Here is a 125,449-nt window from a genome sequence, read left to right on the forward strand (position 1 = left end):
AAATTCGAATAATTAATGATATATTTAGAAATTATGAAAAAATTTAAAATTATAAAATAATTACACATGATTTAAAATAATTTAAACGAATTCTCTACGTTTACCAACCAAATTTGGCTATTCATGCCAAAATTTCGCTGCAAATACTCCACGGTCTAATTTAAAATAAAATATAGATTTTGGGATGATTTCAAAAAAAAACAAATTTAGAAGCTTTTTAAGAATTTTAGAAGGCTTCAAAAGAATGAAAAAAATTTCCTAGGAAAATTAAAAATGATTTTTTATTTTGGAAAATTAATTTTAAGAAAATGTCTAAAAATATTTGGAGAAATATTTAAGAAATTATCAAACATGAATGTGGAAGATTGTAAGGAAATTTTTTTATTTAGCAGGATTTAAAAAAATGTGTATGCAAAATTTTAGGAAAAATTCGAAATATTTTAAAAGATGTTTATAAGTTCTGAACAAATTTTGAAGATAATTAAAATTTTGAAATAAACAAGATGTAAATATTTCAAGATTTTTAAATAAAATTTTGAAGCATTTTAAGGATTTAAAAAAAATTAAAATAATTTATTGTAGTTTTTAATTTAAGAAGTGTTCAGTTTAAAAAAATGTAATTGTTCAACTTTTAATGTTTCTAGCTTAAAGTTGCTTAATATGATATCATTTGGAAGTAATGCATTGATTGATTCTTGGATATGGAGCATTACAAATTATAACGTGAATTTATATTTTTGACACTGAATCTAAATATTTAAACTCCATATTTTACAAAAGTTAAAAATATTTTATTTGGCAGTTTAACTATAAAATCATCTTTCTTGGTATAAAATCGATCTTGTTTAAAATTTAATTTCCTTCTTTGAAAATTCACTATTTTATTTAGAAATTCATCTTTTTGTTTGAACAGAACACTACTTGGTTGAAAGCTAAGTTTTTAGTTTAAAATTGATCTCTTCAGTTGAAAATCTTTTTTGTTTTTTCATCAAAATTAAACTATTATTTTAAAAATAAATTTTTCTTCAATTTGTTTTTCAATTTAAAATTGACCTATTTGGTTGAAAATTAATTTCTCTAATTGACAATTTAACTAATCCAGTTGAAAATTTTATTATTTCCGTTGAAAATTTGTATAATTTGTTGAAAATTAGTCTGTTATTTATTTATTTTTTTTTTTAGAATAATTAATCATGTTGGTTAAAAATTGAACTATTCTATTTAAATATTTATCATTTTAATTAAAATTTAATCTTTTTCGTTGAAAATCTTTTTTTGTGTTAAAAATTAAATTATTTTGTTGAAAATTAATTTAATTATTTGAAAATTTAACGAATGTAGTTAAAAATTTTATAATTTCAGTTGAAAATTCATATAATTTGTTGAAAATTCGTCTGTTCTTTTTTTTGTGAGGAAAATTAATCTTGATGGTTAAAAATTGAACTATTCTATTTAAATATTCATAATTTTATTAAAAAATTTATCTTCTTGGCTGAAAAGAAAACTAAATGGTTGAAAATTAAATTTTTAATTCAAAATTAATCTTTTTGGTTGAAAACCTTTTTTTTAAAAATTGAATCATTTTGTTAACAATTAGTTCCGTTAATTGAAAACTTAACTAATCCGGTTGAAAATTTAATTATTTCTGTTGAAAATTCATATAATTTTTTGAAAATTCGCCTGTTCTTTTTTTCGAGGAAAATTAATATTGTTGGTTAAATATTGAACTATTCTATTTAAATATTTATAATTTTAGTTGCAAATTCATCTTTTGAGTGGAAATTTTTTCAAATCGAACTATTTTGTTGAAAATTACTTTATTTAAATTTATTTTTTAACTAAAAATTGAGCTATTTCATATTTGGTTGAAAAATTACCTTCTTCAGTTAAAACTTCAAATATATGATTGAAAGTTCATTTTTTGTTGTATAATTATTATATTCTTGGTGACTCATTCCTCCTTTTCGATTAAAATTAATTTCTTTGTTTAGAAATTTAACTTTAGGTTAGAAATTCAACAATTTGGTTAAAAATTCATCTTTTTAAGTTTTTAAGGTTTAAGTTTTTTAGTTAAAAATTTTTTTAATACAAAATATAATTATTTCATTTTTTCCTTGAAAATTGATTTTTTTCAGAGAAAAATGCATTTATTTGATTCAAAACTCATCCTTTTTTGTGAAGAATAAAAATATTCTCTTGAAAATTACCTTTTTCTATTAACAATTTATATTTTTTCTTTTAAAATTCAACTGTTCTGTGGAAAATTGATCTTTTTGGTACGAAATTTCAACATTTCGTGATTGATCTTTATTACTACAAATCAATTTAAACAAATTTCAGAACAACACTGGAGCCATACGACACCGAGCAGATGGCCAAGGAGTTTCTGCTTCAGTTTGCAGGTCAGGCATTCACCGTCGGACAGCAGCTGGCCTTTCAATTTCAGGACAAAAAAATGCTCGGACTCGTTGTAAAATCCCTCTTGGCCGCGGATCTAGCCGCCATAAGCTCGGGAACAGAGACCAAACCCAAGAAAACGAGAATTGGTCGATGTCTGGGAGACTCGACGATTCAATTTGAAAAGGCCGAAAACTCGAGTCTGAATTTAATCGGAAAAGCGAAGGGACAGGTGGTCCGACAATCTATAATAAATCCGGACTGGGATTTCCAGAAGATGGGAATCGGAGGTTTGGATAAGGAAGTCAGTGCCATTTTCAGAAGAGCTTTTGCATCTCGTGTTTTTCCGCCGGAAGTTGTCACCCAACTCGGTTGTAAGCACGTGAAGGGAATTTTGCTTTATGGCCCGCCAGGTACGGGAAAAACGCTGATGGCTCGGCAAATTGGAAATATGTTGAATGCGAGGGAACCGAAAATCGTGAATGGTCCGCAGATTCTGGACAAGTACGTGGGAGAGAGTGAAGCTAATATCAGAAGACTGTTTGCTGATGCGGAAGAGGAAGAGAAAAAAGTAAAATAGCTTCAGTGATTAAATAAGTCGATATTTTATCGGGTCTCTACTCACCTGGAAAATCCCTGGAAATTTCGGGGAGCTTTTTTTAAAGTCAGGGAATTTTTTTCCAGAGTGTGTTTTAAGTTCTTTTTTAAATTTGATGTAAAATTAATTTACAATGTTTTATATATTTTTAAAAGTAGCTTAATAGTTCTATTTTCAACCAATTTATACAGTTTTAAATTCGTTTTTATATCAAAATAACTCCCCTAAAATATTTTTTCAACATTTTTTTTAAGTTATTAACAATCAAAGTTCTTGATCATTTTTTTTTTTTTTCAAAATTGGATTACTCGCAAACGGTTTATCCAAATTCAATAATTGAGTTATGACAATTTTTTCACGAAATATATTTAACACTAAAAAATTGTTCGGTAGTAAACATTTTTTTATTGTTTAAATAATCGTTTGTGTTAGACAATTGAAAATTTCAGCAATCAATTTCACACAATTGAAATTTTCAAACAAGAAGATTAATTGTCTACAAAAAAAGTTTTTTTCTAACAAATCGGTAGTTGGTGTTTAAATTTAAAATCTCCATTATTTTAAAAACCATCTACTAAATTTTTTTAATGAAAATTCATCTTTCGTGGCTTAAAATTCAACAACTAGGTTGAATGTTTGAACCGATTTAAAAAGAAAACTTTTTTGGTAGAAAATTAATCTTCTTGGTTAAAAATTTCACTATAATTTGTTGAAGATTAAACTATTTGATTAAAAATTTAGTTTTTGTGTTGAAGCTTCATTACTTGAGTTAAAAATTCATATTTTTGCTTGAAAATTATTGTTTTTTTAATCAAAATCTAATCTTTTCAATGAAAATTTGACTATTAAATTTTTCTATTTCATGAAAATTGATGTATTTTGTTTTAAAAATCATATTTTTTGGTAGAAAATTAATCTTTTTGTTTTGAAAATTAATTTTTTTAACTGCACATTTAACATTTACATTTTTTATTGCAAATATATTTTTTTTAGTTCAAAATTCAAATATTTGGTTGACAATTTGTCTTTTTACTTGGAAATTTGTATTTATAGTGAAAAAATTTGACTATATTATGAAAAATGATTTATTTTATTAAAAATAAATTGATCTTTCTGGCTTAAAGTTAATATTTTGGTTTGAAAATTAATCTTCTTGTTTGAAAATTCATCGTTTTCGAGTGAAAATTAATTTATTTGACTAGAAATTTAACTATTCAATATTTGGTTGAAAATGTAAATTTTTTCGTTGAAAATTCATCTACTTTTTTTATATATCTTGTTGAAAATTAATTTTCTTGGTTGACAATTCTATTTTTTAGCTTAATATTCAACTATTCCATATAAAGATTTTTCATTTTAATTGAATATTTTATTTTTGGTTGAAAACTTACATTTTTTATTTGAAAATTGAACTATTTGGTTGAAATTTAATCTTTTTTGTCAGAAACTTAATTTACTTGTTTGAAAATTCACCTATTTCAGTTAAAGATTAATAATTTCGATTTTTTTAAAATGAAAATTCAACTATTACAGGTAAAAATGCATAATTTCAGTTGAAAATTTATCTCTTTGGTTGAAAATTAATTTTTTAAACTAAAAATTTAACTATTCATTTTTCGGTTAAAAATCTATATTTTCTCATTGAAAATTCACGACATTTTTTTTTAAATATCGTCTTTTCTTGTTGAGAATTAATTTTCTTTCACATGTTTTGATTGAATACTTAACCACTCTCTTAGAAAACAATATTTCTGGAAGATTCATTTCTTTGGTTTAAAATTTATCTATGCTCAATTGAAAATTAAACCACCTTATTCTTTTTTAGTAGAAAATTCATCTTTTGGATAAAAAAATTGATTGAAAATTTGTTTCATATTGTACTTAATATGATACCCGCAATAATTTCTTGGCTTAAATTTGATCCACTTTATTAAAAAATTCATTTTTTTAATGATGATTCATTCTTTTAATTGAAAATTCATCTATTTTGTCTGAAAAGTGAACTATTTTTATCATGTTATTTGTTTAAATTAATCTTTTTAACTGGAAACTTAACCATTCAACTTTTCGTTGAAAGTCGATCTCTTTTTAGTTGATAATTGATCTATTTTGTTGAGAATTCATCTTTTTCATTACAAAATTGACTATATCTTTTTTTCCATTTTTTAGGCATATGTCGGGAATTTTGGAAAAAAAGTTTGAAATTTCATGAAAAAATCAGTACAAAATTGTTAATAAAAAAAAACTATGCAATATAAAAAAAATCCTACGTGTGTTGCTGGAGAAAGCAATTTTGAATATATTTTAAAAATTGCAGATCGAACGGTGAGGATTTGTTCGAGTTATGTTTCCGGCCAGTTCAAATTGAAAATTTGGATATTTAGACCATTTTTCCGTACTTTATCTTTTGATATATTATTTTTAAGACCCTGAAACACCTTTTAAGCAACAACAAAGATTTCTTTTTTTTGTTGTAAATTCTACAGTGAATACAGTACCCCTTAAAATAAAAATATTTTTGGTTAAAATATGAACTAATAAATTTTCCATGGAGAATTTATATTGTTTGGATGACAATTTAACTACTTGGTTAAAAGTTAAAATCTTTTGTTAAGAATATATTTTTTTCTTGGAGATTTACTATTTTAATTTAAAATTCATCTCTTTAATGGAAAATTGAACGATTTTGTGGAAAGTCCTTTTTGTTGTTGAGAATATATTTTTTTCACTGAAAATTTAAATATTCTATTTTTGATTGAAAACTTATCTTTTTTAGTTGACAATTGAACTATTTGGTTGAAATTTAATATTTTTTTTGCAGAAATTTAATTTTCAACTATTCCACTTAAACATTCATAATTTCTGTTATAAATTAATTGAAAAAAATGAAAAATCAATTATTATAGGTAAAAATTTATCATTTCAGTTGAAAATTTATCTGTTCAAATAGAAATTAATTTTGTAATCGAAACATTTAACTATTCAATTTTTGGTTAAAAATCTATATTTTCTCGTTGAAAATTTATTTACTTTTTTTTAATTTCCTCTTTTCTTGTTGAAAATTAAGTTTCTTAGTTGAAAATTCTTCTTTTTGACTCAAAATTCCACTATTTGATTTGAAGATTTATCATTTTTATTGAAAATTCATCTGTTTAATGAAAAATTTGAACTGTGTTCTTTAAAGTTTTTTTTTGTGTTGAGAATAATTTTTGTGACTAATAAATTGAACTATTTTGTTTGTTTTTTTTTGTTGAAAACTTACACTTTTTATTGGAAAATTGAATTATTTGGTTGAAATTTAATCTTTTTTGGCAGAAACTTAATTTACTTGTTTTTAAATTTAACTTTCAGCTAAAGATTAATAATTTAGGTCAAAAAATATAATTATTTTTTAATGAAAATTCAGCTATTATAGCTAAAAATTCGGCATTTTAGTTGAAAATTTATCTAATTGATTGGAAATTAATTTTCCAATCTAAAAATTTAACTATTGAATTTTTGATGTAAAATCTATATTTTCTCGTTGAAAATTGATTTCCTTTTTTTTAATTATCGTCAATTAAATATAAAAATTCATAATTTTAATTGAAAATTCATCTCTTTCATGGAAAATTGAACCATTTTGTTGAAAGTTCTTTTTTTTGTGTTGAGAATTTTTTTGTTACTGAAAATTTAACTATTCTATTTTTGGTTTGAAACTGGTCTTTTTTAATTAAAGATTCATTTATTTGGTTGAAATTTAATCTTTTTTGGCTGAAAAATAATTTACTAGTTTGAAAATTCAACTATTTCTGTTAGAAATTCATAATCTTTGTTAAAAATTAATTTAAAAATAATGAAAATTCAACTATTTGAGGTACAAATTCATCATTTTTGTTTAAAATTTATCTCTGATTAGAAGTTAATTTTGTAAACTAAAAATTTAACTATTCAATGTTTGGATCAAAATTTATATTTTCTCGTTGGAAATTCATCTAATTTTTGTAAAAATTTCGTCTTTTTTGATTAAACATTAATGTTCTTGGTTGGCAATTAATGTTTTTTTTAATTCAATTATTCTATTTGAATATACATAATTTTAATTTAAAATTCATCACTTTGGTTGGCAATTAAACAATCTTGTGAATTTTTTTTGTTGAAAATTTTAATTTTTCCATTTTGGTTAAAAATGTATCTAGTTTTGTTGTTGAAGATTGAACTTTTTGGATGAAAATTTACATTTTTGGTGAGAAAATTAATCTCCTAGGTTGAAAATTCAACTATTCTGTTTCAAGATTTATCATTCAGCTGAAAGTTCATCTTTTTTGGCAGAAACTTAATCTACTTGTTTAAAAATTCAATTATTTCAGTTAAAGATACGTATTTTCTGTTAAAAATTAATTTTTTAAAATGAAAAATCAACTATCACAGGTAAAAATTCATCATTTTATTTGAAAATTGATCTCTTTGGTTGAAAATTAATTTTGTAAAGTACAAATTTAACTATTCAATCTTTGATTAAAAACCTATATTTTCTCGTTGAAAATTCATCTAGTATTTTGTGAAAAATTTTTTATATGTTGGTTTGAAAGTTTAACAATTCTATTTTTGGATAAAACTGTATCTTTTTTTGCTGTTAAGGATTGGACTATTTGGATAAAAAATTACTTTTTTTTTAGAGAAAATTAATCTCGTTGGTTTACAGTTCAACTGTTGTAGCCAAAGATTCACTATTCATTTAAAAATTTATCTTTTTCATTTAACATTCAACGACTTGGTTGAAAATTAAACCTTTTTTTAAAGGAATTTTTTTCTGTTGAAAATTCAACTGTTACAGTTAAATATTCAACTTTTTTGGTTGAAACTTAATCTTTTTTAATTAAACTTTAACTAACTTAGTTGAATATATCATCATTTTAGTTTAAAATTCATCTCTACTTAAAAATTAATTTTTGGAACCAAAAATGTAACTATTCAATATTTGGTTTAAAATTGACATTTTCTCGTTGAAAATTCATATATTTTGTTGAAATTCCGTCCTTTTTTGTTAAAAATTAATCTTCTTTATTAAAAATTCATTATTATTATTTTTTTAATCGACTATTCCAGTGAAAAAATTGATCTTTTTTTATTTAAAAATGAACTGTTTCAATTAAAGATTCATCATTATGGTTGCAAAAAAATTCCACAATCCAATTAAAGAGGATTTGAAGCGTTTTAAATAGTCTAAATATTCGACTACATATTCCGAGTCGATTGTTTAAAAAAAAAAAAACGAAGTGCTTGAATGAAAAAATTATATCACTAAAAATCTTGAGATACCTGGAAGAAAAAATCCTGGAAATTTCAGGGCATTTTTTTCCAAAATTTGAGTGGACACCCTGTTTTATTTTTTGTAAAGGAGGAGCCTATTTTATTTAGAATTTAATTTTCAGCTAGGTCCGAACAGTGGACTACATATTATTATCTTCGATGAGATAGACGCTATTTGCAAATCAAGAGGTAGTGTTGCTGGAAATACTGGAGTTCACGATACAGTCGTGAATCAGTTACTATCGAAAATTGATGGCGTGGATCAATTAAATAACATACTCATCATTGGAATGACTAACAGACGGGATATGATTGATGAGGCTTTGCTTCGACCCGGAAGATTAGAGGCAAGTATTCGTAATTTCAGGCTTTACAACTTTTTCCCTATTTTCTGTTCCACTTTATTTTTTACAGAATTCCTCACTTTTACGCTGTTTTCAAGAACTCAACTTTCTCTCGTAGTTTCGCTAAAATTTGAACTGAATTAATGGATTCGAATGAGAGAATTTTACTAGTTTTGGTTGAAAGTTCATTATTTTTACAGGGTGGCCGCTGGAGCGAAAAACCGGGAATTTTTTGAGACCGGTAAAAACCGGGATATGACAGTGAATTTTTTTTTGACCGGGAATTTTACAAATTTGTAGATGAAAAATCTGTCCACGTTCGATTTTAACAGTTTTTAAATAATTAGTGGAATTGAAGGCTTTGATGTTAAAAAATTATGGATTAAAACCATATTTATTTAATTAATAAATAATTGTTTTTAATTTATCTGTACTTTAAGTTATAAAAAGTAAACAAAAACAATTTGACAAAACAATTTTAAACCAGTTCAAACTTTTAGATTTTAACGTTAAAAATTAAACTGTTTCAATTTGAAGTCCCAGTCATTAAACAAATGTGAACGTGTGACTTAAAGTTTATAAATCATTTTCAACTTGAAAATAACTTCACAATAATATATTCTCAATTAAAGGATTTTATTACATTTTAAATATTGTTTCAGTCTAAAATAATCAATTTTTAACCGATTAAATTTGAAATTTTTAATGAAAAAAAATTAATTATTGCACATTTAGCAATATTTGAATTTTAATTGAAGACAAGTAAATTGAAACTAAATATTTCAAAGTAAAGAATCTTTGACTGAATTGTTTGACATAGAAAGCCTGGAATCGTTAAAATTTCGAAGAGCCTTGAAACTTTGAGCATTGTAATTTTAATTGTTGTTTTTGAAAAATGCTTGATTTGTAAGTGAAATTTTTTAATTTTGATGTATAATTTACAAATGAACATTTGTAGAAAAAATTTGAGTAATTTTAAGAGATATTTAGGAGTTTTAAAAAGATAAAAAATTATCATGCACATTTCAGAAAGTTTTCTTAAAACCTTCTAGAATCTTTTTTTTTTTTTAATTTGGTTTAAATCTTTGAAATCCTTTTTAAATATCCTCTTAAAATAATTTTTCAAAATGAAAAGCTGTTTTTAATTTTCCTATGAATCTTAAGAAAATGTTTTTTTTCTTTTGAAGCCTTTAACAATTCTTGAAAAGAATCTAATTTTTTGTTTAAAATCTGCGAAAATCTACATTTTGTTTGATACATCCAAATTGTAAAGAAATTTTCTACAATTTGCAGGATTTTCTGAAAATTGTAGCAAAAATTCAATTAATTTGGACAGATATTTAGAAGTTCTGAAAACATTTCCAAAATGATTTTAAATTTAAAACTGCTTCTAGATTTCTCAAGATTTTGAAATAAAATTTTTAAGTTTTCCAAGTATGCTTAAACTATTTAAAAAGAAAATAATTGAATTTATAATTTAAGAAGTGTTCAGTTAAAAATTTTTCAATATTTGATGATTCTAGCTTAAACTTCCTTAAAATTATATAATTTTTAAAACTTTAAAGTTCATTGAATGATTTTTGAATTTAGAGCATTGAGACTGATAACGTGGATTTATATTTTTTTATATTGAGAAATCTTAGTACTTTCAATTTTATACGCGGAAATTAATGAGCATAAGTGAAAATTATGTAGCTTTCGTGTTCCATTTTTTTAATTTCATTGACCGTGAAAAATGTTTGCGTACCGGAAAAAACCGGCAAATGACCGGGAATTTATTTCTTCGATTAAAACGGCCACCCTGTTTCAGTTAAAAAGTCTAATATTATATTCTTGATTCAGAATTCATCTCGTTTGTTTGGAAATTTAATTATTTTGTTCAAAAGTCAACTTGTTTGTTCAAAAAGTTATCATTTCCCTCGAAAATCCAAGGAATTACTTTGTTAAATATTCATTTTATTAGTTGCAGATTTAATCAATTTTTTTATATTTTGTTTATTTTTTGTTTGTTTAAAAATCAATTTTTTTCGTGAAAATCCAACTTGGTCGAAAATACAGCTACTTGATTGAAAGTGACTTTACTTTTAATTTCTACTATTTAAAAAAAATGCGTGTATTTTGTTGAAAATTTGTCTTTTCTGGTAAAAAATTAAACTCTTCGGTTGAAAATTCATTTTATTAGTTGAAAATTGAACTTTTTTGTTAAAATTTCTTCTTTTTTTAAAATTTATTTTCTTGAAAATTCAATCGGTTTTAATTATAAAGTTATGTATTTAATTAAAAAAATCGTTGTTTTTTTATTGTTGGAAAAAGCTAATCATGTTGAAAATTCAACACCTTAGTGAAAAGTGGAAATAATTTGTTGAAAATTTATTTTCTTTGTTGAATATTAAACTATATTGGTTAAAAATTTAGTTTAAATGAAAGTTGAATTAAATTTTTAACTCAAAATTTAAGCATTCACTTTTTGGTCGATAATTAGTCTTTTTCAGTTGAAATTTCCACTATTGTTGAAAAATTGCATGTGCTTTGTTAAAAAATGTGACTCTTTGGGTAGAAAGCTAATCTTTTTGATTGAAAATTCATTTTATTAGTTGAAAATATAACTATTTTGTTGAAAATTCAACTGCTTGGTTGAAAGTTAAACTATTTTGTGGAAAGTTAAACTATTTGGTTGAAAATTAGTTATTTTTAGTAAAAAATGAAATTTTCAACTGAAAATTTATCTTTTCCAGGTTTAGTTAAAAAAATTCGGTTTTGATTGAAAATTCAGGTATTTTATTTTAGAAATTCGCTCCTTTTTTGTAAAAGCTAATCTTGGTTGATAATTCAACTATTTGATCGAAAATGAGTTTTTTTTAGTTAAAAATGAAATTTTTAACTGAAATTTAGCCTTTCCATTTTAAGTAAAAAATGGATTGGTTTTAATTATAAATTTATGTATTTTATTGAAAAATTCGTCGTTTTTTTGTTATTGGAAAAAGTTAATTATCTTTGAAAATTCAACTAATTAGTTGAAAGTAGAACTAATTTGTTAAATATTTATTTTTTAGTTGAATATTAAACCATATCGGTTAAAAATTTTTTTTATGAAAATTAAATTAAATTTTTAACTCAAAATTGAACCATTCACTTTTTGGTCGATAATTATTGATCTTCTTCAGTTAAAACTTCAACTATTTGTTAAAAAATGCATGTACTTTGTAGAAAATTGGTCTTTATTGGTAAAAAATTAATCTTTTAGGTTGAAAATTCATTTTATTAGTTGAAAATTGAATTTTTTTTGTTAAAATTTCTTCTTTTTTAAAGAATTATTTTGTTGAAAATTAAACTATTTTTTTAAAACTTAAACTATTTGGTTAAAAATTAGTTTTTTTATTTAAAAATGAAATTTTTAACTGAAAATTTATATTTTCCATTTTGAGTAAAAAACTAATTGATTTTAATTATAAATTTATGTATTTTATTAAAATATCGTTTTTTTTTGTTGAAAAAGGTAATCTTGGTTTTAAAGTTAACTAACTAGTTGAAAGTGGATCTAATTTGTTAAAAATTAATTTTTTTAGTTGAAGATTAAACTATTTTGGTGAAAATTAGTTCTTCTTTTAATTTCTACTATTTGTTAAAAATGCATTATTTTATTGAAAATTCAACTAATTGGTTAAAAGTTAAACTATTTTGTTGAAAATTGAACTATTTGGTTGAAAATTAGTTTCTTTTAGTTAAAAATAAAATGTTTCACTGCAAATTTATCTTTTTCATTTTTAGTTAAAAATTGATCGTTTTTAATTGTAAATTTATGTATTTTATTGATAATTTCGTTGTATTTTGTTGCAAAAAGTTAATCTTGTATGAAAATTCAACTAATTAGTTGAAAGTGGAACTAATTTATTGAAAGTTCATTTTCTTTTCGTCTTTTTCGGTAAAAAAATAATCTTGTTGATTGAAAATGGTGCTTTTTGGTTGAAAATTGAACTATTTTCGTGAAAATTCAACTTGATCGAAAATTCAAATACTTTGTAAACTATTTTGTTAAAAGTTGAAATATTTGGTTGAAAATGAGTTTTTTTTTTTAGTTAAAAATGAAATTTTAAGAGAAAATTGAGCTTTTAAAATTGGTATTTTTTGGTAGAAAATTAATCTTCTTGGTTAAAAATATAAATTTTTGAATGGAAATTGATTTTATTAGTTCAAGATTGAACTATTGGATTGAAAATGAAATTATTTTCTTAAAAATTCAACCACTTGGTTAAAAACGGAACTACTTTCTTAAACATTGATTTTATTAAAATTAATTTTTTTTTGTGAATTAATTTTTAACTGAAAATTATTCTATTCCATTTTGAGTTAAAAGTTGATCTTTTTTTGGTTGGAAATTTAACTCTTTTGTTGAAAATGCATATTTTTTGTTTGAAAATTTCTTTTGAGTACATACTTAACGGAAGATATTTTGTTTAAAATGCGTTTTTGCTGTTAAAAATTCAACTATTTGGTTCAAAATTTAGGCATTTTGTTAAAAATTTGTCTTTTTAGTAAAAAAAATTGATTTTTTTTATTAAAATTTTTCTTTTTTAGTTTTGTTTCGGTTTTAAATTCAACTATTATTTTAAAAAGTTATATCTTTTCGTCGAAAACTCGACTGTTTTGTTGAAAGTTAAATTAAACATGCATCTCTTTTGAAATAGAAGTTATATGTTTAAAATTCATCATTCTTAGTTGAAAATTGAATAGTTTTCTTAAATATTCGTCTTTCTGGTTTGAAAATTTCACTACTTGGTTAAAAATTTAACTTGTTTTGGTTGAAGTTTAATCTTTTCTTTGAAAAGTCGACCACAGGGTTGAAAATTCATCTTTTTATGTTCGAAATACGGCTGTTTGATTTGAAATTAATTTTCTTTTATTCTGAAAAATAATTTTCGATTTCAAAAGTCAACTGTTTTCTAAAACACTGGATTTTTTAGCTTGAAATTTCGAAATTCACTCTTTCATTGAAAACTAAATTATTTACGTGGAAATTAAATTTTTTCTAAACAGAAAATTCAACTCTTTTGATTAAAATGCAATATATTTCGACATGATTTTTTTATGAAAAATGTCGCTTCTTATCAAATTTAAAAAAAATGATTGAATTTTAAAAAATGACGACTAATTTTTTCCGGGAAAACATTCTCTTCAACTATACTGTTTTCAATTTTGAAATTAAATTTTTCTGTTGCTGAAATCGTGAGAACAATTTTTTTGTGTAATAATACATTTGTTAAACAAATAATTATATTTTAAGATTATTTAGTTATTTTTAAAATTGGAAACAGTACAGTTGTAGGGATTCTTTGCCCGGGAAAAATAAGCCCGAAAAAAAAAGAAATTTGGAAAATACATGGTTAAAATTAATTTTTTAACATTTTAAATGGCATCAGTTGTAATATTTCGATTCTTAAAATCATAGAAAAACTATTTTTTCAGATATCTGACTTTTGGCATAACTACCTTAAAATGATTTATTCTCCTTTTTTTAAATCATCTTCTTTCTCCTGTTTTCAGGACATTTTGGGCTGTGAAATCTCTAATTTAATTATTCAGTACCTGAAAAATGAGCTGAAGCTCTTCTAAAATAATAATAATAATATTTTTTTCAATTAAATTACATTTAAAAATGTCGTTTAGGTCCAAATGGAAATCAGTCTTCCCGATGAACACGGGCGATTCCAAATTCTGAATATCCACACCGTGCGAATGAAAGAATATAAGAAAATTTCCGAGGATGTCGATTTAAAGGAACTGGCATCGTTGACGAAGAATTTCAGTGGAGCTGAATTGGAAGGCTTAGTCAGGGCGGCACAAAGTACCGCCATGAATAGGTTGATTAAAGCCGCTAGCAAAGTTGAGGTTGATCCGGCAGCGATGGAGAAATTTATGGTCAGCAGGTCCGACTTTTTACACGCACTCGAAACCGACGTTAAACCGGTGAGTTCCTTTCCCATATGCAACTAATTCCAAAGCATTTTCATTTTTTTTTTAATTTCGATTTTGCGTTTTCATTTTTCTTATTCTGTTTTAAGTTCGATTTCAACATTTTTTTTCTAAAAAAAATGTTTGGTTGATTGACTGCGAATATAAATTATAATTATTTTAAAAATTGAACTGTACATTGAGGATAAATGAATGTGAATGCCTGAATATTATTAATTCATTTTTTTAAATTTTCTAATTCATTCATTCATTATTATTATTTATTAATTATTATATTCAAATTTATTAGATTTCAGATATTGTTTCCGTCTAAAATTTGAAAATTGTTTTATTAACAAAAATATCAATTGTTCAAATAAACTTTGAAACTTATAATGTTAATTATTCCATTTGAAAACTTTTAATTTTTATGTATAAATAAATATGGAACACTTATTCAAAATTAATGTAAAATTTGAAATTATTTCGTATTATTTAAACAAAATTTTTACGTATTGGGAATGGTGGTCCACCATTTCGCCACCTGGTGCCGAAAACTGGAACGATAAAGAGTAGGTACAATTTTAAAGCTGTATATTTTAATTGTTGCATAAAAGCTTGAATAAACTTTAATTAATGTATGCAGCAAAAAATGTTGCCCAGATTATGCAAAAAATAAGAATAATAAAGGATTGGAATTTAAATAATTGCTTGTTTTTTTGTGTAGAATTTCACGAATTTTAGTGATTTAAGATTAAAATAAAATTTAGAAAATAGGACACGTACAAAACGTTAAAAATGAAATATTTTCCGAATACATTTCTAAAAATTCGATCATTTAAAATTCAAAGGAATTAAAGCTGTTTTATTTCTAATTGAAACCGTTCCAAATTGAAAAATTGCAGACTAAATTTTTGTTTTAAATTGACAATTTTTTTAGAAAGGAGTTGAAATTGTATCATTTCTAATTCAAAACTTTTAAGATTGAAAAATCTCATTTGAAGTTGAAGAATCTCAAATCTGAATTCGCAACAACTTTCTTCGAAAGATTATCCTTTTAGGTATAAGTTTCATTATTTGGTTGAAAATTTAATAATTTTCTTAAAAATACATCCATTTTGAGTACAAATTATTTACAGTTCTTATTTTGGTCATTTGGTGTTAGAAATTGAACTGGAATCTACTTTGGGAATTTTTTTTGAATAAAACTGTAACTTTTCGGTTAAAAATTCTACTCTTTTTTTGAAAGTTTGTCTTTTTCATTTAAAAATTCACATTCTTTGGCAAAAATTTTATCTTTGTTGGATAAAGATTCATTTGTTTTTTTTGAAAATTCAACAATTTTGTTAAAAAGTCATAATTTTTTGTTAAAATTCTACTGTATAAATATAATATTTGGGTGTTGAAAAAAAACTGAAATATTTTCTGGATGAAAATTCAATTATATAAAAAAAATTGTTTTTGTTTTTATTTTATTAAAAATCCATCTGTTTTAAGACAAATTTAATCTTCCTTGGATAAGAAATCAACTGTTTGGTAGAGAATTCAACTATTTTGTTAAAAATTCATCCTTTTTGGTCGAAGAAAGAAGTTGATTTTTTTTACTAAAAAATCAATTTTTGATCTTGCAGAATTAACTGGAATCTTTTTTGGATGAAAGCTCAACTTTCGTTTTTGTAATTAAAAATCTTCTGCTTGAAGAGATATTTTATCTTTTTTTGATAAAAATGCAACTATATAATAGAGAATTCAACAATTTAGTTAAAAAGTCTTTTTTTTTGTTAAAAAGTCTTTTTGTTTTAAAATTTGATCTTTTTCAGAAGAAACTTAATTTATTAAAATTAAAATGCAACTTTTTGGTTACAAACTATTCTTCTTTTCTTGAGCATTAAACTAATTTGTTAGAAAGATTTGGTTGAATCAATTTGTTAATAAATCACTTTTTTTTCTAAAGATTTATATTTTTAGTTGAAAATTCATCTGTTCAGTTGAAAGTTTAATTTTTTGTTAAAATTTAATATTTTTTATTTAAAAATTAAACTACTTGGGTAAAAATTAAACTACACTGCTGAATGTTTATTTTTTTCTTTGAAATTTTCTTTTTATTTTATTTTCTTTGGTTGAAAATTGAACTGTTTAGTGGAATATACTGTTTTTTGCGTGTAAAATTAATTTTTTAACAAAAAATGTGACTTCCATTTTTTAAGATTGATCTTTGTTAATTGAGAATTCGCATTTTTTGGTAATAAAATAATTTTTCAGTTTGAAATTTCATTTTTTTTGGGTAAAAATGTTTCGAGAAAAATTAATTTTTTGTTGAAGTCATATTTAAAATTCTTTTTTTTTTGTATAAATTTGATTATTTTTTGATTGAAATATAAACTATGACACTTTTTCGTTGGGAATTTGTCTTTCAAGGTTCAATATTTAACTATTATGTTAATAATTCAATTATTTTGTTAAAAAACCATCTTTTATAATAGAAAAGACTTTTTTTTAAAATGAATTAATAAATTTGAAAATTTAAAATTTGTATATGAAGTACTGTTTTATTCCGGTTATAAAATATTCTATGTTAAAAGTATTACAAGAATAAAATGCTAATATTTTAATAATAATTATTTAAAATGAAAAATTATTGAATGAAAATCATAGAATTTTTAAAATGTTCTCGGTTTCGCATTTTTCCATAAGATCGTACCTATTCTTTCTAGTTCGGATTTTTGTCACCATGTGGCGTATAGCAGTCTAACAATTCCCAATAACGACAAAATCTGACAAGTCATACCGAAAGTTCGGTGCAAATAGCCCACAATTTTTGGTTGAAAATTCTATTGTTTTGTTGGAAATTTACGTTTTAATTTGTAAATTTATATTTTGGTGCTGATAAATGAATTTAAAATTTTCCTCGATGAAAGTTCAACTTAAAAAAAAATTAGTTTTTAATTAATATTGCAGCTGTTTTAGCACCAATTTCATCTATTTTGAATAAAAATGCAACTATTTGATAGAGAATTTCACTATTTTGTTAAAATGTCATTTTTTTGTTGTCAAAATTCATCTTTTTGGATTGAAAAATCAATTTTTTCGTAGAAACATATTCTTTGTTTAAGCATTCATGTTTTGATCGTGAAAAATCAACTGAAATATTTTCTAACAGAAAATTCAACTATTTTTTTTGAAAAATTATGTTTTTGATTTAAAAATTCATCTGGTTTAGTAGGAAAAGAATCTTTTGATGAATATTCAACTTTTTGGTCAAAAATTATATTATTCTTTGCTTGAATATTCAACTTTTTTTTTAAGATTTGGTTGACTCACTTTGTTAAGAAATAATTTTTTTCCTAAAGATTAACATTTTTAGTTCAAAATTCAGCTCTTTAATTTAAATTTTAACTATTGCATTGAAAATTAATTTTTTAAATTAAAAATTCAACAAATTGTGTAAAAGTTAAACTACATTGTTAAAAATTTATTTTTTAGATTGAAGGCTTATGGCCGATTGAAAATAAAACTGTTTAGTGGGAAAGCCTTTTTTTGTTTACAATTAATTTTTTTACTCAAAATCGAACTTTTTTATTTGTTACGAATGATCTTTTTCAGTTGAAAATTGTTCCTTTTTGGGAAGAAAATAATTTTCTTGGTTTGAAATTTCATTTTTGTTGGGTAAAAATGCAACAGTTTAATAGAAAATTAATTTTTTGCCCAAGTAATGTTTTTTGTTTGAAAATTCAATTTTGCTAGTGAAAAATCGCATTTTGTTAAAAAGTCTTTTTTTTTCTTAAAAATTAGTATTTTTGGATTAAAAATTCCATTCTTTCGAGGTTACATATTTCTTGTTTCAAAGTTCATATTTTATTCGTAAAAAGTCAACTGAAATCTTTTTTGTGACGAAAGATTAAACTATTTTTTGAAAATTTATGCTTTTCATTTAAAAATTCATCTGCTTTAGTAGAAATTTCATTTTTTTATAAAAGTGCAACTTTTTGGTTAGAAATTATTCTTCTTTGCTTGAGTATTCAACTATTTTGTTTGAAAAATTGGTTTGCATCACTTTGTTAAGAAATCATTTTTTTTTTTTGAAGATTTATATTTTTGTTGAAAATTCATCTCTTTGGTTGAAAGTTGAACTATTTTCTTAAAAATTAATATTTTTTAGTTGAAAATTAAACTAATTCGGTGTCAGTTAAACTGCCTTTTTAAAAGTTTATTTTTTTGATTGAAAATTTATGTCTTTGGCTGAAAATTAAACTTTTCAGTGGAAAAACCTTATTTTTGTTTAAAATTAAGTTTTTAAACTAAAAATATAACTTTTCATTTTTTGAAGATTGATCTTTTTTAGTTTAAAATTCTTCTTTTTTGGGGAAAAAAAGATTCTTATTTTGAATTTTCATTGTTTTTGGGTAAAAATGCATCAGTACCATGAAAAATTAATTTTTTTATGAAGTCATATTTTTGGATTGAAAATTCAATTTTTCTAGAGAATAATCGTCTTTTTGGATTGAAAATCCAATTTTATTCGAAAAACTTACTTCTAGTTTAAACATTCGTATTTTGATTTTGAAAAGTCAACTGAAATCTTTTTTTAACTAAAAATGCAACTATTTTTTTCAAAGACTATGTTTTTGATTAAAAAATTAATCTGGTTTAGGAGAAATTTCATTTTTTTAATGAAAATTCTACTTTATGGTAAAAAATTCTTCTTCTTTGCCTGATTATTCAACTATTTTGTTTGAAAAATAAGGTTGAATCAGTTTGATTAGAAATCATTTTTTTCTGAAGATTTACATTTTTAGTTAAAAATTCGTCTCTGGTGGAAAGTTGAACTATTTCTTTAAAAATTAATATTTTTTATTTGAAAATTGAACAAATTATGTAAAGTTAAAATGCATTGTTAATAATTTTCTTATCGGAGGCTTATGTCTTGGGTTTAAAATTAAACTGTTTAGTGAAGCAGCTTTTTTTTTGTTTAAAATTAATTTAACTCAAAATGTGACTTTTTATTTTTTCAAGATTGATCTTTTTGTAGTTGAAAATTTTCATTTTTTGGGAAAAAAAATTAGTTTTGAAAAGTTTATTTTTCTTGAGTAGAAATACATCAGTTTCTAGAGAAAAATAGTCTTTCGTTGTTAAAAATTTCTCTTTTGGATTGAACACTCCATTTTTTTGTAGAAACTTATTTTTTCTTTAAAAATTCATGTTTTGATCGTAAAAAATCAACTACAATCTTTTCTGAAAGAAAATGCAACTATTTTTTTGAAAAATTATGTTTTTGATTGAAAAATTAATTTGGTTTAGTAAAAATTTCATTTTTTGATGAAAATGCAACTTTCTGATCAAAAAATTATTTCTTCGTTTGATTATTCAACTATATTGTTTGAAAGATTTGGTTGAATCACTTTGTTAAGAAATTATTTTTTTCTTGAAGATAAAAATTTTTAGAGAAAGAATCATCTCTTTGGATGAAAGTTTAATTTTTTTTTTGAAAATTAATTGAAATTTCAACTATTTTTGTAAAAGTTAAACTGCATTGTTAAAATTTTTCATTACGGGCTTATGTCTGGTAGAAAATAAACTTGTTTAGTGGAAAAGCCTTTTTTTTGTTTAAAGTTAATATTTTCACTCAAAATGTCACTTTTTAATTCTTAAGATTGATATTTTTTTAGTTGAAAATTCTCCCCTTTTGGGAAGAAATAAATGTTCTTGCTTTGAAATTTCAGTTTTGTTGGGTAAAAACGCATCAGTGTCATAAAAAATTAATTTTTAGAAGTCATATTTTTGGTTTGAAAATTCAATTTTTCTAGAGAATAATCGTCTTTTGTTAAAAAGTCATTTTTTGTTGTTAAAAATTAGTCTTTTTAGATTAAAAATTCATTTTTTTTTCTTTTGAGAAAACTTATATCATGTTTATAAATTCATATTTTGATCGTTTGAAGAGAAATTTAATCTTTTTTTATATTTTGGTCTTGAAAAGTTCATTGAAATCTTTTTTAACAGAAAAGTCAACTATTTTTTGAAAATTTATTTTTTTAATGAAAATTCAACTTTTTGGTTAATAATTATTCTTCTTTGCTTGAGTATTCAACTATTTTGTTTAAAGATTTCTTTGAATCACTTTGTTAAGAAATCAATTTTTTAAAAGATATATATTTTTAATTAAAAATTCAACTCTTTGGTTTAAAGTTTAACTATTTTGTTGAAAATTAATCTTTTTAAATTGAAAATTAAACTCTTTAGTGTAAAAGCCTTATTTTGGATAAAAATTAATTTTTTAACTCAAAATGTAACTTTTGCAACTTCTTAAGATTGACCTTTTTTTAGTTGTAAAGTTTTCTTTTTTGGGAAAAAAATAATTTTCTTGTTTTGAAATTTCGTTTTTTTTCTTGTAAAATTTCATCAGTTTCGTGTAAAATTAGGTTTTTTGATGAAGTTATATTTTTTGTTTGAAAATTTAATTTTTCCATAGAGAATTCGTTCTTGGGCTTGAAGGTTTAACAATGCAGATAAAATTTTGTTTCTTTCTTGTATGAAAAACCATTATCTGTTGAAAATTCATCTTTTTGGTTTTAAATTTCGTTTTTTTTTTTTTTTTTTTTTTTTGGTATAAATTTAATCTTTTTTGATTGAACTATAAACGTTAAAAGTATTACAAAATTAAATTCGTAATATTTAAATATTAATGATTAATTAAAATGAAAAATTAGTTATGGAAAAATCAGGGAATTTTGAAAATTAAGATAAAACCAAGACTCTTAACGACCAAATTTGGACAACCACCACAAAATTTTCCCTTGCAACCATAAAAAAAGCCAAAATTTTCCTAGAAAAGAAAAGAATTTGGGGGGGGGGGGTAAAAAAGAGGAAAGAAAATGAAAAAAAATACGAAACGTTCAAAAACTTTTCCGGAACTTTGGTGATTACTTTTGACAAATGTTTTTTTATTATGGTTCAATAATAATAAAAATTAAAAAGTCGAAAGGAATAAAAAATAAGAAAGAAGGGAATTTGTTGGTTGCCTTTCCATTTTTGTTTCTGTTCCAAAGAAATTATTTTGTTTGCTAGGAAAATTTTTGCTTTTCTCAGGTTGCAAATTGTTGCCAGGAATTCTTTTCTTCAACTTAATTATTGGACATTAAATAGGATTTCAAATTTGATTTTAATCTCACTTAAATTTCTTAAATTGTAATTTAAGTACGGCTCCATGCGTATAAATTATTGAGTGTTTAAATAAAAAATTTATTAACCTTGAATATTAAAAATTTTTCATTCAAAAGACTTTCACTTTGAGTGCCGTAATTTTCAGTTCAGTTTTAATTACTTCAAATAAAAACCCTTTTCAGCTTTAAAAGTTCCACTTTTTTTAATTCAATGATCCTGAAAAAAATTTTAGAACCTGGAAATGACCGCGAATGTTGTTTTTTTTATTAAAAAATTTCATCCCTGAAATTATTCAAAAGCATATTGTTCAAAATGTGTTATATTTTCCAGGCTTTTGGTACAAATGCAGAAGCGATAGACTCGCTTTTGATGAGAGGAATCATCAACTGGGGAAGACCCGTGGCGGATATTATTGCAGATGGAAATTTGTATATACAAGAGGCGAGAAACTCGGAAGATTCGGGCCTCGTTAGTATTCTTTTGGAAGGTCCACCAAATAGTGGAAAAACTGCTCTTGCTGCTCAAATTGCCAAGAACTCGGATTTTCCCTTTATCAAAGTTTGCCAACCTCAGGAAATGGTTGGATTTACCGAAACTGCCAAGTGTTTGACAATACGAAAGGTAGTTTTATAAAATTTTAAACCCTGACCGGTAATTTCATTGACTGGGGAAAAAAACGGAAAACGACCGGGAATTTTATTACAAAACGGGAAAATTTTCTTCTGAACGCATTAAAATCGAAGATTTCACTATAATAATAATTTTTTTCAATTTAGAAAAGTGATTTTTTTATATCTAGAGTCGCTGAGAATTTCTTTTTTTTTTTTTTTTTTTGAAATATATTTTGAATTTAAAAGATAGGAGTTTAAAAAATTACTTCTCCAAGTCAGAATTGGTCACTATTTAAAATTTCCTTCTTCCAAATTAAAAAAAAAACAGAGTGTGAACTTACCTGGAGTACCTGAAAAACCTGGAAGTAGCAAAAAAATTTTTATACCTGGAAAAACCTGGAAATTTCATGGATTTGTTGGAGAAGTCAGGGAATTTTTCGAGAGCGTGCTTCATTTTTTTTTTTAGGTCGAAATTACTTATCTATGGACCGGGAAGCCGGGAATTTTATGAATTTTAGGAAGAAAAATTTGCCCAAGTTTGATTTCAACAGTTTTATAAATAATTAAGGTATAAAAAATTAAACAATAATTGATTTGACAAAACGATTCTAAATCCGTTCAAAATTTGAGAATTTCCAGATTGTAACTGTTTGAATCTAAAGTCTTAACACTAATTGAGATTAATATAATATTACTTATTCCGATAATTTTATTTTTAAATAACAATTTTAATGATTCATAAATAAAATATTTTAATTAAAAGTTTTAGGTCTTCTTTTATATTAATTTTTATGTTAAATTGAATAAATAAATTAATTAATATATAATTTTTATTAATTTTCTCAGTCATTAAAAATTTCAATGTTAAAAAGCTTTTCAACTTTTAACATTACAATTTGAATTGTTCTGTTTAAAAAATGTTTCATTTGTGAGTAAAATTGTTACATTTTGACGTATAAATAACAATTGAACACTTAATATTTGTAAACAAAATTTGAATTATTTCAAGAGATATTTCTTAGTTTTGAAAATATTCAAAATTAAATTAAAAACTTGAAATGTCTTCAAGTAATTGAAAAGAAGTGTGTTAACATTTTTGTTTAGAACTTCCAAATTCATTTTTAAATTAATCGAATTTTTCCTACAACTTTTGGAAAATCCTGCAAATTAAAAAAAAATCTCTTAAAATCTTTTTAAATTTTTTGTCACTATAATTTTTCAAAATGAAAAATCATTTTCAATTTTGCTAGGAATCTTAAGAAAATTTTCTTATTCTTTTTAAGCCTTTCACAATTCTTCAAAAGTTTAAAAATTTTTTGGTTGAAATCTGCAAAAATCTGCATTTTGTTTTAAATTCGGTTGTGGGCACTTGCACCAAAATTTCGGTACAAATAGTCCAATTTTGTCGCGTCTCAAACTTCTTGTACATGATTTGAAATCATTTCAAGTTCTAAATTTAATTTTGATATTTTTAAAACTTGTTATTTACAAATTTAAATTTTAAGGATTTTTTTTAATTTGCAGGATTTTCTAAAATTGATATGAAAAATTCAATTTATTGAAAAATATATTTAAACGTTTCGAAAAAAAATTATTTTAAATTTGGAAAAATATAAAACTACTTCTAAATTTCTCAATATTTTGAATACATTTTTTTATTTTTTTGAAGGATGCTTAAACTATTTCAAATGAAAATAACATAACTTCTAATTTAAAAACTATTAAGTTAACAAAAATTTTTTTTAATTTTTTAATTTTTCTAGCTTCAAATTACTTAAAACAATATTATTTTGAACACTTTTGAATTTCATTGCAAATTTCAAATTTTTCAATTGAAAGTTGTTAATACCTTCCATTCCATACGTGTAAATTTAATTTGTTGTTTATTGTTTATTCCTTTAACCACCCTGAAATTAGTTTTTTTTTTAATGAAAATTTAACTATTCTATTTTTGATTGAACATTTATATTTTGAGTTAAAAATTCAACTATATGGTTAAAAATTCATCAATCTTGTTCAAAATTCTTCCTTTTTGTTAGAAAAACTTGTTCAAAAGTTACAATTTTCGTTTGAAAGTTAAAATTTTTTTGTTAAAAATTTATTTTTTATTTAAAAATTCAGCATTTTAATTGAAAATTTAACTACTACTTAGTTGAAACTTGGCTTGAATTTACAAATCTTGGCTTGAAATTATTGCAATTTGGTAGAAATGTCGTCTTTTGACTTGAAAATTCACCTCTTTTAGTAAAAATCTGGCTTTCGAGTTTGAAAATGAGACTTTAAATGAAAATTAATCTAATTTGTAAAAAAATTACGGTTAAAAATTCATCTATTTTTTTGAAAATTCGTAATTTTTGTTAGAAAGTTAATATTCTTAGTTAAAAATTCAAAACTTGTTGAAAAGTCATAATTTTTGTTTGAAATTTAAACTCTTTTTGTTAAAAATTAATTTTGTGTTTGTGTAAAAATTCAGCATTTTAATTGGAAATTTATCTTTTCTGCTGAAAATTTAATTACTGGGTTGACAATTTGTTGTATTTTTTTTGTTGAATATTAATTTTTTAGACTGAATATCTATTTTAGTTGGAAATCCGTCTCTGGTTGAAAATTAATAGTTCAACTAAAAATTATTATTAACCATTATTAATTTTTTTTGGTTAAGAATTAGACTGTATTTTCTGAAAAATTCTTATTTTTTGGTTGAATTCAATTTTTTAATATAAATTAACATCTTTTTTGTTGTTATATCAACTATCACATTTTTCGTTGATAATTCATCTTTTTTTTAAACAAATTCAGCGGTTGGTGATTAAAAATTATATTTTTTTTAATTGAAATAGCAACTACTACATTTTTCATTGATAATTCATTTTCTTCATTGAAAATTCAACTGGTTAGTTTAAAAATGAGTTTCTTAGTTCAAAATTCTTTTTTTTTTATTTAAGATTCATCATTTTAGTTACAAATTTATCTCTTTGGTTGAAAATTTCATTTTTTGGTTAAAAATATAACGATTTTTTTTAAATGTTCGTTTTTATTTTGGATACAAATTAATCTCCTCACTTCAAATTTAACTATTCTATTGTTGATAGAGAAATTATCATTGTTTAGTTGAAAATTAATCTCATTTGTAAAAAAAGTTCGTTTTTGTAGTAATAATTTTAATTAATGTATTTTGTTGAAATTCAAATTTAATTAATGTAGTAAATTAAACTCTTTTGTATAAAATTTGTCTTTTGGCGTAAAAAATCTACCATTTCGTAGATAAATTCTTCTCCAATTCGTCTTTTTGGTTAAAAATTAACTTATTGTAGAAATTTCGTTTTTCGACTTTAAAATTCAACTCTTTTAGTAAAAATCTGGCTTTCTAGTTTGAAAATGAGACGTTTTAAATGAAATTTAATCTAATTTGTGAAACAAAGTCCGTTTTTTGTAGTAATAGTCTAGAAAATTTAACAATTTGATAGAAAATTTGTCTTTTTGATGAAAAATTAATTTATTGTGGAAAATTAGTTTGTTTTTTTACGTGAAAGTTAAATTGTTTTGTTAAAAGAACATCTTTTTTATTTGAAAATTTAATAAATTAGTTGAAACTTGAATTAATTTGTAAAAAATTAAGTTTTTTGTAATAGATTCATCATTTCAGTTTAAAAATTCGTCTTTTGGCTTAAAAATTCAACTAGTTGATTAAAAGTCAACTTATTTGTTGAAAATTGATATTTGTGTCTGGAAAATGAAACTGTTTTGTAGAACATTCGTCTTTTAGCTTGAAAACTGGTCAAAATTTAGTAAACAACTCGTCTTTTTGTTTAAATATTAACTTATTGTTTTGAAAATTCAAATTTTTGATTAAAAAATAGTTTTTCTGGTTTGAAGATTCAACTGTGTAGTTGGAATTTAAACTAGTTGAAAATTAATATTTGCGTGTTGTAAATTAAACTGTTTAGTATAAAATTCGTCTTTTGGCGTAAAAAAAATCTACAATCTGGGTAGATAAATCCTCGTTTGGTTAAAAATAAACTTATTGTCGAAAATTCGTTGTTTGGTTCGAAAATTTAAATCTTTGATCAAAAAATTTTTTTCTGGTCTGAAAATTCAATTGTGTACTTGAAACTTAAAAACTTTAATATTCGTTTTTTTGGTTAAAAATTAACTTACTGTAGAAATTTCGTTTTTCAACTTTAAAATTCAACTTTTTTAGTAAAAATCTGGGTTTCTAGTTTGAAAATTGAACTACTTAGTTGTAACTTAATCTAATTAGTAAACAATTCTTATTAGTTTATTATTTTCTTTTCAGTTTTTTTTTTCATTTCAGTTTAAAATTCGTATTTTAGCTTAAAAACGCTACTATTTGGTGCTAAATTAACTTCTTTTTGAGTTTATATTTTTGTGTGCGGAAAATTAAACTGTTTTAAGAAAATTTCGACAAGACAAGAGGCTTCAGATAGAGATTATATGAGTTATCCTAATTCAGGGTGGTCGCTGCCCGGGAAACCGGGAAATGACAGTGAATTTTTTTTACCGGGAATTTGACAAATTTGTGGAAGAAATATCTTTCGACGTTCGATTTTAACAGTTTTTAAATAATTAGTTGAATTTTTATGTTTTTCAATTATGATATTATTTAGCTTACAATGCGTGTTTCAAAATTTTCCATTTATAATTTTTATTTCTAAGCTTACATTTTTAATTTAAAGAATTTTTAAATGCTTTATTAAAGGCTTGAACAAATAAAAAATAAAAACCTTTGATGTTGAAAATTTTTGATAAAAAACATTTGTATTGAATAAATAATCATTTTTTAAATTTATTTGTACTTTAAGTGATAAAAAGTGACAAAATAACGATTTCAAATCAGTTCAAAATTTAAGACTTTTCAGATTTTAACGTTAAAACTTAAATGGTTTCAATTGAAAAATGCTTAATTTTTAAGTGAAATTTTTAAATTTTGATGTATAATTTACAAATGAGCATTTGTAGAAAAAAATTGACTAATTTTAAGAGATATTTAGGAGTTTTAAAAAGATTAAAAATTATCATGAAAATTTTAGAATCTCTTAAAATAATTTTTCAAAATGAAGTTTGAATTTTTTCGAAACTTCTACATATCTCTTAAAATTACTCAAATTTCGCCTACAAATAATAAATTTGCAATTGTTATTTATAAACCCAAATTGTAAAGAAATTTTCTTAAATTTGCAGGATTTTCTGAAATTGTAGAAAAAATTAAATTCATTTCGACAGATATTTAGAAGTTATGAAAAAATTTCCAAAATAATTTTAAGTTTAAAACCAATTTAAAATAACTTCTAGATTTCTAAAGATTTTGGAGTAAAATGTTGAAGCTTTCCAAGGATGTTTAATCTATTTAAAAATCAAATAATTGAATTTCTAATTTAAGAAGTATTCAGTTAAAAATATTTCAATTTTTGAATATTTAATGTTTCTAGCTTCAAATTCCTTAAAATTATGTAATTTGAAATTTTTTAAGTTCATTGATTTCTTTTTTAATTTAGAGGATTGAAAATGATAACGTGGATTTATATATGTGCTTTCATTTAAAGCTCAGTTTTTGTTACCTTAAAGTGGAAAATTTTGTAGTTTTAGTGTTCCATTTTTTTAGTTTCATTGCTCGTAAAAAACGTTTGCGAACCAGGACAAAATCAGGAATTTATTTCGTCGATTAAAACGGCCACCCTGTAATTACAAAATAATTATATAATTAGAATATTTTTGCATACTTCTAACGAAAAAAAAACAATGATAAAGTCCAAAATGGTTGAAAGGTTTTGTAATCTTGGTCAAATTTTACTGATTTTTGTTTGAAAAATCCAATTTTCGATGTGAACCTCCAATGTAACCTAAAATTGTTAAAAAATTGTGAATCCTCTTTAAAATCTAATTTAAAAAAATGTAATGTCTGACATCGTATCGACTAAATGAAGCCGCAGATTCTCTCAGCAGCGATTTATGTTATTTTTAAGAAACTTTTATTCGTAAAATCCATCTTTTTAGTTAAAAAAATCAACTGTTTTTTTGAAAATTAGTCTTTTTGAGTTGAAAATTTTACGATTTTGGTAAAAAATTTAACAACTTGGTTAAAAATTCATATTTTCGCGTTGAAAATTTGTCTATTGAAAATTAAACCGTTTTTAGAAAATTCGTGCTTTGACTTGAAAATTCAACAATTTGTTAGAAAATTCGTCTTTTTTTGTTAAAAATTAAAACACTGTACAAAAATTCGGTTTTTTTACTTGAAAATTCAACTCGTGCGTTCAAAATTCGTCTTGGCTTAAAAATTCAACAATTTCATAGAATATTCTTTTTTTTTCATTAAAAATTAACTTATTGTATAAAATTCTTTTTTTTTCTTGAAAATTGCAATCTTTAGTTAAAAACTTGTCTTTTTTGTTTGAAAATTCAACAATTTCATAGAATATTCTTTTTTTCCATTAAAAATTAACTTATTGTATAAAATTCTTTTTTTTTCTTGAAAATTGCAATCTTTAGTTAAAAACTTGTCTTTTTGTTTGAAAATTCAACTGGTTAGCTGAAAATTGAACTAATTTTTAAAAAATTCAGCCTGAGAATTCAACAATTTGATAGAATATTCTTTTTTTCGTAAAAAATTAACTTATGGTAGAAAATTCGTTTTTTCTTTTACTTCTAAATTGAACTCTTTAGTTAAAAACTCGTCTTTTTCGTTTAAAAATTCAACTGCACAGTTGAAACTTGAAGTAAATTGTGAAAAATTTAGCTTTTGGCTTGGAATTTCAACAATTTGGTAGAAAATTCGTCTTTTTACTTGAAATTTCAACAATTCAATAGAAAATTTGTCTTTTGACTTAAAGCTTCAACTCTTTCGTTAAAAATCGGAATTCTTTTTCAAAAATTGGACTACTTACTTGAAAATTAAACTAATTTGTAAAGAAATCCCTTTTTGTGGTAATAGTTTCATCATTTCAGCTGAATATCCTTCTTTGTCCGAAAAATTCTACTATTTGGTTCGAAATGAACTTTTTTTTTATTCAAAAAATTTTGTTGTTGTTGTTGTAGAAAATTAAAATGTTTTGTAGAAAATTCGTCTTTTGGCTTGAAAATTGAACAATTTATTTAAAAATTTGTCTTTCTCGTTAAACATTAACTTATTGAAGAAACTTAATCTTTTTTTTAAATTCAACTCTTTTGTTAAGAATATGTCTTTTTGGTTTGAAAATTTAAATACTTAGTTTAAACTTAAACTAATTTTGTAGGAAATTTATTTTTTCTGGTAATGGTTTCACTTTAGTTGAAAATTCATCCTTTGTCTAGAAAATTTAACAATTTGGTAGTAGAAAATTCGTCTTTTTGATCAAAAATTAATTTATTGTAGAAAATTAGTTTTTTTTTACATGAAAGTTGAACTCTTTTCTTAAAAGATCATCTTTTTCGTTTGAAAATTTAATAACTTAGTAGAAACTTGATCTAATTTGTGAAAAATTAATTTTTTGTAATAGATTCATCATTTCAGTTTGAAAATTCGTCTATATTTGGTAGACAACTCATCTTTTTGTTAAATATTAACTTATTGTAGAAAATTAGATTTTTGTCTTGAATATTCAAATTTTTTATTTAAAAAAATTGTTTTCCTGGTTTGAAAATTCAACTATGTAGTTGAAATTTAGACTAGTTTGTAAAAATTCATTTTTTGGCTTGAAAATTTAATAATTTGGTAGAAATTTTATCTTTGGTAGAAAAATTAACTTATTGTAGAAAAACAGTTTTTTTTACATGAAAATTCAATTCTTTGGTAAAAAATTCATCTATCTTGTTTCAAAATTTAACTTCTTATTCGAAACTTAAAATAATCTGTGAAAAATTCATCTTTTTGTTGATAAATTTTGACTGTAAAATTCAATTCTTTTGTTAAAAATTTATCTTTCTCCTCTCAGAATCCAATTAATTATTTGGAACTTGAACTAATTTGTAAAAAATTCATCTTTTTGGTAATAGATTAATGATTAAATTGAAATTTTCGTCTTTTGACTTAAAAATTCAACTATTTGGTAGAAAATTTCTATATTTTGTTAAAAATTCATATTTTGGGCTTGAAAATGAAATTGTTTTGTAAAAAGTTCGTGTTTTTGACAAAAAATTGAATATTTTGAATGAAATTTTTTTTCTTCGTTCACTAAAAAATATTCCTTGCTTCAAAATTCAACTCTTTGCAATCTATATTAATGTTTTTAAATATAATGTTTTTGTACTAAATGTACTGATTTCCGGTACAAAACACCAATAAAATCCAAAATTATCAAAAAATGGCTAATCCTACAAAAAAGTACAAATTTCCGAAAAAAAAACAATAACTTAATCGAAAATTGTTTAGATATTCTAAATCTTAAAATTATAATTATTTTTGTTTTAAAATATTCTACTTTTTTGCGATTTTTTTTTACAAATAGTAGAATATTAATTATTCTATAAAAGTAGTTCATGCGAACAGCGATAAAAAATATGAACCTTATAAAGATACTCTTATCAGTCATTGAAAAGCTGATGAAATACGTATTTTTTAACATTTTTTTCTGAATAATAACTACAGTTTAGCATAACTCAGAGAAAAATTTTAACCAAAATTATGGGGGAAAATCGTGGTTTTTCTACAAAGACAATTTCATTAGATTTCAATGACATTTTTAATCGATTAAATTTTGTTTAATTAGCAGGAAAAATGGGAAATGTCTGGAAATTAAATTCAGTGACAGGGATATTTTTACAAATTTTTAGAGAAAAAAAGTAGGTCCAACTTTGATTTCAACCGTTTTTAAAATAATTAGTTCAATTTTTATCTTTTTTGACAATAATACTATTCAGCTTTAAAATGCGTAATTCAAAAATATTGCACTTTAAAAGTCTTCCATTTCAGATTTTAATTTTTAAGCGTACATTTTAATTTAAAGGATTTTAAAATGCAGTCACAATTTTAAAATTTCCAGATTTTAAATTTAGAAGTTCTGAAATAATTTTAAAAATAATTAAAACTTTTAAAAAATTTAACAATATGTAGATTATTCGAGATTTTGAAATAAAATTTTGAAGCATTCTAAGGATTTTTAAACTATTTTCAATTAAAATAATATAATTTCTAATTTAAGAAGTGTTTAGTTTATGAAAAAATTTAGATCGTTTATTTTTTAATGTTTTTATCTTGAAATTGCTTAAAATGAATTAAAATGTTTTTTTGCTTGCAAATAAAAAATTGCCAAAACTTTAAACTTCCCTTTTCCCAATTTTCGAAAAAGGGAGTATTTTGGAGAAGAATTTAAATTTTGATTGATAAAAAAAGAATTTACGTAAACAATTTCTGTTCCAAGTCAGCATTATTTAGACTTTGCAAATTCCTAATCTTAAATCAGAGTTTGAATTTAAAAATACTTTTTTTTTTTACAAATAAAAATTTTCTAGAATTCTTAACTTCCCTTTTGCCAATTTTAGAAAGAGCGAATTCTATATTTCTAACTTACAATAGAAAATGTTGAAAAGAATAATAATTATAACTTAGAATAGGGAATTTTTAAAAAAATAAAATGATTGGGAACAGGGAATTTCTGAATTATAATTTCCTTTTTTGATGGGAATTTTTATAAAGAATTATAATTTATAATTCGTATCCGAAAAAATCCCTAGTCTAAGTGAGCTTTCATCAGATTTTGAAAATTTCTTGCTCCAAATCTTTGTTTGAATTTAAAAATTATCATGTTTTCAAATACAAATTTAACAGAATTGAAATTAATTAAAATATAAAATGTTGTAAATAAATTTTTATAGTCTTGGAAAACCCAGGGAATTTTTTGAATTTGATGGATTTTTTTCGAGAACATGCTTTTTTTTAAATTCCAATGTAAAAATGAATAACAATAATTCCTAAGTGTTAAAAGTAACTTTATATTACTGTATTGAACTATTTTCTTGAAATTGTGTATTTCTTTGTTTGAAATTAATTTTTTCAAGTAAAAATTGATCTATTCTATTTGTAGTTGAAAAAGTGTAGTTTTTTATTGAAAATTCAAGTAGCTGGTATAAAATTCACGTATTTTAATGAAAAATTTGTTCCTTTTGGTAAAAAATTCATCTTTTATCTTAAAAATTTAACATTTTCTTTGAAATTTTTTCTCTCACTTCACTGAAAATTTCTTTTTAGTTGAAAATTCAACTCATTTTGAAAAGTCGTCTTTATTGGTTGAATTCAACTGTTTTTTAATTAAAAAATAAAATTTTTTTCTTTTTTGAAATATCAAATACTACATTTTTAATTCATAGTTCATCTTTTTTGAAATAAAAATGTAATTGTTTTAAAGTAGAACTCTTGCTAAAAATTAACTTTTTTAATTAAAGATCCATAATTTTAATTGAAGATTCATCTCTTTATTTTTAAGCTATTTTATGGAAAATTCGTTTTTTCTTTGGCTGAGAATTAATTTTTGACTTAAAATTTAACTATTTTAGTTAAAAAATTAAGTATTTTGTTGATTTTGTTTTTCGTTTAAAATTAATTTTCTTTTTTCAACTGGAAATTTATCTAATTATTGCAGCCGGAAGTTCCAGTATTTTAGTTAAGAATTCTTCTTTTTGGTTGAACAATAATTTTTTCAAATAAAAATGTATCGATTTAATTTTTGACTAAAAAATTATCTTTTTTAGTCGAAAATTCTTATTTTTTCGTAAAAATGATTTTTATCGATTTAATGATCAATTATTACAGTTAAAGATTCACCATTATAGTTGGAAATTCAGCTATTCCAGTTGAAGATTCATTATTGAAGTTAAAGATTCATGCGATGAACTTCTCTTTTTTTTTATAAAGATTCAAATATTTGATTGAAAATTGATTTTTTTTATTTGTTGAAAACTCATATATTTGATTGCAAATTCATGTGTTTTGTTAAAAATAGTTTTTTTTTGTATAAAAATATTCGTATTGTTTGAAAATGCAAGTATTTAAATAAAATATTCATATTTTTATTTGAAAATTCATCACTTTAGTTGTAAATTCGATGTTTTGTGTGGAAAATTAATTTTTTTTAACTTCTTTATTCTATTTTTAGTTAGAAGCTGATCCTTTTTTAGTTCGAAATTCAACTATTTGGCTAAAAATGCATCTATCTGGTTGAAAATACTATATTTTTAATTGAAAATTTAAAAATTTGAAACGGTTTAAATATAATTTAATATAGTACGCATATCAATTTTACCTAAATATGCACTTAATTTTTAATATTGGAAAATGAAATAAAATTGTGCTTGAATTATTATTAAATTCATGGAATTTAGGAACAAATTCAAGAAATTATTAATTAGGTTTTCGAGTACGTTTTAGTATTAATAAATTAATTGATCAACCAATGGTGTTAATATATTTAAGAATATCTTCTGATATAATGTTTCAAAACTTTTCAAGTAAAAATATTGTTTTTCAACAAGATAGGTGAATTATTAGCGAAACAGTCAAATTTTCTCCCAAAAAATACTATTTTTCAGCCAAAGACATGAAATCTCAATCAAATAGTTAAAATTTCAATAAAAAAATACTCATTTTCATCCAAATAGTTGAATTTCGAACTAAAAAGGCATAAAAGTGGATAAAAATGAAAAATAGAATAAAGAAGTTAAAGAAAAATTAATTTTCCACACAAAACAACGAATTTACAACCAAAAAGATGAATTTTTAACAAAAAAGTTTCACTTTCATCCAAGAATTTTTTATTTCGACCATTAAACCAATACAAATAATTTTTACCAAAAAATACGATTTTTCGACTAAAAAAATATCATTCTTCAGTCACAAACGTATTGAATCGTTAAATTTTTATTTTAAAAAAAAATAATTTTAAGCCAAAAAGAAAATTTTTTAACTAAAATAATGGAATTTCAAACTGAAATAATTGGATACATTTTCAGTTAAAAAAAAGAAAAATTTTTTTAAAACGAAAACCAAATCAACAAAATACTTAAATTTTTCGCTTGAATTGTTTTAAACTTTCAGTAAAAAAATAATTATTCAGGTTGAAAATTGATTTAAATCCACAGAATTTGATAAGATCTCCTCAGAAATAATAATGAAAATAATAAAATCTTTTGCAGATATTCGACGATGCTTATCGTTCACAACTCAGCTGCATTTTGGTCGACAATATCGAGCGTTTGTTGGATTATGGTGCGATTGGTCCGAGGTATTCTAACATAACTTTGCAAGCTTTGCTGGTTTTGCTCAAGGCAAATCCTCCACGTGGTCGAAAGCTCTTAATTCTCTGCACGACGAGTCGCAGGTAATTTTTCAATCCATACAGTAAATAATAAGCAAAATAATTACTCTATCAAATTGGTTGTAGTTTAAGAAGTACCTATGAATCATTGAAAAGTTTGACAATTTTCTTGGTCAGAAAAAATCAGGAAAAAGTCAGGGATTTAAAAAAAAATTCTTGCTAAAGTCGGGGATTAAGGATAATAAATTTGAATTTTTTAAGTTTTAATTTGCAACTGTTTTTTTTTCGTTTATAAATCATGCTATTTTTCAAATGTTACAAGATTTAAATTCTTGCCTTTGAATATTAATGGTCAGGAAAAATGAACAATTGTTTACAAATTTTACTTTTGTTTTTGAAAATTCAACTATTATGGTAGAATATTAACTTTTTTGTTGAAAAGTAAACTATTTTTTTGAAAATTCATTTTTTTCGGTTTAAAAATTCACCTCTTTTCATCAGTTTTAAATTTATTTTCGCAAACGTTTTTTGTTTAAATTAAAAATAATTTTGTTTGAAATATTTACTATGACATTAATATAGTTGAAAATTGGTCTTTTTACAAAAATTTTCCATTTTTAGTTGAAAATTTAGCTATTTATTTGAAAATTCATGTATTTTGTTGGAAATTAGTATTTTTGGTATAAAATTAAGTTTTTTGGTTGGAAGTTGAACTACTTTGTACGAAATTTTTTTTGTCATTCATTATTTTTCGTTTAAAAATCATCTCTTTAGTTGAAAACTAAACTATTTTTTTGAAAATTCATTTTTTTCTGTTTAAAAATTTACCTCTTTTTCGTAAAATTTTAATTTTTTTGGCAACTGTTTTTTATTTAAAATAAAAATCTAGACATATCATTGTCATAATTTCAAATGAAAATTCATCGCCCTGTTTGAAAGTTCAACCACACTTTGTTAATAGATTCTGTTTCTATTGAAAATTCATTCTTAAATTGAAAATGTAACTATTCCATTTTTGGTTAAAAATTGTATTTTTTTTTTGCTTGAACGTTTTCCTGTTTGGTTGAAAATTTAACTATTTTGTTGAAAATACGTTTTTTTCTTTAATTGAAAATTTATATTTTTTAGTCGTAAATTAATATTTTCGGGTTGAAAGTTGAACTGTTTTACAGAATATTCATCTTTTTGCTTGACTGGAAAATTGAACTTTATGGTTGAAAGTTGAATTACTTTTTTTACTATTCACCTTTTTTCGTTTAAAGATTCATCACATATGGTTGAAAATTCATCTCTTTAACTAAAAACTAAATTATTTTTTTTGAAAATGTTTCTTTTTGGTAGAAAGTTAATATTTCCAGGTTGAAAATTCAACTGTTTTTGTTAGACAATTCGCCTTTTTGATTGAAATATGTATCTTATATTGCATTATTCGTTAAAAATTCATCTTTTTTGTTGAAACTTTCAATTCATAGTTAAAAGTTAAATCACTTTGTTATTAAAAAAAATAATTTTTGAAAAGATTTATCTCTGTGGTTGAAAATTTAACTATTTTGTTGAATTTCTTTGTTTTTTCTTTGTTAAAATCAATCTTTTAACTAAAAATGTAAATTTACCATTTTTAATTGAAAATTTATCTTTTTTAGATGAAAATCCGTATTTTCAAATTAAAAATTAATCAATTTTACAGAAAATTCGTCTTTTTTGTTGAAATTTTAATACATAGTTGAAAGTTTAATCACTTTGTTTAAAAAAAATAATTTTTGTAAAGATTCATCACTTTGGTTGAAAATTTAACTATTTTGGTAAAAATTTTTTTTGTTAAAATAAATCTTTTAACTAAAAATGTAAATTTACCATTTTCAATTGAAAAGTGATCTTTTTTAGATGAAAATTCAAATTTTCATATAAAAAATTTATTAATTTTACAGAAAATTCGTCTCTTGGCTTGAACGTTCAACAATTTGGATAAATTTTTTTTCTTACGGGACTGAGCAATTTTTGTTTGTTGAAAATTCGTTTTTTGTTGTTGTTAAAAAAATTCAATTCCTGGGTTGAAAGTTAAACTACTTTGTTCAAAATTCTTTTTTTTTTGTATGTGTAGGGATTCATTATTTTTAGTTGTAATTTGATCTTCTTGTTTAAAAACTGAACTATTTGTTGAAAATTAATCTTTTCGTTAGAAATTTTTTGGTCTTGAAAATTGAAATGTTTTGTAGAAAATGCGTCTTCTTGATTGAAAATTTTTCTATTACCAAAAGTTTTCTATTTTTAGTTGAAAATGTATCTTTTTTACCTGAAAATTTAGCTATTTGTTTAAAAATTCATGTTTTTGTTGGAAATAAGTATTTTTTGGTTGAAAAATTTGGTCTATCATTCATTATTTTTAGTTTAAATATCATCTCTTTGGTTGAAAACTAAACAATTTTGTTGAAAATTCGTCTTTTTTCTTGAAAATTAATATTTGCGAGTTGGAAATTCAACTTTTTTGTAAAAATGTTGTCCTTTTGGTTGAAAATTCATCTTTTTTCATTAAAGCATGAACTACTTTGTTAAAAAATCATTTTTTGGTCGCAGGTTTATCATTTTCCATTCGTCGAAAATTTACCCATTTTATTTGAAAATTGGTCTGTTTTATAGAAAATTAATCTTTTTGGTTAAAAATTTATTATTTCGTTTGAAAATTTATCGTCAGAAATTAAAAATTCAACAAATTAATTAAAAATTTGACTACTTTGTTGAAAATTAAACTTTTTGGTTAAAAAGTAATCTTTTTTTAAATTTAAAATTCAATTGTTCCCTTGAAATTTCGGCCTTTTAGATTGAAAAGTCATCTATTTTGAGTGAAATGAATAAATGAAAAAAAATTTGAATACGAAATTTATTTATTTTTTTTGTTGATAAGGGATATGTGGAAAATGTTAAAAGATTAAAATTCTGGCCTTTGAATATTAATGGTCAGAGAAAATGACAAATTGGTGCGAGAAAAGTAAGAAAATTTTGAAAATGAAATTTTGCGTTTACCCTGACTTTATATTATTTTCAGGCAAGTTTTGGAGGATATGGAGATGCTCTCAGCATTCCGGAAAGTTCTCCATGTTCCAAATTTATCCACTCCAGATAATCTTCTTTCAGTTCTCGAGGAAGTTGACATATTCTCGAAACAGGAAATGGCATCTCTCCACGCAAAATTGCAGGGAAAACGGTGAGAATATTTACCTAGATATACTGAATCCCAAATTCTCAATTTTTTTTTCTTTTTCATCTTGGTTGATGATTTACTTTTTTTATCTTAAATTTTCACTGAATTTGAAGTGTAGAAAAAAAAGAAAAATTACTTTTAATTATTATTCAAATTCGTGAACTTTCGGGACAAATTCAAGAAATGATTAAATATTTTATTAGGATTTTTTATTTCTAACGTTTCCAAATTTTAGATATTAATAGTACTATTTTGACACAATCAGATATTTAAAAAGACTGAAAAAATACATTATTTATAATAAATTCGTAAAATTGTATACATGCTCTGAGTAGATTGTTTTTATAAAATGCAAAATACTTAAACCTCGAAAAATCTAGAAATTTCAGGAATTTGTTTTAATTTCAAATTTTTTTTTTGAGAATATGCTTACATTTTTTAAATTTGCAATATAAAATTAAATAACAATGTTTATTCTTTTGTAAAAGTAGCCTTATATCACTGGATTGAATTATTCTGTTGAAAATTTGTCTTTTTGAGTTGAAAATTTAACTATTTTGTTAGAACTTTATTTATTTGGTTGAAAATTAAATTTTTTGTTGATAAGTGATATTTTCTGGTTAAGAATTCAAATCCTTTAAAGAAAATTCGTATTTTCGAGTTCAAAACTTGAAAATGAAACTATTTTGTAAAAATATAGTCTTTTTAGATTATAAATTAAAAAATTTAGTTTACATTTGTTGCTCTTTCTAGCCTGAAAAATCTTTCTTTATAGGACATTAACCTTTTTTTAAAAGTTTTGTATTTCATTTGAAAATTGACCTTTTCTAATAGAAATGTAATCTTTTTTAGTTAAAAACACATCGGTTTGGTTAAAAATTAATCTGTTCTGGTTGTGGATTTAACTATTTCTTTGAAAACTTACGTTGTTTGGTTAAAGATTTACAATTTTAGTTCAAAATTCATCTCTTTCTTGAAAATTAAACTACTTGAATGGAAATTTGTATCTTTTTGTATGAAAATTAATTTTTTTTTACTAAAAATTTAATTATTCTATTTTTTGGTCGAAAATTTATATTTTTAAATACAAATTTTAATATTTGCTTGCTAATTAGTGTATTTCATTAAAAATATAATGCTTTGCTTAAAAAAATCAAGAGCTTGATTGAAATTTCTTCTCTCTGGTGACTGAAAATTTTTTTAGTTGAAAAGTCGTATTTTTTAGTTGAATTCAACATTGTTTTTCAATATAAAATTAGGAAACCTTTTTTGTTTTATATTTTAAGTCATGCATTTGTTTTTGAGAATTCGTCTCTTTTGGTTGAAAATTCAATTACCTTGTAAAAAATTAATTTTTGTTGTTGTCAAAAACTAATTTTTTTTCAACTGTATATGTAAGTATTCTATTTTGGTTGAAAATTTATCTTCCTTCGATGGAAATGCATGTATTTTGTTAAAATTGTAATCATTTCTGTTGATGATTCATGATACTAGTTCAAAATTCATCAGTTCGGTTAAAAACTTAACCATTTTGTAAAAAAAAATTTTATATTGGCTGATAAATCATTTTCTTAACAGAAAATTTATCTATTCAATTTTTCGTTGAAAAATTATCTTTTTAGTTGAAAATTCAAATGTTTGGATGAAAATTCATTTTTTTGTTGTCAACAATTATTCTTCCCGCTTGAAAATTAGTTTTTTTCGCTAAAAATTGAACAGTTTGGAATAGTTTCTTTTTCGTTTAGAATTAATCTTTTTTTGTTAAGATCCATCAGTTTAATTAAAAATTTTTCTCTTTGATTCAAAATTTATCTATTCTTTGAAAACTTGTTTTTTGTGAGTTGAAAATCAAGTTTTTGTACTGAATATTTGATTATTTCAGTTGAAACTTTCACTATTTTATTGAAAATTCGTTTTTGAAAATCTTCTTTGATAGAAAATTAATCTTTTTGTTGAAAGTTCCTATTTAATTTGTAAATTCATCTGTTTTAGTAGAAATTTAATATTTTTTAGTTAAAAACGCATCGGTTTGGTTACAAATTAATCTGTTCTGGTTAATGATTTAATCATTATTATTTTCGTTGAAAATTCAATTCTTTGATTCAAAATTTAATTACATTTTTTGGTCGTAAATTTATATTTTTAAATGAAAATTCAATGCTTTGCTTAAAAATTCAACAGTTTGATTGAAATTTCTAATATCTCTCTCTCTTGACTAGTAATATTTTTTAGTTGAAAATTCGTTTGTTTTGGTTGAATTCAACTTTATTTTTAAATTTTAAATTAAGATCGGTTTTTGTTTGAAATATCAATTTATGCTTCTTTTGTTGAGAATTCATCTTTTTTGGTTAAAAATTTTACTATTTTGTTGAAAATTATTACTCATATTGGCGGATAAATAATTTTTTTAACTGAAAATTTTACTATTCAATTTTTGGTCGAAAATTTGTATTTTTGTCGAAATGTCAAATGTTAGTTGAGAATTCATTATTTTCGCCAAAAATTATTCTCGTTTGAAAATTATTTTTTTCCTTAAAAATTCAACAGTTTGATTTAAAAAATTTCTCTCTTGACTGAAAAATATTTCTTTGTTGAAAATTCGTTTTTTTTGGTGGAATTCAACTACTTTATTTGAAATTAAGATCTGTTTTGTTTGAAATATCAACTGTTATATTTTTCGTTAAGAATTAATATTTTTTGTTTTCTTCTCTTTGGTTGAAAATTTATCCATTCTTTGAAAACTTATTTTTTTTGTGAGTTAGATATCAAGTTTCTGTACTGAAAATTTGATTATTCCTATTGAAACTTTAACTATTTTGTTGAAAATTCGTTTTTGAAAGTATTTCTTGAAATAAAATTAACCGTTTTGTTGAAAGTTCGTATTTAATTTGAAAATTCACGTTTTGTAGTAGAAATTTAATATTTTTTAGTTAAAAAAACATCGGTTTGGTTAAAAATTAATCTGTTTTAGTTGAGTATTCAATTATTTTTTTCAATTCTCACGTTTTTTGGTTGAAGATTTTAAAAAATTCATCTTTTTCATCGAAAATTGATATACTTCGATGGAAATTCATATTTTTTGGATGAAAATTAATTTTTTTACTGAAAATTTAATTATTCTAGTTTTAGGTCGAAAAGTTATATTTTTAAATGAAAATTAAAATTTTGGCCTAAAAATTCAAAGTTTCGGTTAAAAATGCAATGCTTATTTTTGTTGATAATTCTGTTGGAAATTCATCATGCTAGTTGAAAATTCATCACTTCGGTTAAAAATTTAACCATTTTGTTTGAAAATTCTTTTTTATCTTCACTGATAAATAATTTTATTAACAGAAAATTTAACTGTTCAATTTTTGGTTGAAAATTTATCTTTATAGTTAAAAATTAAAATGTTTGGTTTAAAATTCATTATTTTTCGTTTAAAATTATTCTTTTCGGTTAAAAATGATTTTTTTCCTTAAAAATTGAAAAGTTTGGTTAAAAAATGTTGTCAATCTTGACTGCATATCAACTATTATATTTTTCGTTGAGAAATCTATCTATCTGTTTTGGTTGAGAATTCAATTTTTTTTAAATCTCACGTTTTTTGGTTGAAGATTCCAAAAAAATTGTTGAAAATTCATCTTTTTCATCTAAAATTGATCTACTTTGATGGAAATTCGTATCTTTTTGTATGAAAATTAATTTTTTTAAACTGAAAATTTAATTATTCTATTTTTAGGTCAAAATTTTATATTTTTAAATGAAAATTCCCATTTTTTCCCTAAAATTTCGTGTATTTTGTTAAAAATACATTGCTTTACTTACAAATTCAAAAGATTGATACAAATTTCGTCTCCCGATTGACTGAAAAATCTGTTTTGGTTGAAAATTTTTATTTTTTAGTTGAATTCAACTGTGTTTTTAAATTTTAAATTATGAAATCTTTTTTGTTTGAAAATTCAACTAGTTTGTAAATAATTAATTTTTTTTGTTTAAAGTTTCATCTTAATTAAAAATGTATCACTTTGGTTGAAAATTTAACTATTTTGTTAAAAATTAATTTCTGTTGGTACTAGTTGAAAATTCATCACTTCGTTTAAAAATTGAACCATTCTTTTACATTGTTTTTTATCTTGTCTGATAAATAATTTTTTAAACAGAAAATTTTACTATTTAATTTTTAGTTTAAAATTTATCTTTATAGTTAAAAATTCAAAATTTTTTGGTTAAAAATTCATTATTTTTCGTCAAAAAATATTCTCGGTTGAAAATTATTTTTTACCTTAAAAATTCAACAATTTTGTTGAATACGTATTTTTTGGTCGAATTCAACTGCGTCTTTGAATTTAAAATTAAGACCATTTTTAGTTAAAATATCAACTTATACATTTTTTTCTAATAATTCATTTTAATAAAAAATTTAATTTAAAAATTTAACTATTTTTTTTTAATTCGTTTTTTCTTTTGGATCAAAATTAATTTCTTAGACAGAAAATTTAACTATTCAATTTTTGCTTGAAAATTCATTATTCTTCGTAAAAAATTATTCTCGGTTGAGAGAAAAACTCACTGTTTTTTTGTGGTATGAAAATCAATTTTTTTGTAATAAAAATTGTATTATTCAAGGTGAAAACTATTTTGTTGAAAATTCGTTTTTGAAAATCTTTCTTGATAGAAAATTAACCTTTTTGTTAAAATTTCTTCTCTCTCTTGACTGAAAAATCTTTTTTAGTTGAAAATTCGTATTTTTTGGTGGAACACAACTGCGTTTTTTGTTGAGAATTCATTTTAATTAATTTTGGATCAAAGCAAAAATGTAACCATTTCTATTGAAGATTTATCATACTAGTTTAAAATTCATCACTTCGGTTAAAAGATTAAGAATTTTTTGGAAAATTCTTTTTTTATCTTGGCTGATAAATCATTTTTTAAAATGAAAATTGAATTATCCTATTTTTAGGTCAAAATTTTATATTTTTAAATTAAATTAAATTTTAAATTAATTTTATTATTTTTTAATTAAATTAAATTTTAAATTAAATTAAATAATTAAAAATTATTAATTTAAATTAAAGTACATTGCTTTGCTTAAAAATTCAACAGTTTCATTGAAATTTCGTATATCTCTTGACTTAAAAATCTTTTTCAGTTGAAAATTCTTATGTTTTAGTTGAATTCAACTGGTTTTTAAATTTTAAATTAGGAAATCTTTTTTTTTTATTTTTGAAAATTCAACTGATGCATTTTATTTTGAGAATTTATCTATTTTGGTTGAAAATTCAACTAATTTGTAAAAAATTAATTTTTTTGTTTAAAGGTTCATCTTATTTAAAAATGTATCACTTTGGTTAAAAATTTAACCATTTTTTTGTTTGAAAATTCTTTTTTTATCTTCGCTGATAAATAATTATTTTGAACAGAAAATTTTAATATTCAATTTTTTGTTCAAATTCAATTCTATATTTTTTCGTCAAAAATTATTCTCGGTTGAAAATGTTTCCCTTAAAAATTCAACAGTTTGGTTAAAAAAATTGTCTCTCTTAACTGAAAAAAATTTTTCTTTGTTGAAAATTGGTATTGTTTGGTTGAATTCAACTACTTTATTTGAAATTAAGATATTTTATGGTTTAAATATTAACTATTATATTTTTCGTTGAGAATTAATCTTTTTGTTTTAAGATTCATAATTTTAATTGAAAATGCTTCTCTTTGCTTGAAGATGTATCTATTCTTAGAACACTCGTTTTTTTCGGGCTGAAAATTAATTTTTTCTAACTGAAAATTTAACTATTCAATTTTTGGTTGAAAATTCATCTTCTTTAATTAAAGATTCATCATATTAGTTGAAAATGTAACTATTTGAAGTATTGGGAATGGTGGTCCACCATTTCGCCATCTGGCGTCGAAAACTGGAACTAGAAAGAGTAGGTACAATTTTAAAGATGTAAATGAATTTTTTCATAAAAGTGTTTTTTCTGTAGTTTTTTTTAAGTATAAAAAAAATTAAATACTAAAAACAAATCTTCATCAAAAACAAATAGTTTTAAATAGAATTTCCATCTTATATAGTAAATTCAGATTCAGTTCTAAAAATATAAATCGACGTTAACATTTTCAATGCTCTAAAGTCTAAATTGAGGAATCAATCAATGAATTAAAAATTTTCAAAATTAGATAATTTAAAGCAATTTTAAGCCAGAACATTAAAAATTGAACAATTAAATTCTTTTTATAAACTGAACACTTCTTAAATTAAAAATTCAGTTATTTATATTTTAAATGCTTAAAAAAATCATGAAAATGCTCTCAAATCTTATTTGAAATTCTTGAAACATATGCATGTTGTTCACATTTTCTATTATTTTAGAAATTATTTCGGAACTTTTAAAGATCCTTAAAAATGAATCCAATTTTTTTTTAATTCTGCTAAATTAAACAAATTTCCTTAAAATCTTCCACATGCATTTTTTCATAATTTTGTAAATCTTTCTAAATCTTTTTGAATAATCACTCCAAATTATCTTTTCAAAATAAAAATCATTTTCAATTTGCATAGGAAATGTTTTTTAATCTTTTGAAGCCATTCAAAATTCCTAAAAAGCTTTTAATGTTGTGTTTGAAATCCGCCAAAATTTTAACTTGAATTTGAATTTTTTCAAAACTTCTAAATAATTGTTCAACCTCCTTGATTTTTAAAAAGAATAATATGTATTCAATTATTATTTATACATCAAAGTTTAAAAATTTGACTTAAAAATTAAATTTTTTTTTAAGATAACAATTAAAATATAACGTTCAAAATTTATTTTTTAATATTGAACTACAATTACTGATTTTAAATAAACAGTCAGATATTTCTAAATATTAATTAATTCTTATTTCTCTTGATTAAAATTTTGCAAATTGAACAATTTAAAAATTGAAAATATTAGACTAAAATAATATGTGAAATTTTAAAGAACTATTTCATTTTTTAAAATCATTATTAATTTATATTCGCAGTTGATCAAATAAAAATGTTTTTTTATCTAAAATATTCGATTTCAAACGCGTCTAATTTTTAATGGCTTAAGTCTTCAAAGCTGCATTTTAAAATTCTTTAAAATAAAATGTACACTAGAAAATAAAATCTAAAATTAAAAATTTTTTAAAGTGGAAGATTTTTGTCTATAAATTTGTACAATTTCCGGTCAAAAAATAAATTCACTGACATTTCTCGGTCTGATAAGATTCTCGATTTCCCGGTCCAACGGCCACCCTGCGATTGGAATTTAAATAAGAATTCCAGCCTAACTTTCAAATCGGTTTCCTCTATAAATTAACGAAAACTTACTTTGATTTCATTTTTGCTTCAAAATAAGTGTATTTAAGTTTATAATCTTTTGAAAATCACAGTAAAAATCGTTAAAACACTTTCAAACCTTTTTAAAAAATCTTTAAAATTATACCTATTATTTCTAGTTCGTATTTTTGTCACTGGATGGTGTATCGCAGTTTAACCATTCCCAATAGAAAGATAAAATAAAAATTTCTTTGATTAATTATTCAAATACTTTGGCTTGTTGGACAAATTAAAGAAATCATTAATTATCTTATTATGATTTTTTTTATTTCAAATTTAAAAAAAAAATTGAAAAAACACTATTTATAGTAAATTCGTAAAATTGTGTACATGCTATGATTAGATTTTTTTTGTAAATGTCTGGAAAAAACCTGGAATTCTCAGGGATTTTTTTACCAGCTTTTGAGTAAACGTCCAGAAAATGATTTAGAAAATATATCTAATTTAAATTTTAGAGTCTTCATTGGAATCAAGAAACTCCTGGGTTTGATCGACATGGCTCGACAAGTGGAGCCGAGCTATCGAGTCTCGAAATTTCTCCAGGAATTGGAGGAAGAGGGTCATCTCGAGTAACAGGAATTTAGCCGTAAGAAACTAAGTTCTTATTTCTGCTGCAATTAATTCATAGTCAATATTCCTACTAGCGACGACAAGACCGTATTATACATTTTAAATAAGAAAAGTACAATGCCTTCTGAAATAAGGACGACATGAGAGTATTAAATTAGTTCTATTGAAGTGCATATCTGAAAAATTATCAGGATGGGGATCTGACCCGGAAACCAAAGAAATAACGGGAAAAAAACCCGGGAATTTAATTAAAAACCGGGAATTTATTTCTGATTGCAGTAAGATTCATTTATTTCTTTAAAAATCGAACTTTACTTAGTCAAAAGTTGAACTAAATTGAATAAAAATTAATTTTTTTTTATTTAAGGATTTTCTTCTTGACCTTAAGGGTCATTTTTCGTCGGGGAATTTATCTTTTTTTTCTTGAAAATTTAACTACTGGCGTTTAAAAACTAAAATCTTTTTTTGTAAATTAATTTTGTTGCTGGAAGATTCATTATTTTAATTGTAAACTTATCTTTTTTAAAACATTTGACTACTTTGTTGAAAATCAATTTTTCAACTAAAAATTTTAATATTCCAGTTGAAAATTTAACTTTTTTTCTGAAAATTCAATTTTTTGTTGGTTAAAAATTGAATTTTTAACGGAAATTTGAACTATTCTATTTTTAGTTGAAATGTTATTTTTTTAAAATGAAAATTCAACTAATTGGTTGAAAATGAATTTTTTTATTTAAAAATTAAACTTTTGTTAAAATTCATGTAATTTCTGGAAAATTCGTATTTTTGTAGAAAAATTCGAGTTGAGGATTCATAATTTTCCTTGGAAATTTATCAGATTGGTTGAAAGTTAATTTTTTCAACTGAAAATTTAACTATTACACTTTGAGTTGAAAAGTTAGCTTTTCTAGTTTAAAATTAAACAATTGGGATGTAAACTTATCTTTTTAAATGGAACCTTCATTTATTTTGTTAAAAAATGTACGTATTTTGTTGAAAAATCGACTGTTTTCGTAGAAAATCAACTTTTCTGGTAGAAAATGATTTTTTTCTGTGAAAGTTAATCTCACCTAAAAATTCTTCTTTTTGGTTGAAAATTTAAGCATTCCAGTTGTAAATGCATACTTTTATTTGAAAAGTCATCTTTTAGGTTATAAATAAATTTATTTGGTTGAAAAATAAAATCTTTTGATGAAAATTAATTTTTTTTAGTACAGATTCATTATTTTACTTAAACCTTCATTTCTTTTTTTGAAAAATGAGGCGTTTGATTTAAAACTTGGTTTTTTCTTTGGATATTTTTCTGAAAATTCGATTTTTTTGGTTACGAATTAAATTTCTAACTGAAATTTCAACTATTATATTTTTGGTTGAAATTCTATCATTTTTGAATGAAAATTCAACTAATTCGTTGAAAATTGACATTTTTATTGTAAATTAAACTTTCTTTTTAACTTATTTCATTTTCGGAAAATTCGTCTTTTTTTTAGAAAATTAATTTTATTTGTTGAAAATTTATCTTTTTGGTAGGTATAAAATTTAATTATTTCACTTTGGGTATTCTGATTAAATATTAATTATTTTAGTTGAAAATTCATCTTTCAGGTTCGAAATAAATTTACTTGGTTGAAAAATATACTCTTTTTTTGAAAATTAATGTTTTTTTTATTGAAGATTCATCATTTTTATTTAAAATTGATCTCTGGAATTAGATTTTTGAGAGAAAATTGAACTATTCTATTTTTTTCCCTCTTTTTTCAATTCTTATTTTTTTCTCCTAATGAGACGAAAATTAAGTTAGTTTGGAAGTATTTTTTCAATTGTTAATCTTTTCCATGCTTTTTTAGCATATCAAATTTTTTCATACAAAAATATATTTCTGTTCGATCTCAAATAAAAAATTGATCTTTTTTATAGAAATTTAAACTATTTGGCTAAAAATTGACATTTTTTTACTTAAAAATTCAACTATTTGTTTAAAAATTTACATACTTTGTGAAAAATTGATCTGCTTTATAGAAAGTTAATCGTTATACTTAAAAATTCCTCTTTTCATAAAAATGTCAAATATCCCAGTTAATTACTTCAACTGAAAATTCAACTGTTACATTTTTAGTTAAAATTTTATTTTTCCTAATTCAAAATTCAACAATTTTAATGAAAATTGATCTTTTTCAATAGAAAATTCAAGTATATTATTAAAAAATTAATTTTTTAATAGAAAATTATCTTTTTCTTTGAAAGTTGTTCTTTTTGTCTGAAAATTCTTCTTGTCGATTGAAAATTAAAGTATTCCAGTTAAATATTTTTAATTTTAGTTGATAATTCATCCTATGGATTGAAAATAAAATTACTTGGTTAAAAGTTAAACTCTTTTGTTAAAAATGATTATTTTTCTGAAGATTCATAATTTTCATTAAAAATTCTAATCTTGGGTTAATAAATGAGCTATTTGATTGAAAAATTTGTTTTTTCTTTGGCTGAAAAGTAATTTTTTCCGAAAATTTAACTATTTTGTTGTAAATTTGTTTCCTTTTTAGTTAAAAATTATTTTTTTCAAATGAAAATATAACTATTATAATAGTTAAACGTTCTATAATATTAATTAAAAACTCATTTCTTTGGTTGAACATTTATTTTTTTACTCAAAATTCAATTTTTAGTTGAAAAATGATCTTTTTAGTCGAAAATTTGTCTTTTTTGTTAAAAATTAATCTTCTTGGTTGAAAGTTCATCTTTTTGGTCTAAAGTTCAATTATTTGAGTTTTGGTTGACAATTTATCTTTCTTTCAGTAAAAATTAATTTCGGTTAAATTGACAATTCAACTATTAATTTAGAAAATTCATGATTTTGTTTTTAATTGTATTTTTTTGTTAGAAAATTAATCTTGTTTGAAAATTCATCTTTGTCGTAGAAAATTCAATTATATCAGTTAAATATTCATCATTTCAGTTGAAAATTTATCTTTTTGATTTAAAATTCAACTATTCTAACTAATTTTTCTAACTGAAAATCTAAATTTCCCATTTTTGTTGTAAATTGATATTTTTTAGTCGAAAATTTAAGTATTGCTTTCAAAACTTCACTTATTTTGACATTTTTCGGTCCGTTGTGTTAAATTTTTAAGTTTTGCGGAAAATATAAATGTTTTACTTTTAATTGGCCGGGAAAATGGAAAATCTTGACCGGGAAAACCCGGAAAATGACCGTGAATTTGGAATCGTCCGTCAAATCGCCATCCTGATTATAAAGTTGAGTTGACCCTAAATTTATTCAAGAAAATTCCTTTTCCAGTACTTAATAAAAAAAATTTAAGTTAATCTAAAAAAAAAAGTGCCACTTGTACAGTTCTCTCTGCGAAATGAACATCGACCCTGAACTTTTATTGCAATCTTGCAGAATTTGAAGAGAATACGAATGAAGAAAGGTGAAGACTTATTTATTTTTTCATTGTTTTTATTACTTAACATTTCACTTTTGTATAGACTTTTGTATCGATTTTTGTATAGATTTTTTTTACAGATTTTTTTGTTTTCAGTAATTCCTCTCTTTATTCGTACGAAAAATGACCACTGTTCGGTATCTACGGTAATAAATTTAGTTGAGCACTTTTCATGCACTTAATTAGTGCTTTCGCAGGCATTTTCGTAAATTCACTGATGACATAAAAAATTGTAATAATCTTCAGATGAGAGAGAAAAAAAAAGGACCGATAGTGAATTTCACGAGAATGTCGAGCGTCAACGAACACCTATTTTCGTTAGAAATATAGGATGGATTTAGTAGAGGTTCTAAGTGTACAAATTTAAGTTGTACGCAAAATTGAATGCTTGCAATTTAATCGTCCTTTTACATTTTTGAGGGTTTTAATTTTGAATACCGGTAATCTCAGATTCCTTTATTAGTCAAAAGGAGCGGTTCTACGATTGCAATTTAATTTATTAATCATTTATATGTAAAATTAGATTGTAAGTTAAGTTTAAGTTTTAAATCTAATTTTAACTTTTAGTTTAATTTTAATTTAGATTAAATGTTTAAACTCAAGGGGCGTCCGTAAAGTAGGGTACCAATTTCTCTTTTTCTATTTTTTAAAAATATTTTTCGTCCTGTTTTGAAGAAATTGTGCCTTTTTCCCTTTTTTATCGTTTTTTTTTTTTGCTTAGAAGCGAACTGAATTTATAGAACCCAGTAAGAAAATCCAACAAATTTTGGTTGAGAAGTTGAATATTATGAGTGAAAATTGAATTACTTTCTTGAAAATGCACCTCTTTTTGGTAGAAAGTCATCATTTTTGGTCATAAATTCGACTACTTGATTGAAAGTTGAACTATTTTGTTAAAATTTAAATTTTTTGGCGAAGATACATCTCTTTGATTCAAAATTTAACTATTCCATTTTTAGAAAATTAAATTTCTTGGTCAAAAAATTATCTCTTGGGTCGGTTGTTGAATCTTTTATTGCAAATTCTTTTTTTTAAGATTCATCATTTTAGAAAAAAATGCATCTATTGATCTACAAAATTAACTATTTGTTAAAAATTGTTTTTTTTTTTAGTTGAAATTTAATTTTTTTAACTGAAATTGTAACTATTCCATTTTCGGTTCAAAGTTCATATTTTAAATTGAAAATCGATCTTTTCTAGTTGAAAATTCAAATATTTGAAAATTCATGTGTATTATGTAAAATTTGTATTTATCGGTTGAAAAATCAACTTTAAAAAAAATTTCGTTGTAGATTTATGATTTTAGTAGAAAATTCATATTTTTGTGCTAAAGATGGAATTTTTTGTAGAAAATTTTCCTTTAAAATTCAAGAATTTAAAAAAAATATAAACTGTTTGGTTGAAAATTAACATTTTTGTTGAAAATTTATATTTTTGGTTGAAAATTCACCTTTTTGATTAAAAATAAAACTAGTTTTATCAAAATTAAACTATTTAGTTAAAAATTCATCTGTTCGTTTACAAATTTAACTTTTTTTAATCCTTTTTTTTAGTTGAGAATGAATTTTTTTAACTGAAAATGTAACTACTACATTTTTTTACATTACCTTTTTTAAAAGAAAATTCAACTAGTTGGCTGAAAATTCATGTGTATTATCTAAAATTTGAATTTTTTGGTTCAAAAATCAACATCAAGAAAAATTTGTTGTATGTTTATGATTTTAGTTGAAAATTCATATTTTTGTGCTAAAAATGGACTTTTTTTGTAGAAAAATTGTCTTGAAAATTCCAGAATTTAGAAAAAATATAAACTGTTTGGTTGAAAATTAACAGTTTTGTTTAAAATTTATGTTTTTGGTTGTAAATTCACCATTACTTTGTTCAAAGTTTAACTTCTTTTGTGAAAAATTCATGTTTTTTAGATTCACATCTTTCGTTTGACAATTTAACTTCTTTGTCTAAAATCCGTTTTTTTAAATTCATTTTTTTACTTGAAAATCTATTCTTTAAAAATTTTTATATTAATTATTTAGAAGAAAATTCATACATTTTGTTGGAAATTCGTCTTTGGTTAGAAAATTAATCTCATTTGTTGAAAAATTCATTTTTTTGGTTTCGAAATTCAAAAACTTTGTGGAAAATTCGTTGTTTTTTTTGTAGAAGATTAATGTACTTGATGAAAAACTCAACTTTTTGGTTAAAAATTTAACTCTTTGCTTAAAAATTCATTTTTGCTTTGAAATTTAACTTTTTTGTCGAAAATACGTTTTATTTTGTAGTTAAACATTTTTTTATTCGAAAGCTTAACTATTGGAGATTTATTTTTTACAAATTACAAAATTTACTATTTGGTGAAAAGTTTTTTTTTTAGAATTAATTTTTCAAACTGAAATTTGTAACTATTCCATTTTTGATTCAAAATTTATATTTTAAATTGAAAATAATTCAACTCGTTGGCTGAAAATTCGCCTTTTTAGTATAAGTTAAATTTTCTTCGTTAAAAATTCAACTTTTTTGTTTCAAAATGCAATATTTTGTTTGAAAATGAATCAGTTTTGGTTGGTTGAAAATATGTGTTATTTTTGTATTGAAAATTAATTTTTTTATTCGAAAATTGAACTATTAGAAATGTACATTTTACAAATGATAAAATTAACTATTTGGTAGAAAATTCGTGTATGTGGTGAAAAATTGGACTTTTTGGTTAAGAAAAGTTATTTTGTTTGGTAAAAATTTATCTTTTTGATTATGGATTCAACTATTTTGTTAAAAAATTAATTTTTCCTAGAATTTTACTGATTGAGAATTTATCTTTTATGGTCGAAAAGTCATTTTTCTTGGTTTAAAGTGTACTTTTTGCTATGAAAATTTAACTCTCTTCTAAAAAATTAGTCTTTTTTGTTTAAAAATTCAGCTGTTTTTGGTTGAATTTTCATCTTTTATATTTTAAAATTCAAACATTTGGTTGAAAATTCATCTCTGTAGGTTACAAATTTAACTATTTTTATAATATTTTATCTTTTAAGGTACTAAAGTCACCTTTTTGTTTGTTAAAAATTCAACTATCTTGGAAAAAATTCGTATTTTGTCTTGAAAATTGAATAATTTGATTAAAAATTCAACTATTTTGTTAAAAATGATCATTTTTTGCTTGAAAGACCAACTGTTTATTTTTTTAATGCAACTGTTTGGTTGAAACTTAATTTTGATCTTAAAAATTCGTTTTTTTTTTAAATTTGAAAGGTCATCTTTTTTGGTAGAAAATCTATTTTTATTGAAAACGCACTATATTTGGACCTAAAATCTTATAAATTTAAAGTCTTTTCTATTGAATTCAATATGGTATTTTAAATAATTTTATTTTTAAAAAATGTATTCCCCTATTTTCGTGAAAAATCCGTCTATTTCCTCGGTTTTGAAAGAATTTTGGTAACTTAATTTATGGACGGCCCCTAAATGAAAGCTGGATTAAAATATAGTTGATATCCTCAGATTCCCGTACTAATACATTATAAATACATGTACAATGTACAGTGTTGATTATTGTAAAAGACATCTGGTGTACATTTTAATTGTCAAGCTTGAAAATACGATTCATAGCTTTTGCAATGGATAGTCTCGATATAAAATAGACACGATACCTGCGTTAAAAATAAATTAATTTGCTAAAATAACGTACTTATCCAGGGTGGCGATTGTACCGGAAATCAGGAAATGACCGGGGATTTAATTTAAAAAACCGGAAATTTACTTCTGATAGCAGTAAAATTCAAGTTTTTATTATTTTCATTGTTTCGTTCAATTTAGAAAAGTGATTTCTATTTTATATATGGTCGCAGATTTGCCAGATTTTCTCAGTTTACAGGCAATTTTTGACATGGAACGTTAATTTTTTTAAATAGAATTATTCGGATGTAGAAGAAAAGAATGTAAAAAATCTCGCTTCCAATTCAGAATTCGTCACAATTTGAAAGTTCTCTCTTGTAAATCTAATTTTGTTTTTCATTATTTCTTGCGAATTTATTTATTTTTTTTTTTAGTTAAACATTGAACTATTTGGTTAAAATTTATATTATTCTGTTCACACTTATTTCTTTGGTTGAAGATTCATTATTTTAATTAAAAATTCATATCTAGTTGAAAACGTAACTAATTTATTCAAAATAAATTTAACTTTTTTTTAGAAAAAATCCAAATACTTGGTTGAAAATTTATATTTTTAATTTAAAAATTAAACTATTTCTTTGAAAATGTACGTACTTTGTGGAAAATTGTTCTTTTTTTTTTTTTGTAGAAAATTAATCTTTATGGTTAAAAATTCATCTACTCGGCTTAAAATTCAAATATTCCAGTTTAAGATTCATCATTTTAGGTCAGAATTTATAAGTTTTATTGAAAATTAATTTCGGTAACAGAATATTTAACTATTCCATTTTTTCTTGAAAATTCATCTTTTTTAGTTGAAAATTCGACAATTTGGATCAATTGTTTGTCTTTTTTAATTGAAAATTTAACTATTTCATTAAAAATCCACTTATTTTGTCAAGAATCGATTTTTTTGTAGAAATTTATCTTTTCTTTTTCAAGTTAATCTTGTTGTTTAAAAATTCTTTTTTTCTTCAAAAAATTAAGAATTTCAGTTAAATATTTATTATTTTAGTTCAAAACTCATCATTTATGTTGGAAATAAAGTTACTTGTTTGAAAATTAAACTCCTTCGTTCAAAAAATTTTTTTTTGTGAAGATTCATAACATTAATTAAAAATTAATATTATTTTGAAAATGTAACTACTTTGTTCAAAATCATTTTTTTAAACTAAAAATTTAACTATTCCAGTAGAAAATTTAACCACTTTGATGAAAATACTATTTGGTTGGGAGTTCATACTTTTTATTTAAAAATGAAACCATTTGTTTAAAAATTCACATATTTTCTTAAAAATCTTTTTTTTTTTTTTGTAGAAAATGATCTTTTTCTTTTCAATTTAATTTTCTTGTTTAAAAATGGTCTTTTTCGGTTAAAAATTCCAGTATTCCAGTTAAATATTTATCTTTTTAGTCGAAAATATATCTCTTAGGTTGCAAATAAAATTACTTGGTTGAAAATTAAAATCTTTTGTTATAAATAATTTCGTTGTTGAAGGTTCATCGTTTAAATGAAAAATTCGTTTCTTTGGTTGAAAATTATTATCTTTTTTTTTGTTAACTGAAAATTTAACTATTATTGCAATTAAATATATTCACTTAAAATTTTATCTCTTTGATTGAACATTCATTGCTTGACAATTGAAAAAAAATTAAAAATTGCAGTTTTTGTTGAAAATTCATCTCTTTTGTTAAACATTAATATTTTTATATTTTTATTTCAAATTTAATTATTCGACTATTATATTTTTTTGTTTGAAAATTCATTACTTTTTTTGAAAATGTAACTATTTTTGTTTACAGTTAGTTTTTTTGATGTAAGTAATTTTTTTAACTAAAAATTTAATTTCTTCCGATTTAAAATTTTTCTGTTTGGTTTAATATTAATTTTTTTACCTTAAAATTAATTATTTCAGTTTTTATTGAAAACTTATCTTTTTTTAGTAAAAATTAATTATTTCAGTTTTGATTGACAATTTATCCTATTTTAGTAAAAATTAATTTTTTGGGTTAAAAATTCAACTATTTCAGATGAAGTTTCATTGCTTCAGTTGAAAATTCTTATCTTTGGTTAAAAATTAATTCTTGTAACTAAAAATGTTACTATTCTATTTTCGGCTGAAAATTCTTATTTTTTTAGTTTTAAATTTAACTATTTGTTTTAAAAAAATGTCTTTTTATAAGAAATCTTAACTATTTTGTTAAAAGTGCATGTAATTTTTTGAAAATTTTTATTTTTTGGAAGAAAATTTAAATAATTATTTCAAAATTAATCTTCTTGGTTAAAAATTCATATTTTTGCTTGAAAATTCATGTGTTCCAGTTAAAAATCCATAATTTTGTTTGAAAGTTCATTAATTTTTTTGAAAATGTAACTATTTTGGTTTAAAGTTACTTATTTTTATGTAAGTAATTATTTATCTAAAAATTTACTTTCTTCCAATTAAAAATTCTCTTCACTTTGATTAAAAATTAATTTTTTTTAACTTAAAAATTAATGATTGAATTTTTGATTGACAATTTATCTTTTTTTTTTGTAAAAATTAAATATTTAAGTTTTGATTGACAATTTATCATATTTTATTAAAAATTAATTTTTGCTGTTGGAAACTCAACTATTTCAGATGAAGATTCATTGTTTTAGTTGAAAATTCTTATGTTTGGTTAAAAATTAATTCTTGTAACTAAAAATGTTACTCATCCGTTTTCAGCTGAAAATTCTTATTTTTTAATTCAAAATTCAACTATTTGTTTTGAAAATTTGTCTTTTTTAATTAGAAAATTTAACTATTTTGTTAAAAATACTTGTAATTTATTGAAAAATTATATTTTTCAGTTGAAAATTTAAATGTTTATTTCAAAATTAATCTTCTTGTTTAAAAATTCATCTTTTTGGTTGAAAATTGAACTATTTTGTTGTAAATCCGTTTTTTTTTTTGGTTGAAAATTAATGTTTTTTTACTGTAAAAAATTGAGAACGAACGCCCAATAAATGACCGGGAATTTGAAATCGTCGGCCGAATCGCCACCCTGTTATCGCTTTTTACTGTAATTATTATAATAAGATAAAAAAATTCTTGTCAAAGGAGATTGCAGGCCATTCTTCGAACTTTGCTTGTTTATAGCATTCTTCTCTTGTTAAAAAAGTAACTCTAATTTAAATACAAGACAAAAGATTACACTTTTAGAGTCTTCTGGCTCAAATGCATCCTGTTAGAATATTAAATATTATTTATATGTTAATAATAATCAGAAAATGTGATTCTTAGTTGAATTTAGAGACGATTCATTTGAATCTGAAGACTCTTCCAAGCACGCTTCCAGTTATTCAACTGGAATTAGTTTAGCGACCAAAATGTAATCTAGATTATAAATTGGCTCCATATTTTACGTCGAGCCAATTGCTTCAATTGCATTTATCCGAAATATTTATTCTAAGTTATTCTATTATCTATTTGTAGAGAAATGTGGCAGGGTGTCTACTCATCTGGAAAACCGGAAAAATCGGGAAAACCTTTAATTATCAGGGAATTGTTATATTCCTGAAAAAACGTGGAAATTTCAGGGAATTTTGTTTTTAAGTCTCAGAGAAATTTTTCGAGAGTGTTTCCTAATTTTTGTTTTGAAATGTGATATAAAATTCAATAAAAATATTTTTCATTTGTAAATGTAACTATATTACCAGATTTAAATCTTTTCTTTAAAATTCGTGTTTTTTTTTGTAAATTAATTTTTCAATTGGGTTGATTTTCGAACTCTTGCTAAAAATTACTTATTTTGGTTGAAGATTGACAATTTTAAATGAAAATTCGTATCTTTGGATGAAAATTTAACTACTTTGTTCAAACTTTTTTTTCAAATTAATTGTTTTTACTGAAAATTAAACAATTTTAGGTGCAACTTATTCTGTTGAAAAGTCGTTTTTTTTTGTTCTAAAATTAATTTGTTTAAATAAAATTTAACTTCTTTGTGGACATTCCATAATTATAGATGAAAATTCATCTATCTGGTTGGAAATTAATTTTTTAAACAAAAAACTTAACTAATCCAGTGGAATATTCTATGATTTTAGTTTAAAATTCATGTCTTTGGTTGAAAATAATTTTTTGTTACTGATAATTTAATTATTCAATTTTTGGTGGAAAATTTCTCTTTTTTTTCTTGAAAATTCATGTATCTTGGTTGGAAAAATTCATTTTTTCGGATTCAAAATGCAACTATTTTGTACAAACTTCTTCTTTTTTACTTAGATATTCAACAATTCGGTTGAAAATTTATTTATTTTTTAAAAAATTCGTCTTTTTTATTCGAAAATTAATCTGTGTGGTTTAAAATTCAATTATTCCAGTAAAATATTTTTAACTTTAGTGGAAAATTTATTTATCTTAGTAAAAATCCTTTTTTTTGTTAAAAATTGAACAACTTGTTTTTGAAAATTGAAATCTTCCGGTAAAAAATGAAATTTTTTGATGAAAATTGACATTTTCACATTCAAAATGTAACTGTTTTGTAAAAAATTCTTTTTTACTTAGATTTCAACAGTTTGGTTGAAAATGTATGTTTTTTTTAAAATTCATTTTTTAAATCGAAAATGAATTTTTTAGGTTTTAAATTCCATTATTCCAGTAAAATATTTAGAACTTTAGTGAAAAATTTGTCACTGATGTATAATTTATTTATCTTTTTGAAAATTCCTTCTTTTTTTTATTGAAAATTAAACAATTTGTTTAAAAAATCATATTTTCGGGTTAAAAATGAAATTTCTGGTGAAAAATGATATTTTCACATTCAAAATTCAACTGTTTTGTAAAAAATTCTTCTTTATTACTTAGATATTCAACAGTTTGGTTGAAAATGTATGTATTTTTTTTGAAAATTCATTTTTTTAAATCGAAAATGAATCTTTTTGGTTTAAAATTCCATTATTCTAGTAAAATATTTAGAACTTTGGTTGAAAATTTATTTATCTTGTTAAAAATTCTTTTTTTTTTAAATTGATATCTTCGTGTAAAAAATTAATTTTTTGGGTGAAAATTGATATTTTCACATTCAAAATTCAACTGTTTTGTAAAAAAATCTTTTTTACTTAGATATTCAACACTTTGGTTGAAAATGTATGTATTTTTTTGAAAATTCCTTTTTTTTTAATCGAAAATGAATCTTTTAGGTTTGAAATTCCATTATTCCAGTAAATATTTAGAACTTTAATGGAAAATTTTTCACTCATGGAAAATTGATTTATCTTGTGAATAATCGTTTTTTTGTTGTTGAAAATTAAACAATTTGTTTAAAAATTCATATCTTCTGGTTAAAAATGAAATTTTTTGGTGAAAATTGATATTTTCACATATAAAATTAAACTGTTCTGTAGAAAATTAATTAATCTTTTTAGCTTAAAATTCAATTATTCCAGTAAAATATTTAGAACCTTAGGGGAAATTTTATTTATCTTGTAAATAATCCTTGATTTATGTTGAAAATTAAACAATTTGTTTAAAAATTCATATCTTCGGGTTAAAAATGAACTTTTATGGCGAAACTTAATATGTTTAGATTAATAATTCAACTGTTTTCTAGAAAATTCGTCTCTTTCACTTAGATATTTAACAATTTTATTGAAAATGGATTTATTTTTTTGAAAATTAATTTTTTTTATTCAAAAATTAATCTTTTTGATTTAAAATTCAATTATTCCAGTAAAATATTTAGAACTGTAGTGGAAAATTTATCACTGATGGGAAATTTAATTATCTTTTTAAAATTCTTTTTTTTTGTGAAAATTTATATCTTTTTGAAAATTTATTCATTCAAGTATTTGGTAGAAAATGAAACAGTTTGTTTCAAAACCTAAATATTTGATAAAAATTTACTTTTCTAGTTTAAAATTCTACTATTTAAATTGGAAATTTATATTTTTTAAGTTGAAAATTAAACTATTTCCTTAACAATTTTAATGTTTGTTAGAAAATTAACTTTTTTTCTTTGAAAATGTATATCTTTAGGTTGAAAAATATCAACTGTTTTGTAGAAAATTCGTCTTTTTTAGCTGAAAATTTATCTTCTTTGTTTTAAATTCATATTTTTGGTTCAAAATTCAACCAATCCAGAAGAAGATTCATAAAATGAGTTGAGAATTCATCACTTTCTTAGAAAATTGAATTACCTTGTTGAATATTCATTTTTCAGAATGCAAATTAATCTTTTTTTTCACTGAAAATTTAACATTTTGGTTAAAAGTGCATGTATTTTGTTGAAAATTCGTATTTTTGTGTTCGAAAATTAATCTTATTGGTTAAAAATTCATCTTTTCCATTTAAAATTCAACTATTCAAGAATGAAAAAATCAGTTAATTAATTTTACAGATGTTTGAACATTTATGCGCAATTATTTACAAGGACTAAAAAAATATTTATAATAAACTCGAGAAACTGTATTAGATTGTTTTTTAATGCAAAATATTTGAGCAGACACCCTGAGTGTTTTGTAGCTCGGTTTGTAGAAAAATTTAGAACTAATTTATTATAGTGAATCTGAATTATTCAGTCATGTTACCAAGTCAGTCCAATTGTTATGACTGTAAATATGTTTTTGAAAATTACATCTATTATAGTTAACCACTTCAATGCTCTGGATTATTTAATTGTGGTTTTTTTTCTGTAAAAACGAAATTTGCCATTTTTGAAATGCAAACTAATTTGCGATTGTAGTTTCGAAAATAGTAAATTTTATATTTTGTTGACGGAGACGACGAAACTGTTGTTAAATATCGATAAATTCATTTCAAAGACGTTTCTACTGTTATTGCATTTCAAGCATGTTAAATATGTGTTTATTATGTTTCATATGTTTGCATGATTGCTTTTATTTTCGGAATTTATAAAAAAAATGAAGACCTGCAGGTAAAATGGACAAATTTTGAAGTTTTCGATATTACTATAATGATATATGTTTCCGAATGTATGTAACGTTATCGTCTCACGTCAGTGTTAAAAATAAATGTGTAACACTATCTGGGAAAATTCTTATCTTGCATGAGCTTCTCTATTTCTTTTTTTTTTCTTCTAAAAATTAATATTACTTTTTTTCAGCCTGGGAAAAATGTGAGAGTTATGTCTAGAGTTATATTTGCAATGAAAAATTGTTTATTGTTGATTATAAAAGTTGGATGTCTACCACACCTGGAAAATCTAGAATTATCCAGGAATTTTTATATACATGGAAAAACATGAAAATGTCGGAGATTTTTTTTTTATGTCGAGGGATTTTTTTGAGAGCGTGAGAAAGTAAAAAAATGCAATTTTGAATTAATTTTGCATTTAATTGAATAAAATTGATTTTTCATTTCTAAAAGTAGGTTTATATTACTCAGGAAAAGCAGGGAAATGACAGTGAATTTATTTTTTAAATAATTTTCATTTTTGAAAAAACCTTTTTCATTTCAGATTCTTTATTTTTAAAGTCTACATTTTAATTGAAATAATTGTAAAACATAGTTCTAAAGACTTAAACAATTGCAAATTAGAAGCGTTTAAAGTCGAAGATTTTGGATGAAAAAATGGTTTATCAACTGTGAATATAAATTAATTAATGATTTTTAAAATTGAATTGTACTTTAAAATTTAAAAAGTGAATGATAACTGATTTTACAAGACGATTCGGAATCAGTTCACAATTTTAAAATTTTAACGTTAAACGGTTTCGATTGGAAATCCTTTTAGTTAAACAAATGTAAAAGCCCGATTAAAACTTTATAAACCATTTCGAATTTTAAAATAATTTCAAAATAATATATTCATAAGCAAAGGGTTTTAATAACTTTCAAATATTATTTCAGTCTAAAATATTCCATTTTTAAACTACTCAATTTGAAATTTTTTAATTAAAAAAAAAAAGAATAATTATTTAATATTTAGAAATTATGAAAAAATTAAAAATTAATTTAAAAAGATTTTAAATAATTTAAGTGAAGTGTCCACGTTTAGCAAGAAAATTTGGCTATTCATAACAAAACTTCGGTACAAATAGTCCACGGTCTAATTTAAAACAAAATATAGATTTTGGAAGATTCCGAACCAAAATTTTAAAAGGCTTCAGTAGAATAAAAAACATTTCCTAGGATAATTAAAAATCTTTTTTTCTTTCGAAAAATTAATTTTAAGAGAATTTCTAAAAAGATGTGGAAAGATTTATCAAAAATGAATGTGGAAATTTTTAAGGAAATTTTTTTATTTGGCAGGATTGAAAAAAATGGATAGGAAAAATTCAAAATTTTTAAAAGGTTTTTAGAAGTTCTGAACAAATTTTTAAAATAATTTAAAATCTAAAAGAAAATTAAAACATGCGATTATTTCAAAATTTAGAAATAGAATTTTGAAGCATTTTAAGGATTTTAAAACTATTTAAAATTAAAATAATTTATTGTAGGTTTTAATTTTATACGTGTAAATTATTGAGCATTTTAATAAAAAAACATTTAATTAAAAGGCGTTTAAGCTTCATTTTTTAAAATTAAAAATTCAAATGTTCCATTTTGAGTGCTTCAGTTTGCAGCTCAGTTTATATTACATCAAATGGAACATTTTTTGGCTTCAGAGTTCGATTTTTTAAATTTCATGTGCCGTGAAAAATGTTTGCGAATCGGGAAAAAAACAGGAAATGAGTTTGATGCAAATACTTTTTTTTAGAAAATTTAACTAACTATTCTGATGGAATATTCCATTATTTTAATTGTAAATTTAACTCTAGTGCTAAACATAAATTTTGTTAACTAAAAAATTAAGTATTCAAGTTGTGATTGATAATTTACCGTTTTTAGCTGAAAATTCTTGTATTTTGTTAAAAATTCGTCATTTTTGGTATAAATTAATCTTCTTAATTTAAAATTCATGATTTAACTGTCCCAGTTGAAGATTCATAATTTTATTTGAAAATTCAGGAGTTTTTTTTGAAAATTAAGTGTTTATTGAAAATTTAACCATTTCATTTTTGGTTAAAAATTAATGGTTTTTAGTTTAAAATTCAACCGTTTGGTTAAAATTGTTGTATACTTCAGTTAAAAATATAAGTGTTTTGTGAAAAAAGTCGTCTTGGTATAAAATCGATCTTGTTCAAAAATTAAATTCCTGGTTTACATTTTTTTTTCGAAAAGTCAATAATTATTCAAGTTAAATATTCATCATTTTAGTGAAAAATTCATCTTTTTGGTTGAAAATCTTTTTTTTGTTTGTTAAAAATTGAACTATTCCGTAAAAATTACTTTTTAAAATTTTTGTTTCAAATGAAAACTGAACTGTTTGGTTAAATATTATATATTCATTTGAAAATCAATTTCTTTAATTTAAAATCCGTTTGTTTTTTATTCAAAATAATTTTTTTTTTCTGCAAATTTAACCATCCCATTTTAGTTGGAAATTTATCCTTGATAATTTCATAATTCTACTATTAAGTAGAAAATGGATGCATTTCATAGAAAATTCGTCTTTTTGGTTAGAAAATTGATTATGTTTGTTGAAAAAAAAATTTTTTTTGACAATTGAACTAATTGGTTGACAAATTTTTAACTGAATATTTGACGATTCTATTTTTTGCGTTTAAAAGATACTTTTTTAGTTGAAAAAAAGTTTTCTTTTTTATTGAGAATTGTTGAAAATTAAACTGTTTAGCTCAAAATTCCTCTTCTTTTTATTGGAAATTCTTTTTTTCTTTTTTTTTTTTTTTTTGACGAAAATTAGTTAATTGAACTGAAGGTTAATTTTTTAAATTAAATATTTGACGATTCTATTTTGGATTAAAAAATTCTATTTTGGGTTTTTATTGAAAATTAATTTTTTAAACTCAATATTAATTTTTTAAATTGAATGTTTAAGGGTTACATTTTGCGTTAAAAAAATGTTTTTTTTCTTGTTGAAAATCAAACTGTTTCGTAAAAAGTTCATCTTTTTGGTTAAAAGTACGTTTCTTTTTGTAGAAAATTATTTTACTGAACTGAAGATTAATTTTTCAAACTTAGTATTTGACGATTCCATTTTGGGTTCAAAAATTATCCTCAATTTAAAAATTTATCTATTTGCTTTAAAATTCGTCTTTTTTGGCTGAATTCAACTAGTTGAAAATATTTTTGTTTCCTGTTAAAAATTAATTTCCTGAACTGAATATGTGACGATTCCTTTTTGGGTTCACAAAATATCTTGTTTATTTGAAAAAGCAGCTATTTAGGTTAAAAATTCGTCTTCTTTGTGTGAAAATTAATTTTTTTAATAAAAATTAATGCTTGAAACTAAATATTTGACCATTCCCTTTTGGGATCAACAAATATTTTTGTTATTAAAACTTAAAATAATTTGCTAAAAGTTCGTTTTTTGTTGAAAATTAGTTAAATGAACTACAAAATAATTTTTTTACTAAGTATTTTACGATACAATTTATGCTTCAACAAATTTTTTTTTTAGTTGAAAATTCAACTTTTTGGTCTAATATTCGTCTTCTTTAGTTTATTCAAATAGATGAAAATTCGTTTTTGGATTAAAAATTAATTTTTAAGCTGTCTTTCTGTCTCGAAAATTCAATAATTTTGTAGAAAATTGAACTATTTTAACTGAAAAGTTCGGTTTTCTTATTAATTTATTGTCATTACTTTTATTGTAGAATGTGCATTATTTATTGACATCTCTTAAAGCTCAATTTTAAGAAAAATAATAATTCTATCTTGTTTCAAATTTTCCTGCAAGAATTATGTAGTGCGTGAATTAAGACATAAAATTTAAAAATGTTTTAAATTACTTCTTACAAAAAAATTAGAAAATAATAAAGTAGATGATTTTTTTAACGAGTCAAAATTTTGTTATTAAATTATTTACAACTATAAAAAATATGTGCGCATAATATGCATTTTTCCAAAAAGTCAAATTTTTTTAAAATTTGTTATTAATACATTCGAATAATATTTTAATTATTATAAAATCCTACCGATTTTATATAATTTAATAATAAAAATAAATCATGTTAACAAATAAAGATTGACTTTAAATCAGTTATCGAGATAAATTAAGCTAAAAATGGTAAAATCATAATTATTTTAATCATGAGTTAGGTGTATAATAACTTTTTAAAAGGTCCATAAGATTTCAAATAAGAGTAGGGTGGTTCAAAAAATTAGTAAAAGTATTTTTTAAAAACTTTTTGTGAGTTACAAGGTGGCCGCTGAACAGTGAATTTATTATTTTTTATCGGGAATTTTACAAATCTTTGGAAAAAAAATCTGTCCAAGTTTAATTTCAGCAGTTTTTTAAACTAAGTAGTTAAATTATTTGTTTCAATTATTATATTATTCAGTTCACAAGGCGCAATTCAAAAATCTTTTATTTAAAAAATTTGCAATTTTAGATTTTTATTTTTAAGCGTACATTTTTTATTTAAAGAATTTTAAATTGCAGTCTGTAGACTTGAACAAGAGAAAAGTAAAAGAATTAGAAGTCGAAACTTTTGGATAAAAACCGTTTTTATGTTATGATCTATAAATATAAATAAATTATTTTTAAATTGATCTGTACTTTAAGTATTAAAATTTCATAATTATATATTCGTAATTGAAGGCTTTCATTATATTAAAAATATTGTTTCAGTCTAAAATATTCAATTTTTGACCCATTTAATTTTCATTTTTTTAATTAAGACAAAGAATAATAAACTAAATCAATTTAAGACTGAATTTTATTGACATAGAAAGTCTTGAATCGTTTAAATTTCGAAGAGCTTTGAAAAAAAAACCTTGAATCTTCCAATTTTAATTGTGATTTTAAACAAATTTTAATTTTTAAGTGCAATTGTTAGATTTCGATACATAAATAAGAATTGAACAATTATTTGTAAACAAAAAATTGAGATATTTTAATAGACCTTTAGAAGTTTTGGAAAGATTCAAAATAATTTAAAATAAAATTTAGATTTCTGCAGATTTAAAAAAAAATTGTAGAAGCTTTTTAAGAATTGTGAAGGGCTTCAAAGGAATAAAAACATTTCCTTAAGATTCTTAGAAAAATTGAAAATAATTTTTTATTTTGAAAAATAATTTAAGAGAATATTTAATAATATTTTCAAAGATCTTCAAAATGGTAAAAAACTGGTCAAAATAGTCGGAAAATTGTAGGAAAAATGCGATTCATTCAAAAAAATATTTAAAAGTTTGAGAAAAATTTAATAATTTTAAAAAATTTATAACAAATTCCAGGTTTCTCAAGATTTTAAAATAAAATTTTGTAGCTTTTCAAGGATGTTTAAACTATTTAAGATGGAAATTATTTAACTTCTAATTTAAGAAGTATTCAGTTAAAAAAAAAACTTATTTTTTAATTTTTATAGCTTAAAATTGTCTAAATTAATATAATTTTGAAAATTTAAAAATTCATTGATTAAATCTTTAATTTAGATCATTGGAAATTATAATGTAGATTTATATATTTGGAACTGAATCTGAATCTTTGAAAACCACATAGTTTATAAAAGTTAGAAATGTTAAATTTTGCAGTTTATTATCTGTATAAAAACTCAGAAACTTCAATTTTGAAAGTTAAAAAATGTAATAGCTTCACTTTGAGTCCTTTAAATTGTAGTTTATTTTGCATTACTTCAAATATTAATTGTTTAATTAATTGTGAAAAGTCTAAAACAAAAAATAGCACTCTTAACAAATTAAAATTATTTAAAAGATTGCTAAATATCCATTTAAAAAAATGTTTACTCAACATCTATTGTGCAATTAATTCCAGAAAATAACTTTTTACGCCTTACCGAGGAAACAATTGTTTAAACAAATGAAAATTGTTAAAATAATTTCCAAATATCCTTAAAAATATTATTTCCAAAATTCGTTATGTTTCGCCATTAAGTTAAAAAAATAACTTTATACGCATTATAGAAAAAGAAAATCTTTGAACAAATAACTTTTTACGATTTCAAGGAGAACAAATTGTTTAAACAAGCAACAATTGTTTAAATAACTGCGAAATATATTAAACAAGAAGTACTACTCTTAACACTTATTGATTAAAAATAATTCATGTTGTAAAAATTCCAAAAAATACCGTCTGTAGCATGAATTTGATAGAAAATTGCTATTTTGCATTTTTTCGGGGCATTTTCCAGGCACAATAAAGGACGATTAGCTGTTAAAAATTGAAAGTTATTGGTTGGAAATTATTTCTTGAACATTCCTTACAACGTTTAATTAAATTTGTTTATTTCTATTTTCTTTTTCTAGAAAAAACGAACAAATTTGGGGGATCAATCATCAGAAATCCAAAGTCGAATTTTTATACCACCATAATATGTATACTTACTTTCTACATGTTCTTTTGGTAGAATGAAGAATTCTTCATCATAAAAATCATTACAAAAAATTTTAATAAGATTCATGATATACGGTTTAGAGTTAAGAAAATTGTTTGCTATTGATGTCATTTTTGCCTTCCAATGTTGTAAAAAGACTTTACCCTCTCTCTTTGAGATAGAAAATTACATACGAGAAAAATAAATAGTACTATCTTGTTGCCAACATGTCACATTTTTCATAATTTTTCATAATTATTGATAAAAATTAATGGATACTATATCATTATTTTATTTGGTTATAAAAAAAAAAATTTATCTAGGATAATTTATTGGGTTTTTCATTGGGAATAAATAATTTTTTTTATTGATTAAAAACTGAAATTATTCGTTGAAAATAATCATTTTTTTTAGGATTCATAATTTTAGTTGAAAATTCAACTATTTTGTTGGAAATTTAATTATTTTGTTGAAAATTAAACTAGTTTGTTGATAATTAAATTATTTTATAGAAAATTTAAATGTTTTCGTAACATTTGTCTCTTTTTTTTCTCTTTTATATTAAATGCGAACTTTGAAAATTAATTCTATGTACTTGAAAAATATAATATTATATTTTTGGTTCACGATTTATCTCTTTTGGTTAAAAACATCTACTAATTGCTTAAAGTTTTTAGTTTTTTTGTATAGTTCATAATTTTCGTGGAAAAATCAGTTTCCTAACTGAAAATTTAATTAATTCATTTGTTGCTGACAAATTATAGTTTTTATTTGAAAATTTATAACTATTCTTAAATTTTTCATTCAGAATTAATCTTTTTTCTTTTTGTTGAGAATTCAAATTTATTTAAATGGTTAAAGATTCAATAGGTAATTGAACATTTTTTTTTTTTTAATTAATTTTTTTTTAATGAAAAGTTAAATATTCAATTTTTGGTTGAAAATTGATCGAAAGATAAAAGTGTATTTTCTAATTTTATCTAAATATTGGAAAATGATTTTCTTCTTAAAATTTTGTATCTACATTGTAATTTGTACATTTTTTCACAGATTTAAAGAGATAAGAAAATCAGATAATTTGAAAAAACTTAAAATAGTAGTTTTAAAAAATTTCGAACAAAATGTAGAGTTTAAAAAAGAAGCTTTTCAAGGATTTTGAGTGATTTAAACAGAATAACATTTTATCTAAAAATTCCTGGTAAAATTTCAAATTATATTTTATTTTGTAAAGGAAATTTTAAGAGAAAACTGAAAAAATACAAACCTTTTAAATGATTTCCTACCTGTTCTACAAAGAATGTAGAAAATTTTAAAGCAAAAATTTTCGATTTTGCAATATTGCAAAATTTCGATAACAAATTCGAGTAAATTTAAGAGATTTTCAGAAGATTTTAAAAGATACAAAAATAATTTCAAACTTAAAACGATCTTAAAGATTAGAAAAAATGTAGATTTTTGAAGATTTATAAATCAAAGTTATAAAATAGTTTCAAATTTCTTCAAAACTTCTGGACATACATTTTTTTAAAGATTTTGAACTGACTGATTATTTATAAAATTTGGTAAAATCCTGTAAGAAACAAAATTCTAGATACTTTTTCTACAAAGGTTAAATTTATAAAAATCTTACTGAATATTCTTAAGAAAAATTAATTAGAAAAAAAGACAAATTATACATGTATATAACCTTCAAAAACAAATGAAAATAAAAAATAGCTATTGAAAACTCTATTTTAATTTAAAAAAATTTTTTGAATGACATTTTTCTATTTCTTAACTGTAAAATATTTGTTGGTTAAAAATTCAACTACTTATTTGAAAAATCGTCTCGGTAGAAATTTAATATTTTATGGTTAAAAATGCAATTGTTTGATTGAAAATTAATCTATTTTGCTTGATAATTAGAATGTTTTGTTAAAAATTAATCTTCTTTGGATGAAAATTCATCTGGTTTTGGTTGAAGTTTGAATTATTTGGTTAAAAGTTCAACTAATTTGTTAAAATTTTATTTTTTTGGCTAAAGATTAATCTTATATGATAAAAATTCATCTCTTTGTTAAAAAAATTAATCTGATTTGGTTAAATATTCAATTATTTTGTTGAAAATTTCCAACCAAAAATTGATTGGTTACATTTTCAGTTAAAGAAATTGATCTTTAACTAGAATAAGTGATTCTTTTTACGAAATGATTAATTTTCAACCAAGAAAATTAATTTATACCAAAAAATACGATTTTTCAATTAAAAAATATATTTTTTGAACCAAAAATTGAATAACTAAATTCTTAGGGAAAAATTAAATCTTTAATCAAAGAGATAGATTTTTCATTAAATTGTAGACTACTTAACTGGAACAATAGTCACATTTTCAGTTTCAAAAAAATTGTAAATCAAAGAAATGAATTTTTAATTAAAACAATTCAACAAAAAAAGTGAATTTTTACAAAAGAGTTTAACTTTTATTCAAATAATTTTAGTTCTCACTTAAAAATGAATTTACAATTAAAATAAATCAATTTTTTAAAACAAAATACGTGAATTTATAACGAAATATTTCAATTTTCAATTAAAAAGACAAATTTTTATCCAAATTGTTGAATTGTGAAGAAAAAAATAAATTTTCAACAAAAAATGAAGTAGTTCAATTTTCCGTTAGAAAATATTTTCAACTAAACTGATGAAATTTTAACTAAAATGATGAATTTTTATCGGGAATAGTTAAATTTAATTTTAAAAAGATAAATTTTATACTATAAAGAGCAAGTTATTACGAAAAGGCAAATTTTACACAAAGCAGAGAAATTTTCGAACAACTAGTTTAATTTATAAATAAAAAATATCAATTTTCAACCAAATAGTTGAATTTTCATAGAAAAAAGATATAGTTTCTACTAGAATAGTTGAATTTTTAGTTAAAAAAAAATATTTTCAACGAAGTAGTTACATTTTCAACTAGAGATAAATTTTCGAATTAAAATTAAGAATTTAAAAATTCCCTGTTCCAAGTGAAATTATATTTCGTTACCTTTTTTTTAATATGTTTGAAATAACATCAATTCGATTATCAAGTTTAACCCTTTGCGGCATCGTGGGAATACCGTATTCCCACCTTTTTTCATATCATTTTTTGCGATTTCAGAGTAGTTTTTACTGGATTTTACACAGGTTTTTTTTAATTTCATGCTCGCAGGATGATAGAAAATTGACATTTTTGTGCGAAGGGTCTACATTTTAAAAATAATTTGTTAATACTTATAAACAAAGATGAAAAAAGCCTTTTTTGTTGAAAAAATTCATTATTGAAAAAATTTTCCATTATATCCTTATGAAAATGTGTGCTTAAGAGTTTTTGAGGACGCTGAATACGAATCTGGACAAATATTTTGAAAATTCAAAATGGCGGATCCAATATGGCTGCCGAAATTGGGAATATTTTTGGATTTTATCTGAAAATTGGTATACAGGGGTTCCGGATTTAAAAAAAAATTAGTGTACAAGGATTTTTGGAGTCACTGATCACGAATCTGAATTTAGATTTTTAAAATTAGGAAAATTGGTACTAATCCATGTTTTAGGTGAGTAGGTGTATATTTTTTCAAACCTTAATATTCTAAATATTTGTCATTTTGAAAACAGATTCAAGATCAGCGACCCCCTACCTGTGCCAACTTTAAAAAAACAATTTAGAAATATTTTGAATTTTGGCCCGCCATTTCTAAATCTGAGTTCAGATTCGTGATCAGTGATCCCGAAAACCCCCGTATATTAATTTTCAGAAAAAACAAAAAAACAAAATATGCCAAATTTTAGCCGCCATATTGTACCCGCCATTTTGAATTTTCAAAATCTGAGTTCAAATTCATAATCAGCGACCCCAAAAACCCCTATGTACCAATTTTCATAAAAACTCGTTTCCCTGAAAAATGTGTGCCGGAAAGGGTTAAGACAGCAAAAAAAAAAGGCAAAATATTGTTCTTTTAATAAAACAATAGAAGTTAAATTTTCAGTTTAACGAATTAATTTTACATCACAAAAAAAAAATAATGTTCAATAAAATTAACTACTTTTCTTTTCTTTGTGCTTATAATTAATGATTATCCAGTGTAGAGACTTTTCCCCTATTAGCTGCAAACAAATGTCGATTATTATTAATAGTTCTTCAAATGATAAAATTAATTTTTAACACAAAAAGGCACGAATTAAAATAAAGCGTCATTTAAAAAAAGAACTTGATATATTTTATGCTTTCCAGAGTTTGACATATTCAATAAACAAGTAAAAATATTGTTCTTATCGTCTGAAAGCATCGCTCAGTACTCTATCGCATTTCGTATTGTACAGATTATATACATTTATCATCCCATAATCGTGGTTCGAAGGAAAGAAACAAGCGGATTTGTAATATATGTTGTACTGTTGTTAACAAGCTTGGAATCGCATCGCTGAGAACCATAATTATCTCTTAACAATAATGCCATCGCTATAATTCACACGTTATCTTAATCTATACAAAATTTAAACCAACAAAAAATTCTACTACTCCAGTTTCCATTTTTTCTCTCATCAACCACATAACCTTCAACGGTTTCAATTTTCGAATCTACCCAGTGGGCACAAAACTAGAAAAATCCCAAAAATGTCCTTTGTGCGTTCCTAGGACGTCCCATGTCAACACAATTAAGGTATCTAAGAAGTCCTATGGCAGCACAATCAACATCTCTATGACGTCCTATGTCGGCATAAATCAACGCACCTAAGACGCCCTATGTCGGTCCAATCAACGTGTCTAAGACGTCCTATGTCGACCCAATAAACGCACCTAAGACGAACTATGTCGACTCAAACAGCGATCCTAAAAACTTCCTATTTCAGCACAATCTGCGTCTTTAAGGCGTCCTATGTCAACCCAATCAAAGTCTCTGAAGCGACCTATGTTGGACCAATCAACGTCTCTAAGGCGTCCTATGTCAGGTTAATCCACATCTGTAAGGGGTTCTATGTCGGTCCAAATCAAAGTCTCTAAAGCGCCCTATATCGGCCCAAATCAACGCACCTAAGACGTCCTATGCCGGTCCGATCAACGTGTCTAAGGCGTCCTATGTAAGTCCAATCAACGCCTCTAAAACGTGCTATGTCAGCTAAATCAACGCACCTAAGACGTCCTATGTCGGCCCAATCAACGTCCCTAAAAACGCCCCATGTCAGCACAATCGACGTCTCTAAGGCGTCCTATGTCAACCCGATCAAAGTCTCTAAAACGTACTATGTTGGCCCAATGAACATCTCTAAGACGTTCTATGTCGGCCCAATCAACATCTCCAAAGACGTCCTATGTCAGGTCAATCCACATCTCTAAGACATCCTATGTCGGCCCAACCAAAGTCTCTAAACCTCCTATGTCAGCCCAATCAACATCTCTAAAACGTCTCATGTCCTAAAGACATAGGACGTTCTCGAGACATATTTCGTACTGGCATTAGACGTCTTAAGATCATCCTTAGGATATACAAAATACATGTTCCAAAAGACGTTTAAGGGTTGTCCGAAACACGTCTCTAGGACATCCTTAATTTTTGTGCCCACTGGGCAACACTTGCACCTTTTACTTTATCCGCAAACCAGTTTTTCGTAATACTGATAATAAGGTATCGAGTTGTGATTCGTATAATTTTTGTTATGCCGTACAATACTTATATTTACAGGAAACGTCGATTTAGCAACTAATTCAACTGGTTTTAAAAAGCACTAGAAAGAATTAGTAAACGATAAAGTTACTCACAAAACAGGGAGGATACAAATTCTTCACCTCTCAGTGACTAGACACCTTGCAAAAATAGACACACACTAGAGAAACAAATTTCTGCTCATCTGTCCAATTTAGAACAGTTTTTTTTTTAAATAATTGAGCAGTAAAGAAGGAGTTTTTTATTTATTTCATTTCTTGAGTATGGAGATTTTGAATTTATGCATTTTAACGTGTTGAATTTAAAAATCTTTAAATATTTAAGAGATTTAAACAAAAAATGCAGGGGAAACCGTTCTACAGTGGATAAACATTAATTAAAAATACTAATATACGTAAAATAAATAATGATTAAAATTAATTTTCTTTTATTTGTGCTCCTAATTAATGATTAACAACTGTAGCTTGCATTATCCACTGTATACAGGTTTCGCCTACATGATTTTAAATTGTACAATTTTAAACAATTTTTTTTCAATATTTTTTCAATTTCCCATTTTGAATGCTTAACTCTGAAGTTATTCCATTCTTAAGATTTTCGGTATTATTTTGAAAATGTAGCATTTAAAACGATTTAAATTTGAAGCCAAACAATTTCAAATTTTGAAATATAAAATATTATATTTTCTACGCTTTCAACATGCAATTATTAAATTATGAGTCGATCAAACTTAAAGTTGCGTTGGGAACGTTAATTAATTATTATTATTATTACTCACTCGGCGGGGAAAGGAGTAAAGTGGGGAAGAGATAGAGAATTTTCAGATTGATCCAGAATTCTCGTGTTATTTATGTAATTAATTAATCAAGGATAATTTCTGAAATCTTAGACCTCTATTGCATCTATGTAAAATTTTGTTTTTGACTCAATATATAAAAAATATATCAATTTTGTTAACCGTACACGAGATTGCAAGGGATTCTTAAAGGTATTTCGAAGGACCCCAAGGCATTTCAAATAATTACAAAATTCTTATGGAAATTGATGTGATTTCCAAATTTTTTTATGGATTTCATGAGATCTCAAGGAATTTTAAAAGATTTCAACGGATTACAAAAGTATAATAGAGTTCAAAAGATTTAGACGGATTTTGAGGGATTTTGGGATATTAAAAACAATTTCTCCGGATTTTAAGCGATTTCTAAATACTTCAAAATAAGTTACGAGATTTAAAAATATTTAAGGATTTCATGCAATTACGGAATATTTTAACGAATTTTTAAGGATATCCGAGGATCTAAATGGGATTTTAAGAGATTAAATCATATTTCATCCAATTTCAAAACATTTAATTGAATTAAAAAAAAACTCAATGGATTTCAAGATATTTGAAAGAATTTCATGTGATACCGAAGTATTTCCCCGAATTTTGATAGATAAAAGGGAATTTTAGCGGGATTTTAAAGATTTAGAAGTATTTTAAAATATTTGCAAATATTTCAAAGGATTTTAACGGATTTTAAGGGATTCGGAAATCCCTTAAAATTCTTTAAAATCTTCGTCGTCTCATTTAAAAATTGTAAAATTTTTACAATTTTTAAATGAGACGACGAAGATTTTAAAGAATTTTAAGGGATTTCCGAATGTTTTGAAAAATTTAAAGAAATGTCAACAATAACCAAAAGGAATTCCAAAGATTTTAAAGGAATTCAAATGGCACCAGAGTATTTTCACGACTTTTGAACGATATCATAGGATTTTAGTGACATTTCGAAGTTTTGAAGAGATTTAAGAGATTTCAAAAGATTTGAAAAGATTTCAAGGCATTTTAATGGATTTTAAGAGACCTAAAGGGGTTTCAATATTTTCAAAAGATTTCAAAGGATTTGAAGAAATTTCAAAAAATTTAACGAAATTTTAAAGGAATCTCGAAAATTATAAAGGATTTTAGGAGATTTTCAACAATATAAACGGATTAAAAAAAAGAGATTTGAACAATATTCAGAAAAAAAATTAACAGAATTTTAAAGGATTTTCGAAATTATAAAGCATTTTAGGAGATTGTAAGCAATTTAAATGGATTTTAATGAAGGAATTAAAAAAATTCAGAAGGATTACCATGGAATTTATAAATTTTAAAGGATTTCCACGGAGAAAAAAAATAGAATGTATATAACAATAGTATCAAATTGAATTTCAAAAGTAAAAACAGGTGTTAATTAGCATATTTTAAAATATAATGAGAAACAGGAAACTTACGTAAAAAATACTTTACACCCCTCCTCTCCCACTGCAGTAAGGATTCGTAAAATCCCCCCCCCCCCCTGAAAAACTCTTACGTAATTAATGGACACTCCTTTAACTATTCAGGAAATTTTTATTAGATTTTAGGTTTTCGTAGCCCCGACCCCGTCCATCATACTTCTTTTAAAAAAGGGGAAGTGAATGGGACTCCTTAATCACATTTTCAGGGGAAATAGGGGAAATTAGGCGAGAAAAAGTGAGAAGAAGTAGGGAAAAATAGATAAGAGGAGTAGAGGAAGTAAGGGACAATGAAATGAAGAAAAATTCGGGGAGGGGAAGTGATAGGAAGTAGGGGGAAATAAAGAGGAATAGGGAAAGTAAGGGGAAATGAAAGAAGGGAAAGTAGAGGAAGTATAGGAAATTAGAAGAAGGGAAGTGATAGGAAGTAGGGAAAAATAATGAAGAGGAATAGGGTAAGTGAGGGGAAATGAAGGGAGGTAAGTAGGGGAACTTGAGGAGAATTCAAGGAGGGGAAGTAATGGGAAGTGGGGGAGAATATAGAAGGGGAGTATGAGAAGTGAGAGAAAATTAAGGAAAGTAAGTAGGGGAAATGAAGGGTATATGAAAGAAGGGAAATAAGTAGTTGAAATGAAGGGAAAACGGAGAGGGGAAGTGATAGAAAGCAGGAGAAAATAGAGAAGAGGAGTACGGAAAGTGAGGGGAAATGAATGGAATATGAAAGAAGGGGAAGTATGGGAAATTCGGGGAGGGGAAGTGATAGGAAGTAGGAAAAAATAGAGAAGGGAAATAGGAGAAATGAATGGGAATTAAAGAAGGGGGGAAATCTGGGAAGAAGAGTAACGGAAAGTAGGGGAAAATATAGAAGATGAATAGAGGAAGTGAGGGAAAATGAAAGAAGTTAAGTAGGGGAAATAAGTAGATGAGAAAGAAGTTTGGGAAGGGTGACGAAGCGAAGGTTGAAGTGTGAGGGGAAACAGGGGAAAATAAGAGAAGTAGGAGAGGGTAGTTTGATTAATATTTGTTATTAAAACATTAGGCTAAAAAAAAATATATTAACGGTTGCAACAAACATGGACAAATTAAATTTTAAAAACTGATTGAAAAATACTTGCGATTTTTCCTTTTTCTTTCGATCGGACTATTAAGTTACATGGCACAGTGACGTGTTGTTAACAAATGACTTGACTATAATACAGTTTAGACTTTAAAAGAACAATATTATTTTTCTAAGTAGCTATACCTTTTTTTCGCGGCAGTTTTATTTATTTAACAAGCTGACATAGAATTGGGTTATAAATGTTATCAAAGAATTTGAGCCATTTGGTTTAATTTTGGAACAAGCAGTCAAACTTGACCAAATATGATATCATTGCACGTTTTTTTTTGTAAAAATGTTCTCGTCATTTCTTATTAACGTCTAATATAAATGATCATTGAAACGAAATTTTTTCATTTTTTACGATTGCATCGTTTGTGATTTCTTTGCACCCATCGTTTTAATAAAATAGCGGACTCTCAGTCACGAAAAACTTGATTCAAGCCTATACATTTTCGCAACATCATCGGCACGACGATCCCAGTTTTTTTTTTCGTTGTCAAGAAACGAGTCAACCAAAATATGCCATGCAGACAAAGATGGAAAAAAAATCATAAACTGTATACAAATTCGATAAAAGATCAACAGAAATGTTCCTGTGTTGTATTATAATAATTGAAAAATTGAGAGATAAAACTACCTTGGCAAACCTTGGATTTAATCATAGAGTTATCAGGGCATATAAAAACAAATTCTAAAAATTAGTGTAACAAGAAGCGTCGCTATGATCCATAATTTTCTTTATCATGGCACGTGAAAGACAGTGTCATATTATTTAACTACTTAGCAGGGGATTTTGGCCCAAGCCTGCATTCATAGAGTATCATCTGCTACATCTACTTTATATTAATATCACAAACGTTTATATTCAATACTCTTGAACAGCCACCCAGTGGGCACAAAACCATGTAAATCCCAAAAACGTCCTTGGTGTGGTACTAGGGCGTCCTATGTCGGCACAAACAACGTCTCATTTTAAAAACGTCCTATGCCGGCACAACAGTTAATTTTAAGACGTCCTATGTCGACACAATCATCAATTTTAAGACGTCCTATGTTGGCACAATCATCGATTTTCAGATGTCCTATGCCGACACAATCACCGCCTCTAAGACGTCCTATGTCAGCACAATCGTCGCCTATAAGACGCCCTATGTCGGCCCAAACAAAGTCTCTAAAAAAACGTCCTATGTCAGCACATAGGACGTTATCGGGAAATATTTTTTACCGACAATGGACGTCTTAAGAGCAGCCCTAGAATATCCAAAGACGTATCTAGGACATCCTATAATTTTTTTGCCCACTGGGAAGATAGCTCAAAAGTTATACGACAATCTTCATCAGTACTGTCAAGTGCCAGTGAAGAGAAAATAATTGCCTGGCACAGTCAACGAAACATGTAAAACGAAACGAAACGAAATTTTAAAGAGGAGATTAAATCACGATGTCTTGCATGAAGGAAACTTTCGAACGTTCATACAAGACGACATTGTTTTGCGCCATCTTCTTTTGCCATAACGATTGCTCGATTTGTTGGGATGACTATTGGAACTATTGGAAGTAATTTTCACATACCCAGCCGGATCAGTCAAATTTTCCGCCTCTTGGAGCTTCCTCTCTTCTAAAAATTAAATTATTATTTATTATTTGCTTGACTTTGATCTTGAAAGATCATTTTCAGCAAACGGGAAAATCTCAAAATGTTAGTGGATAATTGGATATGCATTCTATTAGAGGGCTGCTAGACAATTTCAGAGTGGCGATTCGGCGGACAATTTTAAACATTTATTTTAATTCACAACATTTATTCTAAACATCCTTTAATATAACAGAGCAAAACATTGCAAAAAAAAATGAATTTTGAAACGTATATCATCAATTTTGCTGTAAAAATATAAATTTTTCGTTTAACCATGGAATAGTTCTTTTACTTGAAAAAATTCGTTTCTAACAGTAAACAAAAAAAAAATGGATTTTCAAGAAAATAGTTCAATGTTCAACCTAAGTGATGAATTTGTAACTAAAATAGTTCAATTTTCAACAACAAAATTTTTTTAAAATAGTTTTCACTAAGACAGACAAATGTTCGGCGGATGATTTCAAATACCCGGTCATTTCCCGGTCAACTAAAAGTAGCGGTTATTCCAAAAATCCTTTAATATAATAGCGGGAAAACTTGCAAAATAAATTAATTTTAAAACAAATATCTAAAATTTTTACTGAAAAATATAAATTTTGTACAAATAATGGACTAGCGAAACTTTCAGTTAAAAAAAAATTAATTTCCAAAAAAAGAAGCATTTTCAAAGAAATAGTTTAATTTTTAACCAAAGTGATGAATTTTCAATATGAAACTTTAACTGAAATAGTTAAATTTTAAACCAAAAAGATTAATTATTTTCAACTAAAATGATGAATGCTCAACTTTTTTATTTAAAAGAATACATATTAAACCAAACATTAGAGCTTTTTAACTAAAACAATTAATCTTTAAGCAAAAATTTTGAATTATTAAACAAAAAATTAACTTTTACTTAAAAAGATAAATTGTCAAGTAAAACTTGAATAATCAACTTTTAAGCAAAAATATTAATGTTTAACAAAACAGATGACTTTTCAACTACAACTATGAAAATTTTAATTGGAATAAGTTAAACTTTCAGCTAAAAAAATTACTTTCAACGAAAAAAATAACTTTCAAAAAAATAATTACATTTTCAAACAAAGTGAAGAATTTTCCACACAAATTGTAAATCTTCAAACTGCAAATTAAATTTTTAACCAAAAAGATGAATTATTTTCAACTAAAATAATGAATTCTCAACTGACACTTGAAATTTCAAAACAAAAAAAAAATATATTTTTAAAAAAGAAGATTAATTTTCAAATAAAAAGATAAACTTTCGACCAAAAAATGCCATTTTTCAACCAAATACATGCATTTGAACGAAATAGTTTAATTTTAAATTACAGAAGACAAATTTTCAAACCAAATAGTTGAATTTTGAAATAAATAAAAAAATAATTTTTAACTAAAAATGGCAAAGTAACATTTTTAATTAAAAGAATAAATTTTAAACTAAACATAAAGGTTTTCACCTAGAACAATTAATCTTGAAATTAAATAATTGAATTTATAAAAAATAATAGTTTATACTTAAAAAGCTAAATATTCTAGCGAAACTTGAATATTTATTTTTTATGTTAAAAAAAATAATGTTTAACCAGGCAGATGGATTTTTAACTACAACTGTGGAATTTTCAATTGGAATAAGTTAAATTTTTACTTAAAAAATTGCTTTCATCATAAAAACTAACTATAAAAAAAAGTTACATTTTCAAATGAAATTATGAATACTTAACTGGAACACTTGTATTTTCAACCAAATATATGAATATTTAAAGAAAATTAATTTTCAAATAAAAAGAATAATTAAAAAATACATGCATTTTTAGTTTAGAAAATACATGCATTATTAACGAAATAGTTGAATTTTTAAGCAATTTTTTAAGCAAAAATATGCATCTTTAACAAAACAAATAAATTTTCAACTAAAACTATGAAATTTTCAATTGGAATAAGTTACATTTTCAGTTGAATTTTTGACGAAAGAGATGAACTTCCAACCAAAAAGATTAATTTCTACCAAAAAAAGATTAATTTTCAACAAAAAAAAAAGATCATTTTTCAACCAAAAATGAAATAATTAATTTTTTAGGCAAAAAATGAATGTCAAACCAAAGATACGTTTTTAACTAAAATTATTGAATATTTAACTGGAATAATAGATACATTTTCAAGTCAAATAAATAATAATTTTTAACAAAAAAAAAAATTTGCAATCAAACAGCTCATTTTTTAATCAACGAAATAGATTTTTAATTAAAACGATACATCTTCAACAACAAAATTTACTTGAAACAAAATAAATTAATTTTCAACCAAAACAATTAATTTTCATCCTAAAAGGCGTATTTTCAACTAAAATGATAAATATTTAACTAAAATACTTTTATTTTTAAGCGAAAAAATTAGTTTTTTAACAAAAAGATTAACATGCAAAGAAAAAAATAATTTTCTAACGAAAAAAATCGATTTTACACAAATATGTGAACTTTCAATAAAATAGATAAATTTTCAATTAAAAAAGTAACTTTTTGATCAAAAATTTTGAATTTTCTATTATAAAAGATCAATTTCAAACCAAAAATGGACATTGCAATTTTCAGTTAAATAATTAAATTTTAAATTAAAAATAATTAATGTTTAACCAAATAGATGATTTTTCAACTAAAACTTTATGAAATATTCTATTGGAATAAGTTATAATTTCCGTTACAAAAATTACTTTTTACAGAAAAAAAATTAATTTTCAAAAAAATACTTACCTTTTCGAACAAAGTGATGAAATTTCTATTAAAATTGTAAATCTTTAACTGGAATACTTGAATTTCCAACCAAAAAGATTAATTTCTACAAAAAAAAATTTCAACTAAAAAGGATCATTTTTCAACCAAAAATTGAGTAATTAAATTTGTAGGCAAAAAAATAATGCTCAACCAAAGACATACATTTTTAATTATAAATATGGAATATTCAACTGGAATAATAGTTGTATTTTCAGTTTAAATACATAATAATTGTGAAGGAAAAAAGCAATAAATTTTCAACAAAATAGTTACATTTTTGCAAAAAAATGCCTTTTCATTAAAAGAAAAAAGAAGTTTTTAATCAAATACCTCATGTTTCAACTAAAGAAATGAATTTTGAATTAAAATTATGAATCTTCAAATAAAAAATTAATTTTTAACAAAAGAGTTTAACTTTCAACCAAGTAATTTTAGTTCCAATCCAAAGGATCAATTTTCAGGAAAACAACATTTTTAATCTTTAATTTTATATATTTATTTTACAACTAGATTAATTTCTGAAACAAAAATATTAATTTTTAACCAAATAGTTGAATTTTTATCCAAAAAGAAGAATTTTTAAGCCGGAAGATAAACGTGCAAAAAAAAAGATATTTTTCTACTAAAAAAAAATAGATTTTTAACCAAATACGCGGCTTTTCAACAAAAGAATTATACTTTCATCCGAAAATAGACATTAAAACTTATTAAAACTTACTTAGACATTAAAACATTACTGCGATCAGAATATAATTCCCGGTTTTTTTATCAAATTCTTAAACATTGCCCGATTTTTTCCCGGTTTCCCGGTGAAGTCGCCACTCTGAATTTGCAAAAAGTTTTAAGTTTGAAAACCTTCTAATCATAATAGTTTCTTTTACAAAAAATACAATTAAATTTAGACGCATATAAAAAATATACGAAACTTTTTTTTTTAATTTGATATAAAATCCAGAATTTGCCTGGGTTTTCAAACTCTCTAACTACCCGCAATACTAATTAACACAGACTTCACAGTCCGAAGTGATCTAAAAACAGGAGAAATAGGGTGATTTTTCACGAAAATAGGGGAATAAATTCTTTTGAATCAAAATTCAATCTGAAATCATTATCTATAAAATAGACGAATTTTTAATAAAATGAGCCAAAAAGTCGAATGTTTTAGAAAACATTCAAGTTTTCAAGCAGAAAAGGTGAATTTTCAACAAAAAAGATTTGAATTTTTAATTGAAACTAGATAATTTAAACTAAAAGTCGAATTTTCCAAAATTTAAACTGTTACATTTTTCGAAAATTCAAACAGTTGAACTTTTAATTGACAAAATTAATTTTTAACAACAAAAGAAACAACAAAATTCAACAAATTATTTATATTTTATACCACAGGGATAAATATTAAACAAATAGATGAATTATTAACAAAGTAGTTTCACAAAAAAGATTTTAATTTTAAATAAAAACACAGCTTAATTTAACGAAAAAAGGGAGAATTTACAACAATTCAAACTATTGAATCTTCAGTTGAAAAATTAATTTTCAACAAAATAGTTTATTCATCAAATAAAAAAGTTTTTTAAAAAACAAAGGCAGTCGACTTAAGCCATAACATATGAGTTTATAAACAATTACAACAGTTGAATTTTTGATTTAAAAATGATTGGTTTTCAACCAAAGAAAACATGAATTTTCAATCAAATAATTAAATTTTAAATCAATGGGATTAATTTTCAACCAGAAAAATGAATTTTTAACAAGATAGTTTTACTTTCAACCCAGTAGTTGAATTTCCAACTATAGAAGGTTTTTAAAAATAAAAACTGTTGAATTTTCAGTTAAAAAAATAATGTGTACTCAACAAAAATTTCAACAAATTAGTAAAATTTCTTAACTAAAGATATGAATCTTCAGTAGAAAAATTGAATTTTTAACAAATTAGTTCAACTATCAACCAAAATAGATTTTTTCTAAATAAAAACAATTAAATTAAACCAAAATACCAAGACGATTGAATTTCTACTAAAAAAATGAACTTTCAATTGAAAAAAAAGAAGAAATTAAAACAAAATATTTAAAATTTGAGCCAAAGAAGAATTTTCAACAATTAAAACTGTTGAATTTTCAGTTTAAAAAATTATCTTTCAACGAAAAATATATTTTTTTTTAAATTAAAAACATTAGATTACACAAAAAATATGAGTTTTTGACTATTCAAACAGTTAAACTTTTAGTTGAAAAAATTAGTTTAAAACCCGAAATCAATGTATTTTCAACGAATTAGTTAAATTTTGTAACAAGAGATGAATCTCCAAACAAAAAATAATTGCTAACAAAGTAGGTTAACTTTCAACCAAGTAGTAATTTTTTTAACGAAGTAGTTTAACTGTCAATCAAACAGTTTATATTAAAAAAAAGGTTTAGAAGATTTAAAAATAGGAGTTTTTCACAATTCACTCTATTAAACTTTTTATTTAAAAAAGTTAATTAAAAAAAAGAGAAGAATTTTAAGCAAGAAAGTTAAATTTTTAAACAGAGATGAATCTTCAACCAATTAAATGAATTATTTGTTTATTATTTTTAATAATTTGTTATAACTTTTGTTATAAACAAAGCAATTCAACTTTAAACCAAATAGTTGAATTTTCAACACAAAAAGATGAATTTTCGACAAAAAATATATTTAATCTTTCAACAAAAAAACCTTATTTTTATTGAAAAACAGTGAGATTCCACCGAAGAACACGAATTTTACACAAAACAGTTAAATATTCAAGAAAAAACTTTGAATTTTTTACACAAAGAGATTGCTTTTTAACAAAATAGTGAAATTTTCAACCAAGAGACCAATAGACCAATTTTTTCAGAATGCAGTTCAATTTTCGACATGAAAAGATGTCTTTTGAACTAAATAATAGTGAAATTTTCACAAAAATAATTAAATTTGCAATCATAAAAGAGCACTCAGAATATAACACTATTTTTTAAAATTTCTAGCCAAATAGATCTTTTTTTTTAAGAATACAGTTGAATTTTCGACCAAAAATATAACTTTTTAACTAAATAGTGAAATTTTCAAGAAAATAATTAAATTTTGAACAAAAAAAGAAGAATCGGAGTACACAAAACACAATTTAACATATTTTTAAGCCAAATAGATCAATTTTTTTAGAATTCAGTTTAATTTTCGACCGTAAAATATGACTTTTTAATCAAACAGTTGATTTTTAAAGTCAAAAAGTTGAGTTTACGAAAAACTGATGAATTTTCACACAAAAAAAGATTTAAATTTAAACAAATAATTCAATTTTCAAGCCAAAAAGACGAATTCTTTAGAAAAAAGTATAATTTACAAGGACGAATTTTCTATCAACGTCAGTTAACTTTTCAATAAAAAAGATGATTAAAAAAAATGGAATTTGCAACAAATTGATCAAACCTTCAAACAAAAAGTTTAGTTTTCAATCAAGCAACATGAATTCCAAACCAAAAATTCAAGCGAAAAAAACACGAAAAAGGTCACGTTTCTTATAAACAGGTAAAAAAGATGAATTTTTTTACAAAATTGGAAAAAACGGCATAAGGGAAAGATTGTGAAGTCTGTTTTCCTATAATTATTCTAACTTGGTAGGAACACAATCTATTTTCTCTACAGTGAATCCCTTTTCAGAATTTCTGTAAAGTCCAGAATAATTCACTTTTTTTAAAGAATAAAAATCAGTGTTCAGAAATTTAGGTATAATTGATTAGAAAAAACCAGAAAGCAGTCTATATTAGTAACTAAAATGCTCGAAAGTCAGGGCAAACTACATAACATAATTAATTATGATTGACAAACATTTTCATATATTTAACACGAAATCCACACTTCACAAAGAAAATACCCAAGATTGTATATCCATGATCCAAATCTAAGCATTTATGCATAATTCTTTGTTATAGTATGATGCACGTTTTTGATAAGAACACAAGCAGGCGGTTTGATAAAGAACGTTCAGATTTCCACTTTGCATCTGAAAAAATAATCGTTCTCTCAATACTCAGATTACGATTTCTGTTAATTTTCTGGTTAAAAAAGCTTTCACCGAATGATGAAATACCAGGGTGTCTACTCAAATTCTGGAAAAAAATTCCCTGCCAATTCCGGGAGTTTTCCGGGCATCTCAAGTTTTTTTTCCAGAGGTTTTCGCATTATTTACAACAATCGACTTGGAATATGTATAAAGTTTCGAGAGTTTCTAATAAATAATGATTTTTTTACGTTTTTTGGGATATAATTAATATTTTTAATTCAGAAAAGTTAAAAAATTAAATTACAAGATATTCTTTAATATATTAGCACCATCGATGATTTAAATTATTTAAAAATACGAAAAATATAATGATCATTAACTAAATTTGTCATTAAACTTCGGGACCTTGAAGAATAATTAAAAGACATTTTTATTTGATCTTTTTATATTTAATATATTAAATTCAATTTAAACCGCTTCAAATTCCTAACTTTTCAAGCAAAAAAATTGTATTTTCAACAAGATAGATGAATTTTTAAGCGAAAAGTTGAATTTTCAACCAAAAAGATTAATTTTTTACCAAAAAATCCATTCTCAACCAAATAGTTGAATGTTGAACTAAAAAAGATCAGTTTTCAACCAAAAATAGTATTGCTAAATTTTCAGGAGAAAAAATTAATTTCCAACAAAAACAACAGATTTTCAACCAAAGTGATAAATTTCCAAGTAAAATGATTAATCTTCTACTGGAATAGGTTAATTTTGAACCAAAAAGATACATTTTTATCAAAATAGTTTAAAATTCCACCAAATGGATTAATTTCTAATTTAAAAAATGACATTTTTACTAAAATGGTAAATATTTAACTGAAATACTTGAATTTTCAACCAAAAATGTTAATTTTCAAACAAGAAAATTAATTTTCAAAAAATAATATCAATTTTCTAGAAAAAATACGATATTTCAACAAAATACATACAAGTTGAACAAAATAGTTGATTTTTTAATAAAAAAAATCAATTTTTAACCATAAATGGAATAGGTAAATTTTTCATCAAAAAAATTACTTTTGAACGAAAAGACAAATTTACAGTAAAATTTTTTATTTTCAACCAAGCTGTTTTATTTTTAATCAAAAAGATGAATTTTCTACAAAAAATACACATTTCGTACAAAATACATAAATTGTCAACCCAATAGCTGTAGTATTTTCAACTAAAGAACATTCATTTGCAATAAAATAGTTGCATTTCGAAATAAAAAACGTCAGTTTTCAGCAAAAAATAAAATAGTTAACTTTTCAGTTGAAAAAATTAATTTTCCACAAACAAAAACAACAGAATTTTCAACAAAAGTGATAAATTTTCAACTAAAATGTTGAATATATGACTGAAACGCTTGAATTTTCAACCAAAATGATGAATTTTCAAGCGATAAAATCAATTTTTTACCCAAAATACGTATTTTCATATAAATACATGATTTTAAAAAAAAGTTGAAATTTCAACAACTAAACCTCCAACCAAATAGTTTAATTTTCAACTAAAAAATATTAATTTTCAACCAAAAATTGAATAGTTAAATTTTCCATCGAAAAAATTAATTTTCCAGAAAAAACACTAAATTACAATAAAATAATTAAATTTCCAATCTAAAGAATTAATTTACAACAATAAAAAATATTTTTCAACAAAATATACAAATGCTCAAAGAAATATTCGAAGTTTTAACTAAAAAAGATCCATTTTCATTCAAAAAGTTGAATTTTGAAATAAAAAGCGTCAGTTTTCAGCAAAAAATAGAATAGTTAACTCTTCAGTTAAAAACATTAATTTTCCACAAAAAAAAAAACAACAAAAAAAAACAACAAAACTTTCAAGGAAAGTGATAAATTTTCAAGTAAAATTATGAATCTTAAACTGAAATAGATTAATTTTAAACAAAAAAGATGAATTTTTAACAACAAAGTTTAACTTGCAACGAAATAGTTTTATTTGCAATAAAAAAAATGAATTTTCAAGCGAGAAAATGAATTTTCTACCAAAAATTCGTATTTTCATCGAAATACATGATTTTTAAAGAAATAGTCGAAATTTCAACAACAAAAACCCCAGCCAAATAGTTCAATTTGTAACTAAAAAATATTAATTTTTAACCAAAAATTGAATGGTTAAATTTTCCATTGAAAAAATTAATTTTCTACAAAAAACACTAATTTACAATAAAATAATTAAATTTTCAGCCTAAAGGATTAATGAAAAAAAAAACATTTTTCAACAAAATATACAAATTCTCAAAGAAATAATAGAAGTTTTAACTAAAAAAGACCCATTTTCATTCAAATAGTTGAATTTTGACCTAAGGAATGTCAATTTTCAAAAAAAAATGTGATAAGTTTTTTTAATGTGATGACCAAACTGATAAGTTTTCAACTAAAATGATGAATCTTCAACTGAAAAGGATTAATTTTAAACGAAAAAGATGAATTTTTACCAAACAAGTTTAACTTTCAACGAAGCTAAATTTTCAACTAAAAAAAATCCAACCGAGTAGTTTAATTTTTAACTAAAAAAGATCAATTTTCAACCAAAAATGGGATATTTCCATTTTCCATTAGAAAAATTAATTTTCCACAAAAAAGGACAAGCTTACAATGAAATTGTTAAATTTTCAAGCAAAAAGATGGATTTTCAACTAATATAATTAATATTCTGGAATATTTACATTTTCAACCAAAAAGATCAATTTTCTAAAAAAAAGACAATTCATCCACAAAATACATGAATTTTCAACGAAATAGTCCGTTTTTTAACTAAAAAGTACAAATTTCTAATCAAATAGTTGAATTTTAAACTGGAAAAGGTCAATTTTCAACAAAAAAAAACGGAATATTTCAATTTTCCGTAAAAATTGAATTTTCCAAAAAAGACAAATTTGCAATAAATTAGTAAAATTTTCAAACAAAGAGATAATTTTTTAACTAAAATGCTAAATATTCAACGAAGGAGATGAATTTTGAACATAATATTTTAAGTTTCAACCAAATAGTTTTTTTTTAATCAAAAAGATGAATTTTAAACTAAAATAATAAATATTGAACTGAAATACTTTAAATTTTCAACCCAAAAAGATGAATTTCCAAAAAAGACGATCAATCTTCTACCAAGAAAGGCGAACTTTGAATTAAAACAGATCATTTTTCGACTTTAAGTTGAATGGTTAAATTTAAAAAAAAGTTAATGTTCAACTGAAGAGATGAATTTTCAATAAACAATTATCAATATTCAAACAAAAAATTAATTGTTAATGAAAGAGTTTAACTTTCAAATAAGTGATTGAAGTTTCATTAAAAAAAAATGAATTCTAAACGAAAAATTTTTCCGTCCAGAGAGAGAAAAATTGCAAACAAACTATTGAATTTTCAAGAAAATTGATGAAATTTCAACCAAGAAGATGAATTTTTATACCAAAAAGAACGAATTTTCAATAAAATATGAATTAAAAAAAATTAGGCAAACTCTCGAAAAAAATGCCCTGCTAATGGCAAGTTGTCCAGGTAGAGTAGGCGCCCTGTCTCGAGAAAAAATATTTTGAAAAGTTACTTTTCACAGTAAATTATTTCCTTTTAACTAAATAAAGAATAGGAAAATCGTTTATCGACTTACGAATCTGAAAATTTATTTCAAGACAAGTTTAGTTAGTATCAAATTGGTTAAACCTAAATTAAAAACGATGCGTTGCATAAATTCCAAACGAGACCAACTAGAAACTTACCAATATTTCCGAGACAACCAATCTGGATACACTGACGAATCGCAATAATGTACACTATTAACTTTAAGATTAATAAAGAAGAAAAATTGGTCCTCAAATTTCAAAATAAAACACATTATACAATTTAAAAGCCTATTAAAGACAAAAAATGGAAACTAGGGGTGAGTTTCAGAAAAGTAATTTTGAATAGAAAAACAAGGATAATTCATATTTCTAATGTTAACTATCTTTCAATTCAAATATTTTAATGAAGACTAACAAAATCAGGTAAATTCAGGGTGGCCGAAAAATTTCAGTTTCAAAATTCTTCTAACATTTTTAATATAAAATCTTTTATAAATGGACTAAAATAATTTTTATTTAAATAAATTTTGAAATTTGTATTCATTATTATCAGGAATAAATTTAGAGGGATTAAAATAAAATTCATAAAAATTCAAATGAATTATAATCAATTCGAATGGACTGAAAACAATCCAAAAATATGGAAAAATTAATTGAATTTAGTAGTTTTTAAATGAGTTGAAAAAAAATTCACCGAAATTCCAAACAATTTAAAAGAATTCAGGAAGACTTTAGAGTAGATTCCAAATTAATTCAAACGAATTGCAAAAAAATATTTGAAAATCTCTTGAAATCTTTGAAACCCTAATAAAATCCTTCACACCTTGTGAATACATTTTTTGAAATCCATTAAAATATTATAAAATCACAAGAAATTGCATATAATCTGCTACTTCCTGCAATTCTCGAAAATTTATTAAAATATCTTTAAAGCTTTTAAAATCTCTTGAAATAATTTAAATCTTTAGAAATCTGATAAAATCCTCTGCGATCTTCCAAAACTTTCTATAAAAACCCACGAAAATTTTGTTAATTCCCTTAAAATGATTCAAATTCTTAAACAAATTTTAATATTTGAAAATAACTTAGAAAAATACCCTAAAATCTGTCAAATCGTTTCGAATATCTTCAAATTATTGAAATATATTTAAAATTTCTTGCAATGTTTCAAAGTACTCAAAAATATTTAAAATCCTTCGAAATGTTTTAAAGTGCCTTGACATTTTTTGAAGCTCTTAAAATGTTCTTAGAATTTTAAAAAATTTCCTGAAATATTTAAAATCGTTTGAAATCCCTTAAAATGATTGAACTCTATTAAAGACTCATTGAAATCTTTAAAAATATCAGCAAATATTTAGAAATGTTTCGAAATCCTTTGAAAAATTTAAAGATTCTGAAAATTCCTTGTGCGTTTAAAAAATAACCATCTTTTAAAAATATTTTAACTCCTTTAAAATCTTTTGAAATGCCTTGAATTTTTATAAAATTCTTGAAAATTCCTTCGAATTTTAAAAAATACCCTTACATTTTTCAAACTTTCTGTAACTCCTCTAAATTATTTAAATCTTTGAAAAATTTCTTGCAATTTTTCAGATAATTTTAAAATTGTTTAAATATTTTTAATCCATTGAAAGTCGATTAAATAATCAAAATTAACTGAAAATGCCTTTCAATTTTTTTAAATAGCCTAAGATATTAAAAATTCTTTTGGATCCCTTAAAAATGTAGAATTTTATTTAAAAACTATTTGAATCTTTTAAACTGCCTTAAAATATTTCAAATTCTTTGCAATAGTTTCAAAACAATATAAATTTTTAAAAGCTCTTGAAATTCCTTGAAATTTTAAAAGATACCCTAAAATATTTCGAATCTGTTGAAATACCATTAAATCACTGAACCAATAGAAAATTTCCTAGAATCTTTCCAACTACCCTAAAATATTTAAAAACTTTTCAAATCTTTGTAAATCTCTTAAAACTTTCTGAACTGCTTAAAAATTCCTTGGATTTTTTAAGAAATATCCTACAATATTTACAATTCCTTGAAATACCTTCAAAGTATTAAAATCAATTATCTTTTAAAATATTATAAAATCTTTTAAAATCTTTCGAAATACCTTAAAATATTTTACATCCTACTAAATTCCTCAAATTCTGTAAATAAATTCTTTAAAACTCACTCAAATATTATAAAATTCCGTGAAATTACATAGAAATCCGAAAAAATGATTAAAGTACCTTTAAAGCTTTTAAAATCCCTCTAAATAGTTGAAATCCTCGGAAATCTTATATAATCTGTTGTAATCTTTAAAATCTTTAAAAATATCTTAAAATATTTGTAATCCTTTGAAATCTCATTAAATCACTGAATCAATTGAAAATTTCCTAGATTCTTTGAAAATACCATAAAATATTTTAAAACTTTTCAAATATTTTTAAATTTTCTAAACTGCTTAAAAAATCCTTGGATTTTTTGGTAAAATCCTAAAATACTTAAAATACCTTGAAATACCTTTAAAGTATTAAAATCAATTATATTTAAAAAAATTATAAAATCTTTAAAAATCTTTAGAAATACCTTAAAATATTTCAAATACAACTAAATTTCTCCATTCCTGTAAATATATTCTTTAAAGTTCACTAAAATATTATGAAATTCCGTGAAAATACCTACAAAAACCGAAAAAATGATTAAAGTACCTTCAAAGCTTTTAAAATCCCTCAAAATAGTTGAAATCCTCGAAAATCTTTCAAATCTTTAAGAATATCCTGAAATAGTTTAAATCCTTTGAAATCCCATTAAATCACTGAACCAATTGAAAATTTCCTAGAATCTTTCAAAATAACCTAAAATATTTTTAAACTTTTCAAATCTTTGGAAATCTCTTAAAACTTTCTAAACTGCTTAAAAATGCTAAAATATTTTAAATTCCTTGAAATACCTTCAAAGTATTAAAATAAATTATCTTTAAAAATAATATAAAATGTTTGGAAATACCTTAAAATATTTCAATTCCTACTAAATTTCTCAATTCCTGTGAATAAATTCTTTAAAATTCCCTCAAGTATTATAAAATCCCGTGAAATTACATAAAAATAAAAAAAAAACTTTGGAATCTTTTGAAATCCATGAAAAGTTTTTAAAGCTCTTGACAATTTCTTGAATTAAAAAAAAACCTAATATCTTTCAAATCCTTGAAATCCCTTCAAACTATTGAAATCTATAGACAATTCCTTAGAATCTTATAAAATTCCACAAAATACCCTGAAATCTTTAAAATCTTTAAAACTTTTTTAAGCTTTTGAAAATTCCTTGAATTAAAAAACTAAAAATATATCAAATCAATTAAAATTATTTGAATCTATTAGGAAATATTCTTAGAATATTTCGAATCCTTTGCATTACGATCAAACTACTGAAATAAACTGCAAATTTCTTTCGAATCTTGACTTTTCTTGACATCTTTTAGAGCCCATGAAAATTCCTGTAATTTTTTTAAAATATTAACCCTTCAAATGATTGAAATCAATAGAAAATTTCTAAGTACCTTTTAAAATTCCCTACAATATTCAAAAACTTTAAAATTTTTTTGAAATCCCTTGAAATTGTTAAAAACATAAAATTTGCTAAACTTCTTGAAAATACCTTGGAATTTTTTTAAATACCTGATAATATTTAAGATTCCTTTAAATTCCGTAAAGTAAGTGAAATGAATTGAAAATTCCTTAGAATATATTAATGTATCCTGCAATCTTTAAAATTCTTTTAAATTTTTGGAAATAACCTTAAAATGTTTGAAAATATTTGAAATCATCTTAAATTTCTTAATTTTTTAATTAATAAGTTCTTTCAAAACCACTAAAATTTTATAAAAACCAGTGAAACTACATGAAATGTTGGAAAATGTATTAAAGTAACTTGAGAGCTTTGAAAATCCCTCAAAATAATTGAAATCCTCGGAAATCTTATAAAATCTATCCTATAAAAATTCTATAAAATCGATTCATGTCTTTAGAAATTCTAGGCAATTTTTTAAAACCCCATAAAGATTTAATTAAATCATTAAAAATCATTAAAATCCTTGGAAATTAAAAAAAAGTTAATCTTTGAAAATGTGTTAGAATATTTTAAAATACAATAAGATATATTATATTTATGAAAAATATTTAAGGCTCTTGAAAATTCTTTGAATTTAAAGAAAAAAAACCTAATATATTTTTAATTCTTTGAAATCCCTTAAAATCATTGAAAACTATTACAAATTCCTAGCAATTAAATAAAAACAGTACATATATTTCAAATCCTTCGAAATGTTTTGAAATACCTTAAGACTTTACGTAGCACTTGAAAATTTAATAAAATATTGAACATATTATCTTCAAATTATCGAGATCTATTAAAAAATCCTTGGAATTTTTAAAAAATATACTAAAATCTTAAAACGCCTTTGAAATTTTTCTAAATTATTGAAATATACTTTATATTCCTTGAAATATTATAAATTACCATAAAATATTTAAAATCCTTTAAAATCTTTTTAAATTCTTTGAAAGTGTGTGAAGCTCTTGAAAACTGCTTGGAATTTTGAAAAATTCCATTAAATCTTGAAAATTCTATAAAAACCCTTTAAATGATTGAAAACTATTAAAAAATCCTTGGCATGTTTTAAAAATACCCTAAGACCATTCAAATCCTTTGAAATTTCTTTAAATTATTTAAATATACTTTATGTTCTTTGCAATCCTTTAAATCACCATAAAATATTTAAAATTCGTTTATATATATTGAAATTCCTTAAAATGTTGTAAATTTCTTGAAAATCCCTTGGAAATGTCTTTAAATTATTGAAATACACTTAAAATCCTTAGCAATCTCGGAAATTACCCTAAAATATTCCAAATATTTTGAAATGTCCTGCAATTTTTTAAATCTCTCAAAAATTCCATCGAAACTTGACAGTTCTTTTGAAAACCCTTCAAATGACTGAAATCTATGGAAATTTCTTTAAATATAATTAAAATTCCTTGCGATATTTTAAATTACCATAAAATCGATTTAAAAATCCTTGAAATTTTTTTATAATACTTAAACATTTTTCAAATCATTTGAAAAATTTCTTTAAATTATTTAAATATATTTAAAAATTCCTTGCAATCTTATAAATTACCACATAATATTTAAAATCCTTTGAAATCTTTTTAAATGTCATGGAACTTTGTAAATGAAATACCCAACAATCTTTGAAATCCTTGAAATTTTTAAAAAATATATTTAAAATTCCTCGGAATACTTTAAATTACCATAAAATATTTAAAATCCTTTGAAATCTTTTTAAATGACTTGAAACTTTGTGAAGCTCATGAAAATTCCTTAAATCTCGAAAATTCTTTGAACCCCTTTCAAATGATTGAAATCGATTAAAAATCCTTGGCATTTTTTAAAAATAACCAAAAATCTTTAGTCCTTGGAAGTTTCTTTAAATTTATTTAAAATTCCTTGCAATATTTTAAATTACCATAAAATATTTAAATTTCTTTAAAATCTTTTTAAATGCCTTGATATTTTGTAAAGCTCTTGAAAAATCCTTGAAAGTTTTAGAATTTCCAAAAAATCTTTAAAATCCTTTGGAAACCCTGAAAATTATTTAAACATTTCAGATTTCTTCCAATCTTTTTAATTATCATAACATATTTAAAATCCTTTGAAATCTTTTAAAATGCCTTTACATTTTTTGAAGCTCTTGAAAAATCCTTGGAATTAAAAAAATTTCCATTAAATCTTTAAAATCCTTTGGAAACCCTTCAAATTATTAAATATATTTAAAATTCCTTGCAATCTTTTAAATTACCATACATATTTAAAATCCTTTGAAATCTTTTAAAATGTCTTGAAATTTTGTGAAGCTCTTGAAAATGGCTTGGAATTTTGAAAAATTACATTAGATCTTGGAAATTCTTTGGAAACCTGTTAAATGCTAGAAATCAATTAAAAAATCCTTGGTATTTTTTAAAAATACCATAAAATCTTTAAATATCTTTAAATTATTGAAATATATTTTAAATGACTTGCAATAATTAAATTACCATAATACATTTCAAATCCTTCAAGATCTTTTTAAATACCTTGAAATTTTTTGAAGCTCTTGAAAATTCCTTGGAATTTTAAAAAATTATTGAAATCGATTTAAAAATTCGTGGAATTTTTTTATAATACCCGAAAATCTTTCAAATCCTTTTAAATTTCTTTAAATTATTTAAATATATTTAAAATTCCTTGCAATCTTTTAAAATGCCTTGAAATTTTGTAAAACTCTTGAAAATTACTTGCAATTTTGAAAAATTCCATAAAATCTTGAAAATCCTTTGAAACCCCATCAATTTATTTAAACATATTTCAAATTCCTTGAAAACTTTTGAAATACTATAACATATTTAAAATCCGTTGAAATCTTTTTAAATGCCTTGAAATTTTTTGGAGCTCTTGAAAATTCCTTGGAAGTTTTAAAAATTATTGAAATCTCTTAAAAACTCCTTGGGGTTTATTTATAATACCCAAAAATATTTCAAATCCTTTTGATTGCTTTAAATTATTTTAATATATTTTTAATTCCTTGCAATATTTTTAATTACCATAAAATATTTACAATCCTTTGAAATCTTTTTAAATGCCTTGATATTTTGTGAAGCTCTTAAAAATTCCTTTGAATTTTGAAAAATTCCATAAAATCTTGAAAATCCTTTGAAACCCTTTTAATTTATTTAAACATATTTCAAATTCCTCACAAACCTTTAAATTACCATAACATATTTAAAATCTTGAAATCTTTTTAAATGCCTTGATATTTTGTGAAGCTCCTGAAAATTACTTGGAATTTTGAAAAATTCCATAAAATCTTGAAAATCCTTTGAAACCCCTTCAATTTATTTAAACATATTTCAAATTCCTAGCAAACTTTTAAATTACTATAACATATTTAAAATATTTTTAAGTCTCTTGAAATGTTTTGAAGCTCTTAAAAATTCATTGGAATTTTAAAAAATTCCATAAAATCTTGAAAATCCTTTGAACACCCTTCAAATGGTTGAAATATATTTTAAAAATCCTTGGAATTTTTTTTATATACCTAACAATCTTTCAAATCCTTGGAAATCTCTTTAAATTATTGAAATATATTTCAAATTCCATGCACTCTTTTAAATTACCCTAAAATATTAAAAACCCTTTAAAATTTCTATCAATTATCGAAATATATTTAAAATGTCTTGAAATTTTTTAAAAATACTCTAGAATATTTCAAAAGAAGAATTAGAATGGACTTGGAAGTTACCAAAAGTGAGATTATTTTTCTCTGATTTCCCTGACATGCGGCCACCCTGGATGAATAAAAACTAGCTTAGAGACCTGCCAAATTCTTGCAAAATATTTCAAAATTGAGCCCCTTGAGTGGTCTTGAAAACAAAAAATGCACATACCATTGAGTTGGTGTTCTGTAACATAGGTAGGACCATTATCAACACCATAATTGTAATCCATCAGATACGGCAGTACAGTCATGGTATGCCATTCATTGCCCCGGAGAGGAGGAATCGGCACTTCCTCCAATGTCCTAGGAAGCCTACTAATGGTCCAAGGATGCCTCCTAATTTCCTGCAGTGTGAACCTCTCCTCCACCTCTTTTTTCAACATCCCTATTAAAAGAGATTTCAGGGGTTCCTCAACTTCCGGCGGAATTGTGTACACACCTTTTCCAATGTTCTCGTACAACTTATAAATATTATCTCCCTCGAAGGGATAGACTCCGGTCGTTAGATTATACCTGCGAGTAATAAAAGTTGAACACTAAATCCTTTCAAATTTAGGATTTAAAAATTAGGCACATACTTCAGAGGCCAAATTGTGATTTTTCACGAAAATAGAGAATAAATTCTTTTAAATAAACATTCAATATATGAAACGCTTTAAATTCCTAAGATTTCAACTTGAAGTATATTGTATTATGAACAAAATAGATGAATTTTCAAGAAAATATGCTGAAGAGTCGAATGTTTTAGAAAACCGTTGGCTTTGAAACAACAAAGTTGAATTTTTAATCTTCCAAAATTCAATCCTTCAAGAATACTCTAAAATCTTTAAATTTCCTTAAATTACTGAAATATGTTTAAAAAATCCTTGGCATTTTTTAAAAATACACTAAAATCTTTAAAATCTTTGGAAATTTCTTTAAATATATTTAAAATTTCTTGCAATATTTTAAATGACCATAAAATATTTAAAATCCTTTGAAATCTTTTTAAATGCCTTAAAACTTTGTGAATCTCTTGAAAATTCATTGGATTTTTCAAATTTCCATAAAATCTCGAAAATCCTTTGAAACCCCTTGAAACTATTGAGATCTACCAAAAATCCTTGGAATTTTTCAACAATACCCTAAAATCCGTAAATGTCTTTAAATTATTGATATATATTTAAAAATCCTTGGCATTTTTAAAAAATACCCTAACATCTTTAAATCCGTTGAAATTTCTTTAAATATACTTAAAATTTCTTGCAATATTTTAAATTACCATAAAATATTTTAAATCCTTTGAAATCTTTTTAAATGCCTTAAAACTTTGTGAATCTCTTGAAAATTCATTGGAATTATAAAAAATTCCATAAAATGTTGAAAATCCTTTGAAACCCCTTCAAATGATTGAAATCTATTTAAAAAATCCTTGGCATTTTTTAAAAATACCCAAAAATCTTTCAAATCCTTGGAAAAAAATATATGAATTTTAAAGAAAATGAGCTAAAATGTCGGTTTTTTGAAAAAACCGTTGACTTTGAATCAAAAAAGTTGAATTTTTAATCTTCCAAGATTCAATCTTTCAAAAATACCCTAAAATCTTTAAATTTCTTTAAATATATTTACAATTCCTTGCAATATTTTAAATTACCATAAAATATTTAAAATCCTTCAAAATTTTTTTAAATACCTTGAAATTTTCTAAAGCACTTAAAAATTCCTTGGAATTTTGAAAAAAACCATAAAATCTCGAAAATCCTTTGAAACCCCTTCAAATTATTGAAATCTACCAAAGATCCTTGAAATCTTTCAAAAATGCCCTAAAATCCGTAAATTTCTTTAAATTATTGAAATATATTTTTAAATACTTGGCATTTAAAAAAATATCCTAACATCTTTAAAATCCTTGGAAATTTCTTTAAATATATTTACAATTCCTCGCAATATTTTAAATGACAATAAAATATTTAAAATCTTTTTAAATGCCTTGAAATTTTCTGAAGCACTTGAAAATTCCTTGGAATTTTGAAAAAAACATAAAATCTTGAAAATCCTTTGAAAACCTTTCAAAAGATTGAAATATATTTTTAAAATCCTTGGAATTTTTTTATATACCCAACAATCTTTCAAATCCTTTTAAATTTCCTTAAATTATTTAAATATATTTAAAATTCCTTGCAATATTTTTAATGACCATAAAATATTTAAAATCCTTTAAAATCACATGCCTTGAAATTTTCTGAAGCACTTTAAAATTCCTTGGAATTTTGAAAAAAAAACCATAAAATCTCGAAAATCCTTTGAAACCCCTTCAAATTATTGAAATCTACCAAAAATCCTTGGAATCTTTCAAAAATACCCTAAAATCCGTAAATTTCTTTAAATTATTGAAATATATTTTAAAATCCTTGGCATTTAAAAAAAATACCCTAACATCTTTTTTAAATCCTTGGAAATTGCTTTAAATATATTTACAATTCCTTGCAATATTTTAAATGACCATAAAATATTTAAAATCCTTTGAAATCTTCTTAAATGCTTTGAAATTGTTTAAAACACTTGAAAATTCATTAGAATTTTAAAAAATTCCATAAAATCTTGAAAAAGCCTTTGAAAACCCTTCAAATTATTAAAATCTATTTTTAAAAATCCTTGGAATTTTTTTAAAACACCCAAAAATTTTTCAAATCCTTGGAAAAAATATATGAATTTTCAAGAAAATGAGCTAGAAAGTAGAATGTTTTAGAAAACCGTTGACTTTGAAAAAAAAAACAGGTGAATTTTCAATCTACAAAGATGACTTCAAGCAAATTCTCGAAATTTCTAACGATGAAGATTAAACTTCAACCAAAAACCAAATAATTAAATATTCGAGGCTACAAGGTGAATTTTTAAGAAAATAGTTGACTATTAAAACAAGAAAGTTCCAATTTTCAACAAAAAAGTTCATTTTGAAACAAGAAAGACGACCTTTCTAATTAAAAATATAAATTTCGGATCCCTAAAAAATGAATTCTCAAAGAAAAATATAATAGCTGACATTTCAACCAAAAAAGATTGTAATTTTAAATCAAAACCAGTTAAATTCAACCAAAAAGTACAAATTTTCAACATAAACACATGAATCATCAACCAAAACAAATTTATTTTCAGTCAAACAATTGCATTTTTAACCAAAAATATAAATTTTCAAACAAAATAGTTAAATTTTTGACCAAATAGCTACATTTTCAACTATTTAAAACTATTTTTCAACAATTAGTTCAATCCTCCACCGATACAGATGAATTTTCATATCAAGAAAACGAATTTTGAACCAAAAACGATTTTTCAATCCAGAAAGAAAAAAAAATTCTACCAAATTGTTAAATTTTTAAGCTTGAAAGACGAATTTTTTGCAAAACAGTTTAACTTCCAATCTTAAAATATAACTTCAACAAAAAAAATAGCTAATAGTTAATAGTTAAAAGTAGTTAATAGTTTTCCAAAAAAAAGTTAAATCCTTAACCAAAACAGTTAATTTCCACCGAAACAGTTGTAGTTTTAACAGAAAAATAGGAATTTTTAAACGAATTTTTATATTTTCAAACCAAAAAGATCATTTAAAAAAAACAGTTGAATCTTGAACCCTAAAATATGACTGTTCAAAAAAAAGTTTAAATTTCTACCAAATGAGATAAAATTTAAAACTATAAAAACGGAATTTTCAACCAAGAAAAACTTTTCAAGAAAGAAAGATTCCACCAAATTGTTAAATTTTCATGCCAAAAAGACGAATTTGTTTAAATTAAAGTTGAACTTTTAACGGTTGTAAACTATTTACTAACAAATAGTTAAACCTCCAACGAAAACAGATAAATTTACAATCAAACAGATGATTTTTTAGCAAAAAGATGAATTTTTAAATCAAGAAGAAGAATTTTGAACCAAGAACGATATTTTATCAAGAATGAAAAAAAAATTGAACCAAATTATTAAACTTTGAAGCCAAAAAGACTCGTTTTTTTCTTTAAAATTTACTTCTCGAACTTAAAATTGTACTATTCTAGTTTTTATTTATAAATTTATCTTTTTTAGTTGACAATTTATATATTTTAATCGAAAACATATCTTTTTTTGTTGAAGATTCATCTTTTGGGTTAAAAATTGAATAATTTTTTTAGTAATCCATTTTGTTTATTAATTGAATGTTTTAACTGAAAATTTAAGTATTTTATTTTTTGTGCAAAAATTTGTCTTTTTAGTTAAAAATTCATGTATTTAGTTAAAAAAAATTTTTTTGTGTTAGATTTATCATTTTAGTTTAAAATTCACTTGAACTATTCCATTTCTTGTGGAAAAATTTCTTTTTATAGAAATGTAGTCTTTTTCATTGAAAAATATTCCGTTTTATAGATTTTAATTCTATTTTTTGTTAAGAATTCTCTTGTTTTTGGCTGAAAACAAAATTTTTAGTTAAAAATAGATTTTTTTTAAATTGAAAATTCATGTTTTGTGTTAAAAATCCTTCTATTTGCCCAACAAATTATATTTTTGTTTGAAAATTCATCACTGTAATTTAAAATTAATTTCTGGGACTGAAAATTCGTTTCTTATTAGTCGAAAATAAATTTTTTCAACTGAAGATGTAACTATTACATTTTTGCCTTTAAATTTATTATATTTATCGTTGAAAATTTATATATTTTATTAAAATTATACCTTTTTTGGATGAAGCTTCATCTTTTGAGTTTAGAATTGAATTATGTAGTTGAAAATTCACTTTAAAGATTCCATTTCTCATAAGAAATTGGATTTTTTTATAGAAACGTAATCTTTAGCATTACCAAATTTTTCGTTATGTAGAAAATTTAACTATTCTATTTTTTTGTTAAGAATTCACTTTTCTTTTTGTTAAAAACAAAATTTGCAGTTAAAAATCCATTTTTTTAAATAGAACATTCATCTTTTGGTTTGAAAATTCTTCTATTTGGTCAAAAATGATATTTTTGGTAAAAAATTTATCACTGTAATTTAAAATTGATTTCTGCGGCTAAAAATTTGTTTCTCTTTAGTCGAAAATTAATGTTGTTAACTGAAGATGTAAACATTATATTTTTCTAGAAAATTTATTATACGTTTAGTTGAAAATTAATTAATTTGGCTGAAAACTCGTTTTTCTTTTCTTTAAAATTTACTTTTCTAACTGAAAATAGAACAATTCTACTTTGGATTTGTAAATTTATCTTTTTTTTTATTTGAAAATTTATATATTTTAATCAAAACTGTATCTTTTTTTTAGAAGATTCATCTTTTGGGTTCCAAATTGATTTTTTTTATTGTTTTAACTGAACATTTGAGTATTTTATTTATGGTACAAAATTTTGTCTCTTTAGTTGAAAATTCATGTTTTTGGTTGAAAATAAAATTTTTTTAATAGAAGATTGATCATTTTAGTTGACAATTCACTTTAAATATTCAATTTCTTGTGAACAATTTTTTTTATAGAAATGTAGTCTTTTTCAATAAAAAGTGATCCGTTTTGTAGAAAATGTAACTTTTCTGTTCTTTGTTAAGAATCCTTTTTTTTTGTTTAAAAACAAAATTTTTAGTTAAATATCCGTTTTTTATAAAAAATTAATCTTTTGGGTTAAAAGTTCTACTATTTGGTCAAAAAAATTATATTTTTGGTTGAAAATTCATGAGTGTGATTTAAAATTAATTTCTGTGGTTGAAAATTCGTCTCTAATTAGCCGAAAATTAATTTTATTATACTCAAGATGTAAGTATTACATTTTTGCTTTAAAATTTATTATATTTTTAGTTGAAAATTTATATATTTTATTGAAATTGTACCTTTTTGGATGAAGATTCATCTTTTGAGTTTAAAATTGAATTATTTTGTTGGAAAATTATTTTTGTTAATCCTTGTTTGAACTAAAAATTCAAGTATTTTATTTTTGGTATAAAATGTTGTGTCTTTTTAGTTGAAAATTCATATTTTTGGTTAAAAATTAAATTTTGTTTGGAATATTTTTTTTTTTTTTGAAAATTCACTTTAACTATTCCATTACTTGTGAAAAAATGTTTTTTTTTATAGAAATGTAGTCTTTTCAATTAAAGTGTTCCGTTTTTTAAAAAATTTAACTTTTCTTTTCTTTGTTAAGAATCCTTTTTTTTTTGTTTGAAAACAAATTTTTTATTTAAAAATCCATTATTTTTTAAATAGAAAATTCATCTTTTGGGTTGAATATTCTACTATTTGGTCAAAAAATTATATTTTTGGTTGAAAATTCACCACTGTCATTTAAAATTAATTTCTATGGCTGACATTTCGTTTCTTTTGGTTTGCCAATTTATCCTTTTAAATTAAAAATTTATATATTTTAATCGAAACTGTATCTTTTTTGTTAAAGATTCATCTTTTGGGTTTAAAAATGAATTATTTTGTTGAGCATTCATTTTTTAAATTGATTGTTTTAATTGGAAATTTAAATCTTGTATTTTTTGGTTGAACATTTATTTTTCTAATCATTTAACTATTATAATTTTGGTTGAAAATTCATCTTTTTTAGATGAAAATTCATGTACGTTGTTGAAAGTCTCTTTTTATAGTAAATTAATCGTTGGGGTTGAAAATTCAATGAAATATTTGGTTAAAAATTTATTTTTTACGTGTAAAATATATATTTTTGATTTGAAAGCTCAACTAAAAAGTGTTTAAAATGTATTTAGAAACAACATTTTTTTTGCCTTAATATAATTAATCTTCTATGTAGATGTATGGTGGATTTTATACATAGAAGAATTTAGAAATTGGGATATTTTAGCATCCCTAAATAATGCGAATAATATATTTTCTGTTAGATTTTCCCATAAAATTTAAATAATGCAATTATTATTATAAAAGATAGAAAACACGATTTTTTTAAATCGTAATTCAGAATGATTATAAATTCTCATAAAATTCTTAAAACTAAAACATTTGCGTCTCTAGATAAAGTAGAAATCACTTTTCTGAATCGAAAAAAAATTATTAAAATAATAAAAACCTTAATTTTTCTGCGATTAGAAGTAAATTCCCTTTTTTTTTTAAATTAAATTCCCGATATTTTCACGGTTTTTCAGTTCGGCCCCTAAGTCTGTAATTACATTTAACCCTTGAAGGGCATACTGGATACAAAACACCCAGCGACTTATTTGCGCTTTAAGAAAACGTACCAAATTCAAAAAAATGGATTAATAAAATTTAAGATCAATAAAATCGTTTAATCACGCAAAGGACGGTGTTTCATTTTTCATTGAATTGGTGCTTTTATTTTTTAGAATAAATACCTTCTTTGAAATGAACACGAATAACACTAATTTTATTTTTGAAGCGCCGTATCTCGGAAGTATTCAAGTAAAATTTTGAGCAAAAATAGCAAAAACTTGAAAATTTATGAATTTTAGAGTGAAATATGTCATTTTTAAATAATTCCAAAAAGAATTTTTTAACTACTTTAAATTTCAAAAACAGTTATGAAACCTTTTCCTTCTTAAACTAGATAGATTAAACATTATTAATTTATTTTCTTGGAAAAAACTATCCAATACCATCGGCACAGAACACGTTTAAATACTCTTGGGTATAAAACACCCAGTATGCTCTTTATGTAATTTTACGGAAGTGTGTCCTTTAAGGTTTAAAAGGACGATAGGGTTAAAAAAGGGTTAAAAAAACGATAAGGAAACTTACAAAGTTACGCCACTACTCCATATATCTACTTTAAAACCTGCGAAGGATTCACAGCCATTAGCTATCTCTGGAGGTTGGAAAGCTGGTGAGCCTTGCCCTGCTGTACAGGTGTCGTCTTTGGCAAACATATCTAATGCCTGAAATCATAAATAGTTCAACAATTTTAAGGGGAATTGTCAAATAGTTGAGATGTTCACACAAAGGATTTTACACTGCAGAAAAATTTAAAAATCTAGCAAAGAATTGATATGAAAATTGAGAAATACCTTAAAAATTAACGAGGTAAAAATATTTCCCGGTTTTTTCCAGCCCAACTTTTTTATTTATCCGGTCTCGGACTTGTATTCATTTAAAAAAATGTTATGTCCCAAGACAGAATTTTCAATCTTTTGAAAAATCACCTTTTCCAAATCGGAATTATAATTTTTCCCGAAAAGAAAATCCGAAAAATTCCCTGTACCCAGAGGGTATCTGCTCAAATTCAACGAAATAATTCCCTGACGAATTTCAGGTTTTTTCCGGGTATCTAAAGATTATTTTCAGGTCTAATTTTTTACAGTATTTTTAATTAATATATTTTTAAAAATAATTTTTGAAAAAATTATGAATAATAATAATTGTATTACAACAAAAAAGGGGATTAATTTATTTTTAAATTTGTTTTTCAAATCCATGAGTTTAAATGATAATGAAAACAAAATTTTAGTTTATCTTTATATTCCTAAAATTCAGTGCATATTTAATATATTAATTTTTAGAATGAAAAATCTTTCCCGAATGAGTAGAAATCCTGTAAAAATAATGGAAATAAATTTTTTTAAAGAAAATAGGGAAATATATTCTTTCGAATAAAATTAATGTGAATAAAATATCAAATTCAATTTAAAATGCTTCGAATTCCTAATATTTTAGGTCAAAATATTAAATCTTCAACCAAATACTAGAAATCCCCACAAAAAAAATTAAATAGTTAAATTTTCAACCGAAATTAAAAACGAATTTTCAACAAAATAGTTAAATTTTTAACGAAAATTATGAATATTTAAATGGAATAGTTTGATTTTCAACCAAGAGGATTCATTTTTTTATTTCAAAAAACGAATTTTCAACAAAATACTCGAATTTTCCACTGAAGAAGATAAAATTCCAACCAAAAATGGAATAATTGAAGTTTCAGTTAAAGAGATTAATTTTCAACCAAAAATAAAAACGAATTTTCAACCAAAATTATTAATATTTAAATGGAATATTTCAATTTAGAAGCAAAAAGATTTTTTTTTACTATAAAAGACGAATTTTCACTAAAATACATAAATTTTCCACTTAAGAGGGTAAATTTTGAACCAAAAATTGAAAAGTTCAATTTTCAGTTTAAAAAAATTAATTTTTAACCAAAGAAATAAATTTTCAAAGAAAAAATGTAAAGCTCATACATCAACCAAAAAAGATTTTAATTTAAATCAACAAAATAGTTTAATCCTCAGACAAAACAGATTTAATTTGTACCAAATAGTCCAATTTTCTACTAAAAAGATACATTTTTAACTAAAAAAAAATGGTTAAATTTTTAGTTAAGAATAGAAACGAATTTTCAACAAAATAGTTAAATGTTCATATAAAATCATGAATCTTTGACTTGACATAGTTTGATTTTCAACCCCTAAAAATGAATTTTAAACTAAAATTATGAATATTTAAATGAAATAGTTTGATTTTTGACAAATAGGATTTATTTATTTACTAATAAAGACAAGATTTCAACAAAATACGCGAATTTTCCACTGAAGAATGTAAATTTCCATCCAAAAATGGAATAGTTGAATTTTCAGTTAAAAAGATTAATTTTCAACCAAAATTATTAATATTTAATTGAATAGTTTAATTTTCAACCAAAAAGATTTTATTTTTCTAAAAAAGACGAATTTTCAGTAAAATACATGATTTTTCCGCTAAAGAGGATAAATTTTGAACCAAAAATTGAAGTTAAATTTTCAGTTGAAAAAAAATAATTTATTTGCAACGAAAGAGATAAATTTTCAACGAAAGAAATGTAAAGGTGATGTATCAACAAAAAAAGATTTTAATGTAAATTAACTAAACAGTTTAATCCTCAAACAAAACAGATTCATTTTCTATCAAATAGTCCAATTTTCTACTCAAAAGATACATTTTTAACCAAAAAATAAATAGTTAAATTTTCAATTAAGAATAAAAACGAATTTTCAACAATATAGGGAAGTTTTCATATAAAGTTATATTTTAAACAAAACAGATGAATTTTAATCGAAAATTATACACATTTAAATGAAAAGTTGATTTTTAACCAAGAAGATTTATTTATTTACTAATAAAGAAGAAATTTCAACAAAAAACATGAATTTTCCGCTGAAAAAGATCAATTTTCAACCAAAAACGGAATCGTTAAAGTTTTAGTTGAAAAGATTAATTTTAAACCAAAAATAAAATTTTTTTTCACAAAATAGGAAATTTGTTGAAAATTCAGTGTCAGTTGAAAATTTGTACTGTTTTCTGAAAAATTAATATATTTTGTTAAAAAATCGTCTTTTCGAGAAGAAAATTAATCTAATTTTCTGAAAAATCATCATTTTGATTCAGGATTCAACTATTTTGTTAAAAATTCGTCTTTTTTTGGTTCAATTAAACTGGTTGAAAATTAATTTTTTTTATCTAAAAATGTAATTATTCCATTTTTGGTTGAGAAATGTGTTTTTTCTTAATTCAAGTATTTGATTGAAAATTAAACTATTAATTTAAAAAATTAACCACTCGGTAGATAATTAAACTTTTTGTTTAAAAATCGTCTTCTCGAGTAGAAAATTAGTTTTTTTTGTTGAAAATTATATTTGTTAATTAAAAATGTCCATTTTTTGAAAAATTGTTTGTTTGAAAATTCAAGTATTTGGTTAAAAATTAAACTATTAATTTGAGAAATTAAACACTGGGTAGAATATTAATTTTTTTGCTGAAAATTCATAGTGTCGGTTAAATTTTTTTACTTTTTACTGAAAAATTAATGTATTTGGTTGAAAATGCGTTTTCTCGAGTAGAAAATTAATCTACTTTTTAAAAAATCATCATTTTGGTTCAGGATTCAACTATTATGTTAGAAATTCGTCTTTTTTTGTTCAATTAAACTGGTAGAAAATTAGTTTTTTTTTTTAAATTAATTTTTTCATCTAAAAATGTAACTTCCATTTTTCCATGAAAAATTGTTTGTTTATTTTTGGAAAATTCAAGCATTTGGTTAAAAATTAAACTATCAATTAAAAAAATTAACCACTCGGTAGAAAATAAACTTTTTGTTGAAAATTCATAGCGTCGGTTGAAAATTCTTACTGTTTACTGAAAAATAAATGTTTTTTTAATGCGTCTTCTCGAGTAGAAAATTAATCTGCTTTTCTGAAAAATCATCATTTGCGCCTAGGATTTATCCATTTTGTTAAAAATAATTTTTTTTTATTATTTTTTTAAACTAAAAATGTAACTATTTCATTTTTGGTTGAAAACGTTTTTTTTTTTTTAGTTGATAATTCAACTACTTAGTTAAAAATGGATCTATCTTGATTAAAAATTACGCTCTTGTGGGATTTTTTTTTTATTTAGTTAAATCATTTTTTCTGGTCGATAATTGAACCGTTTTGTTGAAAGTTCGTTGTTTTTTATTAAAAATTAAAATCTTGTTCCTTTGAAATAGGAAATATTAAATATTTCGTTAAAAATTCATTTTTCTAAAGTTTTTTTTTAATTAAAAAACAAATTTGAAAAAATTCATTTTATTTTTTAAGATTTTAAATAAATTGTGTTTAATAATTAAAATATTAAAATTAAAAATTTAACTTTCACATAAATTAAACTATTTTCTGAACAGTTTAATTTATTTTGTTTCCCGGGCAATTTGGACTTTAAATTCGTACCTCGGCAACTCCAAAGTCACTGATTTTTAGAGTACCATCGAGAGTCAGTAACAGGTTTCCTGGTTTTATGTCCTTGTGGACAATTCCTTTACTGTGGAGATATTCCATACCGTCTAGTAATTGACAAAAGTAACCATGAGCTTGCCAGAGAGGAAACCTTTTATTAGGAGTCGAATCCAACATGTCCTGGAACAAATTTATACAATTAAAAGTTTTCAGGGATCACGAAAAAATAGTTTTAAAAAAATGGAAAAAGGTAATTTTAAACGGTAATTGGAGAAACATTAAACATTTATTTTTTATTTAGAAAAGAAACAACCTTTTTATAACAAATTTTACAGTTTTTAAATAATATTGAATAATTTTTTAAGATTTCTGTCCATATTTGTTTTAAATCGTTCTTATAATTAATAATATTTTATCTTACAAAAACTCTTTCATTAATATTTCAGGATGGCCGTTTAAATCGAAGAAAAAATTCCCGATCATTTTCCGGTTTTTTTCCCGGTTCGCAAAAATTTTTCACGTCCAATGAAGTTTAAAAAATAAAACTATATTCTAAACATTTTTCCATATGAACTAATAAACAACAAATTAAAGCATTGAAAATGAAACACTTGAATTCCAAACTTGTAAAATTGAAGTTGAAAAATTTTCAATTCAAAAATGGTGTATTCAAATGCTCAAAAACGTACACGTACCAAATGGAAGGTACTAACACTTTTCAATTAAAAAATGTGAAATAAAATCCAAATTTTAGAACTTTTATTAATTATAGAGTTCAAAGATTCAGATTTTCAAAAATATAAATCCACGTTAACATTTTCAATTGTCTGAATTAAAGATTCAAGCAATGAACTTTAAATTTTTTTAAAATTATATTATTTTAAGTAATTTTAAACTAGGCACATTAAAAATTACAAAATAATTTTTTTAACTTAACAGTTCTTAATTTATTTTGATTTTAAATAGTCTAGGTATCCTTTAAAAGCTATAACATTTTATTTCAAAATCTTGAGAAATCTAGAAGTGGTTTTAAATTTTTCCAAATTCAAAATAATTTTTGAATTGTTTTTCGGAACTTTTAAATATATTTCAAAATGAATTGATTTTTCTCTACAACTTTAGAAAAATCTGCAAATTAAAAAAAAATGGAATTTAGAAATAATAATAGAACACTTATTATTTGCAAAGATATTAGAGTAATTTTAAGAGATATTTAGAAGTTTTAAAAAGATTTGAAATAAATTTAGAACTTGAAATAATTTAAAATACTAACAACTGAATTTAAACTAAAATTTAGATTTTTGCAGATTTCAAACAAAAAATTTATAATTTTTTTTAAGAATAATTGTGAAAGACTACAAAAGAATAAAAATTTTCTTAAGATTCTTAGGAAAATTGAAAATGATTTTTCACTTTCAAAAATTATTGTAACAGAAAGTTTAAGATTTTAAGAGATTTCGAAAATTATCAAAGAAGAACATGGAAGATTTTAAGGATTTTTTTTAATTTGCAAGATTTTCAAAAATTGTAGGAAAGTTTCGATTAATTTTAAAACATATTTAAAAGTTCTCAAAAAAATGTTAAGACACTTCGTTTAAATTACTTGAAATAATTTCAAGTTATTAATTAATTTTGAATGTCTTAAAAACTTCTAAATATCTCTTAAAATGGCTCAAATTTTTTCTACGAATAATAAGTGTTCAATTGTTATATATGTATCAAAATTGAACAATTTCACTTATGAATGAAACACTTTTTAAATCGAAAATTTAAAGATTCAAAGCTTTCTATGTAAAACAATTAAGTTTCAAATTGTTTTCTTTTAAATATTTGGTTTCAATGTACTATTCTTAAATAAACAGTGAAATATTGCTAAATATTAAATAATACTTATTTTTTATCAAAAAGTTTAAACTTAAAATGCTTTTAATTTTCAATTGTTTAAATCTTCAAAACTGCACTTTAATTATTTTTAAAAAACTGTTAAAATCGAACTTGGGCAGATTTTTCTTTTGAAAATTCGTAAAACTCCCGGTTTCCCGGTCCGGCGTCCACTCTGTTTTTTATTTAAAAATCTTCGATCTTAAAAATTTTTCATTTTTAAGCCTTTAAAACATAATTTTTAAATTCTTTAAATTAAAATATATGCTTTTAAAAATGGAAAATCTAAAATGGAAAATTTTTTAAGTAAAAGATTTTGTGATTAACCATTCTAAACTGAATGATATAATTAAAAAAATTATTTAAACAACGGTTGAAATCAAAGTTGGACAAAATTTTTAATCTGAAAATTTTGTAAAATTCCCGGTCAAAACATAAATTCACTGTTATTTCCCGGTTTTCCCCGATTTCCCGGTCCAGCGTCCACCCTGTCATTAAATCGCGGTATTTATAAGTATAATTAAATATTTCTTTCCAGAATTATTAATTCATCCTTAATATAATTCATATTTAGAATTTAAATTAAAAATAACGATTCAATGCTCTCAAACTCAAATTAAAAATAATTTAGTTTTAGCGCCTAAAATATTTTTATTTTACAATATCAGGGTGGCCGTTTTAATCGAAGAAAAAATTCCCGGTCACTTACCGTTTCGAAACAATTTTTCATGGTCAATAAAATTAAAAAATTCGAACTGTAAAGCTAAACATTTTTCCATTTGTAGTCATAAAAATAAACTGCCAATTAAAGAAATCAAACAAGAACTCTTGCATTTTAAACTTTCGAAATTAAAGTTTATTAATTTAAAAATGTTCAATAATTTATACTTAAAAAAATAGAATTACTAACGCTTTTCAATTGAACAATTTTAAATAAAATGCAGATAAACGGCAAAAATTTAGAATTTTTAACTTTTTAAAATTATATATAACTTATTAAATAATTTTTTTCAAGTTTAAAATTATTTTAAAACAAATTTCCGAACTTCTAAATATCTTCTAATATAAATCGAATAATGTTCAAAAATGAAAAATCATTTTCAATTTTACTAGGAATTTAAAAAAAATGTTTTTATGCTTTTAAAGCCTTTCACAATTCTTATAAATAATTCTTAAAATTACTCAGATTTTTTCTACAAATAATAAGGGTTCAATTGTTATTCATACATCAAAATTCAACAAATTTTGTACTTTTAAATATTTGGTTTCAATTTATTCGTCTTAAATGAACAGTAAAATATTCCTAAATATTAAATAATTATTGTGTTTCTCAATTAAATTTTTCTTAATTGAATGGATTAAAAATGGAATATTTTAAACTGAAACAATATTTTAAATTTAATAAAATCCTTTAATTACGAAAATATTATTATGAAGTTATTTTTAACTTAAAAATAGTTTATAACGTTTCAATCGGACATTTATATTGTTTAAATGAAAAATAATTTCTAATCGAAACAGTTAAATTTTTAACGTCAAAATCTGGAAATTCCTAAATTTTGAACCGATTTAGAATCATTTTGTCAAATCGATTATTGTTTAATTTTTAATACTCAAAGTACAGATTGATTTTTAAAATAATTAAGTTATATTTACAGTTGACAAAATAAAAATATTTATTATCCAAATATTTCAACTTCAAACGCTTTAATTTTTAATTGTTTAAGCCTTCAATACTGCTTTTTAAAATTCTTTAAATTCAAAATAAAAATCTAAAATAAAAAATGAATTGAAGCAAAAGATTGAAATTCGTAAAAAAAAACCTTGCAATAAAATTGAATTTATTCTATAAAGTTCTCTAGAAATTCCTTTAAATCCCTTAAAATCGTGAAAGTCTACTAAAATAAGTAGAAAATTGAAACTATTTGGTTATAAATTAAATTTATTCATTAATTTACATACCATTTTTTTTAAATATTAAGAGTTCTAATTTTTTTGGAACGAAATCTCTTGAAATTCTTTGATATCTTTTAAAACAGCAATAAAATCTTGAAAACCAATGAAAATTTATTTAACTCATTCATATCCCTTGAATCTGTTAAAAGTCACCGAAATCACTTGAAATTAAATTGAATTTATTTCCTCAAGTTCTCTAGAAATTCGTAAAAATCTTTTAAAATTGAACTTAAAATCCCTTGAAATCGTACAAATCTACTAAAATAAGTAGAAATCATTTAAAATACATTGGATATAAATTAAAATTAAAATTGTTAATTAAGTTTATTTAAAAAAAAAATCGTTTTAAATAAAACGAACGCACGCATCCATATGAACTAATTTTTCAATATTTAAAATTCTAAAATTTTGTTAAACATAATCTTTTGAAATTCTTATAAATTACATACAAATTATTCATTGAATTTATCGCAAAAAAATCCTTATAAAATATAATGTAAATTAAACATTATTTTAATTTTTTGATTCTTAAATTTAAAAAAAAAAAAACATTTTTTTTGCCTCAATGAAAATCTTTGGTTTCTTGATTCAAGAAAAAAGTAAGAGAAAAAGATTTTAAAAAATTTTAATCAATCTTTAAATTAATGAAATATTGAATGGAATTTATATTTTTAGAAAATATATTTAAAATCAATCGTTAATCAAATTTAAACTATAAATTATTAAATGCGGAGACATAAAATCGTACTTTATTATATTTAATTTCAAAAATATTTAATTTGTGTAGATTCAAAGAAGGAATATTTTTTAATTTAAAGTTTTATTTAAGGCCTTAATAATTTAATTTGAAATTAGACAAATTAAAAAAGTTTAATTAATTGAAATAGATAATTCTGTAAATTAAAAAATAATTTTCACGACTCGCGGTAACATATTCCAGGATTGAATAGAATAACTTTTCATTAAGAATTCATATTTTTTATTTAAAATTTATATTATTTAGTTCAAAATTGAATAACTTTGTTCAAAATTCAAAAATTTTGTTAAAGTTATACTTCTTGGTAGAAAATTCGATTTTTTGTTGTTGAAAATTCGTCTTTATGGTTTGATTTCAACCATTTGACTAAAAGATTTTTTCTTTCTTGACTAACATATTTTTTTTTTATTGAAAAGATACTGAAAATCTCTTTCTGTAGAAATTTTAATATTTTTTGGGTTAAAAATTCAATACCTTTTTTCGAAAATTCACACTTTTTGTGCGAAAGTTCGACTATTTTGAAGAAAATTCGTATTTTCGGCTCGAAAATTAAACAACAATTCAACTCCTTGGTTGAAAAATGCATTACTTTCTTAAAAATTCATTTTTTTGTTAAAGATTTATAAGCTTAGTTAAATTTTTTGTTCAAAAATATTTTTGTTAATTGAAAATTTAACTATTTTGTTGCAAATTTATATTCTTGGCTTGCAAATAAAATTTTTTTTATAGAAAATTTGTCTTTTTGGCTTACAAATTCAACAATATGGTATAAAATTCAACTATTCATACAAAATAAATCTATTTAGTAGAAAATTAATTTTTCTGAAAAGAAGTTTAAATACACCATCTTTGGTTAAAACTCGACCTTTTTTTAATTTAAAAATCCAACTATTAATATAAAAAAATTCAGAAACGAACAAAATAAAAACTAAAAATTAATCCAATAAAATTTGGACCAACATCACATTTATTGTTTAAAAAATTTAGTTAAAAATTTATGTAATTCGTGATAAATTCGTATTTTCAAGAAAAAAATGTAACTGTTTTGTAGAAAATCCGTCTCTTTGGCTTCAAAATTCAACAGTCTAGAAAATTCTTTTTTTTTAATTGAAAATTAATTTTTTTGACTGAATTTAACTTCTTGAACTGTGGTTGAGAAATTAACTTTTTAATTTGAGAAGACAACGAATTTTTTTTTAATTTGTCCTATTTGGTAGAAAATAATTGTTTGTTATGTTAAAAATGAAATTGTATGGTTGAAAATTAATCTATTTTTGTCTAAGATTAAAGTTTTTTGTTAAAATTCGTATTTTTTAATTACATACAATACTTGTTTATTTAATATTAAAATATTTTATGGTTTAAACATAAATTATTACATTTTTTAGTAAAAAATAAGTATCTTCAGTTAGAAAATTTAACTGTTTTATGGAAAATTTACGTAATTTTTTGAGAATTCATTTTTTTTTTAAATTTAACTATTTGGTTGAAAAATCAGTTATTTTATTAAAAGCTTATCTCTTTTGCTTGCAAATATATTTTTAGAAACAGTAAAGAAATATTATCATTAGCGGACAATAGAGAGAAAATAGTGTTTTTAGAGTGACTTTTTTCGAAATAGTAGAATAATAATGCGATCGCTCAAAAAAATTGTGAAATAGAATACCTGAAGACCTCCTACGCAGAATTCCATCACTAAATACATTTTCTCCTTTTCTTCATTAATGAGTACGTCCACGAGATCAATCACATGCTTATGCTTCAGCCTTTTCAATAGGCGAATCTCCCTGTCGAGCGAAATTTATTATTAATATACTAATATTATTTTAAACTATCTACTAAAATTCAGAAAAAAAATCCCTAACAATTCCAGGGATTTTTTCATTTATTTAGGTCTCACAGTGTGAACAATTTAGGACAAATATATAATAATACTTCAAACCAATTCAAATTAAATTTAAAAGAATTCAAATAAATTTTAAAAAATGTTTAAAAACGAAAAAATCGCGTTGATAATAATAAAATTAGAATAAGTTTAGAGGAGTTTAAGGCAAACGAGAAGAATTCGATAAAGTTAATCGAAATTCAGTTTCAATTTAAAATTTTTTTTAAAGACTGAAAACAATTTAAAAATATGAAAAAGTTTCACTGAATTCAGTGAATTTGTAATAAGCTGAGAAAAATGTAAGGGAATTCAAAAGAATTTGATGAAATGCCTAAGAATTCACGATGAGGTTAAAAGACTTCAGGATCAATTAAATAAAAACTTTTAAAAATGAAAAATAAAAACCTGTTGAATTAAGTAGAATGGAGTAAATTAAAAATAATTAATGCGAATTACAAAAAATTCAAGTAAGTTAATAAGACTTCAGTGTGAATTCCAAAAAATAATTTTAAACCTCTTCAAATCGTTGAACCCTTACTAATTTCTAACAAAAAAAAAAGTGACTCATGACTAAAGACCGTCGACATTAATTGGAGATAATTTTAAAAATCGAAAAAAATTAATTGATTTCAGTAAAATTTCAAAAATTTTAGAGGAATTTAAGGTAACTTAGAAGAATTCGATAATAATTATAAAAAATCAAGCTGAATTTGAGGTGAGTTTTGACTTCAAGATGAATTAAACGAAAACTTTTTTAAAATTTATTGAATTGAATGGAATTGAGAGAATTTAAAAGAATTCATAAATATATAGGGATTAAATCCATATATAAAATATTAAAATCACTTAAAATTATTAAAATCTTTGGAAATCACTTGAACATCTCATCACACTATTAAAATAAATAAAATTATTGGTTAAATATTTCAAATCTTTTAATATCATTTGAAATCGATTAATTTTTTATCTTTTATAATTACCTGAAATATTTTAAATCGTCTGAAATCCCATTAAATTACTTAAATCAATTAAAAATTTATTTTTAATCTTTTAAATTAACTTAAAATACATATTTCACACCCTTTCCAATTTTTCGGTTTATTTTATAAATTGATCCTCAGGATAAATTAAATAGAATGAAATTAGATAGTAATTCAAGTGAATTAAAAAATTCAAACGAACTCCAAATAAATAGTAGAATTCAGGATAAATAATTAAGAATTCAGGGTGAATTCAAAAAAATAATTTCAAATCTATGAAGTAACTCACTTCTTTTACATACACTTTTTTAAATCAATTAAAATATTATAAAATCCTGTGAAATTATATGAAATCTGATATTTTACGAAATCCTCGAAAATTTCATAAATTAAAGTGAGATCTTGTAAAATCATCCCATATTTTCCAAAATTCAAGGTAATAATTTACCCTAAAATATTTCCAACCCTTTGAAATCCCCTCAAATGATTGGAATCGTATAAAAATCTTGGAATCTTTTTAAATTACCTAAAACATTTGAAATTTGAAATCCTACGAAATACCTAACTTCTCGTGAATAAATTCTTTCAAATCTACCAAAATATTATGAAATTTCGTAAAAATACAAGGTGAATTGAAAACAATTAAAAAATATAAAGAAAATTAATTGAAAACAGTAAGTTTGAAATGATTTCACAAAAATTCAAGGGAATTCAAAAGAATTTTATAAAAACCTTAAGAATTCCAGGTGATTTTAAAAGACTTTAGAATGAATTTAACGAAAACTAAAAAGAAATATATATGAAAAATCAATTGAATTGAGTGAAATTCATTGAATTCAAAAGAATCACGGATAAATTAATAAAATTTCAGAGTGAAAACCCTCACTTTTTGTGAATAAATACTTTGAAATCCATAAAAATATTAAAATACTTTAGAATCTTTTTTCTTGACAATTTTTTCAAATCCTTTAAAGTAATTAAAATCCTTGGAATTTCATGGAAATTCCTTAAAAATGCCTTGAAATACTTTACAATAATCTGAAATATATTTTAAATTCATTGAAAAATTTGGAAATCTCTTAAAAACTTTTAAAGCTCTTGAGAATTCCTTGGAATTGTGAAAAATACCATGAAAACTTTCAAATTTGACGCAGTCTTTCGAAATATCTTAAAATATTTGAAAATCCTTCAAGTCCTACTAAATTATTTAATTCTTGTGAATAGATCTTTGACATCCCTTGAAATTTAGAATAATTTCGCTAAATTAAAAAAAAAGAATTCTGAAGAATTCAAAAGAATTAAAAAATACCTTGATATCTTTAAAATCCTTCAACTTATTGAAACTTATGTAAAATTTCCTGGAATCTTTTAAATAACCTTAAAAATTTTTAAACCTTTGAAATATTTTTAAAACTGTATAAAGCTCTTAAAAATTCATTATAATTTCATAAAAAATACCCTAAAATATTTCAAATACTTTGAAAGATTTTCAAATATTTTTTAAACTTTTTAAATTCACTAACCTTGAAATTTAACAAATACCTTCATATCTTTAAAATTCTTTGGAAAACCTTTAACTTATTAAAATTTATCAAAAATTCCTTGGAATCTTTTAAAATACCCTTAAATATTTCAAATTGTTTGAAATATTTTTGAAACCCTTAAAAACTCCAGAAAATTCATTGTAATTTTTAAGTATAACCTAGAATATTTTAAATCCTTTAAAATTCATGAAAACTTTTTAAAGGCCATGTAAATTCCTCTTCATTTAAAAAATGCCCTAAGCTTGAAATCATTGAAATTTATTTAAAATTCCTTAGAATCTTTCAAAATACCCGAAAATATTTCAAATCCTTTAAAATTCCTCAACAATTTTCAAAGATCTTGCAAATTCCTCTTAATTAAAAAAAATATCTAACCTTGAAATTATTGAAATTTATTTTGAATTCCTTGGGACCTTTTTAAATACCCTAAAATATTTCAAATATTTTTGTAACTTTTTAAAGCTCTTCAAAATTCCTTATCCTTTTTAAAAATACCCTAAAATCTTTCAAATCCCTCAAAACTTTTCAAAGATTCTGAAAATTTCTTTTAGTTAAAAAAACAAATTCCCTTGCCTTGAAACTAATGAAATTTTTTTTAATTCCTTGGGATATTTGTACAGATCCTAAAATATTTAAAATACTTTGAAGTATTTTTGAAACTTTTTAGAGCTCTTCGAAATTCCTAGCCTTTTTTAAAAATAGCCTAAAATCTTTCAAATCCCTCAAAACTTTTCAAAGATCTTGAAAATTCCTCTTAATTAGAAAAATTCCTTAACCTTGAAATTTATTTAAAATTCCTTGGAATATTTATAAATACCATAAACTATTTAAAATCCTTTGAAATCTCATAAAACTTTTTTAGGATATTCAAAACATCTCGTAATTAAAATTTTTTAAATAACCGAGAATACTACAAATCCTTTGAAATCCCTGAAAACTTTCCCAAGACCATGAAAATTCCTCTTAATTTAAAAAATACTCTAAGCTTGAAATCGTTTAAATTTATTTAAAATTCCTTAGAATCTTTTAAAATATCCGCAAATATTTCAAATCCTTTAAAATTCCTAAAAAAAATGCAAAGATCTTGTAAATTCCTCTTAATTAAAAAAGCTCTAACCTTGAAATTCGTGAAATTTATTTAAAATTCCTTGAAACCTTTTTAAATACCCTAAAATATTTCAATTATTTTTGTAACTTTTTGAAGCTCTTCAAAATTTCTTATCCTTTTTAAAAATACCCTAAAGTCCTTCAAATCTCTTGGAACTTTTTTAGGATATTCAAAAATCCTCTTAATTAAAAATTTCTTTTAAATATCCTAGAATACTATAAATCCTTTGAAATCCCTGAAAACTTTTCCAAGACCATGAAAATTCCTCTTAATTTAAAAAATCGCCTAAGCTTGAAATCATTTAAATTTATTTAAAATTCCTTAAAATCTTTTGAAATACCCGAAAATATTTCAAATTCTTTAAAATCCCTCAAAAATTTTCAAAGATCTTGCAAATTCCTCTCAATTAAAAAAAAATGCTCTGACCTTGAAATTATTGAAATTCTTTTTAAATTCCTTGGAATCTTTTTAAATACACTTAAATATTTCAAATAATTTGAAATCTTTTCAAATATTTTTGAAACTTTTTAAAGATATTCAAAATTCCTTGTCATTTTTAAAAATACCCTAAAATTTTTCAAATACCCTAAAATCTCTCAAAGTTTTGCAAAGTTTTTGAAAATTTCTCTTGATTAAAAAAAAATCTTTTACCTTGAAACTATTGAAATTTATTTAAAATTTCTTAGAATATTTGTAAATACCCTAAAATATTTCAAATACTTTGAAATATTTTTAAAACTTTTTAGAGCTCTTGAAACTTCCTTGCAGTTTTTAAAAATGCCCTAAAATATTTTAGACTACCTTGAAATATTAAAAATGCATTAAAGATGTATTGAGTTGTTTTAAAATGTACTAAAATATTTTAAATCCTTTGAAACCCTTGAAAATAATTCAAAGACCGTGAAAATTGTTCTCAATTTCCAAAACGCCCTAACCTTTAAATCATTGAAATTTATTTTAAATTACTTGGAACCTTTTTAAATACCCTAAAATATTTCAAATCCTTTGAAATATTTTTTAAACTTTTTAAAGCCCTTGAAAATTCATTGTAATTTTAAAAAATACCCTAAAATCTTTTGAAATACCTTGAAATAATTAAAATGCAATACAAAAAATTTTGTAGTTTATATTAAAATACCCTAAATTATTTTAAATCCTTTAAAATCCCTGAAAAACTTTTTGGAGACCTTGAAAATTCCTCTCCATTTCAAAAAATGCCCTAATCTTGAAATCATTCAAATTTATTTAAAATTTCTTGGAATCTTTTTTAATGCCCTAAACTATTTCAAATATTTTGAAATATTTTTAAAACTTTTTAAAGTTCTTGAAAATTCATTGTAATTTTTAAAAAATACCCTAAAATCTTTTAAAATACCTTGAAATAATTAAAATGCAATACAAAAAATTTTGTGGTTTCTATTAAAATACCCTAAATTATTTTGAATCCTTTGAAACCCCTGAAAACTTTTCAAATGCTTTGAAAATTCCTCTTAATTTAAAAAATGCCGTGATCTTTAAATCATTGAAATTTATTCAAAATTATTTGGAATATTTTTAAATACCTTAAACTATTTCAAGTCTTTTGAAATCTCTTAGCAGTTTTTAAAGACCTTGAAAACTCCTCGTAATTAAAAAAAATACCCTGACATCTTTAAAATCCTTTAGAAAAACTTTAACTTATTGAAATTTATTAAAACTTCATTGGAATCTTATAAAATACCCTAAAATATTGCAAATCCTTTGAAATATTTTTAAACCTTTTTAAAGCTCTTGAAAATCCATTTTATTTTTTAAAAATGCTCTAAAATCTCTTGAAATAATTAAAATGCATTACAAATTTTTTAGGTTCTATTAAAATACCCTAAATTATTTTAAATCCTTTAAAACCCCTGAAAAACTTTTTAAAGCACTTGAAAATTCCTCTCAATTTCAAAAAATGCCCCAACCTTGAAATCATTGAAATTTATTTTAAATTTCTTGGAATATTTTTAAATAACCTAAAATATTTCAACTCCTTTGAAATATTTCTAAACCTTTTTAAAGCTCTTGAAAATCCATTGTAATTTTTAAAAAATACTGTAAAATCTTTTGAAATAATTAAAATGCATTACAAATTTTTTAGGTTCTATTAAAATACCCAAAAATATTTTAAATCCTTTAAAATCAGTGAAAACTTTTTAAATACCTTGCAAATTTTTCTCAATTTCAAAAACGCCCTAACCTTTAAATCATTGACTTTTTTTGCAATCTTTATAAATACCCTAAACTATTTCAAATCTTTTGAATCTCCTAGTGCTTTTTAAAGAACTTGAAAAATCCTCGTAATTTAAAAAAACAACCTGTAATGTTTAAAATCCTATGGAAAACCTGTAAATTATTGAAATTTTTCAAAAAAAAATTGCTTGGAATCTTAAAATACCCTAAAATATTTGAAATCCTTGGAAATATTTTTTAAACTTTTTAAAGCTCTTGAAAATCCATTTTAATTTTTTTAAAATACCCTAAAATCGTTTGAAATAAGTAAAATACATAAAATTCTTTTTAGATTCTATTAAAATACCTTAAATTATTTTAAATGCTTTGAAATATTTTTAAAACTTTTTAAAGCACTTGAAAATTCATTGCAATTTTAAAAAATACCCTAAATTTTTTTGAAATAAGTAAAATGCATAACAAATTTCGTAGTTTCTATTAAAATACCCTAAATTATTTTAAATCCTTTAAAACCCCTCAAAACTTTTTAAAGACCTTAACAAATTTCTTGTAATTTTTCAAAACACCCTAAAATCTTTTGAAATAATTAAAATGCATTAAAGTTTGTGTAGGTACTATTAAAATAACTTAAATTATTTTAAATCCTTTGAAATTCCTGAAAAACTTTTTAATGACCTTGAAAATTCCTCTTAATTTCAAAAAATGCCCTAACATTGAAATCATTGAAATTTATAAACAATTTCTTGGAATATTTTTAAATACTTGAAACTATTTCAAATCTTTAAAAATCTCACAGTACTTTTAAAAGAACTTGAAAAATCCTCGTAATTTAAAAGAATAACCTGTAATCTTTAAAATCCTTTAGAAAACCTTTAAATTATTGAAAGTTATTAACAATTCTTTGGAATCTTTTAAAATACCCTAAAATATTTCAAATTGAAATATTTAAAAACTTTTTAAAGCTCTCAAAAATTCCTTGTAATTTTTAAAAATATCGTAAAATCTTTTTTAATACATTAAAATAATTAAAATTCATTACCAACTACTTGGGTTCTTTTAAAATGCCCTAAACTATTTTAAATCTTTTAAAATCTCTTAGTACTTTTTAGAAACCTTGAACAATCCTCGTAATTTAAAAAAATAAACTAGAATCTATGAAATCCTTTTCAAAACCTTTAAATTATTCAAATTTATTCAAAATTCTTTGAAATCTTTTAAAATATCCTAAAACATTTCAAATCCCTTAAAATATGTTCAAACAAATTTTAAGCTCATGAAAATTCCTTGTCTTTTTGAAAAATACCTTAAAATATATGTTATCTTTTCGAATCTCTTCAAATTATTGAAATCTATCACAAAATTCTTAGAATTTTCTCAAATATTCTGCAATTATTAAAAAGAAAGTGATTTTTTTAAGTGACTAGATTAATTCGAAAAAAAAAATGATTAAAGTTACTGCGAGGCAGAACTAATTATTTTTGACAATTACTTAAACTGCTTCTTACAGAAATTTCTTGACTTTTACCAGTTTTCCCCATGAAAATCTCCGACTTTTTCCTGCACTGTTTAAAAATCATTTTTCCTGACCAACAAAATTCCCTGATAATTGCAGGTTTCCCAGGTGAGTAGACACCCTCTTTTTATATCAAAGACTAAATCATTTTTCATTCCCCGGTCCAATTAAATTGGCCAGATCTGAAATATATATTATGTCACGAAGGTCACGAGCCCGAATAAAAAATAAGTATAATAATTTATTTGTCATTCAAACGACCTCTGTTACTATTTTCAACACTAGCTAAAACTGAAAGTCCGAATTTATCCCCGAAAATGAATTTGGAGCACCCTACAAATTGGCATTGAAATAAAAGCAGGTAAAGACGAGAATTAAAGTGACAAGAGTAAAGACATAAATGGAATGAAAAGCAAAATAGTGAAAATACTTACGATTTTACGTTAATTTCTCCATTGGGTATCCTCCGGAGCTTTTTTTTCTTCAAAATCTTCACAGCCCTTCTGCAGAGGGTCTCGGAGTCGAGCATTTCCTTGACCTTGCCATAACTGCCTTCCCCGAGTAAATCACCCATCACATATTTCCCGATGAATTTACACCTTTTTTTCTTCTCCTGGTAAATGATCTGATCAGAATCCACCCTTTGGAAGAACCCTATGTTGACGTCGTCGTCATCATTTTCTTCGTCGTTAATCCAGGGAGCCGGCTGGATATCATCAAATATGCCATTGTTAACCTCCTCCTCGTCCGGATTGTACATTTCCACTCTCAGAAGTCTCGCTAATTACTCTAAATTCTATTAAAATCGCCCGAATTTAACCTAAAACATAACCGGCACCACCATTGTTGTGTTTGTGTGATTTAAACCATAAATCAATTTTCGGTCCGGTTTTTAATCTTCGGAGGATTCGGACTAATTTCTTTTGGTGAAAACTAACCTTAAAATTTCGAGATTCAATAGTCGATAATCGCGGAGCTTGTCCTACGTCCGCTAGGCAGCGCTGGCTGCTGTTGTCAGAGTTCCGCGAAAATTGAAATTGGATACAGGAAAAATTGTTGTTTTTTTTTTAATACAAAATAATAATGAAACTAAAAATAATTCATAACACAAGGAGCAAATGCCAGTTTCCGAGTTTTTCTCTCGAATAATATTTTTTATTTGAAATTTTTAACATAAATTTATCAAACATAATTGTTTAAACAAATTATTATTGTTTGTAACTAACTTCTTCTATAATAATGCTAGAAATTTATATTTTTTTTAAAGTTTTTTTTTTACTTTACTTTGACTTTTTATTTATGAACAAACTGTAAATAAAAATTGGAGAGGTTTAATTTTTAAACAAACTCTTTCTTTTTTGTAAATATATTATTCTAAAATAAAACATGCACTTGTAATAGTCCTCAAATTTTCTATATGGGTCTTATAAACAATTTTTTCTGTTAAATTTCTTTCATTTTTACCTCGCTCCGAGTAAAAGGTGGACAAACAATTTTTACATTTCAGGCAAGCCGCAACTTTCTATAATTTTTTAATGAGAATATTAACACAAATAATTACAAATGATTAAAACAATTATTAATGTTAACTTTAATTAAATATTACTTCACTCTAATTAAAAAGTAAACATAAAGTGGGAAATTTTTGAAGAAACTACAACTTTCTATAGTTATTTGAGTAAAATATTGTTATAAATAATAATAAATAATTAAAACAGTCATTTCTTTTATACATAATTGATCATTGTTTCGATCTAATTAACAAGTCCAAAACAAGTTGAAAAATTCGGAAAAAAACCGCGACAATGTAACTCTATTCTAAGAGAGAATTGATATAAACAATAATAAATTGTTTAAACCATTTATATCAAGATTTACTGAATAATATAACGAAAAAATATATGTATTATAAAAAAATTTTATTTTTAAAAAGGTAAAAAAAATCATAATCAGCACTAAATACTCGAAAAACCCAATTTTTCACTTATGGGTTTTTTGTGACGCTATAAAACAGACTTGCAGGGGTGATATTTAAAAGGATATATTTTATTTATATTCTATGGCTGCTTGTCAAGAGAAATGTTGAGTTTCAAATCGATTTACCTATTATTGACGATTATGAAAAAATGGACAAAAACGTAATTTTTTCTTATCGGCTTGCCGAACCTGTAAATGTAATTTTTTCAAGAACAAAAATGCATTATTTTTTTGTGTAAATTCGAATAAACTTTGAAGTGATATGCATGAAACTTAAAAAAATATAAACCACCCTATTTGTCCCGTCACCCGACTCGAACAAATGTAAAAAATTAATAATCATTACAAAATGCTTGACTTCTTAGCTTACCACCTTGATCAAAAAGTTCCCGGAATCATCACCGTGTGGCGCCCCCTGCTGTCCGATTCACATTTTTTCGTTTCTGTAGGTTGTCACACCTTTTAACAATATTCCCTGCGGATTTCAGCTTTCTAGCTTGATATTTGTAAATGTAACGCAATTTTGAGTGCATCTGTTTTTTTGCGAATTTCGATTTTTGCAATGCACCATGACAATGCACCGTCGCACAATGCCATCATTATCCGTGAGTTTCTCACCAAAAACTCAACTAATACAATTCCGCAGCCATCAAATTCGCCAGACTTAGCTCCATGTGACTTTTTTTGTTCGATCGACTGAAAAAACCACTGCACGGAACGTGTTTTAGCAGCCGATCGGAGATAATACAAAAATCGAAAACGGCACTGATGGGCACACCGAAAATTGAGTATCAAAAATGTTTTGAGAGCTGGATCAACTTTCACGGATTAAAAAGGACTTGCAGGAAATTCAAGGAATTTCGAGAGATCATAAAGGATTTCAAAAGATACTGAAATATTTTTTGAGAATGTTGAAGGATGATAGGGGATTTTAGTTTTATTTCGGAGACTTGAAGGAATTTACAAGGATCCTAAAGGATTTTCACGGCTTTTAATAATTCTATAGTGACTTTGATTGATTTTAAATTACTAAATCTTTTATCTAATATAATTAGTAATTTTCTATTAAACTTTACTAGCTCACTTTTCTCTGATTGTATTATTACAAATTCACTGATAATCAATACAATTTTTTTAATCAAAATAATAAGGTTAAATCAACTACAGTGAATCCTGGATTTTATGTCGAATTTTAGACTGATGGTGATCTTAAATCTAGGGACTCCGAACGTAAGCACTAAAAGGCGTATGAAGCGTTTCCGGTCGATTTTACCGTGTGGTAAAAAATATTCTAAAAACTGTTTTTCTACGGGTACTTTTTCACGGAGGCCTGTTTTGAATTATTCGTGGAATTAATATCTTTCATTGGATTCATTTCTAGCTGCTTTGCTGGTTTATGGCAAATTTAATTGGTTGATAACCTAGATACGAACTCGATGTGTCAAATTAATCCATCAGTTTATTCAAATTCGACCTCCGTGAAAAGGTACCCTAACACGGAGAAAAGTGTAAACTAAATATTTAATGGAAATGAGGAAAAAATTTTGCTACATATCGCTGTAAAGACGAAGATGAGCGATACGTCTCGAATAATAACACTCAGCAAATTTTCACAATAAACTATTTAAAATTTTTGCAAGCACATTTATGTTCATCTTGCGGTTCCAAACATTTTGATATATAAAACTTGCCCGCAGTTTAAAAAACAACGCGGAAACATGCGAACCTGGGAAAAACAATAGAAACCCAGCGGCAGAACACTTCAGACAACATGTTTAGACTGCTGGAGCCCTTGTAGATAAGATATGAATAGCTTTCAATTGTGATTTAACGTTCAATTTTGATTTAAATGTTATAAAACTTACGTGTAATATCTTTCTCTGGTAAAGGAACAAAAAACATTTTACAGTTTAAAAAATATTGAAAAGTGCAAAAATAACGATGATTTTCCTCCGCCGTGTAAAATTTCTGAACTGTCAGTTAACAGGTTTAGACCGCGGACCCTTCAAATGTGTTTCCTGCTTACTTACTTAAAACTTTTGCGGGCCGTTGATCATCTCGTTTAAAATAAAAGCTTTCTCTATTTAATAATCGGTCAGGATACTCTGTCACTCGCTTGATTAAACCATTCAAAGACATCAGCATTCAAAAGTGCATCACTTTCTTGCAACAAATAACCTCGCAAACAATTTAAGTAGGAAGCACGCACTTGGACGTATAGCGCATAATTCATGACAAACTTTCATAAACAGATATACGAAGAATTTATTTAAAGGAAAATCACTTAATTTTATAAATATTAGATTAACTGTCCACGAAAAATACAGTTTTCACTATTCTTACGTCAACACTTGACAGTTTGAGATTCCAAAACACTACAGTGGGATTCCGATTCTTGAAGTCGATCGGACCTTGCAGCCTACCATGTGAGATACACAGAGACGATCCGATCTGAATTCCAATTAAATATTAAAATGAACTCTTGTAGTAAATAATTTAATGTTAAATCGTAGTATAAAATTTTCGATTAAAATAAGTTGATATTCACAGCTCTTTTCCATTAACATTACGCCAATAAGTTTGAAACACTACTTCGAAATATATATTCCCCTGCCAGATGGCGTTGTTGTCAAAATCAAAGATAGACTAATTCGACTGCACGACATGCACGGGAATCGTGCTTATATCAGCCATCGGAGAACGTAAGCATTCACTTATATCCTCAGGGGAAGGGATTCCACAACTGCTCCTCAGTGGAGGGGAAATATACGCGCGGCGCGCTTATTGGCTTGCTTTTCAGGTGGTACTGCGAGGTGGTGGATGCCAAGTGGATATAAAAAAGAGCTATAGCAGGGATATAAGCGCGAGGAGATTCGCAGTTTGGGGCTTGTAGTAGTGGGGCGTGTTTTCACTCGAATTTGAATATGGCGCTTCTATGAACGGACGTGTTCTCGTGTTCCGTTCCTTATAGTTTTTGAATAACAGTTACAGCCCTTAGAGGTTTTCAGCGAGTTAGTGAGATGTGCAGTTATCACCATAAGAGGATAGTTAACATTTCCAGTGTCTAATAGTTACACACAGGGATATCTGCCATTGACGCCCAAATGGTGTAGTGGCGTGCAGGCCTAGGACACTTCCCACATCGTGACTTTTATTTCAAAATGAGGTCTGTTCCGCTTGCTTTTTTACCACATTTTTCACCGTAAATATGAGTCTATGCATCTGACTTAATATTCACTTGCTTAAATCATCGCTTCTGCTGGCTGAAATTGGAAAGCTTCGGTGGCTTAGTACACAGTGTTTACAATATTAACATTCACATCTGTACATACACTCACAACGTGGCTTTATCCTTCCGTCTTATTTAACCTCTATCCCACCTAAACATATTTACCTATAGTCTTAATCACCTATTCGCTGTGAGCCGCGCTCGTGTTGCCGCCTAGCGGATTTGAACGTTAAATAGCGGGCGTGTGTATTTACGTGGGTGCAAATGGTCAGTCAAACAAGA

The 125,449-nt window shown here is 23.6% G+C and overlaps 2 protein-coding genes across 3 annotated transcripts in view; one reads left to right on the top strand and one right to left on the bottom strand.

The window, feature by feature from the left end:
- The window catches only part of LOC117175936 (vesicle-fusing ATPase 1-like), a 55,455-nt gene extending 9,635 nt beyond the window's left edge, over positions 1-45,820 (top strand). The window contains exons 4-10 of the mRNA XM_033365794.1: positions 2,341-2,968; positions 8,410-8,634; positions 14,296-14,595; positions 22,069-22,359; positions 34,473-34,657; positions 37,638-37,796; positions 45,573-45,820. Of these exons, the coding sequence (XP_033221685.1) occupies positions 2,341-2,968; positions 8,410-8,634; positions 14,296-14,595; positions 22,069-22,359; positions 34,473-34,657; positions 37,638-37,796; positions 45,573-45,690 (1,906 nt within the window). The 3' untranslated portion in view covers positions 45,691-45,820. The remainder of the gene's footprint in view (positions 1-2,340; positions 2,969-8,409; positions 8,635-14,295; positions 14,596-22,068; positions 22,360-34,472; positions 34,658-37,637; positions 37,797-45,572) is intronic.
- A 28,971-nt stretch (positions 45,821-74,791) lies between these two features.
- Positions 74,792-120,857, bottom strand: LOC117177205 (serine/threonine-protein kinase STK11). Of its 2 annotated transcripts, XR_004467679.1 has the most exons (7): positions 120,396-120,857; positions 112,384-112,504; positions 106,118-106,303; positions 102,183-102,319; positions 94,653-94,996; positions 83,433-83,561; positions 76,661-76,765 (listed from the first exon to the last, which is right to left on the bottom strand). XR_004467679.1 is itself a non-coding variant. In XM_033367748.1 (6 exons), the coding sequence occupies exons 1-6, from the start codon at positions 120,719-120,721 to the stop codon at positions 76,584-76,586; spliced, it is 1,296 nt and encodes a 431-aa protein (XP_033223639.1). In that variant the 5' UTR covers positions 120,722-120,857; the 3' UTR covers positions 74,792-76,583. The 2 variants fall into 2 exon arrangements, 1 of the variants encoding a protein (XP_033223639.1); XM_033367748.1 differs by lacking the exon at positions 83,433-83,561 and having other exon boundaries at positions 74,792-76,765.
- Between the last annotated feature and the right edge of the window lie 4,592 nt (positions 120,858-125,449).

The sequence above is a fragment of the Belonocnema kinseyi genome, chromosome 7, assembly GCF_010883055.1.
Source record: "Belonocnema kinseyi isolate 2016_QV_RU_SX_M_011 chromosome 7, B_treatae_v1, whole genome shotgun sequence".
Lineage (NCBI taxonomy): Eukaryota > Metazoa > Arthropoda > Insecta > Hymenoptera > Cynipidae > Belonocnema > Belonocnema kinseyi.

Excerpts from the sequence above, each read along its gene's own strand:
- LOC117177205 (XM_033367748.1), bottom strand. The coding sequence starts at position 120,721 with ATGTACAATCCGGACGAGGAGGAGGTTAACAATGGCATATTTGATGAT. Across the intron at positions 112,505-120,395 it reads GGAGAAATTAACGTAAAATC|GGAGATTCGCCTATTGAAAA; the intron begins GTAAGTATTTTC and ends TTCGCTCGACAG. Across the intron at positions 94,997-102,182 it reads TGGAGTAGTGGCGTAACTTT|GTATAATCTAACGACCGGAG; the intron begins GTAAGTTTCCTT and ends TATTACTCGCAG.